At 36.3% G+C, this 144179-nt stretch overlaps 1 protein-coding gene across 2 annotated transcripts; it reads left to right on the top strand.

Moving 5' to 3' along the window:
* The first annotated feature begins 48583 nt into the window (after positions 1-48583).
* GABRG2 (gamma-aminobutyric acid type A receptor subunit gamma2) lies at positions 48584-111037 on the top strand. Of its 2 annotated transcripts, XM_086851641.1 has the most exons (10): positions 48590-49191; positions 72990-73138; positions 74813-74880; positions 75629-75849; positions 78566-78648; positions 79335-79472; positions 103945-104097; positions 105616-105821; positions 107564-107587; positions 109027-111037. In XM_086851641.1, exons 1-10 carry the CDS (start codon positions 49085-49087, stop codon positions 109300-109302), a joined length of 1425 nt encoding a protein of 474 aa, XP_086707767.1. In that variant the 5' UTR covers positions 48590-49084; the 3' UTR covers positions 109303-111037. The 2 variants fall into 2 exon arrangements, with proteins under 2 accessions (XP_086707768.1, XP_086707767.1); XM_086851642.1 differs by lacking the exon at positions 107564-107587 and having other exon boundaries at positions 48584-49191.
* Positions 111038-144179: the final 33142 nt, after the last annotated feature.

A 144179-nucleotide genomic window follows, 5' to 3' on the forward strand; every position in this document is an offset into this window, starting at 1 on the left:
ATGTTGAATCACCAAACTGCATCTTTTTTTGTGAATACAAACTCCATTTTGTTTTTTTGATATTTTTAATATAATTTTACTTCATTGGATAAATTGTATTTGGACTCAAAAAATGGAGAAATGAGTTTGACCCTACTGAGTGTTAAACAAATGCTGGAATTCACTTGGATTAGATGATCAGGTACTCAGCAGATACAACATCAACCTTTGTGTAATCCAATCTTAATGAATAAGTAACGTACCTTTTGAGAAACCTGAATTAGGAAGACCAATGTACAATTGTAAAATCAAACCATATGATGTGCAAGACTGAGCTATCAATATAAAAAATAGCCTGCTAAATACTCAAACATAAACCTTTACTGCCTGTGCTCCATAAGGTTTTTTCTTTAAAAGATACATATATACTTTCTTTTGAGCAATGTATTTTTGCTCTAAAAAAGATTTTGATGAGATGATGTTGGTATTTTATTTCTAAGCTTATAGGTAATATAAGATGCTATAAAAAAAATGTGTGTCTATATATGATCACTAAAATGCAAGGTTGATAATGTAGCAATACTATTATTGTGTTATCGAGTGATTCACAAGAAACAAATATCAGACCAATAAAATCCTGCTCAACTTCCATGAGTTAATAAAGTATGTTATAGATGTTAGGTATATTCTGCTATATAAAACATTCTTATATCTGCAGTCTGTCTTGTATTTTATACTGAATAGTACAAAAAAATGTATTGTGTACAGAAGACAAAAAGAAAGAGGAAGAAAAAAGCAGCAGAAATGGATTTCAGAGATTCAGCCAGAAAGCATTAAGAAGTAGAAAAGTACTATGTGCAATACAAGGAAGATTCAAAGAAGTTGCAGCAGAAAAAGATAAGAGGCAATAAGCTTCCAGCCACCAGTAACAATATTTGAGAATATTAATGTACATCCCAGTACTTTAGTTGTATTTGTATTTCTAGATTTTTGATTCATGTTAGAGAAAGCAAGATTTAAGTAGTGATTTGACTTAGGACCCTCTCCAGATACATCACAAAAATTTTGCTAGCATAATAATTGTGCCAGTATAAATATAATTAAAATGAGTTTTAATACCTGATTAATTTGGAGAAAAGACATCTGAAAGAAAAAGAGCAGGGAAAATATTCCTGCACCCTAATCAGTATAATTGCCATGATCATTTCCTACCTGACCAAAATATCCAATGAGAAATTTCAGCCCTAATTAGAAATATCGGTTTGAATCACTGAGCTCTAGACATCCATTCAGAGTTGACAATTAGGAGGGTTTTATCTGTGAGCTTTTTGCACCTCAACATTCAACTGAGATTTGAAAAATTTAATACAGTTTACAGGTTATATGGTGCTGAGCCATGTCTAGAAAAGAGTGTGTGCCAGAATCTGGCAGGGATAAAGGAAAAAGATTTTTAATGAAGTAATATGTTCAATTGTATAGAAATAGAGGATCCCAGGGAGATACAGTGGCCCTGTTGACAGCACGAGTTTGTAGCAAAACTCTATCATCATAATCTTATGAGGTGATTAAAGACAAAGCCTCAATTAATAAGGATTGTTATAATGTGATTTGAAGTGGATTATAGTATCATTTTACTTCCTGGGTCTAACAGATAGAAATAGCAGATGAGTGCAGGATCTTATTACCTAGCAATAAAGTAAAAATCTACAAGACCCAAATGGGAAAATAAAACAAAAAAAGTAAGCTGTAAAATTACTGACATGAGGTCTAGGCTTATGCTGCTGCAAAGTGACCAGGATAGGGGTTTGGGAGCTGCTGCTGAAAAATTAAAAATTTCAACCCAATACAAAGCAGTCATGAAGTAGGAATATGAAAACTGGAATCAGAGCTCCAAAGAGAATTCTTCTTTCCACAAGAGAAGTGGAAAATAAATAAAATGAATTGGTGTTGGTATCTACTTCTTTTTTTCTCATCTACAGTAATAGGATATTAAATACGGAAATCCTGTTCAATTCTGGAAGAGAAAACTGAGATAAAAAATGAGAAGTGCCTGAGCAACACAACTAATGTATATCATATGACTTAATATAGATCAGAATGATTTCTTAAAATAGAATAAATTAAAAACTGTCTCTGACAGAATGGAAGAGATTAAAATGTGGACAAGTAATCTGTGCAGTAGTTTGGACAACTATACATAAATGTATATGCTACCTGTTTCATGCTTTGTGACCAAGCAAGTTGACTAAACCAATTAATAATATGTAGCAAAGTCAATTTAACTGCCCTACTGTGATACCCTCTGTAAAGGTAGAATTATTATTTGTCAGAAAAGCCAAATTCCCAATCTGAAGTGAGGAAATTAATCTGCTTCATCACCAAATCCTACTGATATGTCAAGTGTAAGCTTCTAGTGCTAATTCTCCATCACAGCACACACTGCTGAGACACCCACGAGCAGACCAGCCTGGGAGTCCTCTCCGTGTCATCTTGATTAATGGCCAGTTCAAAGAGATATTTGTAAATGCTTATTTGGGCCCCCATGAGTTTCAGTCAGCACAACAGACAGCTCAGTCCCACACAATACTGTGGCTTCCTCGAAAAAGGCACTTTTATATAAATGAGAGCTCTCCAGGAAATGACCATTAGCAAAGGAAGAGACAGAAAAGTTGAGGAGCCAGACACACAGATAAGAGCAGATTAATATCACAAAGAGAAGCAGTTCTTCCAAGTTCTGCCCAGTGTTACTTCAATACTATGCTGTATCTCCATCCCACTCAGGATATAAAAATTATCTTAGACTGCTCCCCCCTAACCCGTCTGCCTCATCCACCTGCCCCAATCACTGATTATTTCCATGTCCTTTCAGACACTGAAAGATGCTGGAATAGATTGGAAGCTCTCTTTCCAGCTCTGCTGGAACCATCATCCAAAGGTTTGAGAGAGATTGCATATAAACTCTTTATAAAATTAATCTGCATTCCTGACAGACCTTGCCACGCAAATACAAAATCAGTCTCTTCTGAATCCCCATGATAATCAAAGTGCTATAGCCCTTGTTATAAATAGATTTAAGTGATCTTAGCTCACATGTTCCATCACTCTGACAGACAATCTTGCTATCACAAAAGGATTATCATAAATGACCTGGAAAATTCTGTTAACCCACAATGGCTCCAGAGCAGTTATAGTGCAGGACACCTTAAAGAAGTTATTTCTGTCCTTAATTCTCATTGATAAAAGAAAAATCTACACTTGGGAGCATTATTTTATCTACTTTTCTTTCTCCAAAGCTTACTTAACTTCCAGAAAAACATTATGAAAACAACAGAAACGGTCCTAAGAAACCCCCAAAGCAAAAAAGAACAAAAACCCCAAAGAACAAAGACACAAAAACTGAAACACATCTTTCCTTATTTTGACTTTAAGATACAAGAAGTCAAGGTTAGTTGTAAGGCATTTTCTGCAACACATAACTGAATCCAGGCTCTTTGCAAAGATACACTCCAATTAGCCTGTGACTGACAGCTGTCAGACTGGTTCATAATCAGGAATCTTTATAGTAGATATTCAAAGAGACTCAGTAAAAAAAGTCATAGAAAATTGAATTTGGTTAGTAATCAGACTAGTGTTAGTTCACTGAGATTTTGTTGTTGCACATGCTTCTTCATCCATTTCAAAGACAGGCATTTAAAGATATAGTCAGCTTTTCCATAGCGGAGACACCTAGTGAGGTTTATAGATGAATGAAGTAATCCAGGAATGAAAAATTAAATTAGTTCACCTATGGAATAATACACTTCATGAATATCTGTGCAATAGCTTAAGCTAATGAACAAGCACATGCAAAGAAAACAAGTATATGCAAATATGCAGTAAACATACACGTAGTTTAATTTTACAAACAGTAAAAAGGGAACTTAATACTGGAAATGAACATTTCTAAAATTCAGAATGTCTTCCTCTGCCAGAATTATGATAATGGAACATTTTGTTTATTTAAATAAAGGGAAGTTAGCAGGAATGGCCACCTGTTCTTCCTGAAAGCCTCATAGTTAATGCCTGAGATTATTCATTCTCTCTGCCTTTATCATTATTCACATCATAAGCAAGGGCCATACTATGTTGTTCCAGATACTGTAGACAAATGGGCTAGAGAAATTAGTGTGGTCTTACTGACTTTTCACAGCAAATTGAAAGCTAGTTTTTCTCACTATCTCTTTGACACAAAAAAAGCACTCCTGTTCAGTGTAGCTGAAAATCACCAAATGCATTCTCACACCTTCTCTCTTTCCCTGCCTTCAACAAGGGTCTCACTAGAATGGTAATGTTTAAATTGATATATTCTAGGAGTTCTGTGCACTGAATTTAACCACCAGTGACTAGTCCAGAGAACCAGCTTGGTACTCACAGGAAACAAAAGCAGCCATGAAGTGACAATTAACAGATAAGATCACATCATTTTGGACTGAGAACAATGGCCCTAATTACCACTCTCTTTGCTTAAGAATTACCTCTGTGTTTTCCCTCTTGCAAGTGTTCTCATGTGGACCAAAAAAAGAAATTAAGCATTCTGGATTATGACAACTAGATACAGTCTGGGAATGGCCTTGTCTTACTGAGCTGATTTCATTGTGCTCCTACTTCTAGCATCAGCAGTCATAATTAAAATGTCACCAAGAAATTAAAAATGTTCTTACTCTGCACCATAAATAAAGCTCTGTTTATTCAACCAGGAGAAGGATTTGTGACACAAAATACCCTTCTACACTAATTTAATGAGCTCATTTTCTGGGGAGGATTAACAGATAAGATGTTTAGATGGAACTTAATTATTCTTTGTGAGATAAAGTAACAAATTAGGTTATACTGTGTGGATTAGAAAATAAGTAATTTATTTTTCTATAATTAAGACCCAAGTTCAAGCACCAAGTAAGATGGGTTTTGTTATCAAGAGACTGTATGCTACATTTCCCCAACATTCCTGAGTTTCAGCATGTTAGTTTAATATACAGAATTGAAGAGCATTTTTAAAAAAGGAGATACAGTGAGAAAATAAGTGGGGAAAAAAATGCTACAAGCTTTCATGATAAATATTTACATGTGAAGCGCATTTTGTATTCAGATTTCAGAAGCATTTGAACTATAGAGCCCAACTATTTTCAGAATCACAAGATGACAAATTGAGTCTTTTATGTCTGTTCTATTGTTTATGTGAGGATTTTATAGAGTGGTAAGTATGAATTTTATCTATATAATCACAGAAAGATTCTTAATACAGGTTGTGCAGTTATTAGACACTTAACACTCAATAGCATTATACATGATCATTCAGTACTCCATCATGAGGATAGAAGCCATAGACAAAAATATTGAGATTTTTTGAGATAAAAATATTGATATATTTTTCTATGGTTTTCTTGCTGTGATTTTCGAGTCTGAAGTTTCATAAAATGCTTCAGATCACTGAAAGCTCATTTTAGGTAAACTATCCAAATTCAGCATGTTTAAGCTGCACATCTGTGGCTGGAATATAGAAACCATAGAACCACAGGACAAACACCAAATCACTGTTGGGGTTTTTGGAATTCACCGTTTTGTTTTGTTTTGTTTTGTTTTGTTTTGTTTGGTCTCTTAAGGAATTTTTCCCCATATGTGTTGCTAGGAGACAATAATGACCAGATACTTAAAAGAGACAGAGGAAGTTGTCACAGCTCAGGGAAGGGTGCAGATGGTTGCTCTCTCTTTACCTAGGGTTTTGCGTGTAGGGCAGAGATTCGGTGAGATTTGGATTGGGAAAATTAAAAATTAAATTAAAAAAGTTTAATAGAAAGACAATTAGGAGATAGAAATAAAGTAAAATGTACAAATACGGCTGAGTGCCTCAGCATTCAGCCAAGAGAGCACACCTAACAAAGGATTGTCCCTTAAAAACAGAAGCCTATCACATATTCATACATTCTCATACATGATTCAAACATTCCTCTTAAGTTTTAGATGTTCCTTTGTTTAGCTTCAACTCACCCCTCCCCAATAGATCAATCTTCTTGGCTCCACTGAGTCTCACAGTTCTTGATAACAGAGGTTCAATAAATTCTTCCCTTCAAGCTCCAGTCACTGCTGTCTTCATCTGGATAAGACAATCTAAGAATGCAGGGGGCATTTCTGACTTTTTTTTCAGTCTCTGGGTTAAAGGAGTTTTTATTTTAATACCATGCTACAGCTTAACATATATAGGTATTACACCACTATTTCTAAGTTTCATCAATAACAGAAATAGAAGAAACTATATGAATACAACAAAGTTTTCTAACCTTATACATATAACATTAATTTTAATATTTGTGAAAAACCAATAATATAATATGTATCTATAACAGAGGTTACATTTTTCATTCCAAGGGATGCTCCTGCCTTCCTTAGCAGGCACCTGTCTTTCAAACCAAGACAATCACCTGACAAAAATCAGCAATTTTTTAGTTTGGTTTCATTTGAATTGAAACAGGTCCATAATTTAAAGCCTTCTTCTCCATATCATCAATAGAAGTGATACACCTGGGTCCACTGAGCAATGCTCTGACCCTGGTTCGTTCAGGACTTAGACAGAAAAGGCATCAGCATCCACAGCACCTTCATTGTGCTCTTGCCAGAGAACCAGAGAGACTATGCAGAGCAGGCAGAACTAAAGTCAGTCAATACTATAAATTCATAACCTTTTGAAACCCACTTTGTTCTTCTGCATTAGCATTTGCAATCAAGCTGTTAGCTGCAATTACTGAAAACAAATGCATAAATAATGACTGATCATGTAAATTAGGTCATCTATTAGAATGTCTCATAGAACTCTCATTTAGAGGGTACATATACTCTCTAAAAATATCATAGGGTTCAATCTACCCATGGCAGGAAGGTGGGGAAGGTCATACGTTTCCGAGTGCCTTTAGCCATTAGAAGAGTTTGAGGATCTGCAACACTGTGTATGTCCTCTTTTAGTGCCCATCAGGAGCCATATAAAAGAGGACACCCACTGCCTTTTGACATTCAGGAAGACCACAGAATTTACTCCAAGTGTTTTCTTGTATTCTCATGTTTTTTAGCTTCACATTCCTTCTTTTCTGGTATTTTCTTCAATAAACTCACCATTGCTAACAACTAAGCAACCGACTGGGTGCAATGATTAGCCTACTAACACACATCAATGTTCAAAGAACATTAGCTATAAATGGTTCAAAGACAGAAGATATATTTGACTTCCACCTTTTTCACCAAAGCCTCAATATCTAAATGACCACAAAACATAAATGCTGTTTTTCTGATATTTTCCTACTCTGTCTCTAATGCTTCTCTGTGTTTAATCACCCGTGTTTGTTTTGCTCCCTGCAAGAGGATGTGGTATCCTAAAAACAGGTACTCAGATTTCCAGTCTGTTTGATTCTTCCAGGAGAGGACACAAAACTGGCTGTCAGACATCTCATCTGACATATTAGACAAACCACTGGGCAATTTATTGACAGCACAGGGGTAGAGAGGGAGGCAAATTACTCCAACCTGTTTTCACACTGCTACCTTCTCTTCCACAAACAAGGAAATCTTAAATGTTGTTATTTAGCTTAAATCAATGAGAATATTCTAGTTATATTTGTATGTGTCCAACTGCATTATTTTTTGTAAATTTATTATTCCTTTCCTACAGTACAAACATTTATCTTATGGTGAAACACAGCTCCCCTAGCACAGCTTTTCAATGGCTGTTGTTTTACAGATGTCTGCTGCTTCTTTGCCCTAAAGCTTCAGTACTCTTTCCTCAGAGTTAACTTCAGACACCCAAAACACCCTAATGTTTATACCCAGACACCTTGTTTTGTTTCTATTGCTCCATACTTGCCAACAGGAAGAAAAATAAGGAGAAAGAGAGTACAAATGTCTCAGTGATATCCCGTACCCAGGCCCCAGGAGGCAGCAGGCCCCTATGGGATGGGTCCAGTCGACACATGGGGCCCTCTGTTCCCCTCAGAAGGAGTCACCCTCTACAACAACTACCCTTCATTTCTTTTTGATGTTAGAGGTGGTGATCCATCCATGCCCCTGTTTATTTTGAACTTTTCACTTAAGGCAACCAGACAAATTATTGATCTCTTCATCAATCACCTCAGTGTAAACTTTGATTAATTGCTTGTGTTTCTTTCTGGGAGTGAGGAAATCGCTGAACTGCGGCAGCAGATGAGAGGAGGATGAGAGGCTGTTCCCAAAGTCATGAGTGTTCACCTGAAAGCCCTCAGAGGGGATGAGGGTTGGGCACACTTGCACTTGTACCTCATTTGAAACATGAGCATCTACTGCAGCATTCAGCTTAAAGTCAACTCAAGGTCAAGAAAGTAAAACTTGGAGAATGCTTATAGATTTCAAATGAAAGTGCAGCTGAGGCAGATCTTCCCATATCTTACTCACTGAAATAAAACAAGGGTGCTCAAAATGCTTTTGCCAAAACAAGGTTTTATTCACAGAAAAAAATTCAGAAAGCATGCATAGAATTTTTTTGCTGCTGCTGGTTTTAGAAAAGTTTTTATTAATATACACAGGATTTTTCAGTGAGACTTTACTTTAAGAAAAGGAATTACACCCCCTTGAATGATTTAGAAAGGCCAGGACCCATAAGGAAAAATGAGAAACTCAACTTGATGAAAGAGGACACAAAGCACCAGCCTCCCCTTGGTGGCCACTGTATTTTTGTGAAAAGGTGAGGAGTTGGAGGTGTCATCAAGAAATAGCCTCGGTTTCCCTTTTATCATAATGAAAGGTCTAGTCTTCTCTGGAAGATGCTCTTGGATATTTTTTCTAGCCTTTTCTCTTTTTTTACCTCTTTTTGTTCTAGCTGCTTTTTTTTTCTCTGCAGAAGGAATTGCTTTCCTTCCACTTTTTCTTAGCTGCATTCCATGGAACAAAGTTATCATTGATAAGTGAACTGAAATAAATGCAGTGCTTCAGTTTGCAATTCACTAAGTCTCATATGCCTGGGAGCCAACACTGTGCCCACTGAACATTAAGTTTCACAAAAGATTCACAAAACCATGGCAGGCTCAGAAGTGCAAGACTGAAAGGTCTGAGGCTGAGTGGGTGGAGATCAGTAGCCAAAAGGAAGAAATCTCAGCCAATACATGAAACTTGATTGGGTATCAAATAGCTACACAGGAGACAAATTGAAGAAAAAATGAAGAACTGGACCCTAGTACCTTGACCATAGTTTTAGGCTAGCACTGTGTATGTATATGTGTATATACATACATATATATATTTATTTATATATATATATATATGCTTAAATATATCTGTCTTTTTTTAATGATTGAATCTCAAAGAATTATTACACATTATTTCTGTACTTCCATTCTTTGGTGACGACTGAAAATCAGAAAAATTAATTTGGTGAAATTGGAAAAGGCTGAGACATATTCAAGGCTATCTCTTTTGATCTTTCCCTGTCCAAAAGCCCTGAAATAAGTAATTGATGCCCACAGTTTCATGAGTTTAATGTGGAAAGTAGAATAATCTGAACTACAATCCATCAGAAAAAGCTGAGCAGTCAGGGTTCCTTTTCAAACTGCTTTTTACTCTCTGCTGATACAGAGTCTGTTTCTTGCAAATTCCAATGCAGGAGAAGTTTCACTGACTTAAAAACCTTACTCAGCCTTATCTCTTGAATTAATATAGCTGGACTCTGATTTTTTCATGAAAGGAACTTTTCAAACCATTATTTATTGTCAGCTCTACTCAGGAAGGAGGAACCTCATTTCCAGCTGGCTCAAGAACACTTGTGAAGGTCATGTTGAACCTCACAATAGGCAGAAGAGAGTGAGAGAAGAATTAACACACGGTGGGGATAGATGAACTGGAAAATGGTGGGAAGCAGTCAGAGAAGGACAAGGAACTTTCAAAAAAGTACTGCAGTACATCTTATAAATGGGAAGTTTATTTATGCACAGCACTTAAGGACAAGTTACTTAACATTTTGATTTATAACTGCTTTAATTTTCCAATTATTTCCTTTACAAATAATTTTCTGAGTTTTAAACAACCATCTCAAGTACCAGTGATCTCAGGGAACATGAAAAAAGCTGGTTTGCTGATTTTAGCTGTTAAGTGTCATTCATCCTCATCCCCTAAATGTGAGAAGGGGATGTGGGGGTATAAAAGAAGGGAAAGAAATAATTATTTTTAAAATGTGTTTGCTAAAAGTTAATAAATCACTTGAGTAGGTAGCCTTGCTAAATTGAGACTTCTCAGGAGTGGAGAAAAATCCTGGAAGATGACTGTGCCTTTTGTTACTTTTACCATTCTCCAACCAGATGTGCCCTTTTCTAAAATATATATTTTCTTTTAACTGGTTTTGTCTTGTGATATTAAAAATTCAGAGCAGAAAGAAGCTTCTTGCTCCTAACAAGTTCCCTTAAAGAACCATGTACTAGAGAAGAGATCCAGAATTTCAGGATGGCAATCCTATGGAATTCAGCAGCTTATAAACATCACAAAATTCCTTTTCAGTTTTAGTCCTTTTGAGTAAATGTAGATAGTTCATCATTGAAGAAAGACCAAAACAACCAAGGTTCCAAACCATGCTGGGTTTTATGTAGTATTTATTTAAATAATTAATCTTCTTTAGTATAAGATACTTTTAGGTGCTTTTATTCCCCCACTGAAAATTGAGTGGGCTTTCCCTTACTCTCCCCATTTCATGGATATTTTTTCAACTAGGAAGTTTATAAAGTAGATCAAATTGTGATTCTATTGAAGTCAGCTACAAATTATCATTGGCTTTGAGAGGATTTCAAGCTTCAAAGATGATTACATGCATATATGTAATGTTATCCCTGAATTTCCTGTATCTCTATAGGACTAGGAAGAAAGTAGAAACAGGTAGACTGATCTCCACATTTCTCAGATGGTCCTTCTTCAAAGATTCTTATATCTTTGAATTTTTAACTTTGAAGTGCTTAGATTCAAGGGAGAAAATATGATTATTCTCTAGGAGAGTTTAACCATCTTAAGATTTTTTTTCTTGAAGTGTTCTACTTATAGCAGTAAACTAATTATATGCAATTAGAACACAGCAAAAGTCTCAGAAAATGAGAAGCTGATAGAAAGCTACAAAACCATAATAAAAAAAAAGCATAACTATTTTTCAATACACAGTTCCATCTTTCAGTCCTAATCTTTTAAACCCTGCATTGTATAAAACAATTATATGATTTAACTTTGCCAAGTGAATGTAAATGATATAATAAGAGAATAAATATACATGTATTCTCTAATTATCTGACAAGTTTGTGCTTGCTTTTCATGAATATTTTAGTAAATAGCCTAATATGAGAAAAATTGCAGAAGTTGCACTGCTAATATCAAAGTCACAAAATACTAACAAAAATGCACTCATAATAACAATGTCACATATATGAACATCTATTAAAATAAATTTTTGTATTTTCCCCATTTAGAGAGAAGCATCTTTATTTAAGTATCTGGGGTTAGATCAGTTAGGTTAGAAAGTAAGCAGAACTCAAGTGACTTCAGCATGTTTGTGTAATTTGTTAGAAAACCACACTTGTACTTTTAAAATATATTCTACCACAGTTTCATCTGAGCTCAGCTGAGGTAAAGAATGGTATACATACTGTGTGAAGGACCCAAATGACCTAGTTAAGTAGCTAATATTGAAATCCTGAAAATCACATAAGGGTATTAATCTACAAGCCAAATTCCAGCCATTCACTTAACCCCCAAAGCCTCATGGTGTTTGCTGTGCAAACACAAATATTGTCTCCCTCAAAAAATTGCAAAATACCAACATTCACACAGGAGGAAAAAGAAATTCCATTTGTATAGTTTCACTGGTTTCAAAGAAGCAAAACTCATTTACTCACTCCTGACTCTACTCCATCACTCTGTAACAAATAATTATAGGACTGGTACAGGAGAAGAGGAAATGGCACAGTAACACTCATTAGTTTGGGTGGTCATGATTGTTTTCAACTTTGCATTTACAACCAATACTGTTCCTTAAAGTTTCTACAACATATAATTATAGAAACACAATTTTTATATTCCCATTAAGGAAGAAGCTTGGGAAACAAAACAGAGACCCTGCTGTTGGCAGAGAATGTCTCTGCTGCTGCTCTTTCCTTGATGCAAAGGCTGGTATTGAAAAATGAAAACAGTAGCCTGGGGGCTGGGAACGTCATCTGTCTTCATTAACCACCATCTCCAGTGCTATGGACTCAGAGATAGCCTGAGGGGAAACAATGTGCCACAGAAAAATCTCCTCCAAATAAATCACATTTTTAAAGAAACAAGGCAAACGCTCAAACAAATGGCAGCCAGCTGCTAAAGCTAAAAAAATAAATCCAGCCATTGCTTTTTATGTATACTTTCCTATGGTTTTCAGATTGTAATGGGAAATTATTGCCATTTGGAAGGAAAATGCAACCAGCAACAACCCTATTTGGCACCATCCTACATTATGTTACAAATCAAACTTTCTGGGGATAGGTATATACTTTAATATTCTCATCCTAAATTTTAGACACGATAGGTGTGTGTGATAAAAGGACCTGCCTTCATAAAAACTATACAATCACATTGTTTCTCTTAATTCTCCCTGTTCTCTTTGGTAAAACCTTCTTCTACCTGATATTAATCTTGGTAGAGTGACTGCATTTTTGCCATCTCAATATTAGGTTATATAACCCCACTGAACTGCCAAATCAAATGCCAAATGCTCCTGTCTGCTCATGACACTGAACAAACCTTTAGGATCCCTTTAGATCAGTTCACTGATATTTCCACATTTGAGTGCCTGTGCTCTTTCTATACTTTGAGGCAGCCATGGCAAAGGCCAGAATGCACCTGAACTTGAGCTCCTCCATTTACAGAAGTGCTGACATGTGTCTCCTGGTGAAAAATTATTATTCTTAGGACTTTTTGTTCTCTGGCATCCTGCAGGAGCATAACTTGCCTGTAACAACAAACACCTGTTGTCTCATGGACCAAGAAAAGAGTGAGCTGTGCTAAAAAAATAGCAGTGACTAATCCTTATTTAGTGGGTTTTAGCTGATGTGACAGTCACCTCCATATGACTGTTTCAGTGCTCTGCACAGACACAGCACCTGCTCCCACGCCCAGCGTGACTGGGGGTGGCTACCCACAGCCTTCAACACGGCTGCTGCAAACTCCCCTCAACATCCTCCCATCTCTCCTGTACTACAAATGGGCTAGGAACTATCACCATCTTCAGACACACCGTAAAGACACCACTCTTGCTGCTCTAATTTATCCATTTGAAGTATCTGAAACACCAAAAGCCAGTAGTTTCTTCCTCTGAATGCAGTCTTGAAGTTAATTTTTAAAATAAGGTTGGCTCACCTTCCTTAGCTTAGTGAAATGGAAGCAGAACCTGACAAAAATGCAGAATTTGGCAAGAAGGGGAAGTTTTTACTTTTGCAAAAGAACAGATGAGCTTCTAAAACATCATTCTTTCTGGATCACATTCTCCTAACCCCCTAGATTAAACCAGACATCTTACAGTGTGGCACTCCAGAAATATAGCTATTGCTATAGATTGCCAGAGATTTCCAAGACATACTTTTCTGTATGCATGCCTGGCTCTTTTGTAACTGTGTTGTTTCTAAAACTAAGGAATCATCTGAGAAGGGGTAAATTGATATAATTTGATCATAGCTGCATTTATTTTACAAAGAGATCTATCTGCTAAATCACATAAGCTGCTAACTAGGATCAGGAACAGGTTTGCCCTGGCAGTGGTGCTGCACAGAAGTGTTTGGAATGCCCAAGAACAGGATCAAGACACAAATTACCATGATTTATTTCAAAATTATATTTCTACTTTAATGTCAGTTGTACATAATGCATAACCTTGCTTTGCAATTCATAGTTTTTCTTCATACATAGATATGTTAAGAAAATTCTTCCCAACATCTAAGTACAAGGACAAACCAGAATTTTCATATATGAAGTAGCCCCAATAATTATTCATGGCACTGAGGAGCCTGCATCTTGCAGGCCATACTTATTCTTCAGTTACAAATTTCTGCTGTGTTTAGGAAAAAACTGGCACATCATGATCTCCTTCCCAGCCAAGTTATGGGATGGGTGTGGGACTGGCTTTTAGTAAGCTTGGTGCTGGTTTGAGCTCTCAGGACTTAGAAAAAAGGCTCAGTGAGCTCAAAAGCTCAAAGTGTGCTGTGGAAAGAAAAGAACAGATATGTCTCCTAAGAGGAGACTGACAATTGCTTTAACCAAAAAAACCCACCAATTTAGCAGTGTGAGTCTGATGAAAACATTTAAAGGAGATACAATGGAGGGTGTACTGAGAAAAAGGATGTGCCATGCCTTACTCAAAGCTCTCAGTTTCCAAAAGTGCTATTCAGTATTCATAAATCTCTCTTTTGAAGCCTACACACCTTTTTGGACATTCCAAGCTTCTCACTGCAAAAGGAAGTCTAGGGACTCCCACTGAAGCTCTGCCCAAACTGAATCTTAGTACAGACACTTTCATAAAACAAGGCAATCTTATAAAATTTACTGTTGATAAGACTTTCTGCTGTGGGGTAACTGAAATATATATATGGAAATATGGGTATATGTCCTGCTTTTGAAAGCACACCACAAACATCTACAGAATAAATTAACTCCTGAAAACTGAAGCAAACTAAAATTACTTACTAGATAATCACATGGTTAAAGAGTTCCAGCTGTAGACTGTCTAAATAAGTAGGACGATGTTTGTGTCTAAATAGATTAACATAAAACTGAGTTATCTGGACAGGTCTCAGTATATCAAGTGACAAGTGAGAATGTGGTGTCTTTATCACCATTCACTGCTCTTTAAACTATGCTGCTTTTTACACTATGGACAACAATATAACCATGTTAGCAACATAACCATAACCACAAAAAACAGCAGCAAAACCATGAAGTCTGACAGGCTGTCTCAAGCAACAACTTCAGCAGCTTTCTACTATTATTTAATTTCTCTATTTTTGGCATTAATTGCTATGGATAGAAAAAATAATATTTTTTCTAAAATAATAATAATAAATAAAATAAAATAAAAATAATATACTAGCTGACAGTTCTATAAAATCTCTGTCCTGTACATCTCACTTTTAGATAACTGGGTGAAGCAGGGCTCCTTTAAACAATGCCAGGGTGTTAGGAGGGGTCAGCTGCAAAACTGAAAGAAGTAGAACAAAAACTATATGAAATAGTGCATATTAAACACAACAGGAGTATATGATAAACTGCAGACTCATGAAAAGAGTTTATTATCACAGACCTGGAGTCTTTAAAAGGCTCACTGGTTTTGTCAAGCCAATGGCAAATAAAAGTGTTTTTATAGCAATGAAACTTGAAATAGCATTAATCAGCTTATGTTTTTTAGAGAATCAATATGATAATTTCATCTTCGTTCATATGTCTAAACTAGTATAATTGCACTGCCCTTTATAAACCAAGCCCACCTTAATTATTACAGACATTTCTACTAAATTAAATGAGGAAAAGTAAGCATTTGGTAGAAATCACACTGCACAGATCCTGGCAAAGATCCTCTGAGTCAAAATTTGAAGCTTTATTTCTACCATATTGAAAACTGAAACACTGACCAACCTGATTCAGGCCACTATTTATAAAATGGCACAGCAATGACTTTTAGACATTAAATATTGTTTATTGTCATGCAGAAAGTTATTCTGCAGCACATACCTTGTCTTGACACTGCTTGTGGGAATTGGAAGTTTTTGTTTGTCTCAGCTCCTTTCACTGGAATTCTATTCTTTAAAGAACAGAAAAGCCTAAAAGCCAGTTCCTCTGCAATTAGAACACCAGTTGAGAAAAGACACCATCACCTACAGGGTGTACTGGAAAGGATCTTTTTTACTTCCAGAATGTTAGCTGTCAGAACAGGCATCAACAGTTATGTTTTCTCTCGGCTGTGCAGTCCTTAATGCAAAGTCTGGAGTGACACTTGCAGAAAATCAAACACTTTTCCCCCAAATTATGCTGCAAGGGTCTAAGAATAAGTTGTACAAGTGCTTTGAAAATGGGGAGATAAAATTAATGTTTGATGAAGAGGAGCATGACAAAGGGAGAACAAAAATACAAACAAGTGAAAAGAGCAGACTAGAAAAACGTTTTTTGCCCAAACAGAGAACAAAATAGCATAAAGTAAACTGTCCTAACAGGAAATTCTAAAAAAACCCCAAATACATCTTACTTTTCACACTGCTCAGTAGAAGATACCAAGTTCATAGGATGAACTGGCAAGTGAGAAGCACATAGTAATTAAGTATTGATGGAAGTATGTAATTAGTAGGTCCTACTATATATGATTAGTTTAGAAATCAAAATAAGTCATCTACTGCATCATTCTAGAATTGGTTGCAGTGACCCCTTTTCAGTACTAGAATTGGACAAGTTAATTGTAGCAAACATTAGTTTAATTCATTCTTTTAAATTATTTAAGCAGATGAATTAATTGAACTGACATCTAAGCTATGCAAATTTGCTCATTTAAAATGATTTAGTGAATGATTTATGCATCATAATTATCCTGAATAAAGGTAAATATTTAAGTTCATCATCTTGATACCTTGAACATATTGACTGTGTAAACAGAATGACACAAATGTACCCTAACTGTTGGAAGTGGCCTTCTCTTAAAATGACTAAAGAGGAAGATTATATCTTTTCCAAATTGAGATAATTAAATAAGTGAATCCTACTCTAAGACCCTCTCTCCATGAATGGAGATTGAAGAATGAAGAGCCTTTCTCTTTATAGACAGCAGGTATGAGGACTCACAAGTTGAAAGTCCTAAAATTTGGTATGATTAAACATCCAGGAAATGTATATTAGTAGCATCACACCCCTATTCAATGCCAGAAAAATTACACTTTGTGACTACATTTTAACTCATTTTTGACTCAGACTGTAAAGAATGTTTTACCTCCACTACTCAGAGACACAGAAGTGCAGCTGCTGAATGGCCACCTTCAAATGCAATGCTGTATTCTGCCTGGTCTGGATTTAGTCCCTTTCTCACCTTGTCCTCTAATTCATTTATTTCAATAAAGATCCTCATACACTGCTATAGCTCAGTCAGTGCTTTGGATTTCAAGGAAAACTGAAAATAGAATTGGGCCTAGTGTGATTTAGCTCAAAATCACTAGCTGTCTTCAAACTCTGACGTTAGGAACATATGCCATTCTTATTTATCCCAGCCACCCTTCTGGAATATGTAAGAACCAAACATATGTACACATTTTGGCCAGGAAATTAAAAACACTCATGGAAGAAGAGAGTGCACAGATTTGTCTTGTGTTAAACTTGCTTTTTACCATGTACTCCTCTCACTATGCAAATTAGATAGTGATTATCTAAATAATGATATATATCACAGGATTCCAAAGGGATGGAGAAATCCAATATAAAGCCACACACGATTCTTTTGACAGCTTTTAGCAGAAAGACATCAGGTCTGAGCAGGTTTGAGATGGTGTCCATCTGTTAAATAGCCCCTCAGAGATTATCACAGCTGGATGTGAAACAGCAGTCACCAGGGAGCTCTTATTTACACCTGTGATTGAAGTGCCCAGCAGTAACATTGTGATAGAAAACTGCTTTTGCCATGACTGCCGTCTTTTTCTTTGCCAAATGTAGTCCCACTGATTCAAATTGCCCTAAAACTTACCACACTTTTGTAAAAAATATTATTCTTTAATCACAGCTTGTAGAAATCACTTAATCATAATTCATTAGATTACTGTAACTATTTAACAAGATGTGATTATTTCAAATTTGTTTCAAGGTGACTCTGCTCTATATTAAAAAGCAATAAAGAAATAGAATAAAAGCCCAACAGTCACTCCCTATCAACCTGCTCCAGGCTGTTGTACCCGGCCAGCCATTCTTTTACTGGCAACAGCTTGAATTAAAACATGTCCTCCACATTCGTGGAGAGTATTTTGTCATCTTAGATTAAGATTCTGTTTTGTCCTCCTTACCCAGACCAGTGAGTAGAGGGACACATTCAGCTGAAGTGAAAAAGCACTGTGATCTACAGGACTAGAATCTAGAAGTCTTTATTATAAGGCAAATATTCGATTTAGTCCAGCCATCTTTTCATTGTAGAAATGCTCCCTGCATACAGATTTGACTTTGCAAAAGGAGCAGCTTTGCACACAAGTTCCTGCATGCTAATGCAGGCAGAGAGAGGATGCATTTCTGATCAGCTTTGTATGGCAGTGTTTCCAGAGACATTCTGTCAAAAGAAAAAATGCACCAGCTTTGGAACACACCTGAAATTTAGAATTAGAATATTTTTTTCCACTATCTAAATATGGATTTCACTGTAAAATAATCTTCAAGAAGAAATGCATACTTTGTATGGAAACATTCCAAACATCATTGTCTCACACAAGGTGTACCAAAGCCTTTCAGTAACATGGTGAGACCATTCAAATTAGGAAACACAGAGTAGAAAATGCATGAAAATTTTCCCATATTCCTTTTCCAACTTAGTTTTTTTTCTTTTTTTTTCTCTCCCCTGCTCCATACACCCCCGTCTTCCGTCCTTTTTTTTAATTTTTTTTTTTATTATTATTATTATTATTTTTTCTTTCTGTTAGCTCCATTAGGAGGAGCTCTTGCAGTATTTGGCCTGGATGGGATTCTGGTTTATCTAGTGACATCCAAACTGATCATCACCCAGTAGAAAGGGACACACTGAGGTTTAAAACTCAGGGAGAATACACTGAAAAAAGTATGACCTCAACCATACAGCTTTCACTAACATTTCCTGCAGACAGCAGAAAGCAAAAACCCACTATAACAAAAAGTAGTGCCAATACTTTTGTGTTTCATGGCATATGCACACCTTCAGACATTCCCACAACAGCCTTAAAGCAGCATCACATATCTATTTATATATATTCTGCAAACATAGATAAATGCTAAATCATGAAATACAGAACAGGGCATTCATAAAGCACACCCCTTGTATGACAACAGTGAAAATATATCTTCACAGAAAAAATAGCAAGACATTCTGGCATTGCCACAAAAACTGTGGCACGGTATGGTCCAGTCTCTGGTGTATTTGCTAACTCTCATGGCACTGAATTGGCAAAGTTCAATGGCCAGCATTCTAAAGGTGCTTCTGAGAGATTAAATGGAATTCAATTGGCTAAGGAACAAATTTGCAAACTCTAATTTCTGCACACACCAATCACAGCACATTGGATCTCTACATATTGATGGGTTGATGAGACAACATTCAGTTCCAAAACTGATTATTTCAGCACTACTGACTTCAGCATTCTTAAATTGTTATGTAATGGATATTGCTACCCTGGGTGTCTGTTTCTACTTATTTGACTGACCCAGAATCTGACACTTCTTGAAGAAGGAAACAATTTCCCCACAAAATATTCAGCTACTGAGCACCTCCTGCAAGTTGCTTCAGATGCAGAACTGTGTGTAAATCAAGGGAGAAAGGTTGGGAGATAAGAAATATCTCAAATCACATGCTTAGATGCTAATAAATATATTATCAGAGAAGTGTAAATCTCTTCCTGAGTCCAATCTAGAAAATCTCTGGATGCAAGGGAACTTAAAGGTAAATTTCATTTAATATTTTAACAGTAATTTTCATAAAAAGTTCAGCTTTGGTCATGTTTACATTCAATGACATGGTAGTTCTTTTTATGTAACTCCACTTGACAGAAATAAACCATTAGCTTTTTCAGCAAAATAACATTTACTGTATTTTTTGAAGAAAGGTAGGATACAACATGTCATAAACCTGCCAGTCTGATGAAAATACTTAATAAGGGGGTGTTTCAGCTAGTGCTTGTTTTTTCAAGGTATCTCATTTGAAGAAGCTTACATTTTAAGTCTGGCAAAGTAAGGAAGAATAGTGTGAAATAAACATTTGTCAGTACTGAAAAGCATTATATAAGTCTAACTACTAAACCCTTTCCTTTTTGATTTTTTTTTTTTAATTCAAGCCTGATACTGTATCCAAGTCCATAGAAAATTTTCAAGGCAATAGACAGTTTAATTTCAGTCCAAGGATAAGGATTCTCTTTCCACATCATAAAAACAGAAGCATAGACCTCAGCTAGATTAGCAGAATGCTGCATAAGTGGGAAAATTGGGAGTTAAAATTCATTAAACAGTTCAGTAGCCTTAATGAGGGGTTCCCATTGCTAATATCTGATTCATTTGCACCACCTTTTTTTGTTATAAACCTACAGAAAATATTTCTAACATTATTCTTACTTCTCCCTAATTTCAAAAGTATAGTCTGATAAAGTAGGAACTGCGAATTTATGAATGGACAAATACCTAAAGCTACACGCTCTAGACATTTCTTCTCAGAAGTTATTGGCTCAGACATATCACCTTGATATGCACAATATCACCTTGGGATACATAAAATCCTTCCCTCAGTGCAATGCAGAAAGGTCCACTGTCCTTTATTCTTGCCAGCAGCTCTTCCACACCACCTCGAAATGATGTTTTACACAGTTACTGGGAAAGATCTCCAGGCTAAGCTAGGGAAGGAAAAATTAGATCAAGTGTCTCTCAGCAGTTTTCACCCTCTTCAGCTCCTGCCATCTGCTGTATTATACAAAACCTCCACAGGTCTTGTAAATGTAAATGCCTTAATTCAAAAAGGAATGTGGTGGAGGGCAAAATCTGCATCAACAGCTTCCCCCAATCTCTAATTATATTGTTCTTTTTTCTGATAGACATTGCGATGACAGACATCCCAAACTGTGGTTTGTTTATTTTTTTACTGTATTTGCACCATACTTGCAAAAAGTGACATTTACCCATTTACCTCAAGGATCTAATTTCAAAGGCAAGAGTTGTCATAGTTTATCTCAAATACCTATAAACAACCCTACAGAATGAATACCAAAAAACTATTACGCTAACAAGGACAAAAAAATGATTTAAACTCTAGCCCTCCTAGTGAATTAATTTTCTCCTGTTGGTTCAAAGCAAATTTTTAATGAAGTTCTGCCATAAGTTTTTGTTACCTAATATGAGTAAATAACAACAATGTTAATTTTAACTTTCCAATGCCCCATTCATTTAAAAAACCCCAAATATATTGCCTAGACATATATATTAATATAATTCAATTATCTGAATATAATTTCTTATATGACAAGTTATGAACAAAAGGAACCCAGGTGCCATTTTTCTCTAACTCAACACTGTTCTTCTGAACTCCCAGAGCAAGTTTATGCTTGATATGTTCCAGAGACACTGTTTTCATTAATTAAATAAACACTTCACACAGAGAAATCTAATGAGGCTGTGAGTCAAGCTTAAAGAGCAGCCCAGTCATTTCTTCCACCAGGGCTGTGACTCTGTTGGTAAATAGTTTATATAGTGCCATTGTCCAAGTAACTAGCAACTAACTGGAAATATTAGGATAATTCCTGTCTCAAAGAAGAGAGGAGGAGATGGTTACAGACAATCTTCTGAAACCTAATTAAAAACAAAAAAAAGTTAACATAACTGTGCATCATATTTAAGGGGCTCTGAGTGTGAAATGCTGGAAGACAAACTAACAATGAGATAATATTGCCCTGAAATTTCATCAGTAGTCATAGTGTTTTAGAGAACCATACTTGTGTTCCTGTTAACCATTTTCTGAAGTAAATTCAGAATATTGAGCAATGACAGTTTACAAGAGTTTTCATACCTCAGAGTTGATCTGGTAAAATATAAATATGAATATAAGACAGGTAAGTCTGTCACTACCATTCTATGGAAGAATTTGAAAAATCATGCAAACAAAAATCTGAGCTTAGACAGAGGCATGAGATCCCCAGAAAGGTCTGCCTGAAGTACTTGTGCAAACATGATCATACCCAAAAATCAATAGAGCATTTCTTTGCTTGAACATGTAGATTAGAGGCTGACATCACAAGTGCAGGATCAGTGATGACTGATCTCTTGGTTCTGACTGACAGCTTATGGAAAAGTTGACTGTAAAATGAAAACAGAGATAAGTAACTTGTGTTTGATGAAAGAGGGAAGGAAAGGCACATCAATAAAGTTACAGGGTAAGGAAACATTTGTAATGCAAATTACTTTTCACACTGGTAGTCTGGATAACTCCATTAAGTGTTTTAGGCCAATGGCAATGTAAATTACAGCAGCTAGAGGCCAGAGGAAGACACTGGAGAAAAACCTTACTGATTGCATAGATAAGGAAGTCTATCTTATAGATCTTGGTTCATGGTAATCATAAGAACCAAGATGCAAATGTCTTAATAAAAGCCTGAGCAAAATAGTGATGCACAGGAGAAAAATCAAAGAGCTGCTGTCTTTGAGAAAGGAGACAGCAAAAGGAAAACATGTATGTTTTTGTCTAAATAGGAGACAGAGTTGTGTGTGAGGACAAGTCAGAAAAACATGTCATGATTTTCCATTGAACAGGTGGAATCATGTCACACTGTCATTCTAGAGGTGGGTTGAAACATCTGTGCTTGTAAACAAGAAGCTCCATAAATCTGGCATGAAGATAAAAAATAAAACAGCAAAAGTTCTGGGAAATGTGAAAAAGATGCTAGGAAATGAGTGGCAGTAGATCAGATGTCAAGAGAGGAGGACAATTACAAATAGCATAATACATTTTTAGTACATGAAAAACCAGAAATAAAGATAATTTTTTCATCTAACATTCATTTACTAAACTACTGGGATGCTTACTTATGCTGACTATAAGACAAGCTTCTTCCTACTAAGTGACTTAATTTTTTCACACTCTTTAATTATTACTGAATGACACCAATTCCAAGCCAGATCATCCAATTTCTGCAAAAATGAAATTAAAGGCTTTCATTTGACCTTTTGTGACATTAAACATTTTACACTGTTCTTTTACAGTAAACAGTGATGTAAAATGCATCATCAGTCCCTGTGTGAACATTCAGAGTATCCACATTTACTCTTGTAGATGTGTGTACAAGCTATTTAACACCTATATAAGCAGACATGTACATGAGAAATACAGAGAAACCTTCAAACTAATAATTTTGAAACATTTCACTAATCCTAAACATTTATGAGAAATAACTGTCTGATTTTTCTATTTGTCTTCAAGTAGAAGTCAAGGGACACTGCCCAAGGGACATACATTGCAAATGAAATGGAAATGGCAGTGGCAGGCCAGGCTTTCAAGAAAAAGACTCCAAATCTGTTCACCCAAAGGGATATTCACAGAGAGTATTAACATATACTCATATTTAATGATTTCACATTTCTTAAAGAAAACCCCATCCCATATGACAACCTCAGCATTTGGTAGGAAGGTTTCATTAGTTAAGTTAGATGAGGACTGAAGAACTGGTTTTCATGAAAGTCTGTTAGAACACTTAATCCCTTGAAAAATATTTTGACACCTTAAGAGTTTCTTTTTTTCTCTTTAAAAACAAAGTTGGTAAATTCAATTGCCAAGTTAAGCTAAAATAAAAGAGAAACCAATAATACTTCAATAAATTCTTATGAACAATTGAATCCCATTACAAAAAAAATATGAAAATACAAATAAAGAATAAGAATTTACAACCACACAAAAGCTTGAAATCTCCCAGCAATCCCATTTGTTACAATCTTAGAGCAAACCTATTTGAATTAGGGTGCAAAATGCTGATCTCACTCTTCAACATGAACATAGACTTTTTCAGACACTGAGATAGTTTTGCAAAAAGTGTGTTAGGTGTTCTAGTGGCAAAACATAATCCTTAATAAACCCAAAGGTGAGTGGGATCAGATCAGATCAGCTGAGTTGCATCTGCCCTGGCTACTACTATCCTCAGACATCAGCGATGGTTCAGTAGGAATTTTCAGACCCTGCCTGTATTATTTTGTATCTCCCTCATCCTAAACTTGACTCTGGTAGCAACACAAAGCTTTAGAAAGTGTAATTGCATGACACTGTGCAGCTTGGAGACACAAATCTTACTGCAGAGTCCAGAAAGGACCATATGGATCCAGAGAAAGAAATTAAGAGTTGCAGCAAAACCATAGCAGAAAGCAGTCAAAAAGGGAAACAGGTTCAGTTCTACAGATTTTGGAGACATCCATGATTAGCATTATATGGGAAGCAAATTTTCAATAACTATGGTTTCCAAATCTACATCATTTACAAAATTCAAAAATTACCTACTTATCAGAACAAAAGTTTTCTAATTTTGCTTTTTTCTCAATTTTCTTTAAAAGGCTGATTAGTTTGTGCTGTACAGAAAATTATTTTAGTTTTCTAAATATTAAAGTTATGACAGAGAAAAATCTCATACATGTCCTTCAATCATCCAACTTCAGAGCTTGTTGCAGTGAAAAAGCTGGACTCTAAGCATGTCTTGGTGAGATACCTACACTCAAATAACAGATACTTGAAAGTGAGTGCAATTATAGTAACAGGAGCAGGAAGGGTGTTGGTTTAAAGGGAATTCTCACCCATAGTGTTTACATTAAGAGTGACAGCAAAACTACAAAGTGACTTCAACATCCATAAGTTTGGGCGGCTTCAGGGTAGTCAGGATAACAGGAACAGCACCTAGACACAGTGCTAGACTGTTTACAGATATGAGAGTTCAAGGGATTCCTGAATCTACAGCAGACCTGTGTTTTTCTGTAATTTTTTTTAAGTAGAAGAAAAAGGATTTACAAAATAATGCATTTCACAAAATCTGCCAAAGTTGATAAAATTAGAATTCACTATTCTTATAGCCAGAACCAAAGATATTTCAAACCAACCGTGGAAAATCAATCAACTGTAAAACTCAGAAGTAAAATTTTGCTTACTTTTTGTTAAATTGTGCTGCTAAATCCCTGGAGTAATATAATAAGTCTAATTTGCATTGGTTTCTATGATATTTTTCTATTTTCCTTCTCTTTAGCAAAAATGTTCTGCTATTCTGTTTTCAGCCATGAGCTAAAGAATTCTCCAAACATGATTTTCCTTTCTAAGCATTCTTTGGTTTGCTATCTTGATGCTAAAGCTTAGCTATTTTGCTCTTAAGCTTTTTAATCATAAGTTTAAGGAGAAAACAATTTTAAATGATTTCAGAGGAAGTTGTTATCAATTATTACCCAACTGGACATTCATTCCTGAGCAAAGACTTGCTATAAAAGAGCATTCTGACACCAGGCTTTTGGATATACTCTGAGTGCCTCCATATGAAGCTGGAGGAGCAAAAGAAGTCACAGTAAATTACAAACAGTAAGAAAACCAATAGAAAAAAAGAGATATTTGAAAGAGTATTTTGAATTTTTTTAATGTATTTTCAGCAGATGGAACAAAGTTGGTTTAGCTTTCATATCAGATCAGGTTTAAGTATAAAAAAAGCCCCCATAATATCTAAACCAAGACAGCAAGGACAGAATTGCCTCTAAAAAAACCTGAAATGAAGTTATTTAATCTTTAAAATGTGAGAATGCACTCATGACTTCTATTAGTTTAGTCAGTGGGTTTCTTTCCTTGTAATAGTAGCTTCAATGAAATAATTTTGCCACAACTTAACATTGGTAGAGTTTTCCTTTTAAAATGGCAGGTATCTCTACTTTCTGCATATTATCTGTACTTAAAAAAAACCCAAAAACAAAAAAAAAAACCTGTAGAGAAAAAGCAATCACAATACTTATTTTTAAGAGCTACAGTCAAACCTGTCATAAAAGACGGAAGAAATTTGTTTCCACCACCTGCATCAGGTTTTTACAACTAATACCTAAACTCTAATGCCCAAGTGTTTTCTGGATGCATGTGCTGGGGTTTTGATGTGCTCTTCAACATCCTGGCCATGCTCAGATGAAGCCCTGGGCAGCCAGAGGTCCACACAAGAATGTTACTGGCTCACACTGCAGTCATTTCTCAAAACCAAAAGGTGCCAAACACCACATTTTGCAGATTAATGACAAAGAAATAGCAATTCTGCTCCCTTTTTTTTTTTCAAGACAGGCTGTTATTAAACCTTCTTTCATCAAGTAGTCACAGTAAACAAGGTCATTAGAAAAAAATATTCACCCAGATTTGTGGGAAAGTAGTGAGCCAGTCCAAAGGAGGATTAGCTACACTCTGTATGAAAAGAGGAAATAGACCTGAATACTACCTAAAGAATAGTAAAACATAAGTAAAGCATGCCAACACAAGATTTTTTCCCATATTTTTTTTCCATTACACTGCTACTAACAAAGATCATATAGCAAGAACTGAAATTTGAGAATTTTCTTCCTTTTAACAGCCCCCAGCCTAATACCCCAAAGCCCCACACTGCCTTTTCAATGCTTTATCCCTTTCTGTCTCCTGGCAGCCCAGCCCAGCCCATGTAGCCACCCTTTTGCTCTGGCAGCAGTCATTTACAGACTCTGGTGGTTCACCCAAGTGCTCACCTGAGCTCCCTCACTGAGGACACAATCAACCATCTGCAGATGTCACCTCCTGAATACAGGCTACTCCTTAGGAGAGTCTCTGTCTTTCCCATAAGCATTCCTATGAACCAAATCTCTACAGGAATTAGTTTTGTTGCAAATGACCAGAGGCTGGATTTCAAAGGTATTTAGGAGTCTGAATGTAAATATATATTTAGTGGACTTTCCAAATCACTTCCCGTCACCTGGTGCAGGATTACTTGAGCCACCAGAAAATTCAAGGACTGGAGTGCTGCTAACTGCAGACAAGTGATTTTAATGAAAGGTACATTTCAGGACCTTAGAAGCAAAACCAGCACAAATTTACCTTATATTGACCTTATAATTCAACGGGAAAGAGGGGGTGATACATTTATGTTATTGTTACTGCAGGATTCTGATGCAGAAGAGAGTCCACTCAAAGAAGAAAGTTCTGCCTGATTTATTTGTGTCCAGAATAAGACTTCTCTCTTCCATGTGACTATCACAGCATTCATAACTAAACCCTCAACTTGTCCCATACTATTTACAACTGGAACTGACCCTGCATTGAAATTATAGAACACTGAAGAATAAATTTTCAAGACAAATTATTTTCTTCTTATAATACTTAATCATTTACCTCTTCTTAAAGATCTGTACTATTAAAAAATATTTATTAATTCAAATCCTTATCTATAAAAAGATATTTCTTGTTTCCCAGTCTTGTTGAACTTTTCCTTACCTTTGGATCATTTCTATGTTAACTGGCAGGTAAAATATTTTTCCCCTGAGTCTTTTCGTTAAGTTCAGTGAATAATTACATCCAAAGTATCCTAGAGGAACACTTATGCAACTTGTCTTATAAATATGTAATATTAATTAATAATTTTAACTTTATGTTTATGTATTATGAGAATTATCTGGAAAATACAAGAAAAATTCCAAAGCATAAGCCAGTCACTGGAAAAAAAACAATCAGCAAGTGACCTTTAATGTTGATTGATGATGGCCCCCAAAGGAAGCTAAACTTCAATTTAAAAGTTAAAGAAAATTAATTAAAATTTAGAGAATTGTCTCATTGCATGCATGGCTTTATTCTACCAAGAACAACTTTTGCCAAAGGAATGAATGAATCAGGGAGACACAGAAATCAAAATAATCTTTTGGACGTCTATTATTTAATAGCCTGGAATGTTCTCTCCTCAAGGTCACCTTACTGTTGTATATCTTTGCTGAAGGGGAACATTAATCAAAATCACTGATGATGAATACTGTATCTTAAGATATTAATAAATGAAGCTAAATGCTTGTTAGATTTTCCAGAATTAAATCACAGCTTTAAATTAAATATTACACTAAATACCCCAAACTGGCAGAGTGTTTTTCTAAGACCTGTATTAGAATACAAATTAAACAGAATGGTACATTAATATATAATTCTGAGCTGATTTTTTTAAACTTATTTTTCTTTATTAATTTGAATAATTTAATTTTAATATTTTCCCCTGTTATATGATACACTGATCAGCATTATCAATGTTTCCCATGAATCACATATTTAAAGAATGGTAATGTCCCTGTTAACCTTGGGCATCATACTGTCACAAGGGATGTGATATTGCTATGGAACACCCTACAATTTCCATTTATACCCCCTGCCCTTAGAAAAAATAAATTTAGAGCCAGCATAGTTTACCTCTTACCTTTTTCTATTGAAGTCAAGTGGTAGGACTCTTCTTCTGGTTACTTGTATTTTTCTACCAAGATATGAAACATTCTGTGGAGCTCATCAAATTCAATCATTCCACTTTTCATTCATTTCTTGATTGTGCTAAGTAAAGATTTAATTTTCTAGAGCATAAGCAGGTTTCTTACCCTTGCTGCCACATGTGCAGGCCCAACAAGAGACCCAGGAAATGTCAACCTCACTGAAACAAGTAACAGCTTCTAAAATAAATAAACCACCACACTTGAATATTCAGAGGTTGTGTCTGTTCTCACTAACACTCTGTAGCATCTTTCTTTCATGCTGCTTCCCTCCAGTCTCACTGTTCAGGGTTCAAAGGAAGGGGCTGGCAGTCAGGATATCAGTTTAGTCCTTGAGGAGCCTGATCTCAGCTACATTCTCTGCTCTTGACTTGCTGCTGACTGGAGGAAACACACAGGCACCAAAACCCAGTCTGTTGTCCAGCTCCAATTGACTTCAACAGATTCACAGACTACCAGATCATGGTATCTCCATTAATATGGATTTACACTTAAAAATATCCCCTTTTTCCTGTGACAGACAGTACATCCCACCCAGACACACAAGTTATTAGAGCTCTGGAGCCCCAGTGAATGTTGCAGGTGGTTTCTTTCCCAGTTCTTAATTCTTTTCCATGTCATATTAGTACTTGGGACCTAAAGTCAAATCTTAATCTCAAATTCCAAAGTAGTGAATAACAAAAGAATGTTCTACCTTAACAGGAAGATATCATGTTTTGAAATGCTTTTACTAGGCTCTAAGAGCTTTAAGTGCCCCAAATTCTTAGATTTCCTAAGTAAATACCAGTGTATCACTTTGTTCATTGAAATTATTATGCAATGTTGCAAAAATAGGGTCTATTTCTAATTTCCCTTCCTCCCAGCTCTAAATAATGTCACTAAATCAATCAGGTTCACCTTCCTCATTAATATAGCTTATCTCTTATCCTTTGACTAGTCAGCCTTCCTTTTTATTTTGTTAGCTGCTTTATATTTTTATTATTTATCCTGATAATACTGTTTTAGTATTTTCATTTTTCCCTTCTTCCTCCTCTTAATGAGAAAAAGAATTATTATTTACCCAGTGTATCATAAAGCAAGCAGTTAATAGAAACTGTCTGCAATTTACAGGCCATTAGCAAACGCTACATTTGCGTTCCTTGTGCATCACCTCCCAAGCTCCAGAGAGATCATGTGAGTGCAGTACAGCTGGGCAAGCTATTCAGGCAACAAGGGCATTACAGAGAGAGGGGAAAAAACTATGTAGGATATGATGAAATTACACTTTCTGCAGGCTGGACTTGCCTCAGAGAATTGTGAAAATAATTCCTATTTCTGTTTCAAACCCTCCAGCTAAAGGAACACCTCAGGTTGTTCAGGTGGAATACTTCACTCATGTCCATTGCTGTAGAGTGGGATTTTAAAGAACTCATGAGTAAACTCTGAAGCAATTAAACTTAAGGAGTTTTGCCAATTCTGTCACATCTGTATTCAGAGCTTGAATAAGCTTTGAAGACTTCTCTATAGTCCAGGGTTTCAATTCTCAGCTATGTAAAATTTCCAAACTGCCACCTTTTTCTACACCATTGTGTTAGACCTCTAGCATCTGTAGAATAGTGCTGGTCCCATACTTAGGAAATAAAAAAAAAACATTTTCAACAGCAAGAGTTGTGAAATCAGGGGGGGAAAAAAAGGGGGGAAATTTGGTGGAAGGCAAAAATAAGATCAGTTGTCAGATAGAGCCTCTTTGTCCCCTTCATCCTTCACATGGTCACCTGGACACTGTACCTGTCCTTGCAAATAAGAATATTTTACTTATTGAACTGCAAATGTGGGATCTTGTCAATACTCACTGCATGATGTGCTGTTGGATTTTGCACTAGCTGGCCCAGTTCAACTCTTTTCCATACTCTCAGATAGACATCTCCTAATGACTCAAAACTGGAAAGCCACTGTGCATTTAAGGAATCCTGAACTCTCATCCAGAATATCAAACTACCCCATGAATTCCTGCCTAACCACAGGGCAAAGTAAGAATGACATCTCAAATTTCTTCATTTCCTCACTACTCTGTGGGAAGAAAAATAGTAAGGCAGAAAAATCACAAGTTTTTCCTAAATAAAAAATTTATAGAAATGAATGAATGTCATTGTTGATAAATTATCTGAGCCCTCAGATAAGTCACTGACCATCTGGCAGCTGGCAATGTAGTAACTCATGAAACTACTCTGGGGAAGCTGTGGATTGAAATATGACATTCTTGATTTCTTTAGCTTTTAACTGACACATAAAACTCAGCATCTTACAAATTCCGTCACAACAAATGTAACAGCTCTTATCTTCTTCACCATTTTAAATTAATTTTTTAAATAGTACTTTTCAGCAATGCACAGTGACATGCAGTAGGTGGGCTAGTGGCTCAGAATAACTTTCACATACCTTCTGATTCCATGAAGCATTTGAAATAGAAGCCTGTAGGAGGGAAAACCCTTTGCTGATACATTATTTGCAGGTCATGCTGTATATGCCCCTATATAATTGCAAGATGACAATGTTAACAGTGCTAAAAGTAGGTATAACATTTAGAAAAAAAAATCTGCATAAGAGGTTTAGCAATTTCAGCTTTACAGAATATCATGTGCTTGGCAGTTGATATCAAGAACACAGCAGATAATTTTAGACATAATCTAAAATTGAAATTGAGCCACAAAAAGAACAATCAAGTAACAGACTGCTGCAGACATTTGAACAATAATACTATGCTTTCAGCCAACAGAACAGAATTTTTAATATGTATATGTTTCTCTAATTTTTAAAAAAACTGATGAAGTTAGATATTGACTAGTCAGCTCTGAAGACATAGACATGATAAAGCACTTAGAATGGATAGAAATTTTCTTTGATGACTGTGACAGCACTTGTCATTTTAGAAATTCCTTCCATAATTTTTGGAGTTTTCCAAAAGCTTGTGTTGAATTACATTACTAAAAAAAAAAAATTAAATAGACTTTGAGGCAAAAAGCAACAAAGGCTGAGTAAGCAACAGAAATACAAACATAACGTAATGGAAATGTATAAACAGGAGTAAAGACATTCAGATTAATGCATAATTCAGGATTATGTGATGTCAAAGCAAAATCTCACTGATAAATTGAATACATCACTTATTTTCTTAAATTAATCAAATTTTATGTGTTAAAGAATTGTCTCATTGCATGCATGAGACACATCATGCTGTGGCATGCTATGCTTTTCTTTCACCTCTTGCTGAGGCTGGCTCCACCTCTGTATTGTGTGTAAGCCCTTGATTTGATAAAACTGGAGCTCCTCCTGACTTGTGGGCTGGGACTGCTCCACTCACAGGCTGCTGGTCCCTTTGCTTGCCCCCTGTCCAGGCTGACAGGGGAACATCTCATCCCCTCCCTGAATGGGACAGGACCTGATCCAGGGGCTGGAGCTCTCTGGCACCTGCTGCAGGTACTGGAGTTAGTCCTGCTGGCATGATCACACCTGCCTTTGTGAATGTTCCTGTGAGATGTGACTGGAGTGTCAGACACATAGAAAAGAGACAACAAATGGCATCAAACCCCTTCTAGTGCAGACAAGGCCAGAATTTCACTCCATGTGTTCCACTGTGAGGTTTCTTTGTAGGAAGTTGAACTGAGAATTTGAAATAACTGTTCTTTATAAAACCAGAAATTCCAGTCATTCCAGCAAAGAACAAAATAAATCCATACAAAAATATAGAATATAGTGCTCAGATAATATAAAATGGACACAGATGTAGCTGTTCTCTGCTAATAAAATACATCTGGTTTCCTCCCTTCTATGATTAAATCTTACCTGTCAAATTAATAAAGAGAATTTATCATTCTAGAAGTTACAGCTGTTTATTTGAAGAAAGTAAAATTCAACTCTCTTGCATCAGAGGAAAACAAATAAATTTGTGATTGAAATGTCCTTCATAATCTGAGTTGCTCCTATTTCTCACACATGCTTGTTACTAAGAGGGTTTAGAGATGATATACTTTGTGTTTAATTAAAATTAGTAATATAAAGATTTATTAGAGGTGGCATAATATCAATTGCTTCTTATATTTTCTTAAGATCCTCAGTCAGATTAAACAAGAGGGTTAACAAGATAGACTTTTCTTACACTGAATGGCATTTAATTTAGTGTGAGAAACATCTGAATCTGAGACCTGAATGAAAAGAATAATGCAGCTATTTGCTCACACGAAGCTTTTAGAATAATGTTTTCAAATTTAGATACCACCTGATATAGCAATGATGGTTGATAACTCCAGAAGGAACCAGTACCACCAACTTTCTCAGTATATTCACCTTCATTTTCTTCTGGTCCTACTTGTAAAAATAATTATACACAGTTATGGCCAGAATTGCCTCTGGGAGCAAAATAATTCCTCACTACAAAATAAAACCACAGAGAAATGCATATTCCAAGTGATGGAAACATCCTCTCAGCATACAAGAAAGTAAAACTTCAGTTTTCTTACTTCCTTTCTTACACCTGACATGGATGTGCCAAGTACAGATTATTATGTCTTGATTTGAGAGCTTCATGGAAAAAAGAAACTTATGTGCTTGTTGTGAAGAACAGCTGATTTAATCATTGAAATTACTTTTAAGTGACACTTAATAATGCAACCAAACTGATAGAGGAAGTGGTGATTTGATTAGAAGTGGCAAATCTGCATACAGTAACTCCTGTCATGATGTCATAGTATTATTAACAAAATCCAGCTTGATTTTGAGCTTAAGGGAGAGCCAGTGTGATCCTATGCACAGGAGGAAAACTCAAATGATTAACAAATATTTCTGTGGCACTTATAAGCCTAACCTGATTAAAATTCCTGCTATTTAATTTATCTCTATTTCAATAGGACTCAGAACTGAGAACTGGCACAGGTAGTTCATGTGTATATCATGAACTGAATATTTCTTCTCAGATCTTACAATATACTTTAAAAAAACAGAGAAACACATGTGATTTTTACCTGTCTTTACAGAGAGCAAAATGAGACATACAAAGTTGGTGGCAGAAGAGGTAACCCAAATTATCTCCCTACTTGGAGTTCTCCATTCATTTCTGGAGAAAAGTGATGTTTAAAAAACCCCACAAGCATAATGTAAAAGTAGGATAGATGAACAGGGAAAAAGTGTACTGTAAATTATCTAACTGATGAGTGTTTTATATCAACTCACATGTTCCCTTGTATTCATTGTGAATATTTCATGTTAATATTGATTTAGATTTGGCTCATAAAGTATTCTGATGCCTAAAATCCTAGCAGTACATGGGAATATTTTTTCTTGAAGCATATGACTTGTCAAGAAAATGTCTTCACAAATTCCTCTTCCCAATCACAAAGTTTATTTATTACAAATAAATATTTTTATTTATGTTTATTCACATTACTAATTTTTTAAATTGCAATTTAGTGTACTTTGAAATGTTTTGAAAGTTTCCATTTTTACCCTGCTGCACAGATTCATTAACTGGCATTGTTAATTGCTAGTGGAGTTCATGTGAAAATGGTAAGTAAGCATGGGAAAAAATGTGTTATTGCTAAGTTCCATTATAATTGACCAAAATGAAAAATCCTTGTAGTTAATTCATGTCTCCCTTTTCATTGTGAAAACAATAGTATTTTCATTATTGAAAGTAACTATTCAAAATAGTGGAAAAGAAGCTCTTTCTAACAAACCTGAATTATTACCAAGGAAAATAAAATATATGGGAGTGGAAATAAAACTGAAATGCATGTAAGAATTCAAAAGCAGCTAGAGAAGAAAATTGTAACCAGTGTTGTCCTATTGATATCCAATATCATATACCAAGACTGAATAAATTAGTCTCACTTTTCTTGCTGATGTGACCTGATCATCAAATAATAATTAAAGAGGTATGCATATTTGTTGGCACTGTGTTTATAAACCCTTAAACCCATGAAAAGACCAAAGGAGTTGATTTGGCACAAGAGAGATTCATGACTCCAGCATCTGTTTGATTAATTTGCACACAGCAAAAAAGTTTTAAAAGTTTCTAGAACCACAGGAACCAAATATACTCAGTACTGAAAATCCTCATGGCATGCTTTTTACACAGTTTTATTTCAGCAGTTTTCTATCAATGCCTATCCGATCAAAGGGAATTAAAACTGAAACTAAACACAGAATATGGTTCCTAAACTATAAGAGCATTTCTAAAAGAACTTTGAATATTATTTTAATAACTTGATATGAATGGTCTTTGGCAGTGTGGCACTCTTCTCAAAAAGAAAAATACACCAACAGTAACTAACACAATTTAGATGGTGACTCAGTGGATGATAACTGACCAGTTAAAGCTCTTTTTCTTCTTAGACCCACTTTTGGATCAATAATAAAATGATATATTCTTCAACTTGCCTTAAGGCTTGTTTATTGTATTTCCACGTGTTTTTCACTCTCTGATAGGATTAACACATATTGCAGGCTCAGCAGAGCCTGAACAAAGTTTATGGCAACATTTAAATCAAAACCAGTTATATTTATAACAATTTATAACTATTTATAACTATTTATAACTCCTACAACAATTAATTATGGTCAGATTTATTTATAGATTTATCTAGCACTTGATTAAATTTGATCACTCTTAGACATCACAGAAAAGAGATATTTAAATGCTACAGTACATTATTGTCTAATAAAGTGAGAGTGAGTATAGAAAGAGAAGCTTTCCAAAAATAATAAAAAGAATAAAAATAAAAAATAATAAAAGAATAAAAACCCCTTGGTTGAGTTTTAGGTAGTGAATGCTGTACTTTGAAAGGTTCATTTCCTAAGGTCATTCTTCCTATGATGCCTCTGATGCAACATAAATTGCCCAATAAAATAAGGTTGTGCTGGTTTTTATCTGGATGGATACTTTTTACAGATTCTTGCCTGGTCTTGAGATAGTAGAATATTCAGAAAAATCTTTAGGGAGCAAATCAGAATTTATTGCAGAATTATAATCCAGTATAAGGCCAGAAAATGAATGGTGAAAGTGCAGGTCTTGCACTGAATTTAGCAGCAGAACTATTTCAGTGAGTAGGCAAGTAGGCCAATGAAAAGTCTACAAGATTATGGATACTGTGAAAGACAGCTAAAAACTGCTTGAAAATCTGAAATATCCTTCTCTTATTGTGCTGAAGCTTAGAAACACAAGTTTCAGCTGGAGCTCTGGCTGTAGCCTGCTACAGTAAAGCTTTATTTTATAATGTATTTCATTTTAGTGCTTAATGTATCTACTAAATAAACCAATGAATATATATATATATTTAATCTAGATAAACCCCTTTGGCTATGTTTGATCTGAATCATGCTCTTATCAATGTTTGCCTATGCTTTGCACAAAGGGCATAAATGGAAGCAAACAGAGAGGAAATTTGTTTTATTTTTTTCCTTGTGTAGATAAAGATTCTAAAAGAAGGAACAGTTTCTTCAGGCAGCAAGAAATGTTAATGGTGAGCCTCATTCACAGCACTCATTAAAATCATGTTATCATAAGAAAATATGTAGTTTTATTACCTAAATAAAATACTTCTTGAAAGATATATAATAAGAGCATGATATTAAACGTGTTTCAAAATAAAATGTAAAATGACATAAATAAATCATTTATGCATTCATTCTCATTGCACAGATGAACATGACCCAGCAGAGCTGCTCACAGAAGAACTTTGATTCCCATGACATTCTGACTATCATTGCAAATGACAAATTCTTGGAAAGGCAGACATCAAAAGGCAGAGGAAAATTACTTTTTATAATGTAAAAGAGCATTACTTTGTTCAAAGCCATGAATATAATGACACTATCTGATTTTTCCTATGAAATAGTCATAAAGAGATTTATGGGTAAATTCTGACCATCTCTTCAGGTGTTATCTGACTGGAAAGATGCTTTGTGGCCAAACTAAACATTTCAGTGTTTAATGTATTAAAAATTACTCTAGTCAGGAATAGTGAGACAGGATGTCCTAAATTAATAAGTAGAAACAGTTTCTTAGCTAATAAATTAATGTAGAACATCTGACTTCAATACTAACTTTACCATTTAAAGATGTAACTTACATTGTGTTTTGAGCCTTAATGGATTCACCAAAATGCTCAAAATATTCCAGCTCTAACAATTAATTTCTGCTACAGGTTCAAGGCCTCTTATACCCAAATAAATTGAAATCTACATTGCATATTTCCAAAAATCATATCCTAACCTGTAGTCTAAATGTTGTCTAAATATTTCAAAATACCTCAGGGTTTTGGATTGCCACTTTCTCAGCAATGATGGGATGATTAATCACTCTCCCAGATCATTTTCAGAAACATTGCATCTCTGGGACTCCTCTTTACACTTTTAGACATGACCTACATTCTTTTATAGTTGTGTTCTAATATGATGCCAATGACAATTTAACAATCCCCTGAGGATGTATCCAGGTTCCACATACTCACACACACACAAAAAAAGCTTTTGTCTTGTCCCAGCCACTATGTTGAACATTTCTCTGGAAAAAAAAAAAATAAAAAAAAATGCAATTGAATCTACTCTGTTTTTATTTTCACACAATAGAGTAAGAAGTGCTGCCAGCATTCACCTGGAAGTTTCTTAGCAATGTTACAAAAGTCTGGGTAGTAACTGAGATCCTAAATAAAGAGTCAGCCATTGGAGAAGTGGCAGACAGCTTCAAGCCAGAAACTGCAGACATTCCTTTGAAGAAACATTGTGGCAGAGTGTCTCTGAAGAATATTATTGTGCATTTAATTTGCAAATCAGCTGTGCAGATCTGATCATATAAAACAATGTTTCATTTCAAAGAAATGCAAAAGTCTTAAAAAAAACACAGATACTCGTAATTGTTGTATGTATCCTTAAAATTCCAATTTAACCAATTAACCAGTTGAATGTTGAAATTTGTATTATTTAGCAGTGTACTTTTCAGTTTTCATATCCATACAATACAGAGAGAGTATCAACAGAACACTTCTACTATTAAAAAGGCTGGTATTTACCTTTTTAGTTTCCCTCCTACCACTTTATGTAATATAATATCTAAAAATGCTAACTTAGGCCATCTGTTCTTATTCCTATTTCCAGCCCACGCCCTTTTTTTTTTTTCTTTTTTTTTCTGTTTCATTCCCCTAGTTAAACCAATTTTAGAAGTACTGGAGCTCATTCTGTGACATTTTGCTACAGGGAAAATCCATGTTTATTTCCATACAATTTAATAGACCAAATTAAACAATGAATATGAAAATTCCAAAATTAGCAAGATATTTGAAAAATAGCTGTGAAAAAAGAGAAAACTACTTATGAAAACAGAACCAAAATGTTAGAGAGCTGTTGTAATGGATGTTGGAACATAGAACAAAAGAGTTTAATTAGGCTCTAGACCCTACAAAGGAATATAAGAGTCACTGCCCAGATCAACAAATAGAATAAAGAAAATATAATTTAATTACACTAAAAAAAAGTTTGAGAAAAGCACTAGAAGTCTGTGGAGTTTTATATATTAATAGTTTAGTCACTGCCAAAAGGAGAACAGAAGTGACGAGATATATTTCCATAAGTGGATGGCATTGAAAGCAAGAAAAGGGAGAATGCTCTCAACGTTTTGCTTTTCATGTTGGTGAGAAGGACAAGGAAAAGTGGCAAAAAACATGGCATCACCTTGGCTGGAATTACCTTTGGTATCCTAATGCTAAGAATTCCCCTGCTGCTTAAGCAAATTTCTGCCCATACTTTGAAGCAGTACAAAAGAGCCAGGACTGGGAATATGATCTGACAGAACCCATCTGAAAATTCAGTTAAACCATCCATAAACAAAATGGAAGGAACTAACTAAGCAAATATTGCTGTGCATAAATAATTTTGGGCAGTCATTTGCCTGTTTAAAAGAGCCTAATTTATTTGTTTTCCCAGGACTTCCTTTACAGATGCTGCAGAGATTTTTTTTCTCCTCCTTCTTTCTGCAGGATTGTGACTGTGATGTCCATTAGGGAGGATTATTTTGAGAAACAGTCTCCCCATCTGTTGTCTCTTTTAAATGCTGTCAAGTAGTATTTTGCCTCCCTGGAAAAAAAATGCCCACATATCCCATTCCTGCTGTTCAGCAGCAGCAGCAGCCTGGAATGAACACCCAGGAAGTTCAACTGAGAGGAGAAGGTTCAAAAAGAATTTGTTTAACTGAAGGTAAGAGTGGTTTTACATTATAGAACATGATCCTCATAAACCCAAGGAGTGCTCTGTACCCTGTGCCTGCAATCCTTTCATACCCCAATGATGCTCAACCACTGGGGTAGGTGCATCTTTCCCTTCCTGGGTATTTCAAAGCCAAATTCTGTGCAGTGGAGTGAGCTCATCTATTTCAAGTAGAATAATCAGCTTTAAAACAAACCAAAATTTCTGAATTTTTGATTTCCCATATCTCCTCTGAGGTCTGTGACAGTTTTGATTCTAAACGTGTAATATTCACCATGCCTCTCAGTGTTCCTATAACCTGTAACATAGACCCTGATGAATAACAGATAAATAAAGAATATTTTGCTTGTGATTATGCAAACTTGTTAGTTCAGAGGCATAAAAAGCTGATTCCATTTTTTTTTTCTCAGGATTGCTATGAAGCAATATAAAACTTACTTAAGTAGTATCACTTAAAAACCCAACCAATTTAATCTCCATTTGGCTTCTAGCTTAAATGATGGTGCAGGTGCTCACTGCTAAACTTCTAGGCAGGAAAGCAGCAGGTTAACCCCTATTTCTGGATTCACCCTGATGTTCACTGCTGTTGACATCATCTGACAAAGATCAAAATGTGCACTCCAATTTCTTGGCTTGCTCTCTGGGAGAGGTATGAATGATTAAATCAATATTTCCTGAATGGAAAAAGATCAAAAGTTTTGTTAAAAGAAATTTTGTTTTTTAACTCCTGAGAAACTATTCTAAATAAAGAGGAATGTGGAACATTTAACCAATAATTAAAAAACACTTGAAAGTCTCCTTTGAATGGTCCCTTTCTATATCAATTCACTGGTGGATTCACTGCTATGTCAGAAGAGAGGACACTTCACTTTCAAGTGGATACATTTTTGTATTCTCCTAATTTAATTTCTAGCTGATCCTATGCATCTGACAGTGACAACAGGTAGAGGAATGTTCAAAATGAAGCTTTCTCATAGTATTTAGTTTAATTAAATTTTTCTTAATTTGCTTTTTTATTAATATATACATTAATATTCAGTTTAGTCCAAGCCCCTGGAATAATAGCACAGATTATTCAAACTAGAATAATTTCAAACTAGATAGTGCTGCCTCATGATTATCACATGATCAACTTTAATAATAGCACCATTGTCTAATAATTACCATTGCAATAATAATATGTAACTTTCTGATTATGCATTACAATGTTTTATATGTTTAAACTTCTTTGAACTTTTTTTACAGTTATTTTTGCTTCAAAATGCAGTTTAATTTACTAAAGTGCTAATGGGATTGTGTTGAAAAATGAGCATAGCACTGTATGACCATAGTTATATCATTAGTTATAATAGCATAGTTATCATTAGTTATAATTGCATCTCTGATAGTAAAGCCTTTAATGTAAAAGAACCAGGAAACTGAATGAGCATCCTTTGAAAATAAAGGCATTTAACTATTTTAAATAGTTTTTCCATGAGAAGATGCACAGAGAGAAAGCATTCAAAGCAGGCACAAATGAATAAACTAAAATATACTCCTGGGAAGCTCCCAGTGATGGTACTTCAGAGTAATTTTTTTAAAATTTAATTTTTTAGTGTAAAAGGAAAATTAACATAGTTATCCATCTAGTTTAGCTAAAGTCTTTAGATTTTGCATTTTATTGTTTATAAAATTGTGCAAAGGAAACTGGATGCAGCCCCATCAATGGTGTCGATGAGCTTGTGATTAGGGCTGCCATTCAGGGGGGCTCCATTTGTCTGAAGGAATAACATGGAATTCAGTAAGAATAGCTATAAAATAAAGTACTGCATGTGGGATGGACTAATCCCTCTGCAAATAGTGCTGGGGACCAACTGGCAGGGAAACAGGAGTCGTGACAGGGAGGAAGGCAAACCTGGGGAGGTTACCACTCACCCTTACTGGCCTTCATCAGACCACATCTGGACCATTACATTTATAATATATTATATATATTTTTGGGGGCTTCAAGGCATGAAATTGTACAGTTATTCAAGTGGTAAACATGAGCAATCCCCCAGAGGATCATGGAAGTGCTGCACAGGGAGCAGCCTGGGGTCAGCAGTGGGGTCAGAAGGCAGTGCCAGAGATAAGGGTTGTTAATCAAAGGGGGAGAACAATGATCCACTGTCAGCAAAATTAGATTAATGAATTGCACAGAGAGGTTGTGAAATCTCTAACCTTCGTGCTTTTCTAGACCTGAACAGCAAGGTCTGGTTTAAATTCAATCAGCACTGACACCTCTTTTGAGAAAGAGCTGGATGAGGGATATCATACTGTCCCTCCCTACCTGTCTGATTCCCTGTGTACATCCCAACAATGTACCCAAGCCTCAGACTTCAGCCTGGTGATGTTACATTTTTCTATGACAGGTTTTTAGAGAGATTTTGTGTTCTCTGTCCCAGTTCTGAGAGCTTTACAGTGCTGAAAAGAGTCAAATACTAAATTCCTACAATTCCTATACTTCCTGTCACTGTATGGGCTCAAAGCAGCTTCTGAAGCCTTATTTCATCTGAGAAAATAAACTGTGGTAGCCAGTTAAGGGCAAAGAAGTGAGTATAAGCCTTCACAGTTTCTCTCAATATAAACTTGACTTATTAAGTGGAATATATGGAACTACATCACTTCAGCACTTTTCCCTTGATGTGTCACATCTTATATTGGGAAATTGATATTTTATAGCAATAGGATTCTTGAAAGCTTAAAATCATAGAGAAACATTGAAACAGAAGTCTGTTAACATAGGTAAAAGCCAGGATCTGGTGTGCAACTGAGATCATCACACAATCTACATTTCAGAGGAGGAGGGATGATTCAGATTCATTTTTTGTTGTCATGAGTATATGGGCCATGTCACTTAGAGATGCAAAAAATCCACTATATATGCAAACAGGAAAGAAGAATAAAAGACATCTCTCTTGTAGTCCAAGCAGTTTGAAGAGATTTTCAATGCAGTTACTGTTCTCAGTATGTTGTAAGTTATGCAAGATCAAATAACATGAAAAGTAACAGGGTTCAAGTTCTTCTTAGGAATATTTTTCTGAAAGTCATTGCTTAGTGGTGAACTTCCATGTCACAAAAGTGAACTTAAGAGGTAGAGATGGAAAGAGGTTATGAACTTTGTATAGCATCCTTGGAAATCACTTTTTATCCTTCCATTTTCTTTTGATCTTGCAAGCAATATATATTTATTCCTCATCTAAATCACGAAAATCGCATAACTTTATTTCTGTGGCAACAAAAGCTTTCATTGCCCCTTACACTATTAAATGAATTAATTTCCATTAGTTATTTCAGATAAAAATATATATGTATGAGACAGCCATTTTTCATTTTTGTTTAAAAGCTTAACTGAAGAATTCTCTGTTTAATTTGAGCATTATTTGGCTTATAGAGAGCACTTACCTATCAGTCATAGAAGAAACACTGAAGGGACCTCCTATTTGACCTCAGAAAACTGTTTCAGAGCTCTGGGATTCATACCATAGGGCATTTTTTTGACTTATCCAAAGATAATTAATCTAAGAAGATGTCATAAATCTCTATCATCCTACAAAGCAGAAACACCAGCTATTCACGCCTCATTACACCTGCACATTTTGAGAACATGACATAATCCCTCTCAGACTAAACTGCATTTACCCCTTTTCTCATATTTCCTTTGACAACAGTTTTCAAGACTTCTGGCCATTCTCTCTTAATGTTCTGAATTAATTATTTTTATTTTTATTTTTATTTTTTTCAGATCTGCTTTTATTTTTCAGGTCTAATTCTCAGCACCCTTCTGCCTGTGGCTTGGCATCCCTACTGAATATAGTAAGGATACTATTCATACTAGCATCCAGATCATTCTTTAATATATTTAGTACTAAGAAGAGTAATCCTATTCAGTACACAACTGCACTGAAAGGCAAACCACTGAAAATTAATGAGGAAAAATTTCTAGAACTGGATCAAATAAATGGATCAAACTGCCCACAAGAGTGTCACAGTATGACATCAAGAGTCCAAAGTCAAAAAGTGTACTCTTGCTAGCACACATGAGCTGTTATCAGGTGTCACTCCCAAAGTGCCTTTGCATCCACTGCACAGAAAATGTTGGGAGATCAAAAGAGCTTACCCAGAACAGAAGCATGGCCAAACTATGAGATTTCTTCCTCAGCTTTATCTAAAGTTAAAAAGATTAACCCAAAATAAACCAAACTTACAGCTCAAATGCAGACATGAAAAACAGTTATTGAATCTGGTATTGAAAACTATGCTCTAGTGTATCCTTACATTGCAGAATTAGTATATTGAGTTAGCATAGTTTTGGTTTTTTTTCTTCTTTCTCAAACAGAGAGAATGGCCTGCCTCCTTCTGCATGAAGAAAACATTCTCTAGGGCCTTTTACTTCCATTACTTCCTCTTTTTCTGGAGGAGGAATCGAAAACCATTTGCAATGATTATACAGAATGGACATAATACTCTCTTGGCAGGGCTAGCTGTAAGGCTTTCACAGACTGCAGCACCCTGGATCCATTCCTGATCTACTCAGCCTGTATGAAACGATATTTGTGTCCCAACGTGGTCCTACACAAATGGCAGGAAGATTTCCTCACTTTTACTTTGGGAGGAGATTCTACTTTGCTGCTGGAAATAGACTTTGAATATTGCAATCATAGGAAATAATAACACATCAAAATAGATCTTAAAATTTTATAAACTCTCTAAAGGAAATACCAAATCTGGCCTGGAAATACAGAGTTTCTGGATCAGTGTTAGTGAGCACTAAGCAAAATGCCAGACCTACAACGTATGTCAAATCAGATTTTCTATACAAAAGGGATAACAGCTACAGAAAGTCGGTGATGCTACCTACATGTGATAGGAGTGGCATCCCTGAGTATCTGCTATCACACAGATATATGTGTGATATATATCATGCTTCTTTGAAACTCCTGTGAAGCAGAAATTTCTTCTAGGCACAAATAAAACTGTTCAGAAAAAAACCCCAATATATTCCTCAGCAACTACCCTAGTGTGGTGATTTCTTCACATGAGAATTTTGTGTGGAGGAACTGGGACCTCTAGGTAATGTTACAGGGTGAGGAAGCTTAATCAGGTCAGTGGCAGGGAGATGGGGAATGCAGTTTGCTCCACGAGTTTTATGATAACAGGATCTTAGATGTTTGCAGCACAAAACAGCATTTGGTAAGTCTGTTCCTGGCAGGAGCTTGTAAATCTAAGCACAGTGAGAGAGCTCTTAGCCAACAACTTGTTTTCTTTACTGTTTTAGCACAAGATCAAAGCACATAAGCAAACAGAGTATTTTGGGGTTGTGTTTTGGTTGTATTTAGGCTACCAGAATTTTTTCTTTTAAGTCAAATGCTTGGAAAGTGATTGCTTTGAATAGAAACCTGGTGATACAGATTGAATCATAGCTATCTGTAAACATGTTCACTTTGCATTAAATCCTGAAATACCACTGTCTTAGGAAACACTTCTCAATTTTAAACACTAAGCTTTAAAATAATTCTTTAATTTCCCAAGCAGCACAAGATTTTGTCTTTTTTAAAAAATGCAGTAGGTTGAATACTCTCAGAAGGTGGCTTCAGCTTGAAAGGCTCCTTGAAAGAATTACTATTTTTAAACCATTTAGTCTTTTATTTGTTCTTTTTTACTGGCAGTTTGAGTCATCTTCCAAATAAACAGGACTGGAACAATGCTTAAACAATATTTTTTCAGTTAAATTATTAAATATACCTTTGATTCTTACTTTGAAATTCTGTGGCATCCATATTCTACAAAATCATAGGCAATATTTGTGACTCCATCCAGTACTTACCAGGGAAAAGTAGGAGTGAGATTCAATGTCAATGGGATTATTTTTTTATATTATAACAAATAATTATTTTTAGGCTACATTTGACAAAATAGAACTATATTTGGATACACTGTGCATTATACTTTTGAGTTCATCTACTTGGTACTGACATGACTGTATGTATTTGTTCAGATAATGGCTTTGGACTTGGTTTGCAAAACTCTTTGAAATGTCCAGATTTCATGTTGATTCTGTCAACAATCATCTGTAAACTATGATTTTAGTCTGGCACTTATCTAGTGCAGTTTTGTTCAGCCCACCTCCATACCACTCTGTGACAGACTCACTGTATTTTGAGCACATGGATTAAAAGTGAACTAGGTGTCTGTTTGGGTATTCAAAATTAAATCCTCCCATGCACAACCATGAACACACATGTACAGTAATAAATGTAGAAAACCATAACCTACCTTTCTCTTAGAAGTGTTCCAAGATCAATTTTTAGGTTTTCCATGCTTTTATATACATTTATACACCTGTTGATGACCAGAAAATACGTTAGAAGATAGACCATGGGAGAAAAAGAGAGATTATATCAAATCTTAGAATTCCATCAAAGAAATGATTTATACTGGATGCTATTTTCCTCAGGAACTCAGTATTAAGAAATTTACTCAAGGCTGAAATATGCTAGGAGAATCTTTGAAGAAAGAAAAATGTTATCAATGTTATAACTACTATCATAAAAAGTATATTTATATGTAGCTTTATACAAACTATTTTAAAAAATATGCAGATTCATGCAGTTCAAAAGTCTTTTTATTTATAACTAGGATATTTTATTGCAGAATAAGAATAATTTGAAAGAGTAGTTAATGTATTTTTCTAAGCATCAAAACATTACTTGATAACTAAGTCTCATAAAATGTAATTATAGAAAATTTAAGTACCTAGATGTTTCCTTCTTATGCCTTTAAGAAAGCATCCTCAACATGACCCATAGAAACCTGTTACCTCTAACCAAATCAGGTGCCATTGGAGAGAGAGTGAAATTATCACTTCATTTTTGGTGGTTTGCTTGTTTGTTTTTGTCTGAAGCAACACGAGGAAAAAACTGAAACAGAAAGAACTTCCAGATAAGGACATGTGATAAAAGACAAGATATTGACATTGACAAAGTCCTTTTTTCACTTTATGCATCTTTTGTAATACCCACTCTTGCATTTGCTTTTTTACATGTATCTTTTTCTTCTTCCTGTCTGATGTGTGATCTAATATTTGATACACAGAAAATAAGTAATTTTAGGGTAAGGAAAAGTCATGTTGTCCTTGGGTTTAAGGATAAAGACACATAGGGAAATCATAGGAGCTGAGAACTCCCTTGTAAATGAACAAGGTGTCTGCCAAATTAGCTAAGATGCTCTTATAATCTAGTCTGATACAGAATACATCTTTTTGGAACAATGACTTCTGTGTTTAATTATTCTTCATAAGACATTCTCTTCAAAAACTTGACATTATTTGTTGTGAAGATACTACATTTGTGCCCAGGGACAAGTTACTGTGTGGGATTAGTTTATCACACAAAAGGTGTCAGGAAAAGATTTCACACTAGGCAATGTCCTCATGTAAATTTGATCCTTTGTGATAACTTATTATGATGGAATCCTAAAAACAGTGTCTGCTAGAGTTTGTGGGCACAGAAAGAAGAACACTGTGCTTCAAAGTCAATGTGTGTTCAAAGGAAAAACAGCCTGCCACATTTTTGTTTTCTATGGCAGTTCTATCTGCTACAGATAAACAAAGTTTTTCCTAACAGAGGTTATCAGTGTAGTATAATAATATTGAAATTCTTTAAGCATAAAATGTGGGTCTACTTTCCCTTTGTTCACACTGAGGTTACAAAAACAGCAAGGACAAATTTACATTTAAAATTACTTGGAGTGAAAATTGGTATTGCTTGATTATTGGTGGATAAGTTTTATGTATCAGGGTCAAATATTTTAACATTGAAATGATTTTATCTAGGTGCACTCTAAAGCCTGACTTGGCCATTGTGCAGTCCACTGACTGTATCAGAGGCCACAGATCCTAATTCCCACTACCTAAGTCAATGCCTAAACATCAATTGCAGGCAGCTGAAATAAAAATTAAAGCTGATGCATCTGGGATGATAAATTGATCTTAATATGGTGATGCAATTTTTAATATGCAGAAAAATCTACAGAATCTTTAAGTATGTTTGTCTATCAAAATCCTCTGATATCCAATTAAAAATGTGAATAGAAGGTACAGCTAATAAATTACCTAAGAATAATATTCTCAATGGTCTCTACATCTTAATAACCTCTGAGCAATCAGGGATTGGTATTACAGTATCCAGTTCTTTTTGACATACCATCTATGTGATGGGAAGCCTGGAAAATTCTCTCAGGCTTTGACCTGAGATTTCTTCTATTATGTAATATATATATATATATAATAGGATTTCTTCTATTGCAGACCCCTTACCTCTCTCAAGAATAACAACCTGACCCTCTGAAATGAAAGTGCGTAAGAATTTTGTAGGAAGTCCAGGAGCTCTTTTGAGACAAGAAGATTTTGCTAATGGAACAAATTTTCAGTGAAAAAAGTGCAGAGTAAAGTTGCAATGCCTGTGCAGACATGTTTGCTGTAGCCAAGAAAATAAATAAGTGTTTGCACAGTTCAAATTCTTAGCTATCAACAATTTTGATTCCCTCACCAAAATATACACAGCATTTTCATTCTTCAAAGGAATGTTGTGATAACTGATGAGAGAGATTACAGCAATAAAATCACAGAAATGTCATGTTCACAGATAGTGAATTGAACCATGAGCAAATGTTGATACTTGAACATGTGCACACACACACACACACACACACATATATATATAAAAATAATAAATATATATATAAACACTGAGAGGAAGAGAGATATGGGGAGATTATTTAAAATATTTTATAGCTTCCTGTCACTGAAGAGGCTGAATTTCACAAGTTGGTGGAATAACTTAATTAACAATAAAACCATAGATTGGAAATATTAAGTAATAGATTTGCAACTTGTTACTTTGTATGTAAATGCTAATAAAAATACAGTGACTATGTTAGATATTGGCTCCAATGATCATCAAAATATCCAGAAACCAAGGTGCCTTTAATTCAACTAATAATATTGATCTATTGATTATTGTTAAAGTTAAATACATTGTGTTTGGAAACAGAAAAAATTAACTCGATGGCTGAAGACTGGATCTATGTTTTTAGAGAATCTGAGAAAGCAACTCAGTATCTAATTCTGATGGATAAATTTCATTCTGCATTTGGAAACTGGGAACTAACAGATTGTCCAGGGTATTAAAAGGTTTGAGCAGAATCCAAGTGCCAAATTTGGTTCAGACTAGATTAAGTCCAGCGGCTTTTATTTTATTTGGAAAATTTCACTTTCCCATCATTTAAGTTTTCTTTTGGATAATTATTTATTTATTTCTCCCTTAAGTTTTAGAAAAGTGGCTTTGGACTAAAAAAAAATGCTCCTGGTGATTAAGTTTTCCCAATTCCCAGTTCATAAATGTCATTGGGTAGACTTGTTATTGTCTATATTTACTTTGATCTAGACAGAAAAAATACGGGAGGTAAAAAAAATGTTATTGTAGATCGTAGTTCAAATACTTATTTTTGACTGAAGTGCTCTTACTTTAGGAAATCGTTAAATTCCCTGAATTTTTTACTCCACTAGTAGTTGCTAAATTACATTTTTGGACAATGGAACTGGGGATTCTGGTTCCAAAATTCGGCAGCATTCATCTTCCATAGTCCTCTAGTGTTTCCCCTCTGGCCAGGAAGTTCCTGTGTCTGTGTAACCTCATTTTATTAGGGGAGGGGATGTAAAAACCTTGCATGTTCCCCCTAATCCTATCACACACTAAATCACCTCATTCATACTGACTCCACCAATGCTGCTTTCCCCATTTCCTGGGTTACTTAGCAACAACCATCCCTCCCTTTTCCACTCCCCCATCCAACCTTTCATTTTTTTCCCCCTTTGCAATCACGATTACCACGCTGTTTAGAAAAATGAGGATGCTCAGCAGCATAGGGCAAGCTTTTCTTCCAAACCTCCTATTTTATGCCTGCCAAATCCTTCTCGGCTCCAAAATGAAAATCCAGGCTGCCTGCATATGTGTAATCAAAGGTTAAAAAGCACCCTGGCTGACACCACGCATGTGTTAATCTGTGCTGCAGCAGAGTGCATCATTTCCACTTTGACCTCAGAGTTAATCTGCATTCAGGCAGAAGCTCCATTGCTTTATTCTTTCCTTCCCCCCCCCATTTACTCTTTGTTGTTTTATTGGATTTTGCTGCATGTGTGTCAGCAGTTCCGTAAATATGTATGTGCTCCTTTCCTTGACTGTTTTTATTCTGTGTCTGTGATTTTCACTTTTTGTTTGGGTTTCATTTTTTTTTTTTTTCCTTTTCTCCCAATTATATTATTTCCCTAGATTTGGAAGCTGCTGCCTGCTGCCTGAGCTGACGTTTTCTGATTATATCTGCAAAAGGCTTGTGCAGATCTAATTTTTCTCCCCCTGCATATTAATTCCCGGCAGCTGGGTGCAATGTCTCATCCCACTGACGGGACCTGGTAGGGAGGAGGGAGAACTACTACCAAAAAAAAAAAAAAAAAAGAAAAATTAAAGAAGGGGACGGATCCATCTGCAACCAAGACGAAAGGGGGGGAAAAAAGCTGGGGGGGGGGGGGGGGTCTGGAATAGAGATGATTCCTCCAAATCCAACAAGCCTGGGGAGCACTGCATTCTTGAATCCTGCATTTTCTCTCAAAATGATGGTGTGGGCACTTGTGTTCCTCTCTCTCATCCAGCGGTAAGATGTCCTTTCTGATTCTGTTTGGGAGGCTGGGGGGAGAGGGAGGGCTGGGGGGGGTGAAGAATCTGCGAATTTGCTGAGCTGTCGTGAGAATGCCAGAGGTTTGGATAGTGGCATTGCATTCATCTGTCTCTAGCAGCCTCGATCTTAGAATGTTTTATTTCTCTTACGGTCGCTGTGGCTCTGCCATGGGCTGGGAGGGCGAGCAGCGGGTGATGGTGGTACATGCCGCGGTGTTCATAGAATCTGGTGCCATATTAATGAAGCCTTTTATCTCTGAATTAATTGCTTGCTCCGGTGCATGGAGTTGTAGGTAGCTGTGTTTTGTGGGCAGGATGTCGCTGCATTCCTGCTTGTTTTCCCGGAGCGGGCATCCCCATCATGGCTGTGCGGGGCTGCGCGGCCGGGGCTGAGCACCAAGGACAAGGATGCGGGTCCCGCACTGCTCCGCACGGCTCCCCCAGGTCCCTCACAGCCTTTCCTGGTCCCTCACAGCCCCCCCGGGTCCCTCACAGCCTTTCCTGGTCCCTCACAGCCCCCCCGGGTCCCTCCCAGCCCCCCGGTCCCTCCCAGCCCCCGGCCCCGCGCATCCCTCCCGTGCGGCGGCCGTGGCTCCCCAGGGGATGCGATGGTTCTCGGGCTGGCGTCAGCTGAATGTTTCCAGCAGCATTTCACAGCCGACACCTTCTGCTGGCACACACCCTGCACAGGCTGCAAGGGTGCACCATGCACCCAGATGGAGAGGGGTGAAAACCCCAGCAGCGCAGGGAGCAGGAGCTCCTATGGGGATGAGCATGGAGTGGAGGGCGGGAGAACTGCTGCAGTGCCAAGCTTTGCGCTGGAACAGACATTCCTGCAAAAATGTGTGGACTGTGCATTTAACAGGTTAGATGAGAAAATGTCTCTGCACGACAGTGTGTGGCCTTTCAAATGGCAACAGAGCTCTCCCCAGGGCTGCACAAGCCATGGTGTCACCGATACCATCCACAAGTTAGTGCCCGCTCTCCTTGCTACCACTGATGCTGGACTCACACACTCTCACACACTCCTCAAATTTACTTTATTTTCCTTCCTTCCTTCCTTTTACCCTGACACTACCATACCAAAATGTGTGTTCTTTCTGTTTGTTTGGTTTTGTGGGTTTTTTTTGTTTAAGAAAAATCAGACTTCATACCTCCAATGGTAGGATCTTAGTTTTAAGGTAAATAAAAGGCCAAAATGATAGGATGAGGAAATGAAAAGTTGCTAGGTTTTCAAATAACTTTATCACACATAAAGAACTTTGTAAAGAATTCCTGTGAGAAGAAACTAAAAATGGTGGAATATTGAGTAGAAAATGAGATAAAACTCAATGAGCCTACTATGAGGGTACTTTGGGAGTAAGATAGGTGTGAGGTATTTTTGACCCTTATAGAACCAGTTATGGTTGCTACCTGAATACAAAAATGGAAAATTCAACTTTTACAGGATTTTATAACACAGGCTTTCATATTATTTAGACATAAAACTTCCACTAAAATAATCTCAGATACTTATTTTAGCACACTTCTTTCTTTTCACTCATCTTTGAGAAAAGCATTGCCTGAGAGGAATTTAGCCAAAATTATTTCATCAGCTTTATAAGAAACCCTTCATAATGCAACTTAAAGTTTTATCTCAGCAAAAACTTCTGTATTCTGTTCACAGCTGATAGCCAAAGTAGTTTCCTGTGACAGCCTCCTGACCTCCTAATTTAAAGAATAAATCATAGACCAAGAAATAATAGTTACAAGTAATGGGAAATTTTTTCTTAGTGCTTTACAAAAACATTTTAAATGAGTCACAATGTATATATGATTTTAATTCTAACAATCAGGACATTTTCCTCCTCCCATTGTGGAAGAAGCCTTGCTATTAGTTTTGAAAACTTAAGGACCAAGACAGTTATAAAAGTTGAACTTAGATACCATTTATTTATAACCACAATGAAAGGTTTTCTTTTCTAAAAACTTTTCCAAAATTAAATTTTAATGTTTTTAAAAAAATAATTAAGAAATCATTGATGAGTTTTAAAATCCAATCAAAAGGTGGGAAATATTATTGTATTGTGTATCACTTGGGCACTGACATTCTGGAGGGCCAACTGAACAGTAACGAAGATGCTACTTGTTAAACATCTGAATAAATAAATGTGTTGACATCAATCAGAATACACACAGAGGTTTAAGTATTTGCAGAATCTGATCAAAGTAATTGAACACATTCGATTGCCATAACTGTGCAGAAGTTTGAACCCTATTAATACAAATAATTACTATATAGAGAAATTTATTGTTGTGACATCATTACTATTTAGAAGATTGAAAAAAGAAAAGTTAACCACTCAGGCATTAATGGAAGTAGCTAAAGTTCTAGCACTGACTTCAGTAAATCATGAATGAATTCAGAAAAAATGTCATTTTACAACACTGCAGCATTTTAGCTTTAGAGAATTTGTACCAGTTTTATGAAATGCACAAAGCACATCCTTACAGCTGGGCACACTGAAGTTTTAGGAAGTGCTTTCTTCCAGTTGGTTTCTCAACATTCATAACTGGACTGAAAACTTCTTTCATAGAGTTCCCTCCTCATCTTACCCCTCAGATAAGTGTAACAGCAGTGTGCAGTGGATCACATAAGCTGTGTTCAGTGAAAATCAGTCAGATCAAGCTCCCCAAAAAATTTCTGTAATTTGTACATAAAAAAGTCTTCTGATCAGGAGACAATTTAAAATTATTTTTAAAAAATATATTTGTACACCTAATGTGGTTTAATTGGAACTAGTTTTTTGGCTGTCCTTATTGAACATGCAGCATGTATTTAAAACATTATGTGTAATAGAACTCTCCAGCAAAGTTTCAAAATTATTTAAAGCTGTACTCTGAACATTTTTTATATGGGGTTTATCAGTTATTTTTACAGAGCTTTAACAAATTTCCATCAAAAGCTACATAATACAGAGGAAATTAATGTTCAGATGGGAAATGTGAGACTTTTTTATTCTCTTGTTTTTGCCCAAGTTGTGCCTAAAATTGAAGACTGTCAAGACTGATCAAAATACTCCCCATAAATAAAGCAATCATTTTAGCATCAAAATAATCTGGTGCCTAAGTCAGTACATCTATTTTTATTAGTAAATTAATGAACCTGGGTGTAAATAAAATTCTTTTGCTCTTGCAAAGTGATGTGACATAATAACAAGGACTAAAAGAATATCCTTCAGATGGACAGTCACTTAGAATTACTGTAAACTTGCTGATATCAGTTTGGTGTTAATGCTGCAGCTATATTTACTCACACACTTGCAATACTTTCACACAGTGTCTAACACTAGCACTAAGCCAGGGGTCCCTTCACTGGAATAAGGAGCTGCTCAGCAAGAGACAATTTCTCACCTCACAGGGATTGATCCCCTTTATAGAAGTGTCGTGACAGAAGATGTGGAACTAAGTGCTATTAAAATATGGCTTTGTCCTTACCTATGATACCATGAAACTGAATATTTGATATACTTCAGTGTTTGTATCAGCAGAGCTAAAGCTGTGTGGACACAGGACCTGCACTGCTTGAGCAAGTCAGGGGGAACAAGGCCTGCCTGGGAGTTTTCCATAGCCATGCTGCATTCCTGCATCCTGTGAGCTGTAATGCTGGCACACAAACTTAGAACAACTGTTATTGGCATAAAAAGACTACCACAACCACTGACCTAAAGCAGATTTGAAAATTAAGTTAAATTCTATTATTAATAACTTGGTGGTGCAAAAAAAAGGACCACAGTCACTGAACTAACAGTTAAGTCCCTTTAACTAACTTCTGCTGTAGTGATTAAACCACCTAAACACAACCTGCATGCCAAAACTCATGTATTCCAAAATACTCCAGTGAGTATGGAAAGTGATGTTAGACGTCTTTCAGAAAGTTTAAAAATCTATAAAGTGAAAGCTGATAATAAAAAGTTATAGAAATTAACTACAGTAAAAATACTTTAGGAAATTAATCTGCTCTTTTAATATAATACTTCCCATATTATCCATATTATATGTCTTCTTTATGGCCATCCAAATCATATTTTAGGGTTTTTAGGGTTTAAAATGTTCATGATTAATGGTAGTCTGGAAAAATCTTGTTTGTTTGGATTGTGTTTGCATTGTTTTCATTAATGCTACATTAGCTCTACTGACATATGTCACTAAATTCTGTAACATTTGCACAAAAATTTAAAAGGGAAGAATAGGAGTGAATGGATGAAAGGAAAAGAAGCAAATGCCTTGTCAAGGGGAACTGCTGGGACTCTGAGGGAAGTCAGTCCTAATACAATTAAACTCCTATATGCTTAAGTAATGGCCACCCCTTTCTCCAATAGAGAATGAATTGTGAATTGAATAATGAATTGTTAAATTATTAGATAAAGCATTAGACACAGGTGACCAGAAACAGATGCACATACTTGTAGGATGGTTGATTTTTTACAGTACCTTGCAGACATACATTTGATGAAGCTCCAAAGCAGTCTTAAGGCCAATATCTCTGCCTGGCACTGTCCTGCAGAGAGATGCACTGGCTCTTTTGAAGCTGGCTCAGAACCCTTCAGCCTTCCCCTTGTTACAATGAGTGTCAGCTACTCCAGCTGTAAAAATTATATATATTCCTAAACATATATATATTCCTATATTCTATTAGGGTGATCATTTGATTACTGATTTTTTAGCATTTATCAAGATGACTGGAGTGTCCTGGGGTTCTCTGTTGGTGCAGTCTGAACTGCAGTTTTGCAAACCATTGTACCTGCAGCCCCACTCACAGGAAAATAATGCAGGAAAAGAGGTGGCTCGTGTGAGACTGGCAGTGACTTGTGTAAGACTGAAGAACAGTCAAAAGAACTGTGAAAAACAGAGTGGAAGCTGGGGGTTTCATTAATGTGAATTCAAGCTCAGAAAATCACAGAATCACTGAATCATTAGGGTTGGAAAGGACCTCTGGAGACCATCGAGTCCAAACCCCCTGCCAAGGCAGGGTCACCTGAAGCAGGTGACACAGGAATGTGTCCAGGTGGGTTTGGGATGTCTCCAGAGGGGGAATCTCTCTGTCCCAGGAACCTCCCTGGGCAGCTGTTCTGGGACTCTGCCACTCTTAATATAAAGAAGTTCCTCGTGTTGAGGTGGAACTTCTTGTGTTTCTGTTTATGGCCATAACTTTTCATCCTACTGCTGGGCACCACTGAAAAGAGTCTGGACACATACATATAAATACAGAGATTAAGATAAAAAATCCCAAAACCTGATACAGAATGTCAGAGATGAAGAGGTGGGTTTTTTTTCATCATCATGCTTCATAGCTTGTTTAGTGTTGTATTTTATTAAACAGATTTCTAATGCAATACAAATTTCTTTTAACATGAATTATAAGACATAATTGTCCATTTTCCCAGTTTGCCTACTAAGAAGCCAATATCCTCTCCAACACCTAATGCTGCAAATCTCAGCAGTTCTGGGAATATTCTCACATGACAGGCCTCATTTTATCTTCTCATTAATCTCTGTTCCACTGAAGTCAGTGTGTTGCTGAAGGAAAAGCCAGGGCATATCCAGTATATATTCTTACAGGTGTTCATCTAGGAACTGGGAAATCACCCAAAGTTAAATTGTAACTCAGTAAGGATCTTCAAAAAGTGTTTTTTACACTGCATAATGCTTTTGTAGAAAGCTCTAAACCTAAATTCCAGCTAACTGATTTACCATATTCTAAATATTTTTTCATTCATTCCTTCTTTTCTATTCTATACAGATGATCAGCTAAAACTTTACACTCCAGCCCACAGACTGTAATGTAAATTGATCTTAAGTGACATATAAGTCTTTTACTGGCCCTCTGGACAAAAAGGAATTTCTCCATTCTAGAAAATGAACTGTTTTCTGTGAATGGAAGTTCTGAACAAGAATCAGGGAAGCTTCTTGACAGTATAGGAGAGAGAGATGCATTCATTTTCTTTTTAGAAAAGACATGACAGCTGATGATAGAAATGGACCTCCAGATAACCTCACTGGAAGTAGATGTGAACTTTCTGGGAAGCTGTGTACTTAGAACAAGATACATTCCTTATACAATGAACAAAAATATCCCAGAAAGTACCAGGAAAGAACAATAAATTACAGAAAAAAAAAAAAAAGCCCATGACCATAGTCAGTTAACTATAATTATTGTTATTATTAGGTAAGGAAGATCCTTTCTCATGGAATGAGACTAAAACTCATTGAGAACTAATGAAATTAGGGACTACAACTGCCCCTATGGAAAATTCCCAACATACAAAAACCAGGGTGAAGAGGGATTTTAGGTGATGGAGAGATGAGAAAGGAACAGTATAAAGTGTCCATTCTGCATGCTTCCTTGTGATAATGGATTACCCCCTAAATTGCCATGATGCTGTAAAAAGCAGAGCATGAGAGACTGAATTCTCCTAGAGTGTATACCTGTGGAGGTGAAATATCTTCACAGACACTTTATTTAGGTGAGCACCTGTTTCAGAAGAGCTTTGGTGCCATAACTAGGAGCTTTGCTGTTTGAATTGGGTCTGGTTTCCTATTTCAATGTCCAGAAGTAACCTGCTTATTTGCTTCTTCTAATTAAGAAGAGTTTTAGCTTTAAGTCAAAAAATAAAGAAAACAGCAAAACAGAAAATAATATTACTTGCTTTTAAATTTTTCATATGAAGTGGTTAGAACCTAATTTATCAGAATGTGTAACCATCTTCTTCAATGTGAGAAATTTACAAAATGACTATATTTTTTTTTTCCTCCATATGAAAAAAGAGTGGGTAGAGGGAGATACATATTTTCACAAGTTCCAACACCAGCCAACTGGCTCAGACAAACTGAGGTAAAAGAGGGGTGATGGTGGTAGGTTGAAGAAAACTATTGAGAGAATAGTGAGGATTATATCTAGCGTGATTCTGGGGTATTTGTATAGTTGTGACAGAAAATTAATATGCAAGTCTTGTCAGACTGAATATTGAGTATTCAGTCTGACACACAGTGATATCTTCTTATTTATATAACAGTAATATTTTTAACACAACTGCTGTCAAAAAAGGAGGCTTTAATGCTGATGAAAACCACCAGTGACTGCATAAGCAGAAGAGAAATGTAACAAATACCTTCCGATGTAAATGGCTACCTCAGCTGCATGATGTTTTTTCATGTGATGTCTTAAGCAAAACAGAAAAAGTTGATTACAGCAGCCTTACTTGTTCTCTCTTACATAAAGGGCATAGAGCATGCAATGATATTATCCCTGTCTGAAAACTTATGAAAATGTTTTTCTTTTTAATAAGTGAGGTGATGCAGAGCCCAAATATTTATACAGATTCAAAGAGAAGAAAAATATTTTAAAATCCATTAAACTGCTATCACTGGATAGCATTTCATTATAGGAAATCTCTATCTGCATGTTTCTGGAAGAGGAGAGGTTTTACCAGGAATATTTCTGCCCTTATCTTTTGCTTTTATCCTCTGCTATTGGCAGCTGCCAGATGCAAAATAAATGGCACAAAATACCATTGATTTGACCCAGAGTAAGGACTACATTATGGTTAGTGCAAATTGAAAGCAGGCAATAGAAATTCAGTAAATCATACAAGAATCTTAGTGCAACAGTTGATCACCACTAAAAGAGAAAATCACTATTGTTGAAAACAGATTTTTGTATCTTGAGGATCAGTTCTATTTTTTCAGATCTATTGGAAGGACATTTTCACACATATTCAGTAAAGAACAACACAATGTGTAGGCCTAGCTGTGAAATCTGGCCATTGTGTACGAAACTAAATATTAGTCTTACAAGACAGAACTTTCATCTGTTTGCAGACAGCCAGCAAAACATTAAAGAAATATCATTTTTACCATACCTATACCAACATACACAGATTATTACCAGAAATAAAAGATCAATATATGTAAAAAAGCTATTTAAAATAAATGAAGGATAATAATGATCTTTTGGAAGGAATGGAATGAGAAGTTATTTACTTTTTATGCTTGCATAAGCTCTTTCCAAATGATGCAGGTAGTCATGTATGAAATTGTATTTTTTATTGAATGTCATCTTGGACTTTGATATGAACCCTTGAGATAAAAGGCTACCTTTCTTTCTGAGCTATTTATCTTCTTCAACTTTTTGAATGCTCTATGTTCTGCTGAAAAATACGTCTGGTTCTATACATTGATGAGAAATACACATTGAAGGGTGTACATACCCATATATACATACCCATAATAACCTTCTGTCAGAATTCCTCCCCCAAAAATAGTGGATCATATGAGAAAATGAGTGTTTTCCTTCACTAGTGGCTCAGTGTTATATTGTGTAACACAGATAGCAAGTTCTGGTCATATGAAGCTTTCGTTAATCCATAGCAAGATATCTTCAGATCCAAACAGAGCTCTGCCTGCTGTAACAGACTGAGGATTATCCACTAAATTCCACTTTCATTTAATTCCCTTAGATTATTTTTCAAGAGAGAGAAAAAGAGATAGCAGGAGAAAGAACAAGAAAGAGAACGATTAAGAGCAATTAATCAGATAGTGCTAGAAGGTCTTACTGAACTAATCAATGTGTTAATCAATAAATTATTAAGTGATGAACTTCTGGGACCTGCTGCACCCCACATATGTTTGCTAAAGGTGGAAAAGTGTGTCACCAAAGCAGAATGTGATGTGCCCATGATAATCAGACACAAAGATCAGTTATCTCTTGGACATTTTGTGGACATCCCATGGAAGGGTGGTAGAGTTTGTGCTCTGCTTTTCCTCTCCAAAAACAGGTGAAGACACAAAAGACTTCATATACAAGTTAGCACTAAAAGGCTTCAATCAGGTGGGCATCAGATACTGAAGCAGGCAAAGGAAGGCAGTTTATCAAGGAGTCTACAATGACTTTTTCCCTCTGGTTTCTACTTTTATAGCCATAAGAGCCATTCCTCCAAAATTTAAGCTTTTGAACTGACTCTCTCTGCAGAAAAAAGAATCACCTGACCCCCCCCAAATCAATAACATAAATCTATATGCTCATTCTTATTTTTATGAATGGACAATATTTTCAGGACAGATGTGATACCATGGCCCAAGCAGATAAAGCAGTTTAGTAGTTTAGGCAAACAGAGTACAGTGTAGTTGGAAAGGCAAACAGGGCCACAGTGAATGAAGAATGCCACCAAATAATTGATATATAATTAAAATTACAGCCAGCTTGGCCTTCTTAGATTAATTACTCATAGATAACCCCTTAGAGTTATTTAACTCAAGGAGTAAGGACTTCAGCTCTGAGTCCAGGAATGTTGTACACTTGCTATGAATCAGAGGCAGAACTAAACCTGGTCTGGAAGTCAGTTATGAAGACTGGAACCGTGCATTCTTAATATAATGACAAGAAGCTTGCTATGCTTCAAATAGAAAACAAGTGCAGGGATTGGGAAGATGATTTATCATGTTCAAATTAATGAAGAGTGCATGAAGTGCATACAGCCTGGTGTATGTTTTGGGAGTCAGAGACCAGAGACATTCCACACTTGAAGAACACAAGTGAGAAAGCTGGTAGTGACTTCAGGAAGAGGATGGGGCATGTGACCCATGTAATAATATTTACACTGCCAAGAACTGTCTTAGCTGAACTTGAGTACTGAAAAGACACCTTTTGGCTTCTCTGAATGTAACTTAAATGATGCATTCTGCTCCTCCAGCCTGTGAGGCCTCAGATGTGTTTGAGTATTAAAATCTTGTTCTGTAATGAAGTCACTATTTTCTGGGAAGGTGAGGATTTCAAAGAGGGGAAAGTTACCAGCAGTAAAATACCTGGAGGTCCTTAGAATGCAATTACAAATATTGCTACTCTTTTACTGAAGCCAAATAATTAACCAGTATCATAGACCACATTGTACTGAATAAACTTATTGGATATTTGTATGCTCTTTGGGGCAAGAACAATCAACAATACATTAACAATGACTTTTCTCATTTCATTTACTGGTTTCTAAAGGAAATGCAAAAAAAAAACTCACTAAGCTGCTTTAAAGACTTATAAAATGCACTTAAAATTACTTAAAACCTTAATAAGGCTCTAATGTAGCACATGAGATTAAAGCCATGACAAATCTTTCGGGCCAAATTCCTAAATTCCATGTCCAGGCTCTGAAAGCCATATTTAAGAATCAATGATGGTGAACAACATGGAAACATTCTTCTCTGCACTGGTTATTGTGATCCAGATCCACAGCTCTGCCTCCTTGATGTCAAAAGGTTGTAAATCTAAGGTACTGCTATTTTGTCCAGGTGAGGACAGTGCATCTTTCTTCTCACCACCAATTCCAGGGATGGTTCATTGCTCTAAAATTAAATTAAGCAATTCCAAATTGCCTGCTATTAATATCTAACCACTTTCAACCACTGTTTTACCCACTTAGTGAATAATAACCACATAATAGCCAACCACTTTTACTCTGGTATACCTCTTAATAGGGATTATTTCTATAATGAGTTCCAAAATTTACTATTCTGTCATCCAGAGATTATATGTGTGAAAACAACCCATATATATATATATATATATATACATATTTGATATTAAAAGGGAATAGGAATAATTTTAGCCTTACTGATTTCAAAAAGTGGATTTTATTTTAGGCTTTGAAATAAAATTAATCTTTAGCCAGAAACCAAGAAATTCAGTTCCTATGGTAAAAAGTTCTGAGTTTGTGAAGGCTTGTGGAGAATACTAGAAGGGAAAATTGTTAGCAGCTTTAATTATACAATTTGTTCAGGAAGGAAAAAAAAGAGAAAGAGGAAAGGTGCTATATCTGTGAAATAAATTCTTCTGTTACCATCCCCAAGGCTCTATCTCTCTTCATCTCTCTGTAGTAGATAAGCACAAATGAGATTAAATTTAATGTAACATATATTCAGACTAAAAAATTAGCAACATTTGTTATCTGCAATCATTACCTGCATATGCAATGTACTGAGCTCCTCAATAAAATAGTAATGAAAGGATTTAATGAAAAGCCCAGAAGTTTAATAGTCAAATTACTTCCAATCATAAATAGTGCATATTTTAAATAGGATCTCTCATTTTAGTTAACGAGCAACAATTGCAAACACTTTGTACACAATGTATTTCTTTAACAAAGATGCCATGTCTGCAGTGACACCTTGGAAAACAGGCTGGGGCAGATAAGCTGGGCTTTGGTTTTGCAAGGTTTTAAGTATTCAAGCCTTTATCCAGGAAAACACTTTCATTTGTGTTTAAATGTTTACCAACATGGTTTTCTGCACAAAATCAGAATACTGAGCAGCTGGCAGTACGGAAAGCATAATCCTAGAAAATCTGACAGATATAAGCTAAAAATGCAACATTTGCTAGCAAATGTATTCCATTTATGTCCTCACTTCTAAATTATTTCTTTGGTAATCTGTCCTGGAAAACTGTAAATCTCAGAATAGCACCTGTTTTTAATTAAACAAATTATACTGAGGTGTGTTTGCCAAATTCCCCAGGATCTCAGAAGGATAAATTGCATGCAAAGTTTTACTTCAGTGGCTTCCAGTGGAATTTCTTTTTATCAATACTCCGTCAGTTATTCTGCCTAAGTCTGTAGCTCATAAAAAGCTGCTGGATCTGTGGCCAGGGCAAACTGAAGATGGATTTATCCATGTGGGAGATATGCAACAATTAGTAAAACATCTTCATCCTTAGCTTCTGCTCATCTCCCATTAATTTTAGGTGTCCATCCTCACCTGATGGTCCCATCAGCATCTGCTCAGCTCATGGAAAGACTCTTGTTTTTAGAGTTCCTGATTATGCAGTTTGGGTAAGATCCATAAAGGACCAACAAAAGCTCCTTTTGTTTTTGATCCTATGGATCAAACAAAAACAAAATCTCTGAAGCCTCATGGTGCCTCCTCTGCATCACAGAAAATGGGGTCTGAAATCTTCTGCATTTTGCCTATGAGCCTGAGTTACCATGATGCTTTGTGCAGCAACCCTGAATTCCTTTGTGGACATTGCTTCAATGCTCACAAGAAGTACAATCTCCAGAAATAATATCTCATGTAGCTGGAGCTTAGATCTCTTCTGAGGAGACCCCACAGCTGGCCATGGACCAGTAATGCCAGATGGTAACATCTGCCTGTCCCTGCTTGGTCTTGTATTGATTCACCTTTAAAGCTTCTTGCTGCTGTGTCTGTGGGTGCTCTGCAGAGCTCTGATGGAGCCAGGGAAACCTGATGAGGAACTGGACATTGTGGCCTGAATGGACACAGAGGTTTTCAACTGAAACAGTCTCAGCAGCACATTTAGAGGATCCTTTGACTTAGCCACAGCACAGACTGCAGGAGATGAGGAGACACTGAGAAAAGAAAATCCTCTTATATAATCTCTCAAACTGAAGTAAACATTTTCACCACTGTATGTCTTCTGGACTTTGTATCATTTTCTGTAGCATCTTCAGCACCCTGTTTACCGTTGCTAAACATATTTTGAAACTCTAGTTACATGAGTCTGCCTCCCTTGGACCTTAATATGGTTTCTTCTCTCCAGAAATTTCAGAAATAAATTGGTAATAGTGCTGGATAAACTTGGCTGCCAATGCAGTATTTCAAAATAATGTTTTTGGAATATGTCTATGGTTACATCTGTACTACTTCTGACCCTTGTAGAGAGTTATACACATAAATCAAACCCACTCATAGCTTCTGCTTGTATTTGGTTATTGTTCTTATTCCTTCTCTTTTCCAGTTAGGCATCCAGTTTTCTCTAGCCCTGAATAACACCTACTTATAAAAGAAGTTTCTAGTATCTTTCCCTAAAATTTTTATTCCTTTTACAAGAAAAATAGGAAAAGGAGAGAGAGGAGAAGGAAAAACTTCTCTGACCATAATCAGAGCAATGACAATTTATAAAGTAAAATTCTATAATGCTGACAAGAGTAAAAAAAGATTTGCCAAAATATTTGTAGAGGAAAAAGAGAATTCTGGGAGATATGTTTGTATTTGTATGGAATAGAAATTGCTCCTACTTTCCTGGTGTTTTGACGAGTCACATTCAAATGCAAGGGATGAAAAGATACACTTTGCAGAGACCATTATGCCTAGCCCACTCAAACATCAAAAACTTCAGAGCTAGGTAGAATTTGCATGTTATGCACCTTACATTTTACTTCTTGGAGATTGATAGAAAAAGAAAAAAAGATAAGACACTGAGTGAGCCCATACACAGTTTCTTCTCACTAAAATAATGTTACAGAGACACCCTACCATTTATTAGTTAGGACCTTTAAAGCAATTGACTATTTTTTTCATGAAAAAGGTTCTGATATTCTTGCATATAAAGCTGGATATAGTGAGATAGCTAAATAGAGCTGAATAGTGAGATTTTCTCTTTATGGACTACATATCCAAAGTAAGCTTTTTAGAAAATTTTCAGGACCCCAGTATTTATTTTTGAAATTGTCTCTGGAAAAGTGGGGCGTAAATAGGCAAGTAAGATGTAGCAGCTTTGCATCACAATTTATGTGATGATTTTTGGAAGTACCATGTGTGAACTGCAGCTGCAGCCCAGCAGCACAGCACAGCCACTGCTTTGCCCTGAGCCTGCAGGGCCTCAGGACAAAGGCTTGTCAGGGTCTGAACTCCTCTTGAGCTGCCCACAGCTTCCTTTTACTTGGTTTGGCTGCCACAGCTATTTATCTAATTGACCAGGCATCTATGGCTAATTTATTTGACTTTTTGTATGGTACAACCAGAGTTTTATTTAGACAATAGCAAGAAGCCATGACTCCATGAAGAAGGAGTTACTGACATCACTGTGCAGTGTGGAGCAAGACGAGGCTGCTACAACAGGAGAGGCTTTGAGAAGTGGACTTGGAATATAGAATAGCAGGGTAAAGGCACAGATTCATCTAATCATTGAGGCTGGAAAGGCTTCTAAAATCATTGAGTCCTGTCATTAACCCCATAATTCCATGTTCATTCCTAAACTATGTCCCCAAATGTCAGATCCACATGGCTTGAATACTTCCAGGCTGGTGACTCCAGCTTTTCCCTGGGCAGTCTGTTCCAGTGCCTGACAACCCTTCCAGTGAAGATGGTTTTCCTAACATCCGAACTCCTCTGGTGCAACCTGAGGCTGTTTCCTCCTGTGCCATCCCTTGTTCCCTGGCAGAAGAAACTGACCCCCACGTGGCTCCTGTCAGGGAGATGTAGGGAGTGAGAAGGTCCACCCTAAACCTCCTTTCCTCCAGGTTAAACAGGCATGGGGTGAGCTGAGAATCCCTGCCTGGGTGCATTTTAGAGCAGATGTGCTGGCAGTCCTTACCCAGAAGCTGGCATGCTTACATGTCCCACAGGACTATGGAAACCCTGACATGAAGCCATCCTGACAGTACCTACCACCAAAGAAGGTCCAGCAAAACAAATAATTCCCACAGAGGAACTGCAGAGCACTTGTTGACGATTTCCCTACTCAGCTGACATAGAGACACTAGTTTGCCACTTACATTCTTAATGTATCACACATCTACCCTGTTATCAGAACTAAATTCCACATCCACCCCTGCACAGTCTGTTTTATCAGCATGAGTGCAAACAGCGTCTTGCATGATATAAGTTGGTTTATGTGGGAACACATGGGTTACTATTGGTTACCATGCATTAAAAATGAAGTTAAATCAGAAGCATTGTTTTAAAAAGAAACAACAAAAAAGGTTTAATTTCCACAATTTGCTTACTCTTATTTTGTGAATGAGTTAGCTATATCATGATGTAATTAAAGACATGTATTGAGCAGCTATTTTCTGTTCATTCAGCTCTTTCTTCAGACACATTTCAAAAACATTCCACTGATGATACTTCCATGATCTGAGAGAAGAAACAATTGTTAATACACTTAGAATAGTTTCACATCTATCTATCTATCTTTGACTGGCTCCCTAAACACTGAGGACTTATCTGACCCACTTGCTTTACCAACAGTATATTGCTGGTAAGCACAATGCAAAGTCATTCCCTAAGGAATAGTTAGGGATTGTTTCCTCCTCCATCATGAGATGGTTTAGCATCATACCCAGTTTTCATCAAACACAAGTAATAAGGGACATTTATGTGCTTATTAATGTAAAAATGCACTTAAATGCAGAGAAGATATCACTTGGCTTAGCACAGCAAGTAGGACACTAGTCCTTTAGCTGGGTTAAGCATTCTATGTTCCTGGCTCCTGGCCCAGCACCAGGAACACTTCATTATAGTGCTCTTCTGTGCACTGAGATGTAGAAGATGAGAATGAAAATATTCTGATAGATTTAATTCTAATAAGGATTTATATTCAGCTTAACTTGAATTTATGTTCAGACTAACTTGAATTTATAGCTCATGCTGGTAGACCAATTTTTTTTTTAAAAAAGTATTTTAAATTTTAAAAAAATGCTCAGGAGTGTTACTCAATAAGGAAAACTGCTGACATTTCTAGCACCTCACATGTTTGTTGTTAAACATTGAAATATAGTGATGAGAAGATGACTACATCATGAGTGATTGATTCCAGAAGTGACTTCCTTCTGGGTAGAATTACCATGCAGACAAAATATAGGAAAAAAATGTGCAAGAATTTTGAAAAACCACAAACATGAGTGCCTCATAGGGTATTTCAGAACAAGAACCTATTTTTTCATTTCTCATATGTAATTGAGCAATAGGATTGGGGGTTTTCAGGTAATGTTGTTTAAATAGATGGCTGGAGGGCATCCATGTTTTCTAAATCTTACTCACTGAGAAGATAATTGAAGTTTTTAATTTATAGTGAGATTTTAGAGCAATTGTTTATAACAGCAATGTACATCATTGAGGAAGAGATATAACATGGAATACTAACAGATGACAATTAATTATATGCAATAAAACACAGACAGAAAAAGTGAAGTGAGCTCAAGATAGAACAGACCTAGTCAAATCACATTTCAGTAATGGTTGTTTACTCCTTCTCTTGAGATTTGCAAACTATAGTGGAAATCTGCAGGAGCTGAGTAATAACAACAGGCAAAATTCATGCTCCAAGTGCCTTAGATTTCACATTCAGAGATGCATAGAATTGTTAAAAAAAGAATAAAAAAAGGAGAGAAGGTGATGGGAGAGGAGAGGTAAAAAGAAGAATGTAAAACAAAAAAGAAACCTTCTGAGGTTCACATAATTCCAAGATTAAAACTTTTACACTTAGCTATAGCTAGATACTTTCAAATAAAGCTGAACAAGCTAACCCTATGATAGCTTTTCTCTCTTTTCTGTTTGTTTCTAATTTTTTGCTCACTGCTAACACGAGTGTCCATAACCACAGTGAAAACAGATAAAGAAGTAGATTATATAACCTCCAGTAAATAAAATATAAAGAAATATAGTCATACAAAATTCCAGCTAAAAAAATATAAATTAAATTATATCTTAAGTTATGGAGGCTTATCTGAATCATCTGATCACATCTCAGACTCCTCCAGAGCTCTAGTAACTATAAATGCTGCACTTCAAGCTCAGGCTATTCAAAATGAATGATGCATGCTTGTTTCTATAATTATCTTTCTATTCCTCACTGGCCTAAAGTTTCCTTCATCTCTTTACACTTTGCTATCCTCCCTGGGGGTAACATACAATTCCTCTCCATACCCACGAGTTTTATATTGTGGTGTAATTGAGCTTTGGTTAATAACACAAATCTCTTCTGATAGACCTGGAGATGTATATCCCTCACCAAGTTATTTAACTATATACCTCAATGTTTTCCTGAAGAAACAGATTCTAGACTGGGTGCCACATTTCAGCTTTTGGTTCTTTGCCAGGGCTGCTAACACTGGTCTCTGTTTCTGGTAATTTTTGTGACAACTGGCTGTGAGCCCATTTTGTTGAAACTAGAAATATTTTAAAAGGGACAATAACCCTCATGGTGACTCATGACTTGAATCCAATCAGTAGTGCAATGCAAAAATTGCACTACAATTTTTCAGCACAGTGAACTAGAAAACACCATAAATATTGCAAACCAGAAGTTTTATTGTTAGCACTCTCAATAAATGCACTCCAAAGGGCTTTTTTTAAAAAGTGTTTTCCTGAACTGACAAGAATGAAGCAAAACATAAACCAAGTTAAATTTTTCATTTTAAGCCTTTCTTTATAAACTCTTGCTGTAGTCAAATTCAGCTGATTCTGAAAATATGGAAAATAGATGCTTTAACAGTTGTTACAAAGACTGAAAATTTATTTCATCTTAAGTGCAGTAGTTAATGTGAGTGCATGTCTTGGGCAAGATGTAGAAGGACTGTAAGATAAACCAGTCTGCTGTGATCGACAGTTTTATACACACTAATACAAAACCACCACTGGCATATAATATTTTAGAAGTCTGTGAAGAGATTTAAGAACTGGTCTGCTTTTCTCAAAATGTTTGACAAGCACAAGTGAGGGTGCTGGGAGTTGCTGAATAATATTCTTACAGGAAAGTTTGTAAAATCCACAGCACAGTCCATTGGTGCTGTGTTTCCAGGTATCATCTCTTCAGGGGAACAGAGTGTAAATGGTCACAGGAATCCAGGCAGCCTCTAAATCTCAAGGCAGGCACAGCTTTCAGAAATGACTGATTGCTGGCAATTTGGGGCCTTCATGTTCAGTAAAGATGACTGAGAAGTCATTGCTGGGAGCATTCATTTGTGCTCCTCTACTAATTTCTGGCTCTTAAAAATACATTTTGAGACTTGTGTGCTCAGTCCAATAATCTGTTTCAGCTGTACCTATTTCTTTATGACAACTGTAATATTCTTTTTAATAATTATTTTCATTTGTGCTTCAGTCCCTTTGTGACTTAGACATGAGAGAAAAATTTAGCTTTGCTTTGTTTTAAATAATCATTTCATGCCAAGATTTTAACTACATTGCCTAATTTGAGTAGTACATGGAATGATAGCTGCAGCAGAAGCAGTGCTATAGTTTCATCCAGAATCGTAGCTGCAGCAGCACCCCAACTCTAGGTGAAGGTAGTACCAGACAGTTTCTCAGTGATTCCTTAGTCCAAATTTTTCAACTTAATTATCTGTTACGGAACTTCTGATAACTGATTGGATCTTCTCTCTAAGAAAAGCCTCTGAGTTTCCATCTTTGATGTGGGAAATGATTTGGGAAGAGACTAATCTTTGCATTACATGATTTGCAGTCCAAATAAAATCAGAGGTTGGGTATTTGTGATGAACATTTAGTAGTAAAAGAGAAAATAAGTGCCATTTTTATGGCAAGAACAGAAACTCAGTCCTGTGCATAGCCGTGGGATTTAAACACAGATGTACAGAACAGAAACACAAACACAAACAGGACAAGAGAATCTGTGGCACAGCTTTGTGAAAACATTCTCTGCTTCAGTCAAGATACCTTTACTTAAAATGTGAGTCAACAAGGGAGAATTTAGACACTTAGATTTCCAGAGATGCTGTATTCTCTTCCACATCTGCTATCTCCACATACTCACACGTCACATCTGCATCCAGCATCTCTGTATCCACAGAGAGAACCTGGAATACATCTTTCCTTCCCACTGACCATATTATCACCATGAATAATGTATGACCCATAGATCAGGGTAATTTTTTATGCACATCAGAGAATGAATCGAACTTGACTCTTCATTAAATTAAACAGTGCTAGTTAAACAGGTGAGCTGGCAAGCCTTGTTTCAGTTCTTCCCTGACAGGTAGAAAACATTGGTGCTTTCAACGGAAAACTCAATTTATATTCAAGTTGTTTATTAAATCTTTGCTGAAAGCTCCATAGCTTACTTTGCATAGAAGATGAAATTGCCCAGATTTTTTGATAAATAAGCTTAAGTTTTTAAATTAGATTTAAATTATTCAGTAATTAGCTATTCAGTACTGCTACAGGTAGGTCTTTCTCTTTAGGTGCTTAGTGGCTACTCTGATTCTGCATGTAAACAACAATTTAATATTAGCAATAAACTCTTAGGTGAAGTTTCACAACAAAATTCTTGGTAATAGTTAAAATTAATTTTGTATATTCAGAAAAATTAGAGGACAGAGCCACAGCAGAAACAAACTGGCCTAACTTATTTAAAGTCACTGGAACTACAGAGATTTTGATGAGTTAATATATGACCTCATATTGGAAGGCTGAAAGACTGACCAGCCATGGAAGGTTTTTTTATTGGCCAGAACAGAGTATCCTTTCCTTTCTACTTCTAATAACAAGTTGTGAAAATCATGTTCTTCTGCATTAGGAAATAATACCTTATTTCAAAGGGATATCATTTGTGAGTTATTGCTCACTATTAAATAAGATGTGCTCAATCTGTCCCCCAGTTTAGACTGTAAAATTATTGCTGTTGTCTGTGATATTAAATAATGCATGGCCTATCTCTACCAACACATGGTAGTGTCTTTCCAAGAAGCATTGCATATGATTCTCCTGGAAATCATATTAGAATGTCTCTGATATAGAGATGACAGCAGAGACCATCCAAAGTTATAGTGTTCACTTTATGATAGCAATTAACTAAAACAAAGTAGTTTTGAAATGAGTAACCTATGCTTGATATTTTTCAACTGAAGAATTTAAGACACAAGGCTTGAAAGCATAATAATGTAAGAAAATTATATACCATTAATATAATTATTTGTTAAGTTTTACTAAAGTGTGGATTATTTTTACATAGGCATCAAACTTACATCATGGGAAATGAAAGCACAAAAGAGATCATGCTGAATCTATTAAAAACTAAAAAATAAAAAAAGATTCCCAAACCATAATGTGGACTTCTGTGACTTTGGGTTGCTAAGAGAATGGTGTATCAGCACATTAATGAAACATTTAAGTAATGGGTTTGACCATGTCTTCTGAAGAAGGATCAATAAAGAAGATGGAAAAAATTGTTTTCCTAATGCATCAGTGATTTCCCAGCAGAGATATAGTTTTCTACAATTTTAATGTAGAAATAATGCCTTTAGTGCTAAGGGGCCCATAAAGAAGGCTATAACAATGAAGTGAGCATCATTTCATTAATCCTTTTTCCCTTGGCTGGTGACCCCAGCTCTACCTGCAGTAGGTACCTCTGCCCACAGGGATTACACTTGCACCAAGAATGATTAAATGTTTCCCAGAGAGCATTGCAAAGAAATGTGTGGATCAAACACCCTGGCAAAGATCTGAAGAATAAGTTCCTGAACATTTAGTTTGCATCAGCCTCAGTTTGTTACTAAAGGTACTCCTCACCAATGAGCACTCAAAAGAGCTATATGAATATTATAAATGGAGTAACAACTTCAATGCAGGATTAGGATTAGGTGTTTGTTTTAGAAAGGAACATAAAAAACATTTGTTCAACCCTGTTTAGCCTCTGACATAGTAAAAATCTTATTGGCAGAATGAGGTTTTTATGTAATTGTAGAGTGAAATACCATTTTATAGATCTTTGCATATATTATTAAGAAAATCAGATCTAAATTAATGCTTATTAGCACCAGTTATTTCTGCCCTCTTCCTGCTTTGTGAAGATGTATTTCAAGTAATTTGAGACAAAGAGCCTCCTGAATGTTAAACATTTGTGGTTACACATACATAAATCTATATTTGTAAATGATTACCATCAGAGCTACCACATGCAGACTCAGCTGCAAACTGAAAAGGGACTGGGCCAGATGACCTCCAAAAGTGCCTTCTAACTTTAATTACTCTATGGCTTGAAGTTTCAAGCTTGGGTTCTGACCCTCTTAAGTAATCTCTTTTCCAAATAGGGAAATGTATGTATTTAAGGATTTATGTAAAGCAGTGTTGCAGACATCTTGCAGTGGCATTGATATCACAGTGGGAATATCTCAAATGGTGAGATTTTGTATCAGTGTCTGAAAGATGAACCTTCAAAAAAGTATAATTTAATCTCCAAATAGGTAAATATGTGTTTCTTTTCATATCTATATTACTAGATTTGAAAATTTCTAGCTGTCAGAATAATAAAAATAGATTTTAATACGCATTTGGGTATAATCTAGGCTTTAACAAATTTGGGTTGGACTTTAAAAGCACGTGCAAAATTTCAGCCATATAATCAGAAGGACTGATCTCAAAGTCTTAAGGAGATGAAAAGGGCTTTGTCATTATAATTTTCATTGTATTAATGGTATTGCATGGCTAAAGCTCTGCTTATTTGGATAGAGAAGCACCTCTGATTTTTCTGGCTGGAATGCAGGCTTACACAGAAAATTGGATAGCCATGCTAGCTTATGATCCTTGTGGAATTCTTATAAAACTGGAATTCATAGCATTTTCCCCCAGCTGCACAGGCTGTGTTCTCTCTCCTCTGTCTCCCAATAATTTCATAAAGCATTTGCTGGTTTTGGAGATGTGGAGTGCCCAAATGGCTGGAGATGAGAGATGCACAAACAGCTATTTCTGACATACAAATACTTTCCAATAAGGAATGGAAGTTTCAGTTACTTTGAGCTGCTGTTCAGTAACGTTGTTCTAGATCTAAGAAAACTTCTAGACAAATGTATTTCTGATCTTGCACTGTCTAGTAGGTCAGACTCTGCTAATTAGCTGGTTTGAGTTTTGAATGAGAAGCTTTCTCATTGCACTGATATTCAGCAACATGTTGCCTTTGTGAAATGATGCATTTGATTTATTTTTCTTTTCCATTCAGAAAAAGATATTGTTTTCAGAGAATGGTTATTTAATTGGTTATAAAACAGGAATAAGGTTTTTTATAAATGAAGTTATTTTTCTTCATTCATTTTGCATAGTTTGAAAACATATAATCTAGTGCCTTCTGTTTGCAAAGAGTTTATTTAGAAGTATTTCCTTTCCTCCAGGAGAGAGAATTTAGCTTCAATTATGTTTCTTTGAATTACAATTAGATCTTTGAACTCCAGACAACTGAATAAAAAAACATCAAACTCCCAATTTAATTAAATTGGCCTGTTTTCCAGTACCAGCAGAATACTATGGACCATATTGCCAATTGAAACTTTGCTTTTGATTCCTAATAAAACACTACAGGTCCAGGCTCGTGCAGCCAGAATGAAGAGGTTGGGTTGGCAGTTCTTGGCTGGGGAAGCTGAAGCTCCCTGTGGTTGGAGCAGGGCAGATGAGGTGGTGCCTGGAGGCTGCAGGCAGTGGCTGCTGTCCAGCACACCTAACAAAGGTGTAGATCACATTCATTAGCAGCTTCCAAGCTCATCTCAGAGCAAGACCAGCTCTGTATCTGTTCTACACAATCCTAGCTGCTACTGCCCTGTGCAATCTTGGGGTGCTTCAAATGTCCCCGTGCCTTCAGCACCTCCTGGGAAGCAATGTCCTACACTGAGAGGCAAAAAGAGCTGCAGCTATTTCCTGTTAGGCTGTGCCCAGGGGAAGAGAGAACCCAAAGCCTCTTTCCTCCTGAGATTGTATCTGTGCAGTTGGCTTACAGCTCCTAAACACCCAGTACAGGAAAGCCTTTGTGCCCTGCACTCTGAGAAGGTACAAGCTGGATGCAGAGGAAAGCACCATAGGGACGAGGGGGCACAGCCTCAGCTGAGTGAAGATCACCATTAGTGCTCTCAGGCTCTGGGACAAGTCATCCCTTCACTACTGCACCCATGACCGTGACCAACTGGGTCTCTTGCAATTTGTGTGCCATGCAGGAGATCCAGCCCACACGAGAATTTGCTTCTCTGTGCTCTTTCCTGCTCCTTTTCAGGTTCTGGTTGAAACTGGAAAATAATTAATTTTTCTGCTTTTCACCCATGTGCATCCAAACTCTATGCACTGGCTGAACACATTTGTAGTATCATTAGGATTTTCCATATCTAGCCAGCAGCTTTCAAACTTTGTCACAGAAGCAGGGCAGGAAAGAAGGGCATTGGCATATTATGCAAAAAACCCTACAGCTGCCTAGCACTGTTCAGCTGATTACCATTAACATTCTGAAATGCAAGTATCTGATTATGTCATATTCTAAAGTAGTTTCAATGTTCTCCTCTAGAACTGGAGGCACTGATTTTGAGAAAACAAAACATCCATTAAGACTAGTCTACACATTCTGGCTCTGAACGTGCTTTTTTTTACTGTGCTGAGCAGGTTGAATTAGACCTGCTGTCATATTTCTGAGTAGCAGAAGAACACCAGCAGATAGACTTTTATCCTCTGTGGGTTCTGGTTAGCAAAAGTGAAAAGGAAAACCTTTGGCAAGAATCTGTGCTCAACTTTCCAAATGCCCAATAAAGTCATGTTCATGAGAGTGGAGAAAAGGTGCATGAGAAGTCTGTATGAATAAATCTAATTATTTGTCTCGTCAGTAATGTGTTTCACCAAATCATTCTGTCCAATAGAAGTAAAGCAACCAGAATGTGTACATAATAAGTGATATTTTTGTGGAGAGTTGCATAAGCTAAGAGACAGATTTGTTTCATAACAGGTCCCACCTGAGCCAATGAGAGAAAAAATAGCCATGACAAAGGTGATAAGCATTGATGTTCCTCTGAACAGACAGAATGTGATCTCAACTGTACTAAAAGAAAATGCTGATAAAGTGAAGTGTAACCTCAGCTGTTATTTGGCATCTGTACTGGGAGTCTAATTTTGAAAATGGGAAATTTTTAAAATGTTTTTACTGTATTATTAAAATCTAAAATGTGTGTGTGTTGCCCTCCAAGGAAGTTCCCTCCAAATTTGTATTTTTCAAGGCTTTTATTTTCTTCATTTTTGTTTCTTTAATAGTTCCACCCAAAAGGGAGATGATGATTATGAAGATTACACTTCAAATAAGACTTGGGTTTTGACTCCCAAAGTCCATGAGAGTGATGTGACTCTTATTTTAAATGGCTTGCTGGAAGGATACGACAACAAATTGAGACCTGACATAGGAGGTACGTTGGTTTTGTTTTTAGACAACTTTTGATTAAACAGTGGAGAGAAAGAATTTTCATGTCATATTATGCTACTCAGGAAGCAGAATACATTCAAAGTAGTGATGAGAATAAAATGCAACGCAGAAAAACATCAGAAGCATGTAAAATAGTCACGGTTTTGGAAGCTGACATAAATTAAGATTGCTGAATCTATCCTAAGACATCTAATAAGAGAGTTATAATTTGCTGAATCAAGCAGCTTGTGATGATTTACCTGCATAGAATGTTCAAAAATTAACTTCTGGGGAATGATAAAGCAAGTTTTTCTCTTCTGTTTTGTACCTGAGAGATGTTGTTAGAGAATCACAAATAATACCTTGGAAAGAAAGTCCAAAAAGAGGCTAATACAGCCTAATCCTTGTATGATGTGAGGGATACAGAGCCTCCAACAGCAGCAGCCCTGCACAGACTGGTGCAGCCTGGGCCCTCACTCTCACAGCAGGGCAGGAGGTGACAGGACTGGGCACAGAGGAAGAGGTTCACTAAAGATCACAGCAGGGCAGGAGGTGACAGGACTGGGCACAGAGGAAGAGGTTCACTAAAGATAACTGCAGTCAAGCAAAGCCAGTTTTCCCAGATGATTCCAATGTAAGTATATAGAGCTGAGCCTGGACTCAGAATGGAAGTCTTATTTGACTGAATCACCTTTTGGAGGAATCTTCCTCTCCACTGACTACTGAGGCAACTTGGAGAAAATCTCCCTGAACTGCTGGAAGTCATTTTGAGAAGCCCAGTGGGTGCACTGAGCAGGCAGACAATACCTCTGCAGAAGAGGATACAGCAGTAATAAGATTATAGGAAAAGGCACAGATTTCATGGATGAAGCAGATAGAGGAAAGCAGAGAGCAGCAAGGTTAATGAAGGAAGCTAACAAGTTTATAGAGGCTTATAAACTAAGGAATTTTTCACAGTGAAGGATAACATGAGTCTTTAACCTTCAGTGTATGTATACAATGAAAATTAGCAGAGGAATTTTTCTTCACTTAAACCAAGACTTTAGAAACAGAAAGGAAGTAAAGCATTCCTAAAATTGTCTGGGAAAAACACAATCATGCCATACCCAAGGTATATAAGAAGAATAAAGCTGAAATGGAGTAATTTCCAAATAAATTAATGTAACAAATATTCTTAATTTCTGCCTTAGAGCCTCAAGTATTTTTGTCTTTGGGCTCACAGAATTTTTATTTATCTACAGCCACCTACTCTGGTTAACAACAGTCATGTTGCATTTGGCATTATAAAATAAAACAAGTGATGCAAGGCATCATAAGAGAAATCAGTTTTCTTTTGTTGATAGTGTTTTGTTTTGATGCATTACTGTGACCTGACACAAAATGTAAATGCTCTCAGTCAGACGAGCCTCTCTAAGCTTTCAACACTGGTTTCAGTATTTGCTCTCACAGCATAAGGGAATTTGTTTTGATAGAATAAATGATGTAAGAATTTGTCTCACAGCCTCTCCAACTATTTTCAAACTGAAGACATTGTTGCAAATCTGTATTTATTTTATGCGCACATTTAAATGTGAGGCAACCACAAAGGAGAGAAACCATAGTAACATGCTCAAGCTTGACTTTCATGTAGTTGATTTTGACCTTCGTTGGTTTCTGATTCCTTTTGTTTCCCTTGCAGTTAAACCGACAATAATTCACACTGACATGTATGTAAATAGCATCGGCCCTGTGAATGCTATCAATATGGTAGGTAAAGGATTACCCATTTTCCTTCTTACAAAGTCTCCATCATTTGGACATTACAAAGCTTCCACTAGTTCTTAATGTTGTGGCATACCTATATTATTTTGTAAATCTCATTTTAATTATGGGTGGGAGGACTTTGTGAGGTGTAACTGTGTACAAACCAGAAAACTGAGCTTTATGCTGAAAAACTGTGAAAATATTAATTCAAACATATCCTCACATTTTTATGTGCTCTGCTTTCAAATGCTTTGCAGCAGTTTAACTCTGGTAAAACTGAGCTTCCAGATTTCTACAAAATCAGGAAAACCATTCATGAGGGATATTAACACTCTTCCCACCAAGAGATAATAAGTAAAAAGCCTAAAACTTCTCCAGAGACTTCACCATTTCTGAGATTAACACAGGGAATTAAGTCAGCTCAAGCTTTTTCTGTCCTAGATCCAAGGAAATGATTAATTCTCTGACCTGAGCAGGTGTGGGCTGAGATGTGGGGGGACAGAATTAAGTGCATATAACACTCACTTTCACCTTAGTTTTACCCTTAATGGTAAAATAATAAATTGTTTTAAAACAATAATCTCTGGTAAAACATGCCTCAAAACTTCACCAAAAGAGATTGGTTTTATCAGGTCTGGTATCACCTTCTGTAGCTCCCAGGTTTTTCATATGAAATTAAGGAAAGCATATCAGGAGTTATGTGGAATGCTGAGTGCTGTGTTTTCATCAGTATTTCTGGTTAACACAACAGGAATATACAATTGATATATTTTTCGCCCAAACGTGGTATGACAGACGTCTGAAGTTCAACAGCACCATAAAAGTTCTCAGATTAAACAGTAACATGGTTGGGAAGATCTGGATACCAGACACATTTTTCCGAAATTCCAAGAAGGCTGATGCTCATTGGATAACAACTCCTAACAGGATGCTCAGGATCTGGAATGATGGCAGAGTCTTGTACACATTGAGGTACCTAACTTTCATTTCATTTTTCCTAAGAAAAGCCAAAGAGAAAAAATCCTGTGAATTTCGGGTCTTTTGACATTAAACTGAAGGAAAAAAATATTGTGTTTTCCTATATATTTATGTAAACAACCCTGGAAAAGGGAAGAATTTAGAAGATATCAGTTCTATGAAATTTATTCTATATTGGCACAATAAGAAATTTTATTTCTTCTTACAGATTGTAGTGTCTTGCTCCACAATAGTCACCTTCTTATACTGACATTAATATAGGCATTTTTATACTAATTAGTCATCACTTTCTATGATTTATTTTTTGCTATGTTTTATTGTCTGCCTTTGGTTTGGTCCCTTTTACTTTTTATTGTGTTAAACTGATAAATGTGAAATATCCTTGAATTAAGTAGAGGATATACTAGAAGCTATTAAGGCCTCTTATTCTGAATTGATTAGTTTAACCAGATTAAACTCCACCCTGAAAAACCAATTTATTCCTCAAATATCTTAGGCAAATAAGATTTTGCCATCCCAGCATTGAATATTTTACTCAAACCTATGGATATGCCCCATTCCACCAAAATTTTCATGGATCTGAATTTGATATATTCAACATCTCCAAGTGCCTCAGTCACATATATAGTTTTCCTGTTAAGACAAATTACTTTTTCAATAATTAAGTATGCATATGCCATAAGTAACAACTCAAATATCATATTCCAAATGATCATAAGATACTTCCTAAATGTGAAAATCCTGTGGGGTTTTCAATACATTTTCTTGCATGTGATATAATTGGATTAATGTAAAATACAGATAAACATAGCATGTTTTCAAGAGAATTTATAATTTAAAATGAGAGTATAGAATCAAAGATGATAGACATAAGATTATCTGAGTTTTCAACTGAATTTTGCCAGAGTTTTTTTTGGTTTTACTTTATTGGGTGCCAAAAATAACATTTTGAAAAAAAGTGCACTCATAATCTTAATGAATAGATGTGAGGCTTTTGTTAAGACAACCTTTTAATGTTGCAACTGTCTGAATTATAAAAAGGAGTTTTATTTCATAGTTATTTTACATTTCCTGCATATTGCATTTCCAGAAGAGATAATAGAATAATTAGAATTGAAATCCAATACAAATCAAAGTTAGTCTGGTAGAGATGAGCCTAGATCCACTTTTCAAATGTTAAATTTGGACTTGGCTTCACTACTGTCTGTTTGGATTTTATTACCTTTCTTTTCAAATTCCTTGGTTTCTCTCACTAGAAAGAGATGTATCTGGTAGAATTTGGAAACAGGTATCTGCTATGAATGTATATTTAATTGTGCTGGTGAGTCACAGCAAGCACCAAGGATTCAACCTCGATTAACTCAGAAATGAAATGTGATAGTATCCCACAGCTGGGATTCTGTCCTGAAGAGGGATCCTGAAGGGATGATTGATTTTTCTCAGTCACATCCCCCAGGTTTAAGAACCACCCTGTCCAGCAGGAAATCAAGTATCTGTGGTACTGAAGATGATGAAAATGAGAAGAGGAAGGGAGACAGGGAAATTAAATGTATTCCTAAATCCCTACTGCAGAAAGGCTGTCTTTGGACTCCATTAACTTGGTTGATCCAGCATTCCCATAGGATGAGACTCAGCGTTCTTTTCCCACAACACCTTCATTCAGAAACCTGGAGACAAACCAGGGCTCTTCATTTAGAAACCCCAGAATCAGCAAAAACCAGAAATCTACAGCTTTCCTAGAGACACCTTGTGGAACGAACATTTTACCCCACCCTTTTCTTTTTCCATCTCTCACCCTACCTCTTCCCCCTCTTCCAAAGTCCAGGTATCCTTCAGCTCAGGGCTGGGCTGGGAGTGAATGAAAAATGGCAGAGTTTTTAGCAGGAACACCAGAGGGTACATGTCATCTTACTTGGGATTTCTAAAAGTGATTGTCTTTTCCTGAGCTCAGCACCTACACTACCTGAGTAATCATGGAGACTCTCCTAATATTCAGTGGAGACAAACACCTTTTGGTACATTTTTCTTCTGATTAAATTTAAATGTCTTATTTTGGAGTGAGAGGAAATGTATCCTCAGAGTGCCTCTGCACTAGCTGTGAAGGGAGTCTAGATGGCTGTCTTGAATGCAGATGTCTAAATTTGGACTCCTATCCATCATTTCTGAAATAGAATTTTTGTCACATAAAATACATTTTCCTAGTGCATTATGGCATGTTGTGACACAAAGATTTGTCACTGCTCATGAGATGACATGTATATCTACTTATGGATTTGTCAGTCATGAGTAATGTTGCCATTTCAGATGCACAGGAACAGAACTTTATTACCTTCTTCCATTACACAGTCCAGAAAGTAGATGATCAGGTTCTATAGAACCAAAAAAGAAATATTGCTTATCAGTAACCATGATTTCTTCCTATGCTGGGAATATTCCAATAATTATATAGATAGCAATAGTTTACTAGATATAGATATATAGATGTAGATATAGATATAGATATAGATATAGATATAGATATAGATGATATAGATATAGATAGATATAGATAGATACAGATAGATATAGATAGGTATAGATAGACATAGATATATAATGTTTGTATATTTTATAGCCAAGATCCATATTAGTAAGAATCTTGCTTTGCTTTGCTTGCCATGATGTAGCTTTCAGGACAAACTTCCCTATATCCTGATCTCTTTCTTCTCAGGCTGACAATTGATGCTGAGTGTCAGCTACAGTTACACAACTTCCCAATGGATGTTCACTCTTGCCCACTGGAATTTTCAAGCTGTAAGTAACATGCTTAAAAAGATTCCTTTTTCTGACCCACACTGAACTTCTTATTATAAATTTATTTTTACATACTTAAGAGTCAGTGAAGGTTATGTACTCAATTAGACATACCCCACTGGTTTTTACATTTATTTTGATCTTTTTTCAGTACATGTATCATATATGTTCACAAATATTATTAAGAACTGCTATAAAAAAATTACAACATTTCTGGACCATATGTGATTAATTTATGCTTATATCTGACCATAAAACAAGAAATTTTTACTTTCAGCATCAAGTTTTTCTGGCCTTCCACTTTCTCTCTGTGCACAGGTGTTTTACTATTGCACAGCTGAGTCAAGAGTTTGACGTTTTGCAGTTAGATCAAGCTGTGAATTTCTGGTCCAGCTGCAGATTGACCTGGAGGATGGGCAAAATTACATCCTATTAGGTCCACAAAAGTGAAAAACCTATTTTTGAAACATTTGTCTCAAGTGCTAATATAATTTATAATTAATGAAATGTGACATTAAGTAAAAGGTAATAGTAAGTAACTTGAGAAAAACGTATCTATAATTTACTTGCAATATGCTTCTCCAGTTTCTTCCAGAAATAGATAGTAGTATTTTTACTCCCCAGAGCACCCTAAACTCTATCAGTGACTATGAAACAAAGCATTCTGTATTTTCCTTTGCAATAAGATGGCTACCCTAGAGAAGAGATCATTTACCAGTGGAAGCGCAGCTCGGTGGAGGTGGGGGACACCCGCTCCTGGAGGCTTTACCAGTTCGCCTTTACAGGACTAAGAAACACAACTGAGGTGGTGAAGACTACTTCAGGTAAGACAACTGGAGGGTTTACCTCCAGGTTCAGTTAGGATTTTATTAACAGAATTAAACCAAGAAAGAGATCTCTGGTTAGAACTTAGCATTTACACCGCACTGAACAATTACAGGCTTTTCAACATCGATGGAACCATCCAGGATTTGGCATCTCTGAACTCCTCACAGGAAAAAAAGACTAGTTGTTGTCTACTGTCCATACTTGTCCTCCAAAAAAGACTTTTGACTGTCAGGAGAAAGCCACTACTACAAAGGGTGGATGGCTGAGGGAACTCTCAGTGCTTCAGTGCAGAAAACTGAGGCACTAAAGGATGATCTGACACTGCACTGAACATTTTACAATCCCCTCCCCACTGCCAGACACAGAAAGTAATCCTGCACAAAAATGAAACTCAGAGTGCCAACCTCTTTACTACAGAGGCTCCAAGTTTACTTTGTTCCTTAAAATAAGGCATGTTCAACTCTCATTAAAGAAAAAAGCCTTACAAATCAGTCTCAGATGCCTTTCCTTCATATTTCTATCTCCTTGGAAACAAGCAATGGAATTAAGAATGATAAATGAGGAAGTACTCAGTGTTTAAAAATACAATTTTAACCCTACTAACTGAAAGAAAAAATATTTTTTAGACATATATATTGTTTTATTTCTCAGTGGAAAGAAAACCAGTGACAATGAGGAGGGATGTAAAGAGGAACTGCATATTAATATTCTTGTATGTGCATGATATCTTTCATTTCTTACTTTCAAAAAGAAAACAATGAAATGCAAGCAGGTTGGGTTTTTTTTCAGGCTGCTTCCAATTTTTACCTTACTTTATAGTTCTGGCAAGAATCTTAATTTAAATTCAGACATTTGTATTTATGATGACTTCAGAAGTACCCCCACCCATTTTATTTCTAAAATAAAAGGCCAGCATTGCTGTTATATACAAAAAGGAAAGTGAGATACACCAGAGTTGAGAGGAGCCTGCTGTATGTTCCACAGGAGAAAAAGCAAAGAGATGGAGAATTAATTCAAGTTCCAACTCCTGAGTCTCTGGACATTAAGCACCAATGATGTGTTCAGTCTCATGAGCAGGGCAAAACCAGAATGCAGAAATTTAAGCCTCATGGAGTCTTCTGCTATTTTATCCGAGGAAGGTATTTAGTCAAGTATTCAAGAAAGCATTTAACTTTTCTCATTTTCTTAGGAAGACAAACATTAAGTTGCAAAAGAGGACAGGAGAGCAGCATGTTTGCAAGTCGTAGCTGCCAATAACAACCATCACACAGGGCAAAGATGTAAGCAGCAATAAATATATCTCCCTTCAGACAGCACAAATGGCAGCATTGCACCCAGGTGTGCTTCCAGTCTCAGCCTGTCCACGTTGAAAAATAACTATATTCCAGCCTTAATTTGAGTTTCTTCTATTTGCTATTTTCTGCTTGAGCCATTCTCTGATCAACTTTTTTTTTTTTTTTTTTTTTTTTTGACCAGAGACAGAAAATAATAAAATCTTAACATGCTACAAGCTTCCTATACCCTGATTTAGTGCACTGGGGATTCAAAAGCATTCTCTAATATTTTGTTAGTATGAACAAGGTGAATACTGGGAAATAAACAGTAAGACACAAAAGAACTAAAAATCTCTTTCTCATGCAAAGAAAATCTTTCTTTCATTGTATAATCATTCAAGCTTTTAGTATTTACCTGGAGTACTCCCATAATGCAGCATCTATAGTTTTTAATATGATGACACACACCAGTCCATTTTATTTTCATTAAAATAAAGTCATTAGCAGATAATATGCACTCTAAAGCAGTGAAAAGTTGTCACTCAATTCCTAAGTCAAAAAGCACATGAAAGCTACTCAGCCTGCTGCTGCTGATTTCACATGCCTGCTGTGTATAAAAGTTTGGAAAAATGTCTAGTGTGTGTATTTCTTCTGCTGCAGTTACCCTGTGTATGATTTTCATTGCTCATTTTGATTTTATAACAACAGATATGCAAAACCAGATTTTATTTTGACCTAAGTGTAGCATCTAAATATTTAGAAAGTGGGGAAGAACCCAATAACACAGAGGTTGACATGAATCTGATCTATTTACTACAAATATTTTCTTAAAGCCAGCAGAGCCTAAAGGGTCTTCATGGCTTCCTTAAGTGACTTATTAGCATGTGTAATAAGTGACTTATTAGCATACTGGCACCTTCATTGCATCCAGTATTCCTCAGCCACACTCTACCAATAATTACACTCTTAGCATGTGCAGATTTTCAATAGTTTCATGAAAAGGACAAAAAAACGATTCCAAGTTTATTAGCAACCTAGGTGCAGCCTGAGTGCCCCACTTAAATGTCTGAGTACCCACACAGGTAAAATAATCTTGACACTTTGTGCAGTTACTTTCAGTGCAGAATTTCAGTACAAACCAATGCCAGTGCTTTGGTGGAGATAGAATCTGAGCTACAGTGAAGGAGACAACGGAAAAATTAATGAGATGTTGGAAAGAGGGCTATACTGTACTCCCAAAAACTCTTCACCCAAAATTAAATTTAGGTGAAAAAAAATCCAGAGAAACCAGAACAAGAAGGGGTGTTAGAGAATAGTGAATTTAATAATAAGAGAACAAAAGGATCTTGGAGCTAGTGTTAAGACATTTGAAACTGGAGTAAACTCTCTTGATTTACTCAATTTCAAAACAAATTCTTGTTTCCAGCTTTATACATCCCAGCAACTAAAACCTTCTGGTCCTCGAGGGCTGTGCTTGCTTTGTGTGTGGAGAGAGAATCAGGATGGCTGAGGTTTGGCCATTACAAGCTCCACCACCGTCTCTGTCGCGTCAAAGCTGAACACGCGGGCTGGGTTTTGTGCAGAGAAGGACAAGGCTTGTTTGAGTGTAAGCTTCCTAAGGCCTGATAGTCCTGCTGAAATTAATACATTTATCTGCTGCTCTTCCTTTGCACGCACTGCTGAAATACAAGATTAACTCAAAGGACCAGATGTCAGAATTCTGTCCCTTAGTTAGCAAATCCCAGCAAATCCCAGCTACAGCTGAAAAAAATCCAACTGGAATATTAGAAACCATCCCTCTTCTTCTCTTATCTGAAGTAAGTCATCCTGAATTACCAGCTTGTTTCCTTCTAAACAGAACATTTATATGCAACTTTAATTTTCTTCAAAAGTCACTGACCAAGCAGTAAGAAATAATTTAGCAAATGGAATCCACTGTCCACTAATAGCAGGAACTCTTAAAAAAAGTTAACTGTAAACCTTCTGCCCTATGGATATTTCATTAAAATAACTAAATAGTCCATATACATTACCTGCATATATTTTTTGCTTTTTCACTATAATCACTTTTGCAAACAGGATTGGTTTAGTTTAGATTATTTCCAATAGAGTACACATTGAGACCTAATATCATCTGAGTTATATAAGCTATTACAGTTGATTTCATACACTAAGGAACTGAGATGGGTATAAGATATTTTGCATTATGGATGTATGTCAATAATCACTGCTCTAAGGGTGCATATGTTATTAAGGAACCACCATTTCTTGTGTGTGACCTTTTTGCTCACAGTTTAAGGCCCCATCAATGGGGCAATGAGATTCTCCAATAAAAAAGGGATGAACTGATGGAAAAGTCTCAAGAACAAAAATTTGCCAACTTTCAAAATTTGGATGCACACTGCTATGAATAAATCTTTCAAAGAAAGCAACAAGTGATACAGAAGTATAAGATTTGCAAAATATAATGCAGACATGGATTATATCAAGGACATATTGCACTCTGGGAAAATAGGACATCCCAAAATTTGTAATTAGTTACCTTATTTAAAGAGGGAAAGATTGTAGGAAGGAAATAATAAACTGCACAAATATAAAAACATCAGGAGTTGTGCAAAAAATTTTGGGGTGCTGTAGCAGTCCACAAAGGACAGAGAACACGATATTATGGCAAAAACCTGCATTGTGTGTAGACTTGGGAAAAATATTCACAGTGAAAAATTTATGTCAAATGGTTGTTGCATTCTGCTTGATTAATAAAAAAAAAAATCACTTTTATGTGCAATATTTTGAGAAAGATGAGGTAGTGCAAGGGAATATAACAAGTAAAGAGTTTAGAAAACATGACTTATGGAAATATTTGGAAATATGGAACTAGTCTGAAAGAAAATATTATGGATGATCAAAGGAGCAAAACAACCATACTGTTTTTAAACCATTAGAATGATCAGCACTGGTAGAGAGACTTTAGGAAAATAGTGCACACCCTAAAATCAGAGAGTTTATGAAATCATACCACAGACCAAGGGGAAAGGAGTAGCTTTAAGCTTGAAATTCTTTCTATCAGTAGCCTTCCATAAATTTCATACAACTCCTAGATAAATTACACTTCTACTCACTGTTCCAGTTGTTTTGAACATACAAAATATTTTACTATGCAAAACAGTTTGTAAATGTGCAATTATTCAGGACAAATGGAGTTTCTGATATTCACAGTTCATTTCTGTGACTGGGTAGCTCCTTTTTTTAGACCAGACATTGTCTACTGCTTATTTACAGAGCCTGTCCTGAATTTTTAATTAGATACAAAGTCATTATAAGACTAATAAATAGCAACTCAACAACTCTACACAGGAGCCATAAGACTGGTCAGGCAATATCTGTAAATACTTTTAATTTTCTTCCTTTTCTATTTTTTAGAGAGCTAATTGGAGAGACAATTAAAGAGGCAATACAGTGTATTGCTCATAATTGATAAATCAGTAATGAAATATTCATCTTTCTATGCATTTATTAAACCACATAAGTAAATCTGGGTTTGGTTTCTGTTTTATCAGGAAAATATGGTCAGGGCTATTATTTTGTGGAAGAGGATATGTTTGCAGGCTTTTATACTTTCTTTCAATGTTGTATTCTAATGAATGAACTGTTGGCAGACATCCAGTCCCAAGAGGTTTCATAATGCTCAAAAAACCCCAGGAGTCTTCTTCTGCTTCTTATTGAGGCAAAATATGACAGCTGCAAAACAGATTTGTAGATCTGCATTGAGAAATAGTCCTGACATTAAAAATGGGCAGAAGTGGATTGCCACTGCACCTAGAAATCCCTGCCAGCCCCATACACAGCCTCAGGTTCCAGGATGGGTTGACTACAGCATATGGCATTGCCAGGGAGATCCCTCTGAGAACTCAAAACATCTCCTGTCTGAAGATTTTGATCTAGTGAATGTGTACAAGGTACCACTACCTGCATCTTGCTTTTGGCAGAATTTAAACATCTCTGTATCCACTTTGCAGAGGAGCAAATAATGACATAAGCTGTAAGTCAGAAAACCCAGATGACTATTAAAGTGTTCTGTGTGTTGTTATTGTTCTCTTTATGGTATGGGAAGGTATTTATCTTAATATCCTTATTTTTGAAAAAGCTATATTAAATTATTACCTTAAACATGCTTACTAAAAGAATACTGTCTCTGTAGGACAGTGAAACATTTAAAGCTGAAGAAAGATACAATAGACTGAAAGGCTTATTTTTTATGTTTGCTGTCTCAATGGAAATCATCAATTCTAAGCCAATATCCTTAAGATAACTCTAAATACCTTAATAGCTACACCTTAAGATTTTATTCCCATTATGAATAGCCACCTATCCTAGTAAGAGAGTCAACAGGGAATATTTTTGCTTATTAATTATTTTTCTGTTTTTAATTCAAACCCTCCCTTATTTTAACTTTCATGAAGCACCACATTACTGCATCCAAATATCATCATCTGAAGGAAAACAGGAGGAGTTAGATTATTTTACTTTCATATCATACCATTAACCAGGTTACACACAATTCTGTGAGAAGGAGCTCAGCTATGTTGGCAGCCTACAACAGTTTGATATTGCTCTTAGAGGATAAAAACCAGTCTAAGGTAACTACACTTGCATATTCTTTTAGAGAATAATGGATAAGAGATTTCTAAAATGTGAACAGAACAACAAATTTTTCCTAAAATAATCCACCTACTCCTGCTGGTCAGTCATGCATCAAATCATATTAATTAATGAATATTTACTAAAGTTCAACTGTTGAACAATTGGTTCAATGAAAATAATCTATGTTTCAGGATCATGTCTTCAAACAGGAAAACAGAAATACAATTTTCTTCATTCCCTACCTTTTATATAGTTTATTTTTTTTTCAGTTGGTTAGTTGCATGGCAATAAAAATATACAAGAAATTTTACGTGATTGAATAAACAAACTAATTCAGTAAACAGCATTTTGAATCCTCCCTGTCACGCAGACTTCCAAGATCTGTGTATGTGTACTTCTTTAGAACTGCAAAATAAGAACGCCTTAATACCATTTATCCTTATATAATCCCTGTAGAGACAGGGAAGTCTACAGGGACAAAACAAGGCTTCCCAGGACAGACAGGAGAGAGCAGACAGGAAGGACAGAGTCCTGACCTGGAATGGCTGGAAGAACTCAGAGCAGATCCATTTGAGTCTCTTCTCTGCTGGCTGTTTCAGCCCTTGGATAAAAATCTGCACAGTTGCCTTCCCACTTCTTTAGTCGTTTAAACACCTCTCTGTTCATCCTCTGCTGTGTAGTTTCTTTTCAAATCACTGTGGACCCATCCTGTGGCAGAAGAGCAATAGGAAAACCAAGGCCATCTTGGCACAGACTGGAATTTAACACAAATGCCATATCCAACAAAAACGCCTGTGGATCTGAGGAATGCAGATAATTAATAGGCAGGGTTTGCCTGGTTTCAGCTCTGTGCTCAGTTATGATCACAATAAAATGACCTTGGCAGTTCCTGTGGCAGGGGTAGTGTCACACACACTGCCATCACCCTGCTGGCTGCTCTAAGGTTCCTCAGGAAGGTCTGGGTGGGGAGCAGGGAGAGCTGGCACGGGGGGACATCACCCTTTGGAGTTAGTGCAAAAAACACCCAAAGACTCCTCCACTTTGCAGCCTCTTTCACAGTGATGGGTTAGAGCTTTTTGGATTAATAGGCAGGAAAAAAACAAACACTATTCCTAGGGAATCAATATGTTTAAAATTCTCACAGACCAAGAGAATCTGTTCAGGTTTGTATCTACAGAGATTCAGGTTTAGGCATTCAAATCCTTCCACTACTACCTAATCATATAAAGAGTTGAAGGGCTCTTTGATGATTACTTTTCATCTTTTGAGAGAGGTTAAAGACTTTCTTCAAATTTCAGTGACATTAAATAATGTCACAATTAAATAATTTAATAACAATTCAGCCTTTTTTTCTCCCAGTTTTTCCCAGTTTTTCCCAGACCCAATGTCAATCAGCAAAACAAAATCATGACAGTCCCTCAGGAAAAGGGTTGTTGAGATCTGAAATCTTCCTCGTGGTGACTCCCCAGTTAAACAAAGATCTTGAAGGTCAAGGTTTTTTTCTGGGTCTCTCTTTCATAAGGTTTTCCATATCTAAAAGCATGGCTTGCTAGGGCTTAAACTGAGCTTCAGAAAGGTCAGATAAGAATAAAAGGAATTAATATACAAGTAAGCAGAGAATAAGGGATAATGTGGGATCTTACAAGCATTTTCACTGAACTTATTCCTGGGTAATTACAAAAACACAGATGTTACAAGCAAGATTGATTTTGCATTAAATATACTTGTGTAGATATGATAGAACACTGCCTTTAAATAGTATTTGTTCATTTAATAGCAAGAAAATAATTAGATCTTTTAGGACATTTGAATTATTAAAAAGAAAGAAAAAGCAAAATTTTGTATGCTTCTAATTTTATGATAAAATCAGCAGGAGGGTGACTCTAAATCTTAAAACACTTCCTGGACATAACTAAGGCTAAACATTTTTGTGATGCCTCTTATGCCCCTATGAATATATTTTCATAAGTACTGGTGACTCTTTGAGACAAAGCATATTATCCCAACTCCCTTCTGTAATTCTTGTTTGATAAAGAAATCATCCTGCTCCTACCACTGAGTGACTTTCAGAAACACCATGAGAAAATTGTTGCAATGTCACTCTTGCCAGTTGCAGCCAGATCTAACTATAATTAATTGCAGGGAGGAATCTGGTGCAAAAGAATCAAACCAGGTGATGTAGTAGTGAAAGAACAATGTATAGTCATAATTACTTTAGAATAGAATAAGTCTGAATACTAAGCATTTTTAAAATAGGTAATAAGCATGTTTAAATCAGTGATATAAATAAATATTTTTTTAGTGTGCTGTTGAGATAACTAAAGTTCAAGCAATCCTGTGACAAATTGGAAGTTTTCTGAGCACTTCATCCTTTTATCTGCAGAATACTAGATAATCTCTGTAGCCTGTAAACTGATCAATGTAGGACTGACTACAGGTCAATTTCTGTACTGATGTTTCACTTCCAGACTTTTTTATGTCAAAAAAAGTTGTTTGTAGTACAATGATCATAAGATAATGTCTTGGACATTTTCTTCCCTTGGCCTTATTTTATTATTCACCATCTTCCTCCTTTCACAGTGGAGAAAAACTAATTCATTATGATGTTTGAAGATGAGGACAGCTTACTGTTCATAATGTGTATAGAGTAGGGATAGTTCATTTAAAATAGGTTTGGTTTTGCCTGGGGCACATATATGTCCTAAATAATAAACATGTTCCTCTGAGGCTGTTCTTACACATTCAAATCCCTTCACTGTGCAAGTGTAATTTCTAGTTCCTCAAACCCCTGTCATTACATGGCATTTTTAGTAACCTACTTATCTAAGATGCTGTTTTGTTGTTGTTACTGTATTTGAACAGATATAATTTAAAGGTTGGTTGGAAATAAGACATACAAGTCTTTGTCACATGCAACAAGAGCCAGGCAGCATCCATGGGAGCTAATAATACTCAAATCCAGGCATATGTTAAAAAAGACAGGTAAAAAGGAAATAAAACTAAATTAACATCACTAACTTAGAAGACACCTTCACAGTAAGCTTTAATTGTTAATTATTTTTATCAAATAATAAAATGGGAGAAACAAAAAGAAAATACACTAGGGTGTGAAAGGACAATGTGTACGTGATGCACAAACTACTGAAACTCTCTGCTGTACCTTTTGACTACAAAATATTCTACTTACATTTTTAGATCCACGTTACCTACAATTCCAAATCCCACCCTGCAATGCTGACAACACGTTCTCACAGAGGAATATAACAGCCTAACACTAAGCATGGTTGTAATGTTCAAATAGTTGCCATCATCACTGTATATTTCTCAGACATTAACTCCCTCATTTGTATTGTTAAAACAAATTCTGAATTGTAAATAATGTGTGTTTTAACCCTGCCTTCTGAAACAAGGCATAATTGCCCTCATTTCAACATACATTACAGAAGCTAAAAATACACCACTTATCTCAAAAAGTGATACAGTCTATTAAGTGAGTTCTTTGCTACTCTCAAGAAGATTACATAATTAAGGCTAAAGAGCTGCAGGATAAAATTTATGTAATAATACTTTCTTGTATCATGCCCTACATAGGAGAATATGAAAATATTTTTCAAGATTTAATGCGTAAAGTGCCACAACACCATTTGTGTGTCTTAATGCTAGAGACTAGAAATATTTATTAAACTAGCCAGTAATTGCTATTTTTTCTTTCTTGTCTATTGTTCCAAGAATTGAGAAAATTATGAAAAATTTTGACTAACGGAAATAATGTGTTCTTGTTTGATTGGAGCTCAATTTTGTCTATTTTAATCTGAGAACATGACTTTGTAGATTCATACTGTGTAGGTAACAATTCATCATACAAAGTTTCTTCCATTCTCAGTGCACAGGTTTAAAATACCTTCCACTTCCTTTGCCTCCCTCCAAAAGCCCTACAAGGAGTTCACACCCTACCCATTCAAATTACAGAGAGCAATAACTATTTGGCCTTACATAATATTCCTTCTCTACTTATGCAAAATGCAAAAACACACAGTCAATGAAGAATAAGCATTGATTTGATTATCTTCTGCTGCTACCCAGTAATTCTTATGCAAAACCAGAAGAAAACAAGTTTGAATGCTTCCAACCATCCTTGTAGTTCATCAAAATTTCCTTTCTTATTTTATGGGAGCAAATGTCTAGCTTGTAACAGAGCTAGTAGATTGTCCCTGCCACAAAATCCTAAGGTGAAACAGCAGTATCTTGGAACTGCATACATTGAATTTGGCTATAAAAATGCAAGAGCAATAACCAGGGCATTCATGACGGCATACTGTCACTCCAGTTGGCTCTAGTGGTAAGGATTTGATCTAAGAAAAAGAGTTCTTGAATAATTCTACTATTTTATTTCATCCTGGAAAAAGCAAACATATTATTGAATATGAAGAAAATTAATTAATTTTCTTCCCATTATTATTTTGAAAAACAAGGATTGTTGACAACTCTATGAAAATATTTAGAGAAAAACTAACATACTTTCCAGCATAGGTACAGGAAAACCTTTGGCTATCTTTCCATTCTGAGAGAAAAAAAATGTACCTTTGGTGAGAAGAAAAGTAAAAAATTTCATCAAAATAATTAATTATTAGAGAATAGTGCAAAGAGTAAAAAGCTAAAATAAAAAAATTGTATGAGTATCATTAGTATGCCTATCTGAATGCAGTGCTGCAGAGACTACATGTAAAAAACCCTCAAACTTACAATAAAATATAAAAATAAATTTAAATGAAAAAGTAGCTTTTCAGAAAAGGGTAATGAAGAGTATTAATTTTATGACATTTAATTAATTTACTCTGGAAATGTAAGCTTGGGAGATACAAACTCTTTTTACTTTGAGATAAAATTCCTGTGATAGTGGAATTGTATTCCAAAATCAAAGTTGTTAGCTCAAGGTAATATAAAAGAACAACAAATAAATTGTTTCATGTTGAGAGCTGCTTGAAGAACTTTGTTTACACCTGTATTCATGTTTTCCAACATTCATTTGGCTTAAAAATGTGTACACATAGAGATGTTAGGATCAAGAGACAAGGAGGAATCCACATCAGTAAAACACGTATTTTTCAAAAACTACCATCACCCATCTTCCTTTGAACTTGTAGAAATAATAAAATGTTTAAAATTTATCTGTCTGGGAACTGCTGGGATGCAATTTGAAAACACCACTATTACCAACATATTAAAAACTGAAAGCCATGTTATAAATTAAACCTCTGAGTTCAGTAGAGTAAAAGGTAATGAAGTAATGTTTTAAATGCTCTTTTGGCTACTCTTTCTCTCCCACAAACAGCAAAGTGTTTCCTAGGGAATGAGGAGCTGCCACTTCTTGCAGCCTTTCCTCTCTTTTACATACACAAGATCTGAACTTATAAAAAAATAACATAGGAGACTGCCGCTAAAGGACACAAAATGATTCACACTACTACCTTCAGTGTTAGAACAAAAACCCATGGCTTTATTTCTTGATTCCAGTATTTATAGATTCTTGACAATGTCCAGGGATTGGATAATTAAGTTACCACTTTCCCAAGCATGCGAAATGTCCATGTTTCTTAGAAGGAATGCATAAACATCTATGTTTATAGTTACTTTCCTGAGAAAGTGGCTACAACTATGAAAACAAGATCAGAAGGTTTCATTTCAGGGTGACAGGAGACCCCCCATGGATCTGGTTTCCAGATTCATTATATTGCAATATGTAGGGTGCACCTCAGCCTACAGGGTACACCTCGATCCACAGCTCCCTCTCCACAGTCCTGGGGCACTCCAAATGCATTCTTCTCTGTATGCCACACAACAAGATCCAACATTGCCAGTTCATTTTTAAAAGCTTTCCAGACATAATATTTTCAAATGTTTTAAGAAAAAAACTCTTAAAGAGACATTACTCTTGGATTCACGTTGTTGTAACCTCACTTTTAAGAAGATATTAAGAGGTTGCACTTTCAGGCCTGAAAACATACAGTGTGATGGCAATACACATTATGACATGGAATGGGGACTCCCAGGGGCACCTGTTTCGTAGTAGCTGTGAACTTTTATCCTGAATGTCTGTTTGAGAAATAAATAGTTCTTCAAAGGTCTCCTCTTGAAAAGATTAAGCCATTTCTACACCTTGTAGGATTTGGACTAAGGTGATTACACACACCTAGAAGTTCTACCTCTAGCTGTGAAGCTGGTAACTGGAGCTTCAAGATTGTTATCTGTAGTCTTAAAAGATTTTTTTCACATCCTAAGCTTGATCTGTTTTACTTCAAATGGCAATACTGGGTATAAATTATTCATGATTCATAGCTGTCTCTTTTGAGGCATGATCTTCAAACCAAGCATCCTCTTTACTTCTGTTCCTCCCTTCAGGCCTGTTGCATGCAGTCCTGTGGTCTTACTCTTGGTATTAAGTACAGTTTTAGAACATCATCTCATTGTTTGCCATTTTTCATAGTTTCTCACTCTTTCTCTCTTGGTTTCTTGAACAGATATGTTTTCTAAACTCTTCATTTATTTACTGTTTCATTAATAACCTAGTTTTTTCTACTTCAGTGTCTTTATTTCTTCTCTGATTTTGAAAATCCTTTCTTTCCCCCTTCTAATAACTAAATAGATAGTGGTTTTAAAGGCTTTTTCTTTCCTTCAACACTTTTACTTTCTACCTGATGTCAATAATATCCTCCTAGAAAGCTCAAGAGGTTAAAAGCACACCCACACACATTTACCATCTCCTTTCTTAGCATATAAATAACTGTTCTATTAGAGCTAGGGTTTTTTCCATTTCATTTTCTCACCAGTCACACCTTAGACAATTTTGCAACACCTACTTTTGCCAGCGGATGTTTCTGATGCTACCTGCTAACTGTGATTGTGAACAAGATTAATTTGCACATTGTTGAAGGTTTGCACCTGGCTTCTGCAAGATAAAATACTTAATAAACCAGAAACAATTTGGAATCTGCACACAGTACAGGCCTTGTCCTCAGGCTAACTGGTAGCAGGAGAATGAAAATCATGTTTACCTCTCAAATACTAGTCCACAATAGTGGCTTCTAGAAAAATATCTTGAATTGAAAAATAAATGTATTTATCGTATCTTTTATCAAAAATTGTTCTGAACACCAACAATAAGAACATCGTATTTTTAATAGTCACAGATGTGAACTGTGGAGCACTCTCTTCCAGGGAATTTTGTAATCTCTTTGTATGTTATGGTTTTAAAGTATGGTTTTAACAGCTTTTAGATGCATACAAAATGTTGACAATGAGTTACTCTCAAACAAGCCAACCTAAACACAGATACAGATGCTTCTAGTGAAAATATTTTCCTTTCATTCTGAGCTTTTGTATGTAGGATTTGTGGTATTTTAAAAGCAGAAGTCACTTGTGTATGGCTGTATGTAATGTATATGTAACACATCACTTATTTCTGTAATACATGTGACTTCACACAATTTCTATTCCTTTTATTAAGCTCAGTTCATGGAAAAATGTAACTATAGCTCTAAATCCTATGAGGCAGGCACTCTTCTTGAAACATGCACATTACTGGGAGCAGCCTGCTCCTGCAGAGCCTTTCAGATGTCCAGCAGGAGCACAGCTCATGTGGGAGTGAATGCAGTGCTACTGAGACAGCATGTTCTGCTCACAGAGCAGGGAGGCAGCAGCTCTGCAATCACTGCCACAGAAGGTTGTTCTTCACATGCCTTGAGCAGACCATGCAAGTTTAGAGCAGAATCTCCAGATGTTGTTGGAACACAGTGTGCAGGTGTTCCAAATGCCTTTATGGACTAAGAGAAACAGCTGTCCTACAGCTGGTCCATCAGGGAAGTGGGACTAGACCTGAGATCTCTTGCCTGCTGCTTCAGTGTCCTGATCATTTAATCCACACTGATTCTTTGACAAGTTTTTGGCTACAGTGTTTTCCAACAGGACAATTTACATTTTACCATGTGTCTTTGTTGGGTTCTTGTGCTCAAAGATATTTTCTTTTCTTACTGAGCTCTCTGAAGCCCACGACATTTGGTAGGTGACCCCACTGTGTTGAGTTTGATCGGTACAACTTTTGTTCTTTGTTGTTTTGCCTTCCAGGGTCTCATACTCAAGTGAAATTAATTTTTTTCTTGGTTAGTTGAATTGGTTTCTGGGGGATTTAAAACTGAATATCCACTGATGAAATATCCTAAAATATATAATGGAAGCTAAAAATAAATGGAATTGAAACACTGGGAAAAAAAAAGCCTATCTAATGCTGGAAGCTGAGCAATAAAGCCAGATGTATCCCTCCCTCCCAGCGCCCCTTGGGCTCTTTGTTTATGGTACTGTCTTCCCAGTCATCTCCCTGTGCACCCACTGGAAGTGAGGTGCTGGTGTTTGAGTGGTACTTCCTTGTATAAATATTTCTTCTGCTGGGGCGTTCAGACAGAATGAATCTGTGAAATCTGTAGCTCCCCTGCAGAACATTGCCTCCACGCACTCATGCCTTCTCTCCTCTGGAGAGGAAGTAGAAGGAAACATCAAGATATATTGCAGCCTCAGGTTATGTGCTACTGTCTCCTGGCCCTGAAAATAACTGGAAACATCAAAACCAAAGACTGAATGTACTGTATCCTGAAATTCCTCTTCTCTCCAAATGAAAGGCATTCAGAGGAATTCAAGAATGACCTCTGCCATGCACGACAATTCACAAAGATATAAAAGCAAATCTGAGAAGGGGTGTTTATGAACTACATTAGTCATGTGCAGTTATTTTAGCAACCAGGACTTGCAGAAAGCTCATGGAACAGTACTAATTTCAAGGATGTTCTCCAACACATCTGTAAGACTGCTGTTATTTATACCAAAATTATTAAATAATATACTTTCTCCTCATACTATTTACCAAATAGGTCTGTATATAATTTTTATTAGCAGTTTTTAACCTAGACCCCAAAGTGCCACATTTATTTAATTCCCATTTTTATATCTTACGTTTCTCTTATTACCCCTGGACTTGCCCAGAGTGTCTTTTCAGACAAGTCCTTTGCAGAGTCATCTAGAAAGTCCAACTATGTACACCCTTGGTATGGTATCAGCCTTGTTTGCCACCCCATAAAACAAAAACAATCACCATTTTGTGCTTTCTTTCTCAGATGCAAACTGCTGAAAATTTCAACATGAGAAAATTTACATCGTTTTGACAATCCTTATTCCATGCCATTTCATAATTCTGATAGTGTGTTTGATCTAAAGTACGAGGGTTATGTTGTACTTCATGCTTTGAAGTACAGAAACAGAAGTTATTTCCAGTTCTCCCTGCAGCAGGCAAGGTTGGATGCTGTCAGAAAGTGGCTATAGCATCTGGATATGTTGAAATGGATGAAATATAATAAAACATATTTCTTAGTTGCTTACATTGGTGATTGCATCGTATCAAAGCCTGCATTATTATGGCAATAGGTTAAGTACTCAAAATTAGGCAAGTCATTATTTTAAGCATGCACAGAGCCCTGCTATAGGTGCATCATTTGCTTGAAGCAGACAGCTTTTCTTGAAGGTATTCAGAAAGCAACCAGACATCCAAAAAAGCCAAGGACACGGGATATATCTGGCATAGCAAAATTCCTGACAGAACATCACCCCAGCTGGTGCTGCTGCTTGGAAATGGTGACTCTCTACTTTCCCTCCTTACTTGAGATTTCCTCTCATCCTCACAGTTTCTAATCTCTGACCTGGATGGACTTTTTATCACAGTGAACAAAACAGGTTCTTTAGAACCTGAATGACTCCTGAGTATTCAGAGATGAGACACTGAGCTCTCATCCTTGGTTGATGCTTCCTAGGCAAGGGGGGAACAGGAAAGGAAGCAGTAAGGCACTACTACAATTTTTAGATTATTTGCACTCTGGAACATAGTGGTTCACTCACAGAAGTTGCAACCTATTGCTGCTGTCACATCTGAATACTAACCCTGCACACTAAAAACCCTTCTGTTTTTGCTAATGCCAATGTAATAGCTTATTCACATTTACAGACAAGCAAAAAAAAGTTGTTTGTAATTATGTCACAAACTAGGAAAAAATCATATCATGGGCAAATATAATGGGTCAGTAATGTTCATTTTCCTTTCAGACTTCTGGCACTCACAGATGAAACCTTAGAAACAAACACTCCTAAGTTTACGTTCAGTCTTTCAATAGATTTCCACATAATGACATTTTTTAGCAACAAAAAAAGTCCTCAGGCTGAATCTTGTCTGTGATTTCAAAGAGAAGGTGCAGACAACAGTAATAGATTTTAATTACTGCCTAGTGTCATTACATTCTTTCCTCCTATAATTAGAAACTAATGAGAAATGGAACACATTCTGTCAAATGAACAGAGAAAACAGCTCTTCAAGTGGAATGAGTGGCCTAGGACCAAACAAAATCCATAACTGTTGGGCAGAAAGTCATGTCATACATAAATAAATTTCATTTGCTTGGATGAGTGTAATGATTCATCTCATTTTGCAGAAGTTTCATCAGCTGAGATTGTCATTTCACAAACATAAACTAATTGCAGCTCTCTTCTGCCTGCTCCCACAGGAAATCAAGCTGTTTAATGTTAGACATATTAACACACAGACATACACCTTATTCCTTACTTTTTAAAAACTGCACCAAAAAAAAAAAAATAAAAAGGAAAAAAAGGCAGATCTCCTCCCATCCCCTGCCCTCCATCCAACCGTGGAATGCAGTTAGGATTCATCCCTTGGAATGTAAATTGAAAACCAGGCTTGCAGCTATCTGAATCCCAGAGATAATCTTATATAAATGGACTACAGTGCAGCCTTTGTCAAAATCTTAATATTGTTTTACCTCATTGCATAATCAAACTATAATCACAGCTTAGAAAGGGATATTAAGAATTTCTATTATTAGATTTTTTGGGGAAATCACTCGGTACAGTTGCTGTGCTGTACCAGCAATGACCATGGCTCACCCCATTTTTTATGTACTGACAGCAGTCAGGGAGGGAATGGCACTGCTTCCATGTGCAAGTCTGTTAAAAGCAAATACCTGCAATGCCATGGCATATTTTCTTTCTTTGTCCTAAAGGCTAAATATTTGCACCATTTTATTTCACATCATGACTTCTCTATGACTCAATTAGTGGTATTTTACAGCCAAACCTCAGAGGGAAAGAGATTATTGAGCAATTTTGGAAAGGAAGAGACTCAATTTTTTTAACTCTCTGGTCCTTCTGCAGTCTAAAAATCTGTCAATGAAAGAAGAAGAAGCTGTAAAGGACAGAACCAATGCAAAGAGCATTTGGCAAAGAATGAGATAAGGAGAAGGTCTCACGGTCAGATTCGTAGGGAACAGTTTTCCTCTGGTTTTACCTTTTCCCCAGACTTTTCATTTCTGGCTGTGGAAACAAATAAATCTCATACAATATATCAGCTTATGATTAGTACTGTGATCAGACTTCTGTCCTGTCTTTATGAAAATAAATTCAGGCATGTGTCCAGTGATCAAATACTTCAGCCAAAATTATTTTCCTGCCATATATGTAAAAATATTGCACTGTAAGAGGGAATATCATTTTTCCATGTCATAGAAGTCCAGTTTTAGAAGTACATTGGTACTGAATTTGACAGACTTGTGAACTTCCTGATCTGTTGGAAAATGGAAAAAAACCCAAAATAGGTCACTTTAGATTTCACACAAGATAATTATTGGAACAGGTTAAATCTGAATGTGCATAAAAAACTGTGTGTTTAGAACAAATATCATATTTTCTTTATGCCACTGTATCAGTGTAAGACATCTCACTGAACTGTATCTGCAGGCTGACTCAGTGCCCTCACCAAGACAGTAAATGCCAGCAAAACTCCCAATATAGACCCTGTCAAGGGAAGAAAAGAGATGGGCACAAAAGCCAAATGAAGATGCATCAGGACAAATACACCAATTTAAGCTATTAAAATGATTTTTCATCCTAGATTAGAGCTGCACTGTACAATGTAATCCACAGGCTGATACTTGCTTGATTTGATAGAGAGGTCTGGCTCCTGTCCCCATTCTCCCCTTTTCCTGCTTTCTCTGGGGGCAGGGATTTGTCTCCAGCCACTGCTGAGCAGAACATACACCAGAGCTCTGGTACCATCACCTGATTTGACACGAAAGAGAAAAGGCTTTGTCCACATTCTTTTCTTTTTCTTTCATTTCATCTCCACTTGCAGCAGTGTTTGGGTAACCTCGCTTCCCTCCAGCTTGCCAGGAGGGCACATGGTGGGAAGGAAATCAGCCACTTTACAGGCAATGCCCCACAACTTTACCAATTATTTATTTTCTGTTATTGCAGAATATCTGTCTGAAGATGGCACCAAACCTGATTCTTTCATGAAGGATGAATTTTGAATACTTTTGATTTCATTTAGTATTATCTTTATAGTCTGTACTAATCCAGCATTTTTTAAGAACTAGAGAGATTTAGAAGCTCCTACAGGAGATGTTTATAGATATCACACACCACTGTTTTGATGGTATTTCCATGTACCATGACCAAACCCAAGAAAACACATCGATTCCATCAAAATACCATGTACCCGTTCCTTCTTTTAAAATAAACCACGACTACTAGCTGTGTTCTCTGAAACAGAAAAGAAGACTTCTGTCCATGCTAACAATAAAAGAGACAGAGAGAACAAGCTGTTTATGAGGAAAAGAAGATCAATTCTGTTGCCACAGTTGTTCTTCATTAACAATTGATGAAGTTTATTCATTACTTGTAGCACAAAAGTGATGCTACTTTGGGGATATTTCTATCACACAAGAGTTGCTTTAGTCTCTAAAAGTGCTCCTCTAATAACAGACCCACACAAGTCAATTGTGCCATTTCAGTGTTTGTATAAACATTCAATGGCAAAAATTATTAGAAATTTTTAAGACTTGGTTTTCCACTGGCAGACTTGCAAGATTTTCTTATTTCGATTCTGAGGTGACAGTGCCCTCCTGTGGCATGAGGTTTTTTATTTGCTTTTTCCCCTATGTATACTCCATCCAGAAAGATTAACTGGATAGGGTTTCCCATCTAGAAGCACGTCATTTATTTATATACTTGTTTATATGAAGTAATTTTGAGAAAAGGTTCCATTTATAGCTATATTTTCACATGTCTCTTTAAACAAATATTTTTAAAAGTGCTTGCTCTTCTCAGCATGGTTTCTGTGTAAATTTAGGGGCTATAAGCCCATTGGGAATCTGGACAGCTGGTGCATCTCTGTCTGTAGGAACCATGTGGTTGGTTGTTGCACTAACTAAACTCTGCCCATTACATACCATATCAGCTGTAACCTATAAGAATCCTAGTTTTTAGTGATTTGATTTGTCTTTAAGGAGCAAATGATGGCCCTGGGAGAGTTTGGATAATGCATTACTCTTTTCTTATCTGACTTTTTTTGACAGTTTAACAAATTCATGTAGTGGAGAAAACCTTCAAATTTTAAAAGGAGATACTAAAGATACTTGGCAGTTTTGTTGGCAATTATTGATTCATTACCAACATTCTCCACATAACTTATTTTCTCCACAGATTTCAAAATTTTAAGCACAAAAGGCTCTACCTTATAAACGCTATCAGAATTACTAAAACAGATGTTGATTTTTATGCTACTAAACGTTGACAAAAATATTTAAGGTAACTAAACACTCAAAGAAAGCCCTGTTCAGACTCTGGGATAGAAGACTTGTCATCACTCAGGGAGAAGAGCTCCTGTCATCATGGAGTCAGCATGAAGAGATGAACTCATGTGCTGAAAAGTCTCAGCAACACAGAGAAATTCTGGAGATTTTAGGGAGTGGAATGTACAAAGGAACAAATACAGTTTGAGAAGAAGAGAGCCATTTCTACCATTCATCTGTTTCAGTGGTGCCACTCAGAGTAGCTTTGTAAGAAATGGAGAGAGAAAAAAAGTCTTATAAATTCTCAAAAACCTTATTTTTGACATGTCTATGCACAATTCACTGTTTTCCAAAGCTTTGAAGTTAGCCATGAATGACTTACTAATGTGAACCCATAACAAGGGGTTATGGGTTCATAACCTGATTGAATTCCCTGTTCAAAACTCCATATCCTTAACAGAATTGAAACACTGAATTTTCCCCACTCAAAAACCATCTGAGAACGAACTGAAGTAACACATACAAGTAACTTGGCCACGTGGCAAATACATGATTTTTGAAGCTCTTCTGCAGTTCTTTCAATAATTTAAATCCAGCAGTGTTTTAAACAATAGGAAAAAATCTCATAATACTAAGTGTGAGACAATCTTAGCTCCAAATGTTGCTACCTGAGCTATAATAAAGACACCAATTTCTTGTGGTGTTATAAAGATGTTATTTTCTCTTGCATTTGCACTACTTTCCAAATCACTTTGGAGTACAAATTAGAGCTTTTCCCCCCAGTACCTTACACTTTGCACAGTCACTTAAACAGGCATAAAGAGAGCACTAATGGGTGTAATTCCCCATTTGCTTCACACAGGTATAAAGGACTCCTCAAGCAGGAGCAATGAAGGATCACACCCACTGTGCTGATTCAATCACTTAAGTACAGTGTACATTCCCCCTGGCTATGCTTCCTGCCACGACTAATTCCTTCTATTGAACCTTTGGGACCCAGGCCAGCACATCTGCACAGACGGTTCCTCAAATCAGGAATTCACTTCCCTACCCTCTAACAGGGCCCAAATCCTGGTATTCAAATCTCTGTGTCACACAAGTGTAGGTTAGGAGGAAGATGAAAATTTCCAAAGTTCATACAGGCTGCTATGAGCCTGTGTGAATTAGGATGGAACAGGACTGTGCTTGCAAGGCTTTACTAAGGTCACAAGCACTGAAAACTGATGCATGGGTCTAATTTTCAAATTATCTCCTACTCTGGAAATGACTCAAGGTCCATGCACTTCCTCTTTGTGCCCCAAGAAAAATACTCAACTTCCCATTCAGTGTGGCAGCATGAAGATGCTGTGTCTCATGTCAGAACACTGCTCTACATCTCTTCATCTTTCTCTTGATCTTCCAAACATAATTAGGAGGAATATGCACTTAGTAGAAAATGTGAAATGAGCATTTATACATGAGGACCTGGATACCATTTTCCTGAGGGACTGCATTCTGGTTTAATTATATGTCATTGAAGAAATGGGTTAACTTGCTATTGTATCTTCAGATGAAGAAGACAATGTCTGCCTATATGAAGATACAAATACAGATTCCTACAGAGGAACAGGGGAAATGTGTGTATTCAAAGAAAGAGAGGAAGGGCCTAAATATATGAAGGATCAGTTGCTGTGCTCCTCAGTGTAATAAGATTATTTTTTCCATGGAAGTTTTGTATTTGTTTAAAAATTGAAAATTATCGAGGTGTTATTTTCTGGACACATGTAATAGAAATATACCTCAGAATGGACAGTAGGAATTAATGTCTGTGGTGAAAGGATAAGTAACCCAAAATCTTTTCACTGGGATGCCAAATGTTGAGTACTTAAGTATGTTGTCTCACAAAGATACTGCCAGGTTGCACTATCATTCATTTCCAGAAAAATCTGAAAGTGTATTATTGCTCCAAAGAGCAATCTGGCAGTCTGAGGAGCTTTCTTGCTTCAGCAGACAATATTGGACAAACAAGAGCCAGAGCTCAGGAAAAGAGGATGAAGTAATAATGAAAAGATTATCAATTTGCCAAGTGAGGACTAATAAATGACATTGTGCTGAGGATCAAGTCTTGCCATTTTTTACTAAACCAATGTCTTAGTTTGACAGCTTCATTCAGGCATCACACCAGGAGTGAAAAATCACCTGAGGCACAGAGATAATCGGAAAATAGCAGAGTATTTAAGCTGGTCTCAGCCACAGAGCTGAGAAGTGCATTAATAGAGTCAGAAAATAAGCCAAATATATATAATAAATGGGGCTGGGGAAAGATTCCATCATGAAAGGTGTGATTAAAGCAAAGTACTGTCAAGCCCGTGTTCCACAGGGGACTTAATGCATTTGACATTTTGGATGTATGTGTTGTGACAACTGAGACTGAATCCTAAACTTCACATCTTAGGTCTTGCATTATTTTGTATGTTCCAAATACTTTTGTTTTTCAAAATCTCAGAAGACCTGCTGTTATATCATTCCGACATCACTTAAGTAAACTTGGCAATCCCAGCAAGATATTTCTCTGGAGCAGCCCACAGCTTAGTCCTGTTTTTCTTATCTCATTATTTTTTCCCAGTTTTCCCTGGCTGGCAATTGGGTACATGGGGCTTTTCACTCACTCCCCACCCACCACCCCTCCCCAGTGGGGAGGAGAATCAGAAAGAAAAGATAAACCTCATGGGCTGAGATAGGAACACTTATTAATTAAAACAAAATACTACTATTATTAGAAATATGCAAATAACACTAATTATTACTGTAACAATAAGAGAAGAAAGAGACAGAAGCCAAGAGAAGCAGGTGATGCACAGTTGGTCACAACCAAAGACTGATATGCCCAGCCTGTCCCTGAGCAGTGAGTGGCAGCTCCCAGCCCTCAATCCCTCAATTTATGCACTGGGCAAGACAACCTAGGCTGCAGAACATCCCCTTGGCCACTTTGGGTCAGGTGTCCTGCCTGTGTGCCCTCCCAGATTTTTCTGCAACTATTCTCCTCAAAACATGAGACAGAAAATTATTTAACTTGGGGTAAGGACTTGGGGTAAGGTTTGTTGTAGCAACAACAAACATTAGTGTGGCATCAACACCATCCTCATGCTAAATGCAAACACAGCTCTGTGCCAGCTACTCAGAAGAAAATGCACCCTGTCCTAGACAAAACCACAACATATTACTTCAAGGCTATTGATATTGATATTGAGATATTAAGTAAATTACAGAATTATAGACTTGCTTTGTCTTGGCAGTTCCTAAATTCCATTTGTTTTTATTACTTTTACCTTGAAAAAAAAGTCATCTGTACATTCCACTTCCCAAAACCCCAAGAAAGAAAACTTTCTTTTATGCAGTGCTACTGATGAGTGGTGGTTTTTTTGGTAGGTTGGTTGGACTTTTTTGGTATATCAAGGACATGCACATATGCATGTTAATGCATAGTTATCTGTGAGGGAAATAATCAGACTGTACTAATTACAATTGTTTGCTCATATTCAGAGGTATCACCTTATAAACTGCAAATATAAAATCTGGGGGTTTATGTTTTTGGTTTAATTATAACATAAAATAATTAAATTAAATCCAGTTAATCCCCGGAATATGGACATTCAAATTAAAAAAATAACAAAGAAGCACCAGTTGAAAAATATCTCTGAAGTTTCTCCTGTGGTCAGGTTCAAAGGGATTATTCTGGGGGAAATTTTAATTTTAATTATGGCAGAAAAGAGGGAACTCAATGTTAACTAAAGGTACTAATCTAAGCAGAACTTGCATTAGCCACAGAGACTCTTTGATAATACTGGAAAACTACCTTACTCTGCATTTGCAAATCATATTCTGTTTCCATTAGAGACTTCTCTGGGCTGCATTTCACTGAATTGCAATGAAGTCTTTGTAGCCTGGGGTTCTGTAGTTCCTTTGCAATCAAGATTTTTCCCAGGAGTGATGTAATCTGAAGTAAAGATAAGAACTAGGGTTTTTTTTTTAGTTTAGAAAAAAAACCCCACAACTAAAACCAACAACCTCAACCCAACAAAACAAACAAAAAACCCACAAAAACTATTGGTAGTCAACCAACAAAAAATAACCAAAAAACAAAAAACAAGTCACCAGAAAACAAACCATATCAAAAACTGAAGCTTTGTTGTGTCCCTGAACCAGATGGAATTTACTTAATCATTTGAGAAGCGAAAAGAACCTGAAAAGACAGTCATAAATAAGAATGAATAAGAATGAGGTGTGATGTACATCTGAGTAACTCCAAGCCCAGCTTTTGGGGTCACTTAGAAAATGTGGGTTCAAACCATTTTAGAGGAGAAAATTCAGCAGAAGGTCTGCAGGCAAATAAAAAAATTAATTATTGACACAGCATAGCCCTGAAGAATAGTTAAGAACATGAAAAATTTAGGAAGTACATCTGAAAGCATGCAACACTTGTGAGTGGAGCTGGGAGCACTCTAATGGACACACAGAGAATAGAGGGAGGCTGGACCCCCACCTTATCCTGGGCTGCTGCAAGCAGATCATACCAGGCAGGTCTGGCTATGAGGAATGACTTGGGTAGAAGTGATGCCATGCAAGGCAGTTTACCCTTGAAATCATACAGCAAAGTTACCTGAGTGAATATGCACAACTGTTTGTTTTCCTTGTGTGGAAGATCCATGGGTTCTTGAGCTTCAGCTGTGTAGGAGAAGATGTATGTGTGTATTTGTCATCTGTATATCTGGTGAACCAGTTTAATATTTATTCACACACCCCCCAGACATGGAATAGGAAACACCTAGCTCTTACATGCAAATTTTATGTTTGTTCTCTAATGTATTATTCTATCTTGTCCTGCTTTTGTTTTACAGGAGACTATGTAGTCATGTCTGTCTTCTTTAACCTGAGCAGGAGAATGGGTTATTTCACTATTCAGACCTACATTCCCTGCACACTTATTGTTGTCCTGTCCTGGGTCTCTTTCTGGATTAATAAGGATGCAGTTCCAGCCAGAACATCACTGGGTGAGTTTATCTTTCCTGTTTCCTTCAAGCATTATGATGTTTAATTGACATCTCTGCAGATCATCAGTCTGTAAATATAAGAACAGACAACTTCACATGAACTCTCCTCATTTAGAGGAATGCAGTCATTTCCAGGGCATGACACAGACTGGCTATATTTGCATCTCTTCCGTTTCACGATGTCAGATTCTGACTGTTGTAGATTGTCAACAATAAAAGCTTTCACATTCTTTCTGATTACAGCAGTACTTTTTATAAACATCAAGGGGGTAGGGACACACAGCTGGATTAGAGGCAGGATGAATTAGTTTCACTTGTTCTACTTCCATATCATGGCGACTAGCACCACAAATTAAATAATTACCAAGAAGAAACCCACCTTTCTGGCTGTATGTCCAAGTGGTAACAAGGGGAGAATATACCACCATGACCACCTTAGAGACCAACAATCAAATGTAGACTTCAGGCAAAAAAATCAGCTGAATTTGGTGGTATCCAAAACCTTATATATGAAAATGTGGCATGCAATTAATCAGAATTAGAAATTTCTACACATTTAGCAGCTGCTCCACAAATAAACTGAGACCAAATTAATCTTGCTTGTGTAAAGCAGCTGTAACAGTAAGAAATAACAAAGCAGAAACATTTAGCTGGAGAAACTTTAACACATTTTCTACTTCTACATTAAATCCGCACAAGTGAGAATTACTTCAGTTTTTCCTTCTGCACTTTCATTTTTTCACAGAATCACAGCACAGAGCACTGGAGTGTAAAATAGGGGACACAGTCTTCATTCCCTAGAAAGAACAAAACAGAGGACCAGTGGCTTCCAGAAGAGAAAGCTTTAAGCATTTTATTGTGGGTTTTTTTCCCATCCTCTTTAAAAAGAGGTTATAATGTCTGCTTTAAAGAGGTACAAAATTAATAAAGGTTATAAAGCTGTTATTTTGAATTTTACCTAGATACAAAAACCAGACTTGTCCCTCTGTTGAGAATTAGTCTATTTGCACCACAAAGAAGGTAAAACCAACAGTGTGAAAGTTGCCATATAAAATGTGGTAGATTTTAAATGTTCTGATGCATTTTTAGCATTTTTCACATCACAGGCAATAACGTTCTGAAATGGAAGGGATGGTGAGGCAGGTCACAGTACTCTTGTAGATCTTTCTCTTGCTCTAAGCATTTGAAGACATAAACACTAAACTTATATTTTCAAGAAAAATAAAGACTTCCCAGAAGTAAATTACAAAACCTTAAATTAAATTTCTTAGAATTCATCTAACCAAAGTATTCTAGAGAGCAGCACTGGCGGTGACAATGCAGAGATGTTGCATACCCCTTTTAGTCCCCAAAGCTCTCACTGAATTGGCATTTCACTTGCTAGAATGTGCTACTGAATATCTTTGCTGTTTGTTTGAACTCCAGGCACTCTTCAAAACCAGAGAGAGATAACTAACAAAATCAGTTTGCTACTTGAAGTGATATTATTTCTGGTTTTTTTTCCTATCTATCTACTAGGAATTACAACTGTCCTGACAATGACCACCCTGAGCACAATTGCTCGTAAATCTCTTCCCAAGGTCTCCTATGTGACAGCAATGGATCTCTTTGTGTCAGTCTGCTTTATTTTTGTGTTCTCTGCACTGGTGGAATATGGAACTTTGCATTACTTTGTCAGCAACAGAAAGCCAAGCAAGGATAAAGACAAAAAGAAGAAAAACCCAGTATGTATCTTTCTACCAGCAAGGCCTAAAATTTAATTAGGTTTTCTGAGAGAGCATTTAAATACCTCTTTATAACTGTACCTTTTTTTCATACTTTTCTATTACATATATACCTGTCCTTTGTAACAAAAGGACTGCAAACATTCACTTTGAGAATCAAAAGCTCATATATTATATTACAATTTTCTGGATGCCAGAGGAACCAATTTATTAGGATAAAAGATCTTTTTAACTAAAGTGTTCTGCATACCACAACTACCAAAGCCATTATTTATGCTGTATACAGATCTCTTTATCGAAAAGATCTCAGTTTCTCTGTCTTAATATTAGCAAATTCTATGCCATTAACTTGTGTCCACATTATTGACATGACTATAGTTAAACTTTTATATTCAAACTTTGGTGTGTGCTTTTTCCAACTTCCCCTTAAGCATCTGTTTCCTTTCTATTTGTTCCCTTAAATTCTTTTTTTTTATATTCCTTATTTAACTACTTTGCCTTAGAATGTGATTTTGCAGTAGTTTATAATGATACTTATGGATACATGCTACCCAATAGTAAAAATAATGTATATAATAGTAACAATAAAAAAATCCTGGAAATACCCTCAGTAGTGCTTTTGGCTTTTTACCAGACAGGGAAAGAATTTTATGCCTATTTTGTCCAGGACAGATTTCTCCTTGCCTTTGGCAACTGAGCTGACAAATGTGTTATCTAGAATCTCTAGAACATTTAGCCTAATCATCTACCAGAAAAAAAAACAAAAACAAAAACTCCAAAATCCAAAACACCCCCATAAAACAAAAAACCCAACAAACAAACAAACCAACCACAAAAAAAAACCCCTTCAAACAACCAACCAAAAAAATAAAAAAATGGAAAATCTGAATGAAAAATATTATACATTAATAAAGGGTATTTTCAGCTGCATTTCAGGCATCTAACACAGAATAAAGGAATTTGGATCTGATCTCCTAAATTATTCAAGGACTTCTGAAGATACTATCTTCTAGTTTTAAAATACATCACAAAAATAGCTATAGAAAAATAGCAATTAAGGAACCTTTCACTACATACTAATCCTCTTTTCAAGCCTAAAAGCTGCTGAGAGGTAGACTGTAAAAATCAAGTAAAATGATAAAGTGATGTGTCTTGTTTTAGGTGGAAATAAAAGTGTGTATGTGTGTCTTATGCAGTGAGATAAATGTTTAAAATTAAATGCACCTCACATTTACTTGTTTCACTTTAAGGTGTCCATATAAGGACAAATAACTTGTTCTTTACATTGCTTATCTGTGAGCATCTGGAAGGAAACAGAACTATAAATGTTTGCCTGTATCCTAATCATTGGGTCTAAAAACCTTAAAAATACAGTATTGGGCACAGTCTGCAGGTAAAAGTCTTCTTTTTAAAAAAGTGATTCTATAAACTGTGAATGGTCTCTTTCAAAACAGTTCAGCATAAAAGACTAGAATCCCCTCAGGATATGAAAACCTAACAGGAGTTTGATATCTTATGTCTTTGGCCCAGATGTAAACAAGAAGATGACAAGTTGAAAATGTGGGGGATTTTATATACTTGTTTAAATTGCTGTAATCCCAATCTTTCTATAAATTTAGTTCTTTTTGACTTACCGTGTTTTAGAAACATATTTTTAATTTACATTATTTTTGTCTCTTTCTTTCCTTTCTTTAATTTAAAACAAAACCCTCTGATTCTCTTTTCTGTCTACAAAATGAAAGCTTCTTCGGATGTTTTCCTTCAAGGTATAATGTTTTTTGGAATGGAAATTCACTGCATGCGACTGCTGAATTTAACTATTAGAGCTTAGATGAGAGTGGTGTTTTGTTTGGTCTTTTAATTAACGAGACAACTATTCAAGCTACTTCCTAATTAAGTAGAATGGTTACAAATTTCTGAACAATTTGTAAAGTTGATTCAGCAGCCCAAATACCAACGCACTTTGGTTCCGAACTTACCCAAGTTCAAGAGTGACCAACATTATTGGATCTCATTAATTAAGAGAGTTTAATGCTATAACATTTCTGCTCCTCTCTCTCAATTTGCCATGGGATCCAATAGCACCAGCTATCCTAAAAGCTGCAATATATCCTGCAATACACCCTTTTAGAACTCAACTCTGACCCTGGATTTTCAACCTTTGTGATTTCGCTCCTAATTGTAAAACCAAATCTGTTCTGATGTTGACCTGAAAAAGACTCAGTGTCACCATCAATTACTCAAATGCTGTTTGTTATGCAAAAAAACAGTCAGAGTTTTGAAAGGGTTTAAGATGCATATAGATATTTAATGTTGTCACTGGATCAACACATTTAGAAAATTAGCAAATGTGTCTAGCTGTGTTCCACATCAAAACCTTATCTCCATTCAGAAATGCAGAGATTTTATTAAATTAAAAAAAAAAAAGTGGGGGGTGTAGGGGGGTGAAGAAACCACATGAAATAAATAACATTATTTACATACTTATGGAATGGAATTGTTATGTTTCCCTAATAACCATCATAATGAAATTTCAATGCTTATCATCCTAGTGTTCACCCATTGCTCAAATGTGTTTTAAAAGCTTAACTTGCTCAATTCATTCTAAATATATGTATGTAGATGTACAGTTACTATATAAAATTTGAAACATGTTGAACCTTCTAGTTGGTGAACATTAGTAGGTGGTGAGCTGCATATATTCAAATAATTGGAAAGTCTTATATATATTCTCATAATCTTATTCAAAAGACCCAGTTTTTTCCTTTTCTCTGTGTATACATATTTCCTTTTTTCTCAACATGAACTGTCCCTTTTAAAATCCTGCATTTCCAATTGATTTAGTTCCTTTCATATGCAATACAGAACTATCAAGCAGCTACATAAACCATAAAACAAAAATTCAAAACACTATCAATTACATTCCTGGATGTTTCATTTAACCTCTCGTATTTATTCAGTTTAGCTTTGAAGCTAATTGCCCATAGCTGTTAATTTTAGATTGATTTGTGTTGCTTTCCTCTAAAGGGTATGATGCAACTGATTTTAATAAGTTCAAGGTAATATTGCCATTAGAACAGCTTAGCAATTTCCCATGTAACCCCTGCAGAACCATCATGATGACTCTCATCCCCCCGCTGGTCCGGTGATAATAACAAAGTTTCTCCCTCTACCATCTCTTTCTTTTTTTGCTACTCCACCTTAGGCACCTACTATTGACATCCGCCCCCGATCAGCTACTATTCAAATGAACAATGCTACTCACCTCCAAGAAAGGGATGAAGAATATGGGTATGAGTGTCTCGATGGCAAGGACTGTGCCAGTTTTTTTTGCTGCTTTGAGGATTGCCGGACGGGAGCGTGGAGGCACGGCAGAATACACATCCGCATTGCCAAAATGGACTCCTATGCCCGCATCTTCTTCCCAACTGCCTTCTGCTTGTTTAACCTGGTGTATTGGGTATCATATCTGTACCTTTAAAAGCAGTAGGAAATCAGTGATATGAGCCTTACTCACTGAATTTCTTTGAGAGATGGTTTCCTAAATCCACTTGAAGTATTTATGATGCGCTTTATAGTGGTCTGAATTCTTTAGTGCCATAATCCCGTAAAAATCAGTCATATCATTTGTCCAAAAATTGCCATCGGGTCATTGTGAATTACATGTCCATTCCACATGCCAAAATAATTTAAAAATAAATCATGCCAATAGGTAATATACACCTATACCTTCTGGAATAGATAGAAACAGGGCAGACAGGGCAAGGGGAGCACAGCAACAACATAATAGTTGACACTGTGATTCCAAACAGGAGTGAGAGAGAGAAGAATTCCCAGGTAAAGTGCTGTACAGTTTGTTAACACTGGCTATAATTATGCTATAGCTTTATTCTCTGTGGGCTTTTCTTTTTGGAAGAGTCATCTCTCACTTTGAATAGGTATTATTAAGCTAGGAAAATTAACTTCTACTCCCACCAAAATGAAAACAGACCTTTCCCTTTGCCATCCCTTTAAGAGCACATGTACAATGCTGTAAATATTTCAATACCTTATAGTACGTAAAGTCTAGTGCATGCATCTTTTGGGGGCCAAAATAAATGAAAAAAAGGTACCATAAAGTTTTGTCTTTTATTTTGTGTCTCTGGATGTGCTATTGTAATTGAAATGTGGACAAACCTAATTTTCTTTTTTTTCTTGAAAAATTGCCCCTCTCCTTCATGCATGGAAGATCCAAGCAGACAGCACTGTCATGCAAGATATTAGAGAAGCCTTAAGGATTCAACTAAATAACATATAGACAAATCTGTATGGCCAATATAATAGCTCATAAAGTGTAATATATGTGTCCTCTGCAGTCGTAGACTTCATTTCCCATTGATAATGTTGCTATATTTCAACTGAATCTCCAGTAATTATACATTGCAAGATCAGCTTCCAAATTAAATCCATGTGCTTCTATTGTTCTTTTCCTATGTTGAGCTCCACTTTTGTCCTTACACAAGTGTTTGTGGGGGTCTTTTATTCTTTAATCTAGTACAGGAAATAGCTTTTATTCTAGACAGTTTTTTTACATAAGAGCTTCAAGTTAATTTCAAAACATTAGTCCTTCTATTGTATATACACACACACACACACACAATTCTCTGCCCATTCATGTCTTTAATCAGCAATAGTTGTTGTCAGTGCTGCTTTCACTCAGTGAGTACCTTTATTAGAACAAACCTTTACCATGGCTAGCACAGGGTTTATAGATAGCCTTGAAAATGGAAGGGAACAGAGTGTGTCCTGGCTACTAAATCACACGTATGAAGTTATGTAAGTATTTAAAACCTTCAGCCCACCTGGGTTAATCTTGAAAACCACTGGTTTTCAGAACCTGTATGATGCTCAATTATGCAACCTTAAGCACATGTAAATATGACTGACAGTTTTGGGGTTTTTTTTTTTCAATTGTCAAAGATGCAAAATGCCACCTCCAGAAAAGTGGGCTTGAGGCTTGAAAAGGGAGACCTATAACTTATCACTACAGAATTATTATTAATTTAAATGGAGGAAAAGGAAAGTTTTCCAATGTTTGTATAGTTTTGGAAATAAAAATGTATAAAAAAGGAATATCTCTTGATCATCAATTGCTCCTAGTCCAATGTATTTGAAAACATTTTAATAAAGGAATTGCACACACCTGTGGACTTTTTCAATAAAACTGCTGCACTCAACTCCAGTTTTTCTGTGATGACTTTGTTAAAAGCATGCTTTGAGAGCTAGACAGCTTGACCAGCTGGGTTCATTAGATGCCTAAATATGTGATATATTATAATCCTATTAACCCTCTGCATTATCTCATTTTGTAGTCAAATGGCTCACACATAACTTTCAAGAATGAAGACTAATTCTATGAAGGTTATCTTATTATAAAATAATATTTTTTTAAAAATCACTGCATTGGAAGTACTGTAAAGAGAAATAGCCTCCCATTATCTACTTAGAGAGTCTCCACTATCTGAATGAGTGTCAGTCACCTTTCACATGAGAAGATGTTTCAACTGGTACCAGACTGATTTCTAAATTTTTTTTCCCAGTAGTGAGTGATTTAGGAGCTTTTTTTTTATTTTCTTGCAGTTAATATGAGTGACTAATATTATACATTTAAAGTTTCAATTTTTCCCTGCTCCCATACAGGTTTTATACACATCACTATGAAACTTATCCCAAACCAGCCCTTTAATATCCTCAGTCCAAGTGCATTTAGTTTAGCCATCAAGTTACCTGTGCCTAAGAAAACCTGCAGTACTGATGAATCAGATGTAATAACGAGGAACAAATGATCCAATCCCTCACTTGTGCAAGTTTGGCTTCTACTTCCAGCAAGGGAGGTGTTAAGAATTGATGTATCCCCACCTAAATAATGCAAACCACACAAACTGGAGACGTGTGCCTTCGGGAGGCGAATAAACTTTTCTCACCATATATCATGACACAGAGTAAATATGACCCTAATCAGTCATTACCCAAAACTTCTCTCCTGCCACATATATTGAGGGGATTTGTCATTTCCTCCTGGGGAAAACGGACTGAAATCAAAAGGATGGTTCATGGAGAAACGTGTAATTCCCAGTAAGAAACTGACACCAAAGTGCAATCTAGTGCTAAGTGTTCCTCTAACAGGGATTATTTTAGCTATTCAATACAGAAACAAACCTTTGTGTTGTAATGTCAGAACAGTAGAAAAAATAACATTTGGGTGTGATAAGTGTTACTATTTAGAAGAAAACTGCCCAGAAAGCTATATGTCTATATAGACACATTCACACATACATATTATAGAAAATATTATGCTAATATATACATTATACATACAAACTCTCCCAGTTGTATTCCAGGAAAGAAACTCATTCCTGATGCACCAGGCTTGCTGAGATATTTTCAAGCTCATCACACTGGAAATAAACATTACTGCTCTGGGATGTGTCTGAGGGTGTTCAGATTGGCATTGCAAGTTTTATCAAGTATACTCTAGTGGCACAATTATTTACTTGCTATTTATATTCCAAGAGTATGCAATATCCTGACCAAGACAAGAAACTGTTGTCCTAGGGATTATACCAAAAGGACACCTTGAAAGCATTTATAAATCTTTATACATCTATAACATTTACAAACCCTGGCTGTAAATAAAGAGCTGGTATTCAGGGAGATTACAAGACTCAACAATAGTTCTCCTTTTTTATATGTTAGCCAGCCCCAAAAATATATATATATTGCCAAGCAAGTATGGAATAATTTTAGCCTCTGTACAATTAAAAAATGCGAAAGATAGACATGCATACTAAAAAGGGGGAAAATAATCAAGGAGTCTTTTTAAAAATCCACTCCATTTCTACCTCATTTTCCCACAGTTATATAAATTTATATCATGGTTGGCCCAGCAACACTGTGTGTCAGTTTCACTGACACAGCTATTGCAACAACTATTGGAGGTCCAAATATTTAGATGTCCTTCCACCTGTGCCCCCAGAGCCCTTCAGTATTAAAATGTGTAGAAAAAGACAAAAAGTATACTAATAAAATAACTAGGCAAGTGAATAATGTCAGAAAAGGAACAAGAAAGCTCTGTTAACTGTGCAGATTTTAGTGGATAGCATTGTTTCATACGGAACAAAAAATATTTTGGAAAATATTTTGGATTGGAATATTTTGGATTTTCTGTCTTACCACCAAATCTGGGTTTTGTAGGACTATGGTAGAGATGGACTGCAAAAAAAGGATTGGAAGATGATAAGCAAGGACTTTTCCAGGCTTGCTGAAGAGTTTCTCATGCTTCTGAGAAAAGGTAAGGCAATGTGAAAAAAGACTTTGTGGGAGAATTTTGTAGTTAAGGAGAGAAACTGAGGCTTGGATATGACACAGAGGCTGAAGTCAATATTAAACTGATCTGCTCTATCCAGGCTGCAGCTGAGAACTGGATTCGATGAGCAAGCAAAAGAATTTGTACATTAATGGACAAAAGTGGCAGCCCAGAGCAACAAGGTAAGATGGCAAATTAGAGGTGAAATTATCTCCAGAAAATAATTTTCAAGGCTGAAATAACGAAGGTTGCAGTTCTCTGAACTTTAATAGAGTACCTTTGGGATTTGGGCTTCATATACATGCATGAAGGGTCAGATTTTAGTGATGCCATGGTATAAAGTAAATGTTAATTGGAAATTAATAGCTACAAGATGAGGTCTTCATGAAAAATAAAGTCTGTTCGTGGGCTTCTGCAGCTGAGGGTCTAAAGCCTGCTATTTAAACTAAGGGATCATCCAAGGCAGAACCCAGTAGTAAGAGTGAAGAAAAGAAGAAAAGTAAAATATGAAGAGTCCATTTAAACACAACCTAATTACAGCCCAAGGGACAAAATAACATTTTAGAAACCAAGTGTTTTCTTTCAAACAAAATTTCAATCTCTTTGCTGAGAATTTAATTAAATCTTATTAAAAGCTTCACAGATAAATCAATTTATTATACCCATGAGAGATCTATTGTTCCACTTACAAAATTAAAAGCCAATGCACTTTCCCCTTCTTATTTAGAATGGTTTTGTAGATGAAAAGATTTAGACTTCCTATTTACACATTACTGTGAGGCTTTTTCTTAATGTCAAGATTTACAATGAAAAACACACCTGTTGAATATGTAAAAGAAAGCTCATGACCTTTAAAAGATCTTCAACAACTGACATGAACTAAAAGCTTGCTTACAAGTCAGCAAACACATTTGAATAATTAATTCCAGAATGTCAAATTACTTCACAAAAATATATTAAAAAGGGTTGTCTTTCTTGTGGGAAAAATACCCAGACTACAGTAGGCTAGATTGGATAAGACATTCTCATTTGGATTCACATAAAATTAATACTGATTATCAAAATGAGAAAAGGGAAAACAAGAACTAAGAAAATATTAATATAGCTTTAATTCAGCCAGGATGAAAAACATTAGAAATATTTGTATTTCCACCAGAAATATGCTTTTGCATATTGAAATCTATATCTGATGAGATTTAATCTGCCATCACTGTCTTTAGAATTTTCAAGTATATGCTATAAGCCTAACTATAGATTCAGTTGTTTTGCTGTGAGAAGCCTAACCTTAATTTACCCATAGAATAAAAAAGAAGAAACCCCAAAACCACACAAAAATGCCATCAACCTCACCCAAAAAAGGCTCCAAATCAAGACTTCTCATTTCATTGCTAAAATGAGACACAAGCACAGAGACATCCACATAGCCAATATATTTACAAGATGTCTATAAAAATAACAAATCAGTCTATAAATCCCTTAAAAGTCAGACAGAGAGCATTTAGCACAGCTGGATACTTTGCTGTATTAAAGAACAAAAAAAAAAATAACAACCCCCATGTAAATTGACTATGCTTTTACTAAGATAAAAATAAATAAATTTAAAAGTCTCTATGTTTATATTGACAAAACAATGCATATCTATAAACTCTCAGGAATCATTTCAGTGCTTTCCACAGAACTAGAAGGGAAAGACTAGACAGATAGTTTTAGCTCCCCTAAAATTTCACCAACCTATTCTGATTTCAAAAGCTTTTCTGCTTCTCATTCTGGTTCTACTTATATCACAGCTCTTTAATCTGCTGCCACAGTGAGATTCCTTACAGAAGAGAGCCCTTTCCTTGTGCTCTTTCCAGCTCCTTTGCCCTCAGTTACATTCACCTGAATTTGATGGCTTCCTGCTGATTCAGCAGTTCTGCATCTTTCTTGCACAAATCTTTCTGTCCTAAAAATCACCACCCACAGTTTCACATAAATCATTCCATTTCAACCCTGAAAAAATACTGCAATTTGAAAAATATTACTTCTAAAGAAGCTGGAAATGAAATCATAAAGTTAATGGACCTGATATCAGGAAACAAAAAAGAGGTAAGACAGACCAATTCATAACTTCAAGCTCACCTTTATTTTTATTGCCTTCAGTAGAGCTGATGCCAGCTCTTGTTAAGGCCTGTCTCTCTATGCTGAATTTCTCAGAGACTGAGCACACTGGCACAATCTGCAGTCTCTGATAACATCCAGATGTGGCATAAATCATAAACCATACCCTCCCTGTACCAGAGTTGTCCTGCTAAGCTCAAGCACCTCAGGATCCTGCCTACAGCTGCTGAAGCTCCTCGAGTATTTCTGGAAAGCAAAGACAATGGCCATGCCAAAACAGATGCCATTTATTCTTTCAGACTTCAGGTAACACTTTCTCATATTTTTGGCTGGTCCAGGACCTTTGCCAGTTTCTTAGGAGTCTTCAGCAGTTCTGTTGGAGAGTGATACACTGGCCAATCTACCCTTGGGAGATTCTCAGCATCAAAGAATCAGCGGCAGAGTCTATACAGGCATGAGAGAAGGGAGTTTATTATATGTTTTGTTTGAATGAAGATAAAATATTTTTTCTTCAGCTCAAATATTTAGCATATAGAAGAAATAAGTTTAAAAAATGAAAACACTCCACAAAATGAAACTGCAGCAAAACCCACTTAAGAAATGTCATGTAGTTACAAAAGCAATTTTACCTCTTTTATTTCTACAGATTGTTTTGCAAATATACCACAGGAAAAAAAAATACAAAACAAAAAAACCCACCAAAATTTATGAAAACAAACCAGAAATAATTTTAAGTACACATCTAATTTTGATTTGTTAAAATAATTTGTTTACTTTTAACTGTAGAAACATCCTAAATCAGGCTTTTTTACAAAGGGGAATGAGCACCAGAGTGTGACTGTATTCATTCTGCTCCCCTCCAGGTCACACAGAGCGTTGGCACAGACAGGTCCAAAACACGTCGTGGGTGGTTACCTGCAGAGAATGTCACATGGGAAACACATTAGCTTAAGCCACAAATCTATCAGAAATCTGTAAAACAGAAAGCAAAATAACGCTAAAAACCACCTTGCAAACTCTGAGTGTATCTGAAGGGATTTTTTCCCAACTGCTCTGCGTGATCTGCCATAACTGAGGAGAACTTCCTATATTTGAAGAGTCATCTCGTTCTAGTACATTTGTCTGTGCTTTAATAAAATAACATTTTTAGGCAGTGGAAACCTTTTCTGTCCTTTGGAGCACTCACTTTCAAGAAGAGGTAGGGCAGTTCCTCCTTCCAGCTGTTGTTGACCTCATACCCAGCATTTGCGTGCAAAGAAAACAAATCTGAGTCCCAAATACATCTGAAAGCAGGACTGAACAGAACTCAAAAAATTGAGATTATTTTAAACAAAATAATGGCTTCCTTCCAAAAGCCTCTAAAGAGCCTTCCCACGTGCCCATGAGGGAATTGGGTGTGCTACAGCCCCTGCAAGCTGGCAGGTCCCACACACTGACTGCCTGAGTTATTGCTCAAGTGCTACTGGCACCTCCTCCCTCATCTCTTCTGTCCCCAAGGTTCCAAACCTGTGCAATAACACAAGTCCTGAGCAGCATGAAAAACCACTCTGTGGAAAAGGTAATATGATTTGAAAGGTTCAGCATCAATGATAAACAGGAAAACCTATTAGCTATTCAGTGTTATTATTTTGTAAATAAAAGGTGATCTTTCTACATATAATTTTAAGAACCGTACGTTTTTGTTCTTTTCTCTTACATCACTTCTGACTGTTTCTTTTAGCATTGGTGTCAGCAACTGGGACCAAATATTGCCCAAGTGTAAATGATACACCTCTTCTGTAATTGCATAACTTAGAGTTATTGAGAAGTGAGCAAAACTACAGGATGCCTGTCTGGCACTAGTGAAGTGGTTGGCTCTGTTCAAAATCTCTGAAATTTGAAAATAATCTGATCCATTTTTTTTTTCTCTGTTGGTGATTTTGTCCTTTACAGGGAATTTACAGATAAAACAGGTAATTTAAAAATAAAATCCATCCCAAACCTGAAATAAGATTTGTTACAGTAATATGTCCTAGGGGATAAGCTGAATACAAGTTCATTGCATGAACAATGCACATTTTAGTCTCCAGAGGATATTTTTCCTACCTGTACAAAGGGGAAGAGCCAATAATGCTGAGTTAATGCAGACACAGGGGTTTTGATTAAGTAAACAGCCTGAAATTCACATCCCATGTACATCTGAGATAATGGTAAAAATTCTTCTGGGCATTTTGCCAAACAAATGCTAAGTACTCTGTAATTTCTCCTTCTACCTTCCCTCCCACTCTCCCTGGCATCCAGGCACAGGAAAAGTACAAGGGGAGAAGATGCTTCTTTTCAAAGCTGCCCTTATTTTACCCTGTCATCCAAAAAAACTCTGAAAAAACCCCATAGAACTAAAAAGTAGTATTTGGGTAGTATAAAATTAACTTCGCAATAAACTTTTTTAGGTAAAGAAAGACACAAATATTGGCAGCCATTTTCTGTTCTCTATTTGTCTTTTTAAATATCTTAGAAAAATTCAGACCATAGGAATTTAGTAAATTAATGCTGGTAGACTAAGACTATCATGACCATTCATATAAGAAATGCTACCAGATCCCTACATCATTTTGATTACTAGTACAATTAATAATTCTGTCCTATCTGAATCACTTATCACAGTTCCAATAAATGGATTAACATTCTGATGTTGCCTAGAAAATTTATTCAATTAACATTTTGAAACAAAAAAGGAAAGTACCACTTTCTCAGGTTTAGTAATAAAAATCTTACTGAATTGAAAAGTTCTGTTTAATTCATAGGCAGCAGGCAAAATATAAATCAGAATGCTAATCAGAATCATTCATGCCACAGTAGAACAAATGCATTTTATTCTAAAGAGCAACAGTTTCTAAAGATGTTCTGCAATTATTACCAGTTACGAGGAACATGCTTTTCAAAGAGTTAAAATACAAAAGGAGTACTTTATTAAGAAAAAAATTTAAATAATTACATAGGAAATGAAAGTAAAAAAAAAGCAGTCAAAAGAACTATTTCCCTGAAAATATGGTAAAATAATGGAAACCATAAATTAAAAACTCATTAGATACATTTTAAGACTTAACACTCTTAAAGTTTGCACTTTCTTTTCCACTCATTTGGAACACAGTATTATTCAAAAATCAGAACCATTGGAGAGTTATGTCACAACGAGCAATGAATACATCCCCACCTGAAAGTAAAGTTACCATCTGTAATTAGCTCTGCAGATGTGCATTTTTACTTTGTTTCCTCTTGTTCAGCACAAGATACCAATTTTCTTAAAAAGCCTTCTTTGCACAATTTTTTTTTTAAAAAAGTAAATTTAATGTCACCTGTCCTTAGTATATTTAGACAATCAAAACCTAAGGAGAGAAGTTAGGTCACCAATAAAAGTAACTTGACAAATTACCACTTGGTCATCTATGGGAACTTCAGAATTCCTATCTTCACTTTTTCTCCAGGTCTTATATGGAGAAGAAGCTGACATTTCATTGGTGTAAGATTGTAAAACTCAGGGGAAATGGCCTTTAAACTGACAGGGGACAGAGTTGCTTCCTGTGACACGTCCGTGCCTGTAAGGAGCCTTCAGCCCCACATCACCCCCCTTGGAAGGTGGAGGAACCAAAGAGGCACCGAGGAAATCCCTGCTAGGATCTCCCAAAACTGCAGAACAATGTTCTAACCTGAGTTAGCAAAAACACCCCCCAAAACTGCAGAACAATGTTCTAACCTGAGTTAGCAAAAACGTCCCCCAAAACTGCAGAACAATGTTCTAACCTGAGTTAGCAAAAACACCCCCCAAAACTGCAGAACCATCTCTTGGGTGTGACCTGTCATTTTGGCAGGGATTTTGCTGACTCCACCCAAGTTCACAGAGATGTAAAGATGGCAACAGAGATCCACACATTAGCATAAAAAAGGTAAATGTAGGAGACAGGTACGAGGTTCTTCACAAGTTAATGAACATTTTTTCCTCAGATTCTTGGACAGGTACATACAGAATTTTAAAAAGTTGTCACTTCAATGACACATCATCTCTTTGTAACAGTTTTTTTACATAAAGCTAAATATTAAGTGCATGAAAGTCAGTAACATTCATTACTGTGTATCTCACTCATAGCTTTAATGTGTTTGCTCTACCACTGAATGTTTAAAGTACCAGCTGGGGATATCATCTTCATAGGTAATCTTCAGTTTAACCATACTTTATATTTTACAGTAAATCTTGAAAACAAGGAAGTGGACCATTTTATGATATTCATAAACATTACCCAAATATTCTTTGTGAAATATTCTGCCTGGAGAATAGGTGAAGTGTTGCTTTGCATTTTCAAGCTGTCTAGCAAACTGCCCAACCCCATTAAGGAGGGAAGCACAATGAATGTCACCTCTAGACAGAAGAGGACCCATGTGTCTCAAGGGATTTTTGGTTTGGGTGTTTTTGCAGGTTGGGGGATGACATATAAAGACATACTGCATTACTCCTTCTATTTTCTATTTCTATTTCTTTTCTATTTCTAATATGCCCCTTTACCTCAAGCTAACAAAGCCTATAGCAACCTATAGCAAACATTCAGGCTCTTTCAGCTTATTTATTAACTTTATGAAATTAATCACATTAGTTCCTTACCAGCAGCAGGCAAATATGATCTCACATGTCAGAACAGGACACTCATGGGCAGTGAAAAACCCAGGCTGTCCCCACACTTATTCCCTAATCATTGACTAATAATGTTACATAAAATTAATATTTTCCATTTTCAAGAAACCAGAATCCTCCTCTAGGTGATCACCCTACATTTATACCTCAGATTATTTCATGCAGGCAATCTTGTAAGAAGTTCCATTTGCTATGATAGAAACCAAGGAGGTGGACTCTACACCCATCCCTTGAGTTCCATTTAAGACTGAAATACTTATTTGGAGGTAATGAGGAACAGAAAATGTGTACCTGAAAGCTGTCCTTGAAGAAGAAGGAGGAAATTAATGGAAATCCACTGGATGGTTTCTGCATTTGTCTAGGACAAAATGACCGAAGTCCCAGGGAGACACAGACTGCAGCAATCCTGGACACCTGCACAGAACTTTCCACCTATAGTGCTCTATAATCTCCATGATCTGCAAACAAAACCAGGATAAACTGGGTCACACTGCCAAGCAATTACTCCTAGATTTAATATTATTATTTAATATTATAAGTAATTATTCCTAGATTTAATAGTTATTTAAAGTTAGTTTATTTAATGTTATTATTCCAAGAATTTTTCTGATGATACTGCTATTAGGAGAAATGGTGAATGCAACAGGCATTTGTTCAAGCCTCTTCTAACTTTTTCCATTCTTTCAGCTGATTCTTTCTGTCCCTAACATATTTTACAGACTCTGGAAAAAGTGAGAAAATACCTAGAGACACAATTCGCCTTTCTTGTAAATATTGAAATTGTAAGCAAAGGACATCAGATGGCTCTCGAGGAGCCATTTAAGGTTTCTTAATGTGCAATTAAAAAACAACTTTCTAGTTTCACTAACTGAAAAAAAAAAATAATGTTTCGCTTGCCAAACTATCACAAATTCATTTCTTTTGTTGGTGTAGAAATCTTCACTTAACTGATACTGTCAGTTGAAAAGGAACCTGATTTCTTGACAAGATGAACAGCATAAAAGAGAGACATAAACCCACAACAACTAAATGTGAACACCAAAATATATTGTGTTTATGTCAGACAATGTGAGCAAAAATAGCTTCCAATAAAAGTCTTTTAAAATGTTGATATGCACTTCAAACTCTACTGAAATTGCCATTTAAATATCTGCTGCTGCCTGTGCAGCATCAAAAAGATGAATATTCATTTTTGCTTGTAGTGCAGAGTTAGCAATATACTGAAATATAAACATACCCCCAACATTGAAATTTGCTGAACATTTGTACTATGCAAATTTCATCTTGCTAATAGATGCATTGTTTGGTACATTGAATTTCTCTGACGTGTTCCTTCTTCAGCATCAGGTGAGTGCATGGAGATGCACTGCATGTGCACTGTTAATCCTACAGGGGTTAGACATGATGCTCAACTGCATCCTTCAACTGGAGGCCTAAATTTCAGATTACAGCAAAGTTTAGAGTTCCACTGATACTATGACATCTAAATAGACAGAGGACTGCTATCCTTACAGAGAAAGGGAAAATAAAAAGATACCAGCAATTTGAAGTCTAAACTGACACCCGTACAAAGTTTATATCAAAAGAGGTAAACTGAACTAGAATCCTTTGAGACCAAATCTATGCCTTAATCACAAATCTGTCCTTTCTATGCCATAAATGGAAAACCTCCACACCTGCCTGTCAGCCAGTGACAACACTGTAAGAGGATTAAAGATGAAAGGTTTACAGAGTTTTTTAAACTGCAGATCTCAGAGATTCTTTGCTTTCTCTCTCATGAAGATTTTATATTTGTTCTCACTTTGTATTTCAGTTTTCCTAATCTAAAATGAAAGTCATTGAGACTGAAATGTATGTTTTGCTCTTTATGCACTGAAAACACAGTAAAGCAAGCTGTCAGTGAAAATACAACTGTGAACAACAACAAACTGCTCAGAGCAAAGAGAAGGTGAAAAGGGTTCTTGCATAAGAAATAGAAATAATTAAAAAGAGCAAAACCAGTATGCAACCAAGCAAGCAAAGCAGCCTATTATGCAAACACAGAAGTTTTCAGTTTAATTAAAAATATGTGAAAAACCTCACTATCCCTCACAGAGGATCAGTAAATATTTTCTGCAACTGCTACTGAATAAATGAGCTGTTTTTAACAAATTCTGCAGCCCTTGTAATTTTCCCTGGGACTACTCACAGAATAAAGAATGACACAGTGCAAGTCCTAAAGTTACTCACAAGTATATCAACTAGGTAAGTTCATTTGCTTTTTCTTGAAGTCTTACAGAACAAATTTTGTAGGAGGGGAAAGAGGGGTTTTATTGTGGATAAAAGTGCATTAGGATTTTGATGTCTGAATGTGCAAATCTGGAGAGGAAGTGTCTTGATGGCAATGTGACACAGAGCCCAGCTGATGCACTCACAAACTGTGAGCATCTTCCACATCTCCTAGACCCTAACAAAGGTCTGTCACAGCACATGGAAACCCAAGTGTCCCCACTTCCACCAGTATCACACCTGTGCTGCAGCCCTGCATGTTCCCAGGTCAGAACAGAACCACAACAGCATCACACCAACAGTGCAAAACAGATCAGGTTATATCAGATGTACACCAGCCAAAATCCCTGACCTGTTTTCTTCTCAGAATCACTTGGAAGCTTGGAAGATGCAGAAGAACATTGGCACTTGTGTGTTGAGGCCACACAATATAAAAGTTGAGCTTTTGCAAGCCATTATATAGAAATATAACATTTATTCAGTTGTTATTCATTCAACTTCTTTATCGAACCCCAAACTATAATCCTTTCCTAGTCCTCCTACTTTAACAGCTATTTGGAAATTTAAGAACAAGAGGTATAAAGCTGTGGGGACTCTAAACAGTTGTGAAACAAAAAACCTCCTCATTTTTAACATGTAATTTTTAAAGAATGAGAACAACAAATAAACAGATTTTATAAAAGCCAAGAGGTAATATTTTCCAACTTTTGTAATGAAGTATTTTGTCCAAATCCCAAAGATTAATTTTTTCCTTATAATTATTCAGGCTGAAATTGTGCAAATTATATTGATAACCAAATATAATGTGTAGATAAGTACTGTCTTTGCCTGTGAACTATGTAGAGTAGGTTCTTTTATGCAATGTGTAACTTTAGACCTCCAGTAAATGTGACTATTAAACATTTTGTACACATATTTCTATCTGATCTGAAGTATTACTACACTAATAAAAACCCCCAAATCTAAAAGTACATTTCAATTTTTGTCCGATGAAAAATTTGTAATTTTTCATTTTAAAACTGTTGATGTTTTTCTATTTTTGCTTTATTTTTAATTTCCTCAAGACAGAAAAACAGGGCATCTTTTACTTTCTTTTGAAAAAAAATCTCAAATTTATTAGTGAATTGTTTTAGGTAAAACATCTGATCTCATTCACGGGCTTTCTATAATCCATTCTGCTCCTGGAGTCTCCTGATTATTAATTAATTGGGAAAAAATGAAATATCAGGGACTGATTTAGAGTGGAGAAGTTCAAGACATGGATCAACTGAGAATTCATAATTCATAGATTGATAGCAGCAGCATTGACTTACACTAAGACCACAAGATTATTCAAGGATTACACTCATCGGTGGGGAAGAGTTTATCCTGGGAAAATTTGCATTCTGGCTCTCTCTGCAAATTGCTTGTTCCCACTACAGAAACTTGTCAGGTGTTTATGAAACACCTGGTGGTCTGGGAATAGCCAGTTTGGTCTTCTCTCTCCAAAACAGTGCCAATATTATCAAATTAAGTACAATTGAATACTAATCTATTATTATTTTCTCCATTTTCAAGCCAAAAATTATATTTTAAAGGTTTTTAACCATGTACTTTCCTTGATTCATACTACAGACAATGTTTTGTTGACACAAGATGCCTCTATAGTATTATCTCTGCCAGACTAAAGTTGCCTCACACAGTGGGAATATTTCAAACTCAAAGGCTACTTTTCACTGGAAAAGCAAACAAAATAGTTCTAGCTGAATCACAGTCTGACTCCTGAATTTCTGAAAGATAATGCAGGGAGATACTAGGTAAGTGCTGCCTCAGGCAGCAGCTTTATTTGAATTTGCAGTGAGACTAGATCAGCACCATCATTAGAAAAAGTAGGACTCCAAAGCATGAGACATTTAATTAATGTTTCACACCAAATGACTGATCCCCCATACCTGGGCTCATGTAAGCTGCTCCTATGGAAATTGGCACTGCCACCATCTGTTCCGTGGATGAACAGCAAACTTCACAGTTCTCACCTTCGGGGAGCAAGAAGTTCAGATTCTTGCAGAAAAGTGGTTTTCAGACAGATTACACTCTGGCTGTAATCCAGGAAAATGGCCCTTTGTAATTAACTGTGTATGAATCCTTTAGAGAGGGACTGAAAATCACAAGTTCCTGGGCTGTCAGTGACCCAGAAAAGGCAGGAAAGTATTGACAGCTCTGCTGGTCCTGCCTGAACTTGCACTGCAAAACAGACCATGGCCAGAAAGATCTGTCACTGCAGCGCTCTTCAGAGGCAAAACTGAAATTCTTCTTGCAACTCAAAGACCAAAACAACAATGTTCAAGTTACCTAATTTTGTCTTCATTTGTTTTTCATAGCTTCTGAGCACTGTAGCTTCTATTGCCTTCTGATTTGAAATTAAGGTCATTAGAAATGACCAAAACCAGTTTGGGCCAAGTTCCCAGTTCCAGTTAGGTATTCAGTATTATTACTGAGGCAGGACAGAAGAAAGAGACCTGCTGGAGAAATTTTGACCAATAAGCACTGCCAAAAGAACCAAAAGGTCACTGGGAAGTTGCTTAAAATACATTTAAAATGTAATGGATATGGCTGAAAAACTATTGGATTAAAAGAATAGGGTGATTTTGGGGGGAAAAGAAAAGAAGCAATGAGGATATTTAAAGAAAATAGTTTGTAAATGCCGGAAGATTGGGTTCAAATTGTGTTACCTAAAGTATAATGCCCTTAAACATCAGCACAAACAAACTAAACACTATACACTGCTGACAGAAAAGAGCTTGTAGATCTAAATGGAAGCTGAAAAAAACCCCATACTGGACTAGCAAATAGAGTTTTCCTGTTTGCTTCTCCACAGTCAGAACAACTGCAAAAAGCATATCAAGTCAATTTTCTAACTTGTTTTTCAAATTCTCCAGAGCAGCACAAGCAAATGAAAGAGATTTAAAACCAGGTCATGTGGAGTACACAATTCTGAAAGCTTGACTTTGTGGAGTGAGGCATATTTAAATGTCTTCCTCATTGCAATCCTATAGCTTGAGTATTTTCAATTCAATCATTGCTTCTAATTTCTGCTTTCATAGAAAAAAATGCTGTAGCATTATTCAATAAATTATAGTAAATTCACCTCAACCAAACCTCTGACTATTTTACTAGAGCTACCTTCTCAAAAAGTACAGTTTGCTGCTGTGGACCTCTTCCTGCATGTTTCCTTGCCCACTTAAGTCTGCTCTGGTTTTTAAGTCTCCTAAGAAAACAAGAGAAAATAAGAACAAAATAAGAGAAAATATGCCACTCTTCCAAATCCAACCCTTCATACTTTGTTACTTTTGTTACACACAAAAGTATTTTATTCTCTTGAAGGTGGCAAATTATACAAGCCAATCTAATTCTCAAAAGGTATTTTTTTAAGAGAGTTATTCAAACCAGAAATAAAGTGGTAGCTGTGTAGGAGGAATGAATAGAAATATCTGAATGGTTGACTGAAACCCATCTAAGTGAAACATTCAGTAAAATGATACCAGAATTCTAGAAAGAGATGTCCATTCTCAAACATTTTTTTGGACATTATCCTATGGCATAGTCCTAAAGGACTTTCATTCCCTCCTATGTTTGCCAGGTTTTTGTTCCTCTGTGTGCCCAGACCTATTTTTCAAGCCCCTTGTCAGGGATTTAGGTTCTTTGATGTGCCTGGCTTGTTTTCAGTCCAGACAACTCCTCAGAAAGGCATTTTCCCAAGCTGTTACACTTCATTACCGTAAGAGAAAGCCTTCTGCCCGCGCACTCACACATCTCCCACCTCCTGCCAAGGTGACCGCAGCTGGTTCAGGGCAGGGACAGAGTCAGCTGCCAGCTGCAGAGCAGTTGTGTTTGCACTGAAATGCACTTACTGGCAACACACAGATCTGTAGGAAAGCCTCAGCATCTTTTTTCCCACTGTCTCATAAATATCACCATCCATTTCATAGAAAAAGGGTCTTGGGGAATGCTATTTGTGTCTTTTCAAACCATCTACATCTTCATACAGAACCTGTTCAATAGCAAGCATTTCAAAACTTTATTGTTTGGACAAACACATATTTTCATAACCCTTTCTGTAAAGTTATAGTTTGGTATTAGAGCCCTTCTACTGACAGATACCAAGCTTCTGTTAAACTTGAATAGAAATAATGCCTCTGTTCACAAACAGAAAAAGCATTTCATTGTTTAGATTAAGCATAAAGCAGACCAAAGTAGAAAATGTTCCAATGTCTTTCCTCTCATTCAAGCTGACAAAAACAAAGACAATGAATAAATCAACTTTAGACCCATAAAAAGTAAAAAAAAAAGTAAGGGAAGAAGGTATTCCCATTCTCCTGCCTCAAAGCAGGCTCAGATATGCCTATACACACTCCCAAAAATTTTTAATCTATTTTTTCCTAAAGATCGGCAGTGATGCAGAATCTGCATCCACTGATGCAGAGCTGTTTTGAACTATACAGTCTGTTACTTTTTCCTCTTTTCAATATCAGGCTGCCTTTATCAAGGTTCCCTTTATCAATTGAAATGTTCAATCCTATCCCTTAGCAGACAACTCAGAATGTATGAATATCATTTGGAGTAGTTATCACAAGTGCTTCATGTTCAAAATATGTATGGGGTGTTAATTAAGTAATGCAATGTAATTTTTTTAAATTTCTGATTAGGTGATTCATATAAATAACCAATACTGCTTCAAGTGAGAGCATTCTCTTTGCAGCAAATTACATTTCAATTGCAAATACATTTCTGTGGACTTTTAATCTAACAAGAGTACAGTAAGTTTCTTACCTTGAATATTAGACGAAAGCTAACAGAAAAAAAGAAACAGCATGTAAAAATTTAAAATATGAGGAAGTATTTCTGGGTTTGTTTCTTTTTCAAGGTAAGCTTTTGAATAAGTTGTCCTTATTGAAGAATACAAAATGGTTAAAATCCAACAGTTTGTTGCTTAATAATTATTTAGCTTACTGACAGGGTATAAGCCACTAGGGTGGCTTCCTCAGTTCTTCCTTCCCATTCCTGCTCTGGTATCTTTAGCTTAATGAAAAAAAAACAAGTTTTCCTTTAATTCTTCAACTCCAAATATTGCACTACAGTGGAGGTTCCTAACCTGTGTATTTGAAGAGTTTGAGGAAATAACTTGATGAGGACCTATATAAAAATATCTCTTTTCTATAAAACAACCTAATGAAATGAAAGAAAACAAAATGAAGGGCTTATAATATACAACACTGTCACTGGAATAAATCCAATTAGAAAAAAGTAGGAAAAAAAAACCATGAAAAAATAGGAGCTTCCTGGAAAGTTGCTAACTTTTCTGCTAGTGTAACTATTCCAGTTCAGAACATATTTTTATTTTTTCCTAATTGAGATAATTACATCAGTACAATCCCTAATTCGATATATAGTTGCATTATTATAACATGTAATATGATTTATTCCCCTTCTTCCTGTCATTCATAGCTGCTGGGTTTTGTGCTTTTGCTGTAGTGAAAAAGCTTCTCACCAAAACAACTGATTTATGTGTGTTTTCTTGTCTATGGATGCTCACAGATCTGGTTTCTACCTTAGCATGCAGAAGCAGCATGGCATTATTTCTAAATAATATTTCTCATTTCTCCTATCTATGTATGTCAGTAACATATTCCAATCCCTCTCAGTACTATCTTTAGGACACAGTTTGGGGTTTTGGTTTTTATTTGTTTTCTCATAAACCTACTTCCACTGAGCTCCAGCAGTACAGCTGCCCCACAGACTCTTGCTCATTATGTCCTATTTATTCTTTTCACTTGACTGCTTTCCTCGTGCTCTATTTTTTATGACTCAGCTCAGGTTTTGAACATGAGGAAGAAATGAGTATCAATGTATGCTTGGGAATAATCTTCAGTGATGTGACAAGAAATTTCTGGGCTTTGCCATTGTTACTGATACCCATTATGAAAATAATACAGGCAACTTCTTCACTCACCATTTGCTATGATGTCAAGTTTCTAATTCCCTTTGTACACAGGAGGGTCCTGGTAGACCAGCATTAGCATAAACCTTGTAAGATCATAAAATCATCATAAAATAATATTTTATAGCAACATTAAAGTATCTGGCATGTCTAGATATTATTATCTTCATAAAATGCATGTTCTCTGAAAATGTTTTACAGTTAAATAGTTTCATGCTGGTATTAAGGACTTACAGAAAAAACTGCCCTAAATAATGTCTGCAGGATTCAAAACACAATGAACCTTTAATTGCAAGATATGGAATGCAAAAAATTAAGATATAAATTTTTTTTCTGTAACGTTTTCTGACATTTTGATCAGATCAAACCATAATACTCTGGTGTTTTCATGTACTGTCCCCTATTTAATAAAAATTAGGATAGAAAACTTATAATGGATTAGTGCTTCTTACATATAAGTAGATTTTGTCCAAATCTACTTAATATTATGCATTCACTTTACATGAAGACTGCTGGGATATTCTTCCTGTGTGTGTTTATTTTTGAGCTGCCTTGCAATGATCTAGCACATGTAACTCAATAAACTCCATTGCTCAAAATACTGTGTATTTTCTGTGTCATTTGGGAAAATAATATTAGAAAAGTATTTATGGAATTTTATTTTTATTATTGTAGTCTATTAAACTTTATTCTTCCTCATTACTGTCCCTTCTAGCTCATTATTTCTACCTGTGGTTCTTCCTTTCTGCTTTACTGAAGGGTAGAAAAAGTATTTCCTGAATACTGGGACAAAACACAGTTCTTTCAAAAATATAAATGTAAAATTCTTCCTGCTTTAACAGCTAGTAGAGATGGAAGCCTATTTGTACAAATATTCTGCTTTTTTCCCTTTTTTTCTCAACTTCATTACTGAAGTGTAGCTTTTATCACATGACAAATCAAGGTTCCTGATCAATAATCACAACAGCAACTCAGACTGTAATTGTGAATAGATGCAGATTTTTCATACTGCTAACCAGGAAGAGACAAACAAATTTTCTGTCACACAAAGAAATATTGTGCTTGGAAGACACATTGGTAAAATTCATATTACAATTGTCTTGCAGTTTATGGATCTGCATTTTGTTGAACCAATGTGATACCAATCTCTCATAAAACGAGAAAATAAGCAAGACAAAGTTGTGTGAGTTAAGAGATATCTACCTTATATTGGGCAGGATCTAATTTGGGTTTTATTTGAAAACACTGTTAAAATGTTAACACTGTTAAAACTGGCATGTAGCTCCAATCATTCCAATTTTCATTATTCTCTGTAGATTTCCACACAGTTTGCACGTAAGCCAGATAAAGAAGTCTGAATTCTGTTTTCTTGTGAATAAAAATGTAAGACTAAACACTAAAATCCTCTCAGCCTTTGAGATAACAGACAATCTCCCTCTGAAAGACTTTCCACAAACAAATATTGTTCTACTGTTCAGTCCTTGAAGCTGTCTTTGACCATTTTAGGAGCAGAGTATAGTCAGAAAATGAGCCAGATATGAGCTAAGTCTCACGAGGCACCAGCAGCCCTGCTGGTTCAGGTGATGTCTAGATTCTTATTTTACACTACTAGTGTAGGGCTGCTTCTGAACTGCTGTAGCATCCTTTGTGAAGATGTAAAATTTGTTTCGTTTTAAGCTGCTTATTCAACATGATTTATTTAATAAAACACTGATCTGTGTAACTAGCTGAATATCTGGAATCTTGGAGTCTTTTTCTAAATTAAAGGGATCTACTTCTAGTGTTTATAAAAGCAATATCAAGTACAGAAGTCCTTGCTTGTTTTTCTTTAGATGATGCATAATAGGAAGCAGCTCTGTTGCCATCCCAGTGCCATAACTGAGGCACTATTAGACACTGAGCAATTACAGATCTACCAGAATAACAAGTGATATGATATTTTAATAGCTCCCTTTCTTGTCCTGTTTGTAAAAAAATACTGGAGAAATTAAAGGAGGGCCAACACTTTTTCTATATGACCTGATATTAATCTTCATTATTTTTCACAGTCATAAAAAAATTTCTGTCTTTAAATTCATCCTCTTCTATGTTCCAAATGGAAAAAGAAGGTCATTGTGTTCTGTGCTTTCCAGACTGCTAGGCTACACCTGAGAAGTTTGGATTCTGTTTTCAGGTGTCTAATTTAAGTACAGTGGGACTCCCTGGAAGTCCAAGCAGATTTGGCTGCCAAAAGCTGTAGCATGATGTGCCTTTTGCCAGACTGAATGTCATCACAGCTCCCCTGGTCACTGCCAGCAGAAGGACACAGAGGAGCTCTCAGGATTCCAAGGAAAACCTGCACAGTGCAGCTCCCTGCATAACTGCTAGAGTTTAACCCCAGGCAGCAGCCAAGGACCTCACACCACTCCTTCCCCCTCCTGCACTGGGACAGGGGGACAACCTGGAGGGTAAAAGTGAAAACCCTCAGTGGCTGAAGAGGGAAAAAAAGCCCTGATGCTGTGCAAGCACAGCTCAGAAGTATCTAAAACACCCCCATGCTAGCAACACTGTTTTCAGCACAAATCCAAAACTAACTAAAATTAACCCCACCCCAGGCAAAGCCAGTACAACAATCCACTCTTTCTCATCCATAAGGGGAAGTGGTGCCAGGAAAACAGTTGTCAGCATGCAAAGTAATTTGACAAAAGAAGCACAGCAGAGTATCCTACACTTCCTTAGCTACTTTCTGAGGGTGCATAATGAAGCCACTGTGAAGATAAGCTGATAATATCTGGACATGCCAGATTAATTTTATGGGGCTGGAAAATATCTCATGATTTAACAATATGCAAATTAGTTGCCATTCTCAGATACCAGTGTATGCTGAGTTAGAATATCTGGGTGCTTCTTGCTTGTACAAACAGCCACTCGTAGGTCCTTTTAGAAGCATATGCAAATTCATATTTTGATCAATCAGATAAGTTATTTGATGTTGGTTTTTACAGCTTCCTGCTGTCTGTAAAAAGAGTAACTTCTTAATCTGTATTGGAATGGATGAGGAAGGAAATTCTAGAATCTTCAATACTTATCTTGTAATAATATCTTATATTGTATATCTTATATTGTATATCTTATAAAACTTACCTTATAATAAAATATCTTGTAATAAAATCTTTACACCTCTATTAACAACACCAAAATAAACTAAGAGGTAAATGTGCACTAACATTTGTGAGAATATCTGTACACTGCTATTGGTGATTGAGTGACAGAGACATTCGAGTCGAGATCAGAAGCTGATTTTATTGAGTATTGAGTACTGAGTATACAAGGAATTTATATAAAGTTTTATTTGTATGGCATTTATATAGGGTTCTATTTTTGGTAACAACTTCCCATTGGTTATACATTCTTCATAACCTCAGTTTCCTAGTAATCTTTACAAAGTTTCACAACATATCTCCTGGTTACTTTTACCCCAGGGTGTAGTTACCTGAGTCTGTCTCTCCCATGGTTTGTGTTTGATTAGGCCTAAGATACTAAGGTCCTTTATCAGCCCCATTGTGCTCTCTGTTTTATTCCCCATGCACCACCATTTATAATCCATGTGAAAGTCAGAGCAATCTAGATAAGCACAGTAAACTTCAAATGAGAAAAAAAACTATTACAACATTTGCTGACCTTTACAGCCATAAATCCTGGTTGGTCAGGACCATGCCTATTTTGCACTTATATCTGTCACATGAAAACTCTACTGTGCAGCTAGCAGCCATTTATGCCCCAGATCATTACTTCTGTAAAGGATTTTTAGAATTTTATTCTAGACAAATATAAGATAATGATATTTTTAAAATAAAATACAGATCCTCCTCTTTGTAAGAGTAAATATTTGTCTATACATGTATATAATTAACTCCCTAACAGAACTGCTCTCACTGCCAGATCACATCCACCTTCTCTTACTCAGCTGCCTTATATAGAGTGGTGAAGTTTGTTTTTGACATCACAAGCTTTAAGGTTTTATTTTTATTTTAATCTCCTATGAAGAAACAAAAGATTCACTCTCTTCTCTTGCACCTTACATGAATACAACTTAAAAGATTATGCTTGTATCATTTCTTTATCCTGTGATGGTACAGATGGAATGGAGTTGGTCTAAATCTGTGCCTCATGCAGTGTCCATAGACATCACAAATTGGAAAGTAATCTTACCATAAGTCTCACTTGTAATGATGCCTTAAGTTTTTGTTTTCATATTTTTCAGATTCTGTGCTGCCTAGGTGTGTGGTTTAAGCCCGGCTAGTGTGAATTCTGAAATTCTCCCTCAGGGGATGTGCCCTATGAGCCCTGGAAGAAATTCCACCCCAGACCCTCTTGGGGTGTCAGCCCAGAGAGTTCTGATGGGGTTTGAGCCCCTGGGCTTTCTCCCTTGCTGTGTTCCCAGTGGTCCCTGACCTTGAACTCCAGCTGGTTCTGTCCCTCAAAACCATCACCCTGCCTCTGCTTGAGGCTCTCTGTCTCTGGATCTGAGCTTGTTCCTGTGCTGAATAAATGGTTTCATGAGCAGAAGCCATTGGTTGGTGTCCCATGCCTGTTCCTGGTAACTGTAGTTCCTCTGGATGTGATCCTGTGCTTGTGGAATGCAACACTTGTGACCAGTGATCCATTTTGTGATCATTTTTTCAGGTCCATCTTGGGTGTAGCCCTGGCCAGGCTCCAGTACTGCCCAACGTGTATCCTTTAAAGCCTTTCAGTAGATACCCACAATATTCTTCACTGTGTCTAGCCTCTGTTCCAGGTCAGACTTCTCACGGCATCAGTAAGACTCATCTGTGTTATAAGCAGCTTAAATTCAAACACTTCACAATCAAATTAAAATGAAAACAGTTCACACTTGAGAAATAAAATGGAATCATCTCAATTGAAATGTGTAAATATTCCTGAGCATACCTTATACCAGCACACAAGAAAACTATTTAAAAACTTACTTTAATTTACTTTAAAAGTCTTTCACTAAATCTGGGGACCAGTGCTACAGTCAGCACATTTTGATTTGATTGCAGGGCCAAGTTCTCATTTTCTCAGTAATGGAACTGAACTTTGTCACTATAAAAATCTCACTCTGGAGCTTACAGTTTGTCTTCTTAATGGAATATTCCTCGTAGTAAGCTCATGCCCACGATGATTATTAAGAGGAAATGTTTTATAAAAATATTGAAGGCTTCCTGCCCACTATATTTCATCTTGAATTTTAAAAAAAATCTCCTTGTTTAAAACTGATAGATACTTTGGTATATTTTTGTTTATACTTTTTCTACCTCATCAACCCATATATATTTCTGAAGCATGTACAGACAAGCTGCATCTTGTAACTTCTTAGGAGTTATTCCATGATGTGCACAGGAGAAAGCAGAGATGTGTCACTCACAGATCATGCTGTCCATCCCAGGACAGCACAGTTCCTGCTGGTACATTTTCTCATCAATACAAAGTTTGCATTTTCAAGAGTACTATCAATGTTGCATCTCAGCATTTGCCTACTTAGGTGAGTCAGGAGCCATTCCAACTTGTGTTCCTCCTTATTTGCATGCAGACTTTACCTTATTCTCTGTCAAGAACCTCCAGATTTAAAAAAAAATCCCTCTACCAAAAAATGATTGAGAGCATATAAATAAAAAAAAAATGCAGTCAATCTCTTAATTGGGAATACAATTTCACACAGATGTCATGCTGGCATCCATATACTATTTATTAATTTATAAGGTCAAATTCATTCTGTTTTGGGCTGCCCTTTATGTCAAATGTCTTACATGCAACAAGCAACCATAAAGGTTACAGACCAGGAAACAAAATTTGACAGGACATGGTATGGTCTTTCTCAAATCAAATAACTATGAGTTCTTTGTAACACTGCAAATTGGCAAGTGAATTATACACAGTTTTCCTTTAAAAACAGAAGAAAAGAAAAGCATAAAACATTTTAAAGAGAACATTGCCAACTGTGGGCCTGGAGAGGCTTTCTAAAAAGCCTTTTACAGTAATGAAATAAACATGCTAGTTCATCAGTTATGCTTGCTCTGCTATTCATCATCATATAAGTATGATTTTAACATAATTCTGAGTTTGTATCACAAGTAAGATTGATTACTCAACCCCTGCATCCAGTAATGCCAATGGCAGCTAATAAATAATTTATTTACTATAAATAAATAAATATTAAAATGACCCAATATAAAAATGGACACTTGAATTACAACAGAAAATTTCTCCAACCATTAAGAATGCACAGTGTGTTTTTCATGCCCACCTGAACTCTGGTTTTGTGGGGGAGCCAGTAAATGCCTGTTTTTCAGTCATTCCATCGTAAAACAGCTAAAATATTTGCAAATATCCCAGGCATTAAAAACAAAAAAAAGATTCTAACTTGTGGACATCTTCAAAAGAAAAAGTCCAGTTGGTCTTCACAAATCAAATAATTTTTTAAAATCCCTATTCCTAAATGCACTTTCCTGCATAAGCTAACCAAGTTTTCAATGCATTATTGGCTCTTTGAGGAGCCCCCAGTGAAATAAACACACAACTGTTGAATTAAGCCACCAGTCCTCCAGCTACAAATCTGAATGTCTTTGGGAGCAAGCACAGACAAAGGAGTCGAAGGTCTTGTTGCAAATTTGTTCAGCAGAGGAGAATTGTCACAGAATATTAGAGCCCTTCCTTGAAAAACAAACTGCAGGCTCCTGCACAGAGGACTATGTATTCAGAAAGCCTTAAGTCAATTTTCTCAAAGTTACGTAAGGAACTGCACAAAAAGGTCATAAATTTCAAACTTAGTGAAATTATTAATATCTTGAATTAAATACTTAGCTGAAAAGGTCAAGGTTAGAGTGAAAGAAGAGGAACAAATATGTAATGAAGTTTTGCCTAGTAGGAAAGAAATTATGGCTTAGAAATAGGAGCTATCCCTCCTCTCTTCTCTATTCTTAGGATTCTTCAGAATTAACCAAGACATCAATGAATTTTTTCTATGAGACATGAGAAATGAAGTCAATACAGATTCAAGGCTGTTACAGTACATCTCAAGAGTACTGAGATGCCTGTGATTTAACTTTGCCATCTACCCTACAGTATTTCTAAAGTTAAAAATGCAGATCATGGATATTTGTTAAAAGAATGTGCTGAAATACTCTAGGAAGGAAAGAATTCTGGACAATTATTGAAGTCCTTTTTCACAAGTTCAAATACAAGGACATACCATTAACTACTTTGTAATATCTTATTGTACAATGTGCACTGAATAAAAGGCCAGAAAATATTTAAATTTAAATATTTAAATATTTAAAGGAATTTTCAAGGGGCTGATTTTTTCTTTATGAAAGACTAAGATGTTTTCAAATACATATTGATTGAAATACTATTACTTAAGACAGTGAATCACAAAGTACAATGGATCTCTGACCAGCAGGCACTGATATGTGATCTCAGATTGCCACTTAAACACTCATCAGAAGATGACTGCTTTCAGGACCTGATTTTTTGTCAATGAAAACCACCTATTTATAGATTCTGAGCTGTATTTGCCAGCATAAAAGGCAGCAACCAGCCAGAGGTAAACACAACAGCAGTAATACCAGTGGAAACAATAAATACTGGAAGTGTCAGTCATTGTTAAAGCAAAGAAAAGAGTTACAATCCTCCAAAGTGTTCAATGTGAGTTTGTGGCTCCCTTCTCAAAGGCACAGGTATCCAAGCTTCAGTCGAACACTTCCTGATGGAGTCATTCCACTGAGTCAAGAATCTGGACTCATGCTTTTGAATTTGAATAGTTTAATCAAACTACCAGGACCGGCACAATCCTTACTCTATGCATGATGTGACCATTTTTTTAGTTCCTGTCTCTGAAGCATTCAAATGCTTCAGATGTCTTGCCTTCAGGATGCAAATTATTTCTACTATAACTGACTGTACAAAGCAGTGTTCCAGTGTTCACTCTGACCCTTCCCTTATTTCCCTTCTGTAGCTCTTTCCTCAGCACTTGGTTATGAACTTGGGACATATTCAGCATATCAATTGCTGGGCTCAAAAGCTATTGAAGAGCACACTAATAAAGGCTGCATTAGGGGTTTTCTGCAACTGTTAGGATAAAAAAAACAAGGGTTGTTTCTGGTGACCTAAAATCAAGTCTGAGTAACTGGCAAGTATCTTTCTGGAAAAAGACAAAGTTTTGTAACACATTTTGTACATTCACAAAGGCCTTTGAACCATTAACTTTTCTTCTAGATATTGTACCTGGTTTTGAGCTGTCACGAGATGAGAGCTAAAAACCTTCTCATACTTGCAGAGCTTCAGAAATGAGCATATACATTACCACATTTTTTAAAAGCACATTCATTGTATCGTTAAAAAAAAGGTATTTGGGCTGGAAAATAATTTTAAGTTCAAATAAAGTAGACCCCTTTTATAACAAAACCCAGAAAATTAATATGGGAAATAGCAGCAAAACCAACAGCTGTAACAGTTATTTACTTGCAGAGTTCAAAGGAATAATTACACCACATAGAGGTAACGCTAAATCCTCAAATTTGACAGGTTTTTGTCAGACCAAATCATATACTGAAGTTTTTATATATTGCATTATTAAAGATTTCCTGCATCATTCTCTCCTATCTTGCCTCCTGCAAGCCTGAAATAATCTTTCAAGTACACTCCTGCTCCAAGAAGTCTACCTGCAGCTCTTCCCAGGGCTCTGCACAGCTGAGGTTTTTGGATCACAGAAACAGGACCTAGACTGTGAATGGTTACAGATCAAGAGCAGTGGATTGCTCCTTGTTCCTCCTGCAGCTGCCAGCAGAATCCTCTTGCTCCTGATGCCACGTGGGCAGCTGCTGGCAGAGCCAAACCTCCAGCTCTGGGAGGAAGCTCTGGGCCTGGCTCTGTCCAGCAGCTCATGGGCAGTAGCTGGACACTGTTTGGGCAGCTGACACTGCTGGAAAAGTCAGGTTCATTCTCCACAGAAAACCATCTTTCCCCCTCTGGCAGACCGTCACTCTGAATAGCCACTGCTCTTGTCCAATTTTTCCTTTTCCTGAAATCCTACCCTGGGAGCTGAGCTAAAGGTGAACATTTTGAGAGACCAGAATTCAGTTTGCAAAGGACTGTGCATTCTACCTGCATGATTAAAGCTGAAAGGGCCATGTGATTACATTTTGTGTGTTCACTGGAATCTTTAAAAGTCATCATTCCCAATAAATGAGACAACACAAAGTGACTGTCTAGCTTCATGGTAGTATGATTTAATTGATTGTTTTAAATTATTTTGTTAGAAATAGATCACCATTCTATGACTATGAGACCTACTAAAATCATGGCAGCTTTTGAAAGAAAGATTTTCTGTGAAAGGTGTTAAATGGACTGGATTTTTCCCCCTAATTATGTTCGGTAAATTCCTTCTGTTCCAACATTAAATAAAATTCTGTATTAATGAATTCTGTCTGTAGGTAGCCAGTTGCATTTGGTAATACTTTTAAAAATTCACATGCAAACATGTCTCTCCTTTAAACTTTCACCATCTTTTCCTCCTCTGATCAACATATAAGTGACAGCAGCTTTAAAATGCAACAGTCTAGAGCACGGACTGTTTCTCAGGCTGCTGAAGTTACTATAGCTTTTTCCTTATGCTAAACATTAAACACAGACTTATTTTTTTCCTCCCTTCACTCCCCAGGAAGAGTAGAAATCTCATATTCTGATAACTCTTCCATAAGACTGAATGTAGGACTTTGGAAAGCTCTTCAACTCTAAGCAGTAACACTGAAGCAGAACAGCTGAAGAGACTGCAGTATAGCTGTCTCTTGGCAGTAATCATTTATTCCAGCTGAATGTTAACAGCAATCATTTACTCTAACTGACTGCTAACAATCCCTTCTTCAGTCACACTGCTGTTATCCTGCTACCTACTGCCTGCAGCAAAGTCAATACAGTGTTTCTAAAAATAATAAGAATAATCAGGATAAGCCTTTATTTAAAAAAATAATTACATGCTGCAAGCTAGTTTAAACTTGGACATCCTGAGAGGTCAGGGAATTTAGTATGTGAAGGGCCACATACTCCCTCTCACAAGGTTCTGAGCCTGAGCCAATACCCCTGAGTGCAGCTCAGTGGCCTCTGCCCCAGGCAAACCCAGGTCTTTACTGCATCACCACTGGATGGATAAAGTTGGCTTCTAACCTGATCATGCCAGTGCCTTTTGCTACCTCCTCTGGCTTTTTAGGAAGCTCTACTCTCAAGGAGAAGACTGCTCTAAGCATCACTGGGCTCTGGTATCTCTTTGGTTGAAACTGAGATGCCTGGAAGTTTTCATGGACAGGGCTTGGAGCAACCTGACCTAGTGGAAGGAGTCTCAGCCCACAGCAGGGGATTTGGGACTAGGTGATCCTAAAGGTCCCTTGCAAAACCCAAACCATTCTGATCTTAAATCTTCAGTGTATGCCAACTATACTAACTCATCAAATTTGATTCTTTTTTCATTTGTTTTACCTTTTTTGCTTTTTTTTTCTTCACAAAAAATCTTTAGATAGAAACTTTACGTTAATTTATTTTAAGGAATAAGTTGATCAGGACAAACACAGGAAATTTCTGTGACTAACCATCTCAGAGGATATTATCAGTTTAAATTATGTGCTTCATTACCCATTTTTCTCCCAGGTACTTCTGAAAATTCATTAAATGAATATATTAATGAAATATTTCTTAGTCACCATCACTACCCAGTAAAATATAAATTAGACCTGCAGCTGTAAAAACAGTCAAACAAACCAATGAAGAAGCAAAGAAGTATTTTAACACAAGTAAAGAAGAGGACTTTTACATAAATGGTTAAGCAGCAGTTTACCTCATATCCAGGTTGAGTTATGGGTGATGTAGGGCAGGTATAATACACCTGACAAGACCCCCTGTATATTCTGATGAATTATCAGTGAGCCTTCACTGACTGACTAATTTATGAGGTGCAAAAGGCGTTTTCTGTCAGAAAACAAGTCATTGTGTTCTGCTCTGCCCCTGCCCAAAGCTCTAGCAAAATGTAGCTTGTATTTGCCATACCATTTGATCTATTTCTGCTATTGCCACCTCAAAAACCTCATTCACATTCTGGAGCACCTGCAAGAGAAATACATTTGTTCTTACACCGCTAAAAAACATAGTATGTTCTACACAGGGTGATGCATAGCTCATTGCTCTGCTGACCATCCATGAACATTGATATTTTCAGCATTCCAGGCAAGCAGCCAGCCATGCCTGGTTCAGGGCTGTTTAGAGAAGATTTGGAATAACATAAGCAAATAAATGCAGCACTTCATAGAACATTAACGATTACCATAGCCAAAAAAAATATTGGCACACAGAACAAAACAATAGGTTTAAAATGCCCAGAGAGAGAAATTCTACACCAGTTTCCTTTGCAAACTAAACATGCTTTGAAGATATATCTTAAAATGGTTGATAAAGCAAGAAGTTTGACAGGGGGCCAGGTTAAGGCAGCCTTCTCTAAAGTTGTGTCTGCCTGTGAGCCAGGTAGAAAGCAGCCTGCTTCATGGACAAGTGCTCACTCACAGGGGTTTTCCACATAAATTAATGGTCCATAACAGGAATAAGATTACATAGTCATGGGTTAAGGTAAACAGAGGCATATATTATGATTTTATAAGAAATAATGTCATTTTCCCTTCCTTCTTGCTGGTTAAAGAATTTGATAAGCTACAGCTTGTTTAGAAAAATCAGTTTCCTGAGGAGGGGAAAAAAAAAGGACCAGTAAGAAAAGAGGATGAATTGGAAAAAAGAACTGTATCAGGTTACTGCAAACACTGCTAGTGTTACTATTAGCAAGAGTAATTTTAATTGTAACTGGGGGAAAAATGCCCAAATCCCTAAAAGGTACACAGCTGCCCCTCTTACTTCATGACAAGTTTCTTACTTTTCCTCATTCCCCAATGGTTTATAGACACATTTTGTCATAAATCACAAGAAAATTCAGTGTCCTTCACTGGTTACAGTATTTCTGTCAGAAAGAGAGGTTGGAGTTTCTGTGTAAAGAGGGTGAGGTTGATGAGCATGTTCACCACACAGGTAGCAGAAAGGACTTCTACTCAACTTGCTTTTAAAGTAACCATAAGGAAAGGGCCTTTGTTATGAAATTCAAGTATCATGTTTAGTTCTTCTAGTTTTATTTTTTTTTCTTCAAGCAGAAGTTGTGCAAAGCTGAAAAACACTGGAAAAAACTGAATTTCAGAGTTTAGGCTTCAGTCAAAACTCAGGGAGAAGGCCACTAGAAGCTCTCAGGAGCAGGTAGATGGTGGGTTCCCTCTATGTCTAAGAGGAATTCCATGCCACAGGGTTTTGTAATACCTTTATGAAACCAGGCACCCTCCTCTGTGTTCTTTATTATAGATTGTTAAAAACCATGAGTCATTTCTTCATCAATATTCATTTGTCAAGCACAAATTTGCTTCATTATGTCTGGTAACCAAGGATCTAAGTAGTAAAAGGGTGACAGAGATGGTGAGCTGATAAACTAGGTCCTGTCCTCTTCATTTGCATAGCACCAGGCTGACAGGCTACATTTCATATACACTTCTTTTTTTAGGTCCTTATGTTTATTTATCACAATGTTAATTCAGCATGCATTCATATTAATAAGCATAATTTTGTCAAGGTCAGTAAGTTTGAGACTGCAGCCTAAATGCTCAACTTCTTGTCATTGTTTTCCTTATTAAAATCAGAGCTTAAATAAAAGCTCAGTATATCAGACACTTCAGTCATAACCAATTTAATTCCCCTCTGGGGTGGATCCTCCACTTTTCCCATTGGCTAGCTCTGACTCATTCTGTACTTCGGTCATTCTTATATTTTTATGTCCTTAAAAACATCACCTTAATGTGAATATTGTTTAGGTGGAGGTTTTTATATCCAAGAAGAGCCACATGAAGCTACACATGTCGCTTTTATGTGAACCTTTTTCTTTTGCTTTAATTTATTGTACTTGTTTTTATGGTTTAAATTTAAGTCACTGAGCACTCTGAGCTTCTTCCTACAGCTCATTTTACCAGTAACATCTAACTCACCAACTACTCTGGTCACTGACAGAATAAAGGTTTTGGCTAACATAGACAAAATTTGATCCATTTTTAAATGCTGCATTGGAAAGGGAGGGGAATTCCAAGCTAACAACAGTCCATTCTTCAAAATTAATCTCTTTTCCCACCATAATAGGAAGAATTAGTTGAATATACCTCATAAAATAACATGCAGCGACCTACCCTGAGGGTATGGTACCATGCAGGCAGGAGAGCCCACACTCTTTGTGCAAAACAGTACAAACTGATAAGGAATTTTTAACCATCATCCCCCCAAGAAATCCCAACCAAGTAATGAAAAAATATCCTTTTAACTTGTTCCAAGCAACAATCATTCCTGTAGCTTTCCTGAAAAACATTGTTCTCAGAAACTCCTTGGAGAAAAGTAGAATCTACAGTTTGCAAAATTTTCCATCCATTTTATAGAGATGCAACTTCTCTTCCTCATTACAATTATTTTTATGGTTGTACTCACAGGTCCCCCTGGAACTAATAAATGTAATTTACCAAAGCTGAATCTTAATCTGACTCCACCTATTCTGAGTGAGAGACACAACATCCCAAATTTTAATAGATTGTTTGTCAGTTGTTCAAATTTACATCCACAAAACATCACAAGATGTGATGGAAATCTCCTATCTCTGCAAAGTTTCAGTAGGTTCTGTCACAAGCCTCTGGAACTGTTGTTTTGGGTTTTTTCCACCCATATATTTTAGTCCATGAAATGTACTTTGGGTCAAAACATTTAACAAGATTTGTTGAATAGATTTTTTATTTTGAGGCATCTCCCCAGATCTCCACCTTTTGGTTTATTTCAAAGAAATTGGCTGAGCATAACATCTGATGATATGGATATACATGATATAAAGCATTACTTGCTTCAGAAGTACAAGAATACAAAAAGGATCACAGAACATGAGCAGCTGACAAAGCCCCTAAGGACTCTTGGTGCTGCCCTCACTCCAAGTGATTTATTCAGTCAACCACTGCTGAATTTATGTTACCACAACCACCCTTTTAATGGATCACTTCCTTGCCTCCAAAATAGCTGCCAAGCTTAATTTTTGATCAGGGCAATACCTGAACATTAATTTTGGATCTTATCAGTGCATGTCTTATAGGTTATTTTCCCAGTCATACAATTGAACTTCCCAGAATTATTTTTAATGCAAGTTGTTATAGACGTCACCTTGAATCTTATTATAAAAGCACTGAATTACTTTTTGAAAAAGCAATAATTAAAAATTTATAGCTTTATAAGTAACTAATTGCAATTACAGCTTAGGATCAAAGACTCCCCATTAGAAGCCACAGAACATACTAATTTTCTTAAGATCATATTGCCACTTATAGTATGCAAGCTTGATGACAGCTGCCATCACTCCAATCCTGCCTACACAGATATGAAAAGGAAGTGCTAGAAATCAAGTTTTCTAACTTAAAATTTCTCCACCCTCCAGATATTAATATTTATCTCTGAAATCTGTCAATTTTCTGAAAGGTCTTACAATTGATTCTGCTTCTGCCATCTTTCTCACAACAAGACAGATTCTAGAGGATGAATTTTAATAGCTATCTAGGGATCATTTTTATTGCTCATTTTACAGTCCTGCTATATTTTCATTTATGGCTGACCAGTTATATTGAAAAAAAGACTGTAGGCAAGAAATGCCAGGTCCTTTCTTCCTGTGCAGTGTCAGCAAAATACAGCAACTCTAATTCATTATAGTATAACTAAAGATCTCCTGATGATGAAGGTTTCCTATGCACAACCTCAGTTCACACAAAATATACGTTTTTTACCTTTTCTTATTAAAAGGAAACAAAAAGTAACTATTTTTGTCAGCAACTAAAACACCGGCTAAAATGTGGCACAGCCTCAAACTTCTCATTTTCAGGTGATGAGCAATCTCCAAAAATAATTTTTTTACACTTGCAAATAAGACCAAGAATTATGTTACCCAAACTAGAAGCACACAGAAATGTGGCCCTAAAAACATAGAGAGCATTGTTTAAATGTCTGGCTCAATTCTTTCAGGCTCAATTATGTCAGAATATTTATTAAAAACTAAAGATTTTTCTCTAAAGGAGCTCTGTTGCTGGTGGTTTTGGTTCCCTCAGGGTTGAGTCTCTTGGCATACTCCCTCATGGGGGGTTTCCCTTATCTCAGTTCTGTTTCACAAAGGATACTCCAAAGATTCATTAGCTTCTTGTCTCTCGTGTTTATTAATATATAACCAAAAGACTTCCCAGTCTTCTCCGGACTTTCCAAGTTTAACTTATGGCTCAAATTGTCTTGAAAAGCACAAATACCTGAAATACACAGCTTTTTTATCTTTATACTTATTCTCCCTCAATTAACTATAGACACATAAATTATTTTTCTTAGTGACCCAACGACCCAACACCTGTGTGCTGCACTCTGGCATTCTCTATCCTATCACCTACTGCTACCCAAAAACCTCTAGAAGAAAAAAGTGATGAAGAAAAAAGAAGGAAAAGAGACAACACCCTAAATTTTCTGTCATGTCTTCTGTTATTTAAATTAGTTTAAACTCTAAACAAACTTTTTCACTCAGTGACTTAAGAAAACTCTCTAATCTACACACTCTTTTAGCTTTTCTATTTAACAGTTGTTTTCATGTATCACCATGAAAACATGCCTATAAATTTCATGTTATATGAAATTCAGTGGTTTTTTTTGGATTTCAGAGCCTGGTATCAGAGACAAGGGCACACTCTCTGTGCCTCAGACTCCAGCAGAGGTAGACTCCATTGGACAGAAATCATTGAAGTACTGTTTAAAATGTAAAAGGCTTTTAGGAGAAGTGCCCTGTATTGCATTTGGTATTTAAAAATGTTCCACTTTTACATCCCAGTGGTTTATAGTTTTTGTTGATGT

This window comes from Cyanistes caeruleus, chromosome 15 (genome assembly GCF_971803275.1).
Source record: "Cyanistes caeruleus chromosome 15, bCyaCae1.hap1.1, whole genome shotgun sequence".
NCBI classification, from domain to species: domain Eukaryota; kingdom Metazoa; phylum Chordata; class Aves; order Passeriformes; family Paridae; genus Cyanistes; species Cyanistes caeruleus.

What these genes read in the sequence shown, in the direction of transcription:
- GABRG2 (XM_086851641.1), top strand. Translation starts at nt 49,085, where the DNA reads ATGATTCCTCCAAATCCAACAAGCCTGGGGAGCACTGCATTCTTGAAT. An exon ending in TTCCTCTCTCTCATCCAGCG is followed by an intron (nt 49,192 to 72,989) that starts GTAAGATGTCCT and finishes TTTCTTTAATAG; the next exon opens with TTCCACCCAAAAGGGAGATG. An exon ending in ATTGAGACCTGACATAGGAG is followed by an intron (nt 73,139 to 74,812) that starts GTACGTTGGTTT and finishes TTTCCCTTGCAG; the next exon opens with TTAAACCGACAATAATTCAC.